Here is a 144,179-nt window from a genome sequence, read left to right as displayed (position 1 = left end):
CTTTTTCTTTTTATCATCACAAATGCATATGGACAACAACGATAAATGGTGAAGCCACAGTATTTCTCTTTCTCGATGCTTGCTGTCAATTGAGCTATCTCAGTATTACCTGTGCTCTAGGTTCACAAAGCCATAGAAAGGTTTTACAGAGTTGTTACGTCACCAAACATTTTAAATTTTCAATCATTATGGGTTATACTTTTAATTATAAAACAAATTCTGCCTCATTGAATAAATTGTGTATTGCACACCCACTCATGTAATATTACTATATATTGCATGTTTTAATTTTCAGGAACCTTGATTGTGAATGATGAGCCAGCGTATTCTGGAATTGCGCCCGGGAAGTTTGTCGGCCTCGATCTTGTTGAGAACATGTATCTGGGAGGTGTTCCAAACTACCAGGCAATCCCTAGAGCAGCGGGATTCAACCAGGGATTCGTGGGTAAGCCATGCAGTTTTATTGTTCAGTGTCCAATTAAGTTTCAAGCATGCTATCCTGGGCACACACCTAGGCTATCTAGCTGGTGTCCATAATTACCAGGCCATTTCTAGAACAGTAGGATTTAACCAGGGACTTGTGGTTAAGTCGTAGGAGTTTTATTTTCCATGCGTATGTCCAGTTAAGGCTCAGGCATGTTGTCCTGCGCACACAGATCACAAACTTCATACATAGGAATAAGATCATGATATTTTCAAGGAAATTTACAGCATTTCTGCCAAACTATAAGGGAATTTGCAGCATTTCTAATATCTTGTTTTATTTTATCTAGATTTTTTTTTTTTTTGTTCTTCCTTGAAGGAATTTGCATTTCTGATGCCTTGTTTTGATTTAACTAGATTTTACTTTATTATTTTTATTTCTTCTTCAAAGGGATTTGCAGCATTTCTGATGCCTTATTGTGATTTAACTACATTTAAAAAAATATATATATATTTTTTTCCTTCCTTAGGCAGCGTCAGCCAGGTGAAACTGAAGGGTGTTCCTCTGAACCTGGGCGGAGAGGCTATCGAGGTGTATGGCATCGAGCAGTACCAGGTGTGCCAGGACCGGCCGTGTGAGAACGGTGGGCGATGTCAGCCGAGCAACAACCAGTTCGGGTTCCGCTGCCAGTGTCCGCAGGGGTTCGCCGGGCACCGGTGCAACATCCGCGGAGAACGCTGCTACCAGGGGGCATGCGGGACAGAGGGGCGGTGCTACGATCTGCCCGGTCCAACTGGGTTCCACTGCTTCTGTCCAATCAACAGCACCGGAATCGGTTGTAGAATACGTGAGTCATTATTTCCCCTACCTGTCTAACCGGTAATTATTTCCAGTGTAAACCATGTGAGTTATTTCCAATGTAGAACACGCGAGTTATTTCCATTGTAGAACACTTGAGTTATTTCTAGTGTAGAACATGTGAGTTATTTCCAGTGAAGAACACGCGAGTTATTTCCAGTGTAGAACACGTGAGTTATTTACAGTGTAGAACACGTGAGTTATTTACAGTGTAGAACACATAAGTTCTTTCCAGTGTAGAACATGTGAGTTATTTACAGTGTAGAACACGCAAGTTGTGTAGAAGACGCGAGTTATTTCCATTGTAGAAAACTTGAGTTATTTCTAGTATAGAACACTTGAGTTATTTCCGGTGTAGAGCACGCAAGTTATTTCCAGTGTAGAACATGTGAGTTATTTCCAGTGTAGAACATGTGAGTTATTTACAGTGTAGAACACGCAAGTTATTTCCTGGGTAAAACACACAAGTTATTTCCTGGGTAGAACACACAAGTTATTTCCAGTGTAGAACACATGAGTTATTTCCAGTGTAGAACACTTGAGTTATTTCCAGTGTAGAACATGTTAGTTATTTCCAGTGTAGAATATGTGAGTTATTTCCAATATAGAACACGTGAATCATTTTCCAGCTGTTTACTATTATCTCTTGTGGTTAGGCATTGGTACCAAGGTGCAAACTCAGTACCTACCAGCCTTAAGACCAATGGCATAAATTATCTACTTCCCGATTAAGGCTGATATTGCTTCCAAATAAGCAAGCAGTAAAAAAATATTCTTGTCTTGTTGTTTGCAGCCCAGAAGATCATCGACCCGGCATTCAACAAGACATCGTTCATCTCATACCCAACGATTGCGGATGGCTTGCTGAAGGTCAGCCTCAAACTGATGTTCAAGCCGCACAGCCTGGACGACGGTATCATCCTCTACAACGCTCAGCAGCAGGACGGCCTCGGGGACTTCATCGCCATCCTCATCAAAGACGGCTACCTTGAATTCAGATTCGATACCGGATCAGGTAGTTTTGCTGGGGAAAAAAAGTCTACAGTGGGCCTATATGGCAATAGAATTTTCATGTCAAACATTATAAATATCAGTGATGTAGGAAGGTGCCAAAAGGTGGGAGGGCATATATACATATACAGTGAAGCCCCTCTAAACTGGACACCCTTGGGAGCAATAAAAATGTCCATTATTACGAGGGATCCCGTTTAGAGAGATTATGTTCTGTACTGTTTTTTAAAACGGGACTCTGTAAAAATGTCCGGTTTTGAGGAAATTATGTTTTACAGAGCATCCGGTCTTCAGAGGTTTCACTGTATATATGAATATAAATCTATATAAACCATCGCTGCTGCTACTGGATCAAGAAAAGTGTGGAGGGGGAACATGCCCCCCTCCCCTCCCCCCACTGCTTCCTACGCCAGTGATTATAGTTTGTTTTAGATTCAAATTTTGTTTGAATATTTCTTTACATATATTTCTTTACAATTATGTATCTTTTATACTAAAGTTTTGTTTGCATAGTCATACAATGAAACCCCTATAAACTGGACCCTCTGTAAATCAGAATTACCTTAAAACTGGAATATTTTTCAACCGAATGTATTTTATTGTCCCTGTTTAAATTTCAGTACAGAACAAAACCTACGGGAATTCCCACAAAACAAGACATTTTTTTAGTTCATTTTTAAATATTGGTACAGAACATAACTTCTTTAAACTAGATACCATTTAAAACCAGACTTTTTACTTGTTCTTGTGAGTATCTGGTTTAGATGGGTTAGACTCAGTCTTGTTTGAGTATTTTAGTTTTTATGTCTGTTGTATCCACATGACATAAATTTTAATTAGATATCTTTTAGTCTACTTTTTGTTTCACTTTTTTTTTTACTTCCTCAAAATTACAATAAGACTCTGTGTTAATTGAATATTTTGTCAGGTATGAATATTCAATTTTCTTCATTCCCCTTTAAATTAATTATCTTTTAAAATATTTTGTTTTATTTTCTTAAAAGTATGTGTATCTTTAAACCTGAGTTATTTTGAGAAGTTTTATCAGTAACTAAACATTTTGCTTTAATCATTGTTATGAACAGGTCCAGCAGTCTTACGAAGCCGTGAATTGCTTCGCTATAACGAGTGGACAATGGTAATGGCGGAAAGGAAGGGCCGAGAAGGAATGCTTATAGTGAATAACGAGGACCCTGTCAATGGTAGGTCACAAACAGAACATATCATTTATAGCACACACACATTGTTGGTTAGTAACATCCACTGGTCAGTTGGGAACTAAACACTTTTTTTTTTAACTTTGCTTTTACATTCCTAAAAATATTATTTTTAAAATTTTTAAAATCATTGAATTGATGGATGATTTTTAGTTAAGTTCAGTCAGTTTTATTGAAGTAAGTTTAGATAAAGATGTTGGAAACTAGTAAAAAAAATGCACAGGCCTCTGATGATTCAAAGTTCGTCTAAGCCATTTATGTTATGCTAAAAATATTACAGGTAACCTTTTTCATTCTGTATCATTGTGATATGCTAAATTTATTGTGTAAACGCAAAAATGGGTTTTGCTTGATGTTCAAAGGCACCAGGTGACTGAAACAGAACAGAAACAGAAGTCTGTTTCAAACAGAAAAAGTAATTATCATAAAGTTTCAACATGATATATGGTCATTACAGTTTTAAATAAATTAACTGAAGATTTTATGTTTACAAAATTATGATGTTAATGTGGGGGGTTTTCCGTTTGTTTATAATAGTTAAATGTTACAATGAATTTGATAGTACAAAAACATGTAACATTAATTCTTTGAAATAATTAAAAACCCCAAACAACACACACTAGTTATTTAGTTTTTTGGATGCGGAAGCATGAAGAATAGAACTGGAAGGGGGAGATGATCTCTTGCCACAGTTTTAATAAAATACACTTTATTTATATAATGATTGAAATTGTAGATACATGTATTAAATCTGTTCTCAACTGTCCATTCTGGAACTCTGTACTGACTGAATGTTTTCTTAGTCACATGACATGAAATAGATTTATATAATGATTGAAATTGTAGATACATATATTAAATCTGTTCTCAACTGTCCAATCTGGAACTCTGTACTTTCCGAATGTTTTCTTAGTCAGGTGACATGAAGTAGGTGTTTGCTGATTGGATAGTTGGTTGTATAGCCTAGGATCACGTTTGACTTCACAAACCACTTGAGTTTGACTTCACAAACCTTTTGAGTTTGACTTCACAAACCTGCGTGTGACATCACAAACCATCTGTGTGATTCTCTCAACTTGTAGTTTTGTTTAGATCTGCACATTGTACTTTCTTTCTCAATGCATTTCCATTTTCAAACAGTTTTCTTTTCTTGTTTTAATATGCAATTATTGTTTAGGGGGAAGTTTGTATTAAGATATTATAATTTGTTGTGTTTATTTTTTATCATAATAGACACATAAATTGTTATGCAGTTTTTTACCAGCTTTTTAAAAAGTGTTATTAATAGCTTATTTATTTTGTTTTTTTAATTATGAACATCTGATTCTAAGAAAACAAAGTATATATAATTGATATATATATATATAATTCAAAATATATTTTTACATTGCAATGTTATTTTGAAATAATCAAACATAATGTCTAAAGTTTATAAAAATCCATATATTAAGTGGTGTTGCGTGTTTATAAAGGGGTCATGCATTTAAAATTTCACTGTTAATGCACATAACATGAACATAAAATGTTTAATGTTTTAAAGCAACTGTCCTGAGTTTATTATTACTGTTAAGATGTTGCTGACTAACATCTTTTTAATGATTAAAATGACATAACATAAATTAATTTGTCGGCATAAAATATCAGTGTTTGTGATAGGTACGGTAAGTCAGACTTCATTTTATTTCCTTAGTTATACATGTATATCTTTTTTCGTATGTACAAAATTGCTGGGAGACCAAATCAAGTTTTTTCGCTACTTACAAACATTAGAATGAAAAGAAACACATTAAATATGCAGATGTCTAAACAAGAAACTATATTTCGTGTGAAATTTTAGTCGTTAAAAGAGTTTTATTAGTTAAAAATATTTTACAATGACATCAAACTCAGGAAAGTATTTTCAAGTGTATTATTTAAGGTTTATCTCCCTTCTGGTTACATCTGATTTGTCGTATAATATTATTATTAAGAGATCAAGAAATCCAGAATCTCTTAATCTGAAACCGAATTTATTCTACTCTTCTTTTTTTTTTTTTTCTTTTTTTCTATCTCCTCTTATATTGTTAAAACATAAAACACAACTTACAGCATTTAAATATAGGCTGGCAAAAGGTTTTAAGATGAGCATCAGAATTTTTGTGGTAGAATCTCAGAAGTCTTGTATTAAGTGAAAATTGTCAAATGCTAGCCTCCAATTTGTTTCTACAGAGCAATTGTTGCAGATTATATTCATCATCAGTTTTAAAAGCACCTTACTTATGCAGTTTTTATTTCTTATTTACTATTTCGTTAACTTATTAGAAATGAAGCTAATGTAAACTTTCAGTAATTTAAGAAAACTGTACATAACCTGTGAATTTATGTTTAAAGGCAACCACTAAATAACTAACCTAACGCTTATGCATGGTTGCCATGGTAAGACATATTTCATCATGGGCTGCGTAGTGTTGATAATCAACCAATGGCGAATGGCCTAAAATATTTATGCGGCTTTTTTATTATATGTTCTTCATGATGTTTTATTAGTTTGTGCATTTTTTCTATTTAAATCAATTGCCAATACATGATATGCTTTACACTATAATTTACATCGGGGCTCGAAATAGGAATTAAAATTCTGCCTGCTGTTATGGGGTGTTTTTATAAATAACAGGCTAAAAGTAATATGTCCTGTTAAGAAAAAAATGGCCAGCTGGAAATAATACAGCACAGGGTGAGGGTAGGGTTTGTGACAGTGTGTAAAACAATTAGCACCTCTGAGTTTTATTGTAGAGCGTTATGGAATTGTAGTGTAACTGAATCACAAGCTAACCAGCAGATGAGATAATTGTACATGATTCTATCTCTTGAAAAAGGACCTGCAATTTTTTGTGGTTATAGGAGGCTGCTAGGTAAAAAAACAAAATGGTACCGCTTTTTGCTATTTCGAGCCCTGTTTACATCTGGTGCATATCAGTGTTATTCATACAGTTGCAAAAGAGCTGGTGCAATATTAAAGTTATTACACTGACAGCATTTTTCATTTACATGTAAATAGTAAATGATTTTTATTGTGTTAAAAAAGGATAAAAGCACTATAAGAATTATATGCAATGCATAATCAGGGGTGGGAATTCTCCTCGGATCTGCGGTTTTCCTTTCATGGAACATTGCATTTCCTCGCTTTTAATCATCCTTGTCCCCGGACCCCTCTAGATTTACTCTTTTTTACAGTTCACCACCTTGGACCCCTCTAGATTTCCTCTTTTTTACAGTTCACCAATTCCCACCCCTGATAATGCCATAGACACTTTATGATGAAATAACATGCTGAATATTTGTTGATCAGCTAAAAATTTAGCTCTGGCCCTTTTAAGTAAATGTACAATATCAAATTTGTTTCCATATTTGCAACCATTTGCAACTGAGTACCTTAACATACTAAGCAGGTGGGGGTTTTTTGTTTGAATATTTTAACCTGATCAAATACTATCTGTTATACTGCTACCTCTACAATTGTTTGTCATGCTGGCAAGGTTTAAAAGTTTATAAATACTTTTATTGTTTTTGACAAATTAATGGTTCATTATTTGGTCATTTTAGTCGGCTGTCACAGTATGAGGGTGAGCTAATTTAGGGTTGGAACATTTTTTAAGAAAACAAAAAATTTGCGAATTTTCCTTAAACCCAAATTGTTTACAAACCTGCTTAGGTTGTGGTTAATAAAAGGTGGAGGGGTACCACGTTGAATTCTCCTAGTTTGGCTGTTATTAAACCGAGGTAGGATGTGGTCAAGTGGTAGAGAATTTGCCTGAAGTACAATGGGTCATAAACCTAAGTAGATTCTTACATAACCATAGGTCCTCTTTGACAGAAATGGTTTTCAGTAGAAGCAGCAGGTTCCCCCTGTTTTCTAAATCTCTCTAAATCGATATAGCGACCTCTTATATCATCGCGAGCTCTCTCTCAGCGAGCTCTCTCGCTTCGAGCGCGGGGGAGCGAGCGCATATGAGCGAGGGGAGAGAGAGGAGCGAGAGAGCACGCGAGCTTTCTCTCTCTTTAGCGCGAGCCTGTCCCTCTCTCGAAAAAGGAGAGCGAGCTCTTATCTCTCGAGAGAGGGGAGATCGATCTCGGATGCTGCCTATCTACTGTCCCTCTATTCGCCTTCTCTCGGAAAATCTGAGGAGAGCTGGCGAAAGATCTCTGAGCGCGAGCGAGATAGCTCGGGTCCCGCTATCGAGAGCTCTAGAAGAGATCGATACGTCTGCTATCTCTAGAGTCTCTCTCTCTATATAGGGGGGCGTTTCTCTATAGCTAGCTTATGTCCCGATCTTCGGTTCGCTTATCTCTAGATCCTTATCTCTCTTGAGAGTGTTACCTCGAGCTCTGGGCCGCCGCTCTATCTCTATTTATCTCTGGGCCTCATCTCTCTCTGTCTCTCTCTAGACTCTTTACCTCTAGCTTCTTATCTCCCATCTCTGTCTCTATTTCTATACCCTCTCAGAGAGCCTTCGTCTATTTCGGATATGTTGATCGAGTCGCTCTCTCTCGCGGAGTAAAAGAGCGAGCTCTCTCTTGGGCCCATAGCTCTTGTTATATCGAAGAGCTATATCCCTCTTCTCTATCGATCGCTGCGGAGCTCGATCATGGTCCCGCTCGCGAGGCTAGGAGAGAGAGAGCGGGAAAGCGAGATCTTTCTCTTTGTTATCTCGCTCGCGTGTCGGGCCTCTCGATCTCTATCTGATAGATATAGAGTCTCTCCTAGCTCTCTTTTCTAGATAGCCTCTCTCTCGATATAGCTCATATGTACTAGCGCTCGAACGCCTCTATGAGAGAGAGGGATCTTTCTAGATTTTCTCTCGGGGAGAGATATAGGAGATCCATCTCGAGAGGGGAGAAGAGATTTTTCTATACTATGAGATATGGGAGTTATCTCGAGTTCTCTCTCTAGAGAGAGATTCTATATTCTCTCGATGAGAGAGCTCCTCTCTGCTCTATGAGATCTCTACTATATGATATAGCTAGAGCTCTATTCCCTCTCTTATCTCTGATCTCTTTTCGAATATCTAGTTTTATTCATCTCTTCTTTCTTATCTCTCTTATCTCCTATACAGATTAGCGATCTATTTGTCTCTCTCTCTCTCTTCTCTCTTATCTCTTCCCTCTCCCTCTCTCTCTCTCTATCTCTCTCTATGTCCCTCTCTCTCTCTCTCTCGTATCTCTATCTCTGTCCCTCTCTCTCTATCTCTCTTCTCTATCTCTGTCCCTCTATCTCTCTCTCTCCTCTCTCTCTCTCTCTTCTCTCTCTCTCTCTCTTATCTAGATCTCTCTCTTCGCTCTAGATCTCTCTATCTCTCTCTCTTTCTCTCTCTCTCTCTGAGATCTATTCTCTCTCTCTCTTCTGATCCTCTCTCCTCTCTCTCTGCCTCTCTCTCTCTCTTTCTCTATCTCTCTCTCCTCTCTTCTCTCTCTCTTTCTCTCTCTCTCTCTCTCTCTCTCTCTCTGTTCTCTCTCTCTCTCTCTTTTTCTATCTCTGGAAGCCCTACGAGATCTCTCCTCTTCTCCTCTCCTCTCTTCTCTCAGCTCTCTCTCTTCCCTCCTCTCTCTCTCTCTCTCTCTCTCTCTCTCTTTCTCTCTCTCTCCCCTCTCTATCTCTCATTCCCTCTCTCTCTCCTCTCTCTCTTTCTCTCTCTCTCTCTGTCCCTCTCTCTCTCTCTCTTATCTCTATCTCTGTCCCTCTCTCTCTCTCTCTCTCTCTCTCTCTCTCTCTCTGTCCCTCTCTCTCTCTCTCTCTCTCTATCTCTATCTCTGTCCCTCTCTCTCTCTCTCTCTCTCTCTTTTTCTCTCTCTCTCTCTCTCTTTTCTCTCTCTCTTCTCTCTCTCTCTCTTTTCTCTCTCTCTCTCTCTGTCCCTCTCTCTCTCTTATCTCTATCTCTGTCCCTCTCTCTCTCTCTCTTTCTCTCTCTCTCTCTCTCTCTCTGTCCCTCTCTCTCTTATCTCTATCCCTCTCTCTCTCTCTTTTCTCTCTCTCTCTCTTATCTCTATCTCTGTCCCTCTCTCTCTCTCTCTTTCTCTCTCTCTTTCTCTCTCTCTCTTTTCTCTCTCTGTCCCTCTCTCTTTTCTTTCTCTCTCTCTCTCTCTTTTCTCTCTCTGTCCCTCTCTTCTCTCGCTCTCTCTCTCTCTCTGTGTCCCTCTCTCTCTTTTTTCTCTCTCTCTGTGTCCCTCTCTCTCTTTTCTTTCTCTCTCTCTCTCTCTTCTCTCTCTGTCCCTCTCTCTCTCTCTCTCTCTCTCTCTCTCTCTCTCTCTCCCTTAGACTTCCATCTCATTTCTTCCTTATCTGGCAATTCCCCTTCTTGATTTCTCTCACTTTGTCTCTTTCTCTAGTTCTCTTTTTCATCTCTCTCTCTCTCTCTCTCTCTCTCTCTCTCTCTCTCTCTCTCTCTCTCTCTCTCTCTCTCTCTCTCTCAACCTTGACCTTGACCAAAAATTTAAATATGTTATGACACCATATAACCATGGTTTAAATATGTTGTGGTGTCTTTGGACAAATATTCCTTTCCTTTAATAAAATTGTAATGTTTCACACTACTGCCCTCGTGTACTTAACTAGTAGTCATTACCATTAGGGATTAAACCAAATAATTTCAAGTCCTAATCCTTCACACTTGCTTGGGTTGTGGTGGCCAATTTGGTGGAGGGAATATAGTTGAATTACTAGTAGTCAAGGTTTGCCATTATTAACATTGAAATTGAGTCCTTTTAAACCTGTTAATAAATATGTAGGATTTTTTTTTTTAAGTGGTTCATTTTGTTTAATTTTATCAAAGCTGAGAAATTCCAAAAATTTTTTTTTAAGGATTTAATTGAATTGCTAGTAGTCAGTTTGCCATTATTAACATTGAAATTCAATCCTTTTTGACCTGTTAATAAATATGGAGGATTTTTTTTTTAAGTGGTTCATTTTTATAATGAATAAGCTTATTTATCTCTATTATTTAATTTTGTCAAAGCTGAGAAATGCAAAAATTAAAAATAAAGAGACCGAAAGGGATATTCTCACACCCATATGTCTGATTTTTAAAGGATTTTAAATTGATTAGTAAATATATATTTTTATGTGCAAATTCTTTTAAAAAAATTCAGTCTCACAAAAGTCATGATTATTAATTTTGTGTAATGTCTATCTGGTCATTTTCCTTTTTCTTTAAGATGCTAAATTTAACTTTAAAAAAAAAGACACCTGAATGTCTTGCCAAGAAATCTTGTCTGTGAAATAACTCACATTTGTAAGGTATTGTGGCATGTTTGAGATTAAAGTATTTAATATTTCCAACATATGTTATATACTTGTTTACTATTTACATTATGCAGTTTTTGCCAGGCTTGTAGTTCATTGACATGAACAGCCCAGAAAATATAATTTTCTATATAATTATAAGACTGTTAAAAGTAAGCATAATCAAGTTATAATAATAATAATAAATAATAAATAAATAATAATAACATAATAATAATAATAATAATAATAATAAAATGTTTTGTTTGAATTTTTTTTTTTGGCAGAATAACATATGCTGTAAGAAAGAAAGGGTATTCATCACAAGATTTATAATTCAATACTCTTTAACTTAATTCTTTATGATAGAAAAAAAACAAGAGTTCTATTTTATTTTTTAAATCATAATTGCTTGTGGTTATAATGGTAAATTAATTCTGTTATGAAAAACACAATACTCAAGTTAAACATATATTTATGCTTCAAAACTCACTAATAAAAAGAGTTTCATCTCAGAAAAGACAACTCTCCAATTACACATTTATTCTTCAAAGCTCACTAGGTAAACCTAATGGCCTATTCAGGTTTCAAAATTCATTAATAAAAGGTGGGGTTTTTTTTTTTGGGGGGGGGTGGGGGTTAAATTTTTTGTTAAACTTCTGAAATAAAACTCATATTTATGCTTCAGAACTGATTGGTAAACGTTTTATGTAAGAAAAGACAACTTAAAAATTATATCAACATATTTATGTTTCAGAACTCATCAGTAAAAGAGTTTAATCAAAGATAACTAATATTAAACCTGTATACAAATATGCTTCAGAACTCATTAGTTTGTGATAAAAATAAGAGTTCCATTTAAGAAAGACAACTCTCAAATAAATGTATTATGGTTAAAAAAAAGTTTTGACGTACTTTAATTATATCAACATATTTATGCTTCAGAACTCATTAGTCTATGATGATAAAAAAAAAAAGAGTTCCATTTAAGAAAGACGACTTTCAAATAAAGTTATTATGCTTAAAAAGAATTTCTCATTTGTTTTCTGTACAAGTTTTGACGTACTTACTGACTTCTTTTTTCCACCTTAGTTATATCAACATATTTATGCTTCAGAACTCATTAGTTTATGATGATAAAAAGAGTTCCATTTAAGAAAGACAACTCAAATAAAATTATTTTGCTTAAAAATAAATTTCATTAGTTTTCCTGTACAAGTTTTGACGTACTTACTGACTTCTTTTTTCCACCTCAGTGCGTCTGTCCCACATTGATGACCGCACGTACTACTACACGAGAAGGCAGCGAGGCGATATATTTTCTCGACGAGGTATTTTAACCGTTTCCGCTGCCTCACACCACAGCAAATCTGACCTCTGCTGCTTTGATTCAGTTCGGGCTGTTTTCTCTATATCATTTTATTTTCGTTTCTATTTTTTAAAACCTACATTTTTGTCGGCTTTTTTTCATTTTCTAACACCATAGTCTGTATATTCTGTGTAAATTTTGAGGCAGTACAGTCATACAAAGAGGCCTAAAGTGTATATCTGTCATCATGTAAGCAGTATTTTAATATTGAAATATTCCGATGATGTTTTCTATACCACTGCTTACATGTTGCTAGATGTTTTTGTTGCTGACTTGTAGCCTCAATTTTTCAGAGTATTGGACATTCATTTGCAGCTTCCATGTTGCTTGTGTCAAATAGGAGAGACATTTGGGGCAAACGTTTCATGGAGATTTTCAGCATTTTATTTTTGTTTTACATTGCTCTCTTTCAAAGGCAGCAAACATTTCTGTAATATTTACTGTTAACAACTAATTTGTCACAAATATATTCTGCTTTTACATAGAAACATTTATACTGCTTTTAATATACAGAAGAGATGCATGCTTATATACCGGTATTGTCTTTAGACTTTTGGTCTCTGTTATTTAAAACATTTTGTAGATTTAATAAGAATTTCTGATTAATAACTAAATACCAAATATTGAATTTTATTTTACTTTTTAGTGTGAAATATTTAGTTTACAAGTAGGTAGTAAGAATAAACATTGAATATTGATACATAAATTCTGTTAAGTCTAGTTAATCATGGAAATATTTAAAATCACTGTTTAAAGACTGAAACATGAATAATCTAATTACTTAATAATTATAATTAAAGCTTGAGTTTAGGTGTTGCTTTTTGTGACTTTGTGACCAATTAAAAGCATATTCTTCACAAATATCAAATAAAAAGCCTATCTGTTTCGTTAGTGTAGGAAGGGTGAGAGAGCTAGATCTTAGGAACACTAAGGGAGGGTAGTGGGTTGTTTTTGTGTGTCTTTTTTTGTCTTTTTTTCTTTTTAATAATTATTTATTATCTTTCAAAAAGACTAATTCTATGTTGTGAATTCTGTTGTTTGTGTGTCTGCATACTGACATTGCATGCAGAAAGCTGCACATATTGTTGATGTTTAACCCTTTATGTATGACAATGCTTTACATATTATACTCTTAACATTAACATGAATGGGAATGTTCACTTGCCTGGCATGGATCTTTGTTTGTGGTTACCATGATCACCAGTAAAACAGAAATGAATATTCAAGCGTAACTGTTTCATGTAATTTTTTAAAAAGATATTACAAATTTTCAATTAAATTCTGTTCCATTTAGTGGTTAGTGAGAGAGAAGTCGGTGTAGTGGCTTACACCTACCCACTGAGTCATTAAACTCTCTTAGTTGGTGGCTAGTGAGAGAGAAGTCGGTGTAGTGGCTTACACCTACCCACTGAGTCATTAAACTCTCTCTCAGTTAGTGGCTAGTGAGAGAGAAGTCGGTGTAGTGGCTTACACCTACCCACTGAGTCATTAAACTCTCTCTTAGTTGGTGGTTAGTGAGAGAGAAGTCGGTGTAGTGGCTTACACCTACCCACTGAGTCATTAAACTCTCTTAGTTGGTGGCTAGTGAGAGAGAAATCGGTGTAGTGGCTTACACCTACCCACTGAGTCATTAAACTCTCTCTTAGTTGGTGGCTAGTGAGAAAGAAGTCGGTGCAGTGGCTTACACCTACCCACTGAGTCATTAAACTGTCTTAGTTGGTGGCTAGTGAGAGAGAAGTCGGTGTAGTGGCTTACACCTACCCACTGAGTCATTAAACTCTCTCTTAGTTGGTGGTTAGTGAGAGAGAAGTCGGTGTAGTGGCTTACACCTACCCACTGAGTCATTAAACTTGTTCTGGGTTGGAGCCGGTACCGGGCTGTGAACCCAGTACCTACCAGCCTTATATCCAGTGGCTTAACCACTATACTACTGAGGCCGGTGATCATCGCAGACCAAGGGTAGGATTTAGCTCAGTTGGTAGAGTGTTCGCCTGAGGTGCGTGGATCATTGAATTGAACCTCCTCAGTGGGGCCGTGTTTTTTGTCCCATCCAACCAGTACTTCACAACTGGTATATCAAAGGTCATGCATGGTATGTAAAATAAGAAGAAATTTTAAATCAGAAAAAAATTTGTATTGGATATATTTCTGTTATTTTAAACTAAAATTGATGTAAGATGGAATAAAAAGGGTTAAAGTAAAACTACTACTAATAATAATGGTATGTAAAATAAGAAGAAAAGTAATTATAAAGGAAATTTTAAATCGGAAAGATTTATATTGGATATATTCATTTTATTTTAAACTAAAATTGCTGTAAAATGGAATAAAATGGGTTAAAGTAAAACTAATAATAATAATAATAATAATGTAAATGAAATTGTAAGCCAGAATGTTTTACATATTATTTGTTTGATTGAAAACATATTTTATTGCATATAAGATATATATACACAAAAGGACTGGGCACAAGTTAGGAGACCCTCTCCTATTATATATTGATTTATGTTTGGCCTGAATCAGGTGCAGTCGCAATGTATGTGCATGAATGAGGCATGATTAATAATGTTTGCTATGTTTTATTTCATGTGCTTTTCTGCTTTTTCCATTTATTTTACATGTGTATTTCATAAATAACTAGCAACAACATATATGAAAACCAGTTCATTAACACTCCAACAAGTTGGAGCCTCTGGTGATGGAATAATTTTCATATTTTAAGAACAAGAATAAAATTACTGAGACAATTATATATATATGTGTGTGTATGTGTGTGTGTGTGTGCATGCATGTGTGTGTGCGTGCATTTGTGTATGTGTTACTACTTATGAGTGTATGATGGTGTGTTTGTGTGTTTGTTAATCCTTGAAATATATCATAGTCTATTGTATATTTAAATATATTTATGCATGAAAGTAGAGAAACGATTAAAAAAATGTTTTAAATACCCTTGAAAAGTATCAAGAATTAATATATCTGTATATATATCTATGCATGAAATGAAATAAATAATTGTTATTTTCCCCCAAAACAAATACATGGTTTATGTGCTAATAATTTTTAATCAGTTGATAAATATTGCATGCCAATTATATTCTATAGTAGGTAGAGCATCTTTATTTCAATTTAGGTCATCATCATTTATGACAAATTAATATTCACAAATTTACTGTTAAAAATTCTAACATTATTTGCAGGATACCCTTACCATACCTTGCTTACATATAACCTGGAATATTATGGTACAGAAAATGTTTAGAAGATAAAAAGCTTGTGATTATTTCACACTCATAAATGTGACTGTTTTACAAAGTGATTGTACATTTACGATTGTCTTATGAAAATGGATACGGTGTAATAAAACTGATATTTAACTGGAATGCCTGCCATGTAATAAAATTGATATTTAACTGGACGCTATTTCAGGGTCGGTGGCAGGAAGAACTATTGGTCTGAATCTGAAGCGCCCTCTATATCTGGGTGGAATTGATCCATTTGAGATTGTCCCTGCATCCATTTTTGTCGGACACATTCCAGGTTTTGTGGGCTGCATTGCATCAGAGGTAGAATATTGCGGCCATTTTGTTTTTCATTATTAGTCCTGTACTTAGTTATATATAGCTTTCCAGACTTTTTCTTTTCTTTTTACAGTGCCTCAGCATAACATTTTGTGGATAGCTTTATTGTGTAGAGCTAAAGATCTAGTTTTACTTTTTATTTCATCTTATATTTTGTGCTTATATCCAATTTTAGGTTCAAGAACGCTGTTCTGGGCACACACTTCAGTTATGTAGGTTGTCTGTCCAGGACAGTGAGTTAGTTGTTAGTTAGTTAGTGAGAGAGAGAGAAGAGGGTGTAGTGGTCTTACACCTACCCATTGAGCCCTTAAGAACTCGATCTGGGTTGGAGCCGGTACTGGGCTGCGAACCCTGTACCTACCAGCCTGTAGTCCAATGGCCTAACCACGACACCACCCACCTGTCAATTGACTTTTATATAGTAATTTGCCCACATTTAAAGAGTTATGGCCCTTAAAATTAGGAGGTGTAAAAATTGGCTGAATATATTATAATGATTTTTTTTTCCCCTGACTTCACCTCTTCCTGGTTCACCTCTGTTTTATATCTCATACTCTGTATCTATTTAATGAAAAAAAAAAATTGTTATAGGCCATGAGATTAAAATATACATTTTTATTTTATTTAAATATTTGAGGATAACTATTTAATGAAAACATTTTCTGTGTTTAAATTATAATTTACAGTTTCATTTATTAAAATGTTTGAGGATAGCTATTTAATGAACACTTTTTTCTGTGTTTAAGATCTTGAGACTAAAATTTACAGTTTGACTTTATTTAATATCTGAAAACACCTATTTAATGAGAATTTGTTCTGTGTTTAAATTATAATTTACAGTTTAATTATATTAACATGTTTGATGATACTTATTTATTGAAGACTTTTTTCTGTGTATAAGATCTTGATACTAAAATTTTGTTTAATTTTATTTAAATATTTGAGAAAAACTTTATTTAAATATTTGAGAAAAACTTTATTTAAATAAATGAGAAAAACTATCTAAGGAGGATGTTTTAATGTCTATTTGCAGCTGATGATTAATGATCAGGATATTGACTTGGTGAAAGACGCCATTGAGAGTTACAACATTCGAGAATGTGGAGACCGAAATATCTGTGATAGAAAGCCGTGTAAGAACGGTGCAATTTGTGACAGTGTCGGACTGGATGACTACAGATGTCGCTGTACCGTGGAATTCACAGGTAAAAATTACAATCATTAGTGTAACACATACATTAGACTGCTTAAGGAATATACCGTACTTCACTGAAAAAGCACCACCCAATTTTCATCTGTTATTGTTATCATAAGTTGCTATATAAAACACACTATTCTTAACCATTGTAAACATTTTTGAAGGAAATGTTTTATTTAACAACGCACTCAACACATTTTATTTACGGTTATATCACGTCACACATATGGTTATGGACCACACAGATATTGAGATAGGAAACCCGCTTTCGCCACTTCATGCATGGGATACTCTTTTCGATTAGCCGCAAGGGATCTTTTATATGCACCATCCCACAGACAAGATAACACATATCACGGCCTTTGATGTACCAGTCATGGTGCACTGGCTGGAGCGAGAAATAGCCCAATGGGGCCACCGACGGAGATCGATCTGGACACATTTTAAAGTTATTTAGTGCCTACCAGAATAGATCCAGTTATACAAAATCAGTTAAATGTATTATTTTTTCAGGTCACATCCTTTTTACAACTACAAATGGAGTTCAATATATTGCATTGTAGTTGGTGGCGTTATTGTTATTGTTGTTGTTATTATTATTATTATTATTATTATTTAATAGTTATTATATTTTAAAATTAACAAAAGAATAAAAAAATTATTATTATTTTCTATTGTTTTAATACATTTTTATTATTTATTTATTTTTTAAATTAAGTTAGTTACTTAGTTAATTATCGATGTTTACACATTGTCTGGGTGTTGTTTACAGGGAAGAATTTGTTTGTTTGTTTGTTTATTTATCAACTTGGTTATTTAATCATTTATTGATGTTTACACATTGTCTGTGTGTTGTTTACAGGGAAGAATTTGTTTGTTTGTTTGTTTGTTTATTTATCAACTTGGTTATTTAATCATTTATTGATGTTTACACATTGTCTGTGTGTTGTTTACAGGGAAGAATTTGTTTGTTTGTTTGTTTGTTTGTTTGTTTATTTATCAACTTGGTTATTTAATCATTTATTGATGTTTACACATTGTCTGTGTGTTGTTTACAGGGAAGAATATATTTACTTATCTGTTTATTTATTTATTTAATTATTTATTGATGTTTACTCATTGTCTGTGTGTGTTCACAGGAAAGAACTGTGAGACGGAAATCAACATCTGTATAACCTCTGACCCGTGTCAAAATGGCGGCCGATGTGGCGTGACGGAGGAGGGATACAAGTGCGATTGTCAGCTTGGCTTCCTGGGCAGGAACTGTGATACAGGTAAACAAAGAATATCTAAATACGTACTTTGTGACACAGTTAAAGTTAAAGTTTGTTTTGTTTAATGACACCACTAGAGCATATTGATTTATTAATTGTTGGCTATTGGATGTCAACAATTTGGTAATTTTGGTATAGTCTTAGAGAGGAAATGCACTACATTTTTCCATTAGTAGCAAGGGATAGCACATACCATGGTGGTGGTGTACTGGTTGAATCAAGAAATAGCCCAATGGGTCCACTGATGGGGATTGATCCCAGTCCAACTGTGTGTCAAGCAAGTGCTTTACCACTGGGCTATATCTCACCCGTTGAAAAACATGTTTGTAATGCATTAATTGTAATATGAACCAGAAGCTAAAATACTTCGAGATGAATAAAAAATAATATATAAACAGTATTTAAATATGTATTTCTTTTTACACATATCTTCTATATACATTGAAAAATGTGTTTGTAATACATTGATTGTGATATAAACCAGAGGCCTAAATACTTCAAATAAACAGTATTTAAAGTAGTGAACAAGTGACATTTAAAATGCATTTCCACTATTGGGTACTTGGTTTTCAGCTGTTCATGTTGGCACGGCCTACGATTTTGTTGGCAATGGCTATGTGGAATTTGCGAAGTCGATGCTGCCGCATAAGAAGCGTCAGACCGCGGAGGTGATACGATTCACGATCCGCACGACGGAACCTGAGGGACTCATCTTCTGGCAGGGCCAGAACCCCGACACTCAGCTCAGAGGGTCCGACTACGTTGCTATAGGACTGGAGGATGGGTTCCTAATTTTTAAGTACGTAATGAAATTTATTATCCACACAGTTCGAGATATACAGAGAAATATAACCAGTATGACACACGTGTCATAGCAATTTATTATTCACATAGTTCAAGATATACAGGGAAATATAACCAGTATGACACATATAACCAGTATCACACACGTGTCATAGCAATTTATTATTCACGTAGTTCAAGATATACAGGGAAATATAACCAGTGTGTCATAAGGATTTATTATTCACATAGTTCAAGATATACAGGGTAATATAATCAGTATGACACATGACTTATTATCTATGTAGTTCAAAATATACAGGGAAATATAACCAATATGACACACGTGTGTCATAACGATTATTATTTACGTAGTTCAAGATATACAGGGAAATATAACCAGTGTGACACACGTGTGTCATAACGATTATTATTCACGTAGTTCAAGATATACAGGGAAATATAACCAGTATGACACACGTGTGTCATAACAATTTATTATTCATGTAGTTCAAGATAGACGGAAATAACCAGTATGACACACGTCCTTGTTAAGTACGTAATTGTTAAAAGTTTAAAAACGTACTTTCCTGTCATGGACAAAGGAACTGGCAGTGGTCAGAACCATCCATCCATGACAGGTGTGTACTATAACGGCTTGTTCTGAATGAGAACATTAAGAAGTTTTAACGTAATTTGGACAGAATTTACAAAGCTTTTCCAAAACAAGTGTTTTAAGCATTGTAAATGTATACATATGTAAGTCAAAAACAGGCTTTGTAAATATTGACCATTAAGTTTTAAGTAGTAAGTTTAAACATAGTTATTGCTGTCTTTAAATAAGCAGTTTTGGGACTGGCCAAGAAGTTACGGGTGATAGATGTTTTGTATTTATATGTATATAACATGATCATGGGTCAGTATAATTAAGTATCACCATACGTATTGTATCTTGACCTAAGTATTGGATACATACCGTATCACACCCTACCCATATTGTTACACCTGTACAGTAAACACGGTTTTTCTTCGTTGTTTTGCAGGTATGAGTTGGGCAGTGGACCGGGCGTGATCAGGTCAACACGACAGGTGGATGATGGCTTTCCACACACTGTCATAGCTCAAAGGTAACTAACACTACATGAAATGTTTTCATCCATCTCTCCTCCTCTCTATCGCCTTCCATTTTCTTTCTCTTTCTGTGTCATTTTCTCTCTGTGTCTTTCTATCTCTCCACCAGCCTCATTGGCGTCATGGTTAGGCCATCGGTCTACAGGCTGGTAGGTACTGGGTTCGGATCCCAGTCGAGGCATGGGATTTTTAATCCAGATACCGACTCCAAACCCTGAGCGAGTGCTCCGCAAGGCTCAATGGGTAGGTGTAAACCACTTGCACCGACCAGTGATCCATAACTGGTTCAACAAAGGCCATGGTTTGTGCTATCCTGCCTGTGGGAAGCGCAAATAAAAGATCCCTTGCTGCCTGCCGTAAAAGAGTAGCATATGTGGCGACAGCGGGTTTCCTCTAAAAACAGTGTCAGAATGACCATATGTTTGACGTCTAATAACCAATAAGATAAAAAATCAATGTGCTCTAGTGGCATCATTAAATAAAACAAACTTTACTCCCTCTGTTTATATTTCTCTCTCTTTCTCTTCCCTCAGTTACTGTCCACTCTCTATCCCTCCTGCCAATTCCCCATCTGCCCTTTCTCCCTCCCTCCCTTCCTATCCCTTTCCTCCCTCCCTTCCTGTCCTTTCCCTCTGTTGATGTGATTATCTCTTACTTTCCTCCCCCACCTCTCTCTACTCCATCACTCTCACACAACATTACAGCTTTAGACAACTACCCTTTTCAAATAAACCTAACACTAATATAACAATAAAAAAGACACATATGTACCTTAAAGGATCAAGCCATAAGTATATATATATATGGTTTTGTTCTATTTCAAACTTGGTCAGACTGTAAATCTGACATCATTCTGATCAATCCGTTTCCATTTGTCTCCATCTTTGTCTCTCTATGTTTCTCTCCCACTCTCTAACTTTGTCTTTCTGTCTCAGTTTCTCACACACAGGCGCACAAATACACACCTCAACTGTTTTTTTTATGGCGATGTCTAAAAACATTTGTTTTTGTTCTCTTTCAGACTTGGTCGGACTGGAAATCTGACGGTCGATTCGGATCAGTCTGTGATGGGATCGTCTGCAGGACCGCTGCAAGTTCTCAATGTGCTAGGAAATATATTTGTTGGTAAGAATTAATCTTTTATTGGTCTTAACTAGTTGCTTAGAGGTTTTTTTTAATAAATTAGAGGTTTGATTTTGAAAAGTAGAAGGTAAAATATACGAGTATCCCATCTAGTGGCCATGATTTAGAAATATATTGTTTGTCATTTGACTTATTTGTGAAGGGGTAGGGACATTTTCTAAAATTATGTAAATTGGAGGGTGGGGGTATGGTCTGGCATTATAGTCCGTAATTTGGGTCAAAATTAGGCCACCCCTGTAACTCTCCATCTCCCCACCCCACATCCAAGGAGTGTTACTGGGGATGGTGTTTAATTTCAATAAAAATAGTGTTACATCATAATATCTAGCAGTGTAACTATCGATATGTTGTGATAGTGCCTCGATAGCAATGCATCGATAGTTAATTCAACTATCGATATGTTGTGATAGTCGGTGCCTCGATAGCAGTGCATCGATAGTTAATTCAACTATCGATATGTTGCGATAGTCGGTGCCTCGATAGCAGTGCATCAATAGTCAATTCAACTATATTGATATGTTGCGATAGTCGGTGCCTCGATAGTTAATTCAACTATATCGATATGTTGCGATAGTCGGTGCCTCGATAGTGAATTCAACTATATCGATATGTTGCGATAGTGCCTCGATATCAGTGCATCGATAGTTAATTCAACTATATCGATATGTTGCGATAGTCAGTGCCTCGATAGCAGTGCATCGATAGTTAATTCAGCTATCGATGTGTTGTGATAGTCGGTGCCTCGATAGCAATGCATCGATATGTTGTGATAGTCAGTGCCTCGATAGCAGTGCATCAATAGTTAATTCAACTGTCAATAACTATCACATTTGTTGGCTCAACTATCGATTGTTTCGATAGTATGCATAGTGAAATATGGTTTACGACCAACGCATGATTTCACTACCTAGTGATATTATCACAAATAACTAAAACAGACATACATACAAACACAAACATACTTACATAATTAAACGATATAAGCTGTATCTTTGTTGACTTTTTTTCTTTCTGTTTTTTTTCCAGGCGGAGTTCCAAACCTGAAAACGATGACCGACGACGCGTTTACGAGTAACTTCCACGGTTGTGTTATTGATCTCTACCTGGCCGACAAAGGTCCACTTGACGCAACTCATGACGCAGTCGGTGGTTACAACACCCGGCCGTGTTTAGACACACGAAAATAACCGCTAGTTCATTACTAAATTAATATTTCTTTTAATTTTAGAAACAAAACATTACAATAAAAAAAAACGCTCGTTAAAACGTCATTAGTTGCTGCTGTGAATGTCATGAAAGGTTATTGTTGCTCATGCATTTCTAGACAGGCATTTATGCACAAATTTCAATATGGATTATGACGCAAGTCGTCAGATATCGATTGATAGCGAAAAGATCGGGAAGATTTTTACCTCAAGATTTTATATACCGTATATGTCCATGTAGAAAATTTCTTTTGTCTTTTGAAACATTTATGCAACACATCTTCAAAACCTGTTGTCTTTTAACTTTTATTATGGATTTATAGTTTTTGTGTTCTGTCCTTTTTTGTATCTTTTTTTTTTAATATATTTTTTTTAATTAGTTTTTTTTTAATGTAATGTAATGTGTAGGATCTGCTTATTAAAAATCCAATTTTATCAATTTATTAAGGATTCATCAGTGCTTTTATTTATGTTTTAAAAACAATTGTCTTAATGAAAAACCAAACAATTTATATGGTCTTATTTTATGTTGTAAATAACCTTTTATATAGTATTTTTACTGGCATTATTTGTTCTTAATGTAGTTATGTTTATAAACAAAATAGTTGAAAATCATAATTTCGATATGTTTTTGTTTTGTTTTTTTCTTCTATTTCTGTAACTTTATATAAATATATATTCAAGGTTCCATTAAAAAGTTGATAGAACAAAAAGATAGGTAAACAAAATTGTAATAAACTGAAAAATGTTGAATCGAAATGAAATTTTACAAATAGATTTGAAAAATTCATTAATGGTCGATTAAAAAAACTAAAATTAACCATTTTAATAATTAACATCCACTGAATGGTTTTCAGATCTAAACAATTGTAATTAATTGTACAAAATTATAGCATAAATTGTATTTCACACATTCACCGTTTAGCAAAATGCAGAAATAATTAAAGCATAATAACCTTGCATAGCCATGGTACCGCAATATATATTTACATTTGTTAGCACTGGTCAAGTGTAGACCTACATGTCAGTGCCACATAATTATGCAAATGCAGTGGTGGAACAGGGTGGAAGAGCAGCATAGATCCCTAGGGTCTTGTAAGGGCCCACTGTTTTAGTTTATATTCATCAACAAGATATAGAAACTTATTGGGCTCATCATATTTCACTTCAAAAATAAATCATAACTATTCTTTTTTTTGAAGAGCCGAACTCCACCACTGTGTAAATATACTGAGAAAGAAATGGGGGAACACTTGGAATTGTAGATCAAATTTAAAATTCATTATACGCGTCATAATGTTTGTACAAAATACAAAAATGTGATGTGGAATTGAATGTCGGTAACACATGATTTCCCGACACTATGGATGAGGGCTTTTGTTGCAGTCATTCTTTGCAGTTAGAATTGGTTTATCCCTTATTTCTTTCTTTCTGTCAATATATATATAGACATGTTATTCGTGTAGTTGTTTTTAGATATTCGAAAAAGCATAGTACATTTGTATGCAAGACAAGTTTTCTGATATTTTTTACGAAAGTATATTTGTGGAAGATTGGGCAGTCAGGAAAATAGAAAGAGAGGTTAGGGAAGTCCTAACAATGTAAAAATTATTGATTTTGGCCGCAGAACCCAAACTCATTTAGCCCAGATCCTGGATATATTCACTACCAATCTGCCCAAGTATATTTTGTACTTGGTTAAAAGGCATGACAAATAGGAAATTTGTCTTTTAGCGTAAAACTTGATTGTCATTGTTATAAAGTGAACATCTTAGATAATGAGCAGAGAAAAAAAAAAGCTGTAAATAAATTGTATAGCTATTTCGCTTTAGCCAACAGCATAGCCAAAGATAATATAATGGTTGACCAATGGACATTTTTTAATCGGAAGGCGATCTATTTTCAATTTTAGGGTGATCAACTATTACATGGTACTCTGTTTAAAAATAACTTCTCTTAAAAAAAAATTTAAAATTGTTTGTGTTTAATTTTAATTGGCCTGTATTCCAAAGTTTGAAAGTTAAATAGGGTTTCTTGTATTTAAATTAGAACAAGAAATATTCAGTAGTTTTACAGAATTTCAAACGACTTCTATTTCTATTTTATTTTTAAATGTAAAATATTTTATAAACAAGAAACAATTTGTTTTGGGAGTATCATTTTTAATTTTTATTATTATTATTTTTATTTTTTGGGTCATTGCAGTTGTCCATGTTCTTATTATGGCAGCCACATAATTTCAAAAAAGTTAATTATTTCAGTCTGAATAATATACATTAAGTGTATTGTACTCTGAAAAAAATCAAATCAAATTAATATGAAATTAATAATGATCACTTCAATTTCCATTTTTATCGTTTTATTATAAAATAATTTAAAATAAATAAAACTGTGTACATGTTGATCATCCTAAATTGTTAACCGATGTCCCTTGAATGGTCAGTTTAAGCGTAAACGCAACTGACCGGTTCATTTGAGAACACTAGTAGAGGTGGCCGACCGACTTGTAGATTATTAGCACCTGTTCATCTGGAGACATGCTTAGACGGTGGCCACAGACTTGTAGTTTAGTACTATGTGATTGTTGACTAAAACCAAATGGAACCTCAGACCATTTAAATAATACTCTAATAACCAATGGTGCTATGATAGGGGCAATATAGGATTGTAGGATATTTCCTAACATTTGCTCTCTTCATGTCTGTTCTTTTTGTATATTTATTGCATAATGTGAATTTTTTGTGTAATTTTTTTTTTCTCCCAACCCCGAGTCTTTTATTCATAGTGATGTGATTCAGTCAAACTAAGACTACAGATCTGCAGAAGAAGAACCATAACCATGGCAACAATAGTATTTGCCTGTTCAGTGTATAATTATGGAAAATTCATGTATTTAAAAAAACCAAAGGATTAATAAGATTGGCAAAAATATATCATGCTTTTTAATACTGATTAATATTTCAACCAAATTAACAATTGAAAAAAAGCTTAAACATTTTTTATTCTGAATAACAAAAACTGTTCCATTTTAACATTTGTCTATGTTTTAATTTTAAAAAAAACATAATTTTAAAATTTATCGTGAACAAATCAATTTTAGACTTCAGCTTTGGGATGTGTTAAACTTTAACATTTAAGGTTTAGGTATTCTAAATTGAATTTTTTTTTCCTCCTCCATTTCAGATGTGTTTGTTAGGATTTTTGCATGGGGTGAGGTCTAGGTTGTGTTTGTTATCAATAATAATTTTTAAAAAGTATAACAATTTAACAAAAACCTAAAATATGCCTTCATCAGAGTTGGGGTTCGGGAATTCATTCCTTGAATCCAACTCAGTCTTCTCCGATTACCATTTTGGACTTAGGCTGTGATGGGCACGACAGGCTACTGAATACACATGGTTACCGGTTCTGATTGGGTAGATGGGTCGAAGTTTGACGAGAGTCTGCGAGAAACCACATAGAGCTTGAGTATAGCTGGAGTTGTATGTTTTTAACTGTAAAGATGAAGCCGCTAGGTATCGGCAGTGTTGAATATTCAATACTTTTTGTACCCACTCGGAACAGTACGGCACTGTTGTCGATGTCGTCGTTCGTGTGCGGGCGAGGTACGATGAAGCACACAGAAAACAACATTAACTGTGATCTGATTTCAATAAAAAAATTTATAACAAATTTTCTTCTTTTGTTTTGTTATCATCATTATGATACAGTTGAACTTGATACAGAACATAACCTCTGTAAGCCAAATACCCCCTCAAAACCAGACATTTTTTAATTGTCGGTACAACAGTTTTCTCCTTTTTGGGGTTGTCATTATGGTAGTTATAACTCCACAAAACTGGACCCTCAGTAAAGCTGAATTCTCCCAAAACTGGACATTTATAACAAAACCTCTCTAAACCGAATACCCCTTAAAACCAGATTGATTTTTTTTTTACTTTGTTCTTTGGGGGTATCACTGCACAATGGTTTAAACATTTGTTGTATCAAAACACCATAATTATTATCTTATGCCGCCTTGGTCAGCTGCAGTTTTCACTATACATGGTTTGACCCTTTCACTGCTAATTCAAAGGGTTAAACAATATATATTTTGTGAGAGGTGCCTCTGGTACTCCCCAACCCCTCTTGATCAATTCTGGAATGGCCCTAACCAGACAAACCTATACACAGATAACAAAAACAAAACATTTTGTGAAATTATTATGCATATTGAAAATGGAAAAATAGTATATTATATTATATATACAACATAATTACAACTATTAAAATAATAAAATACAAATAACAGGAAAAATGACAGGAATGCTTATCGGTGATTTTATTAAAATTTGACACCAACATAGAGCCCAACTTCAGAGGAACCCACTACCTTTTCCCCATTAGCAGCAAGGGATCTTTAGTATGCACTTTCTCACAGACAGGACAACACATACCACTGCATTTGATATACCAGGCATGGTGCACCGATTGTGGTGGTGGGGAAAAAACCCATTTGGTTTGATCCTCCAACTCTAGCACTTCAAGCGAATATTTTACTGGCCAAGCTAAAAATCACCACCACCATATGTAGAAACCTGTTGCTGCCACGGCAATTTCCACGAAACAGCAGCAAGGGATCTTTTATTTAAAAGCATAGCTACAGACAGGGCAGCACATATCACAGTCTTTAATATACCAGACATGGCACATTTGGGAGGGTATGAAAAAAGGTCTAACAGTGTTCATTGTTTCCATGAAAAAAGTTTGTTTTTGTTTAACACCACCACTAGAGCACATTGATTTATTAATCATCGGCTATTGGATGTCAAACATTTGGTAATTTTGACAGACAGGATAGCACATACCATGGCCTTTGATATGCTGGAACGAGAAATAGCCCAATGGGCCCACCAATGGGGATCGATCCCAAACCGACCACACATCAAGAGGGTGCTTTACCACTGGGCTACGTCCCATCCTGTTTCCATGGTATGGTATGATATAGGCATTAACGTGCACATTCAGAACAAACTGTTTTAGTGCACACCTGTCATGGGCACTGGTGCAGGCCTCGGCTGGCTTGTCTGTCCAGGACAGGAAATGGTTGGGGTGGGTGGGAGAAGGGACCGCCTGCACTGGTAGGTGCAGAAGAGCACCAGCAGCACAACCGGGATCGGTAGCAGGCAGGGGGTTGGTTTGGGTGCTATGGAATTTGTCCCCGTAGGATTAATTCCAAAGGGGAAAAGTTTGAAAGAAGGAAATTTAGCGCATTTTTTATTGGTCCACTGAATGGAAAAGGGGGACCTGTTTCCATGGAATGGATGGAATGGAAAAGGGGGACCTGTTTCCATGGAATGGACGGAATGGAAAATTGTTTAATATGCACATTCAGAGCAAGCTATTTTAGCACACGCCTATCCTGGACACAAGTACCAGCCTCAACCGGTTCGTCCGTCCAGGACAGGAAGCCTGTTTCCATGACTTTCCATGACTTCTCAAAGTGCTCTTCAACTGAGCTATACCAACGACAAAAGAAATGCCAATTTATTAATCCACTTTTCTTTTATTTATTTAAAATTATTCTGTCTGAATACCATTCATTTTTGTGTCTATTAAAATTGTCAATCAAGTCCTGCAATGTTATCATACTTTTTCCCATCTCTAAGTATGTAGGCCTGACAAAAATGAGTATATTGTCCACCCACAATTTTGGGTCCTGGCTGACAGACTAAATGTCCTGTGAATATTTCTGGCCCATTTCGATAGTCAATTTTTACCCAATTAACTTTAACCCCCCCCCCCCCCCCCCAAAACACAAACAAATTCACAAATCTTTTGTTGTTCACTATACATGCATATCTGCCCCATAAACAGACAAATATTTTCAACATATGAAGTTAATTAAACCACAGTCCATTAATTCTGCCATTCAGAGTTAAACATTAAAGTTATGGCAAGAATTAACGATAAATAAACAAATAAAAACTATCATGATATGGTTTCTTGACTAAAACAATCAGTTAATATAATTTTTAAAAGTTTTTGATGAAAAGGTATAAAAACATTATCTACTGATATCATCAATGTCCCTAACTGAGTTATGCTTCAAAGTCTGTTAGGTTTGTTTTTTCGCGAACCGTTCGCACAATCAACATACAATTTGTTGTCGTCTGCTTGCTGTTCATTTGTGAGGTCTTTCTGCAGAGATCGGAAACACTTTCAACAATAAAGTATGCATGAACAGGTTATTTTATAACGTGCCTGAACACCGTTCGAAACAAACACTTTCAACAATAAAGTATGCATGAACAGGTTATTGTATAACGTGCCTGAACACCGTTCGAAACAAACACTTTCAACAATAAAGTATGCATGAACAGGTTATTGTATAACGTGCCTGAACACCGTTCGAAACAAACACTTTCAACAATAAAGTATGCATGAACAGGTTATTGTATAACGTGCCTGAACACCGTTCGAAACAAACACTTTCTTGTGTACTGGACGGTGTTACACTTTTGTTTGCTAGAATGGATTTTTATGTCCACGTTGTTGATTTGTTTCATTAACTTACTGGAATATATTTTATTTCATGTACTGTAACTAAAAAATATAGAATATTCTTTCTGTAAGTATCGTATTCATGGTTTTTTGACATTAGCCGAACAAAGTTTGGAACATCGATGATATATATGAAGTTAATTATGCCACAGATTTCATCAGTTTTGACAATTTCAGTTTAGTGATACTGTCACAAGTTAATGATAAATAAATAAAAACTGTCATGGAAAGGTTATGGCAGCATGACATGAATGCCTCATACGAGAATAGCCAACTGCATAGCAACCGATGAAATTGTAATGTTGTCTTGTCACAATCGGATATTCTCGTGGTTATTCTTGTACAAGACGCTCGTATTGTGTGGTGCTGCCTTTAGACTGCTTGGCAAACACACTGAGTTCATATAACCCCAAAAGAAACTCTATCAAGAAAAAATTATTTAAATTCTTTTACAATTTGGATAATGGAAATGAAATGGTGGTTAAATCTTTGTGCTTTTATGGAATGAAATGTTGTTCCCAACATACCAAAACACCACTGTCATGAATATATATCTTTTGAACATGCAACATGATTAATTTTTCTCTTCAGTAGTCTCTCAGTCTTGGTACAGTTTCTTTTGGACGTCGGTATATTCTCAATACAACATTAATTAGACCAGTTTTGTCAGTCACAGTTTAGCAATACTAGAGGTGTTAATTATCAGCCCCAAATTCAGCCAGCGAACGTTTCGCTAATGTTCGCAACTTATTTGATTGGTTTCTGACGTGGCCATTTGGTTTAACGTGAAGCGCATAAACCAGTCTAGCGGACGTTTTTTCTGCTCAGTCTGGCTGAACGCAGCCCAGTAATAAATAAAAAAGTAAACATTGTCATGGTATCACTATAATGCCTGGTTAATACCAGTTAATACACAATAAAAGGTAAAGCTTGTTTTGTTTAACAACACCACTAGACCACATTGCTTTAGTAAACATTGGCTATTGGACCATTAGTAACAATGGATCTTTTATATGCACATCCCACAGACAGTACAGCACATACCTTTGACATATCAGTGGTGGCTCACTGGCTGGAATGAGAAATAGCTCAGTGGGCCCACTGATGGGGGTCGATCCTAAACTGGCTGTGCATCAAGTGAGCGCTTTACTACTGAGCTAAGCCCCGCCATTAAAATAATACCCAGTAAAGGTATCACCACAATATAAACAATGCCTCGTATGAAAATAGCTGATGGTATAGCAACCGACGAAATCTTGTCACAATCGGCTATTTACGTACAAGGAACTTGTATCATGTGGGTTCGCCTTAAACCCGATGTATATTGCTAAAATGAAAGTCTTCAGAATGCATCCACAATTCCAGAATATTAATTGAACAGTGTTTCTGGGTTTTCTAGCTGTTTATTCAAAATTTCCATATTCTTCATCCAAAACTAATATATTGTAGGTGAATTTTTGTTTTACAGTAAACTTTATTACTGCACTAACCTAAGTAGTGGCAGAATTATTTCTGTCATAGATTTTCTACAGGGCTTCTAGAATTTTTACAAAATCAACTAGCCATGGGATCAGTGATTTAAAACATTTACTAACCATAATTAAAAATGTACTAGCGATACTATATTTTTAAGTTAATACAATTTTACTAATTGTATTAATCAGATCATTATGTCACCTAAAGAGAGAGAGCTAGAGCTTTAAAAAACTAAGACTGGGGATTGGGGGTGGGGGCAGGATATTAACATTTACAAAATAAGACTTAAATACAGCATTTGACAACTTTTTTTTCACAAGCCGTCAGACACAGCAATAGTAGTTATTTACTAGCCCAACACTGAATACGACTAGCCAGGGGAGTGGGGCTACCATAATCTAGAAGCCCTGTCAGGCATGGCAATAGTAGTTATTTACTAGCCCAACACTGAATACGACTAGCCAGGGGAGTGGGGCTACCATAATCTAGAAGCCCTGTCTGGCATGGCAATAGTAGTTATTTACTAGCCCAACACTGAATACGACTAGCCAGGGGAGTGGGGCTACCATAATCTAGAAGCCCTGTCAGGCATGGCAATAGTAGTTATTTACTAGCCCAACACTGAATACGACTAGCCAGGGGAGTGGGGCTACCATAATCTAGAAGCCCTGTCAGGCATGGCAATAGTAGTTATTTACTAGCCCAACACTGAATACGACTAGCCAGGGGAGTGGGGCTACCATAATCTAGAAGCCCTGTCTGGCATGACTATAGTAGTTATTTACTAGCCCAACACTGAATACGACTAGCCAGGGGAGTGGGGCTACCATAATCTAGAAGCCCTGTCAGGCATGGCAATAGTAGTTATTTACTAGCCCAACACTGAATACGACTAGCCAGGGGAGTGGGGCTACCATAATCTAGAAGCCCTGTCAGGCATGGCAATAGTAGTTATTTACTAGCCCAACACTGAATACGACTAGCCAGGGGAGTGGGGCTACCATAATCTAGAAGCCCTGTCTGGCATGACTGTAGTAGTTATTTACTAGCCCAACACTGAATACGACTAGCCAGGGGAGTGGGGCTACCATAATCTAGAAGCCCTGTCTGGCATGACTGTAGTAGTTATTTACTAGCCCAACACTGAATACGACTAGCCAGGGGGGTGGGGCTACCATAATCTAGAAGCCCTGTCTGGCATGACTGTAGTAGTTATTTACTAGCCCAACACTGAATACGACTAGCCAGGGGAGTGGGGCTACCATAATCTAGAAGCCCTGTCTGGCATGGCAGTAGTAGTTATTTACTAGCCCAACACTGAATACGACTAGCCAGGGGAGTGGGGCTACCATAATCTAGAAGCCCTGTCTGGCATGGCAATAGTAGTTATTTACTAGCCCAACACTGAATACGACTAGCCAGGGGAGTGGGGCTACCATAATCTAGAAGCCCTGTCTGGCATGGCAATAGTAGTTATTTACTAGCCCAACACTGAATACGACTAGCCAGGGGAGTGGGGCTACCATAATCTAGAAGCCCTGTCTGGCATGGCAATAGTAGTTATTTACTAGCCCAACACTGAATACGACTAGCCAGGGGAGTGGGGCTACCATAATCTAGAAGCCCTGTCTGGCATGGCAATAGTAGTTATTTACTAGCCCAACACTGAATACGACTAGCCAGGGGAGTGGGGCTACCATAATCTAGAAGTCCTGTCTGGCATGGCAATAGTAGTTATTTACTAGCCCAACACTGAATACGACTAGCCAGGGGAGTGGGGCTACCATAATCTAGAAGCCCTGTCTGTCATGGTAATAGTAGTTATTTACTAGCCCAACACTGAATACGACTAGCCAGGGGAGTGGGGCTACCATAATCTAGAAGCCCTGTCTGGCATGGTAATAGTAGTTATTTACTAGCCCAACACTGAATACGACTAGCCAGGGGAGTGGGGCTACCATAATCTAGAAGCCCTGTCTGGCATGGCAATAGTAGTTATTTACTAGCCCAACATTGAATACGACTAGCCAGGGGAGTGGGGCTACCATAATCTAGAAGCCCTGTCTGGCATGGCAATAGTAGTTATTTACTAGCCCAACATTGAATACGACTAGCCAGGGGAGTGGGGCTACCATAATCTAGAAGCCCTGTCAGGCATGGCAACAGTAGTTATTTACTAGCCCAACACTGAATACGACTAGCCAGGGGAGTGGGGCTACCATAATCTAGAAGCCCTGTCAGGCATGGCAACAGTAGTTATTTACTAGCCCAACACTGAATACGACTAGCCAGGGGAGTGGGGCTACCATAATCTAGAAGCCCTGTCTGGCATGACTATAGTAGTTATTTACTAGCCCAACACTGAATACGACTAGCCAGGGGAGTGGGGCTACCATAATCTAGAAGCCCTGTCTGGCATGACTGTAGTAGTTATTTACTAGCCCAACACTGAATACGACTAGCCAGGGGAGTGGGGCTACCATAATCTAGAAGCCCTGTCTGGCATGACTGTAGTAGTTATTTACTAGCCCAACACTGAATACGACTAGCCAGGGGAGTGGGGCTACCATAATCTAGAAGCCCTGTCTGGCATGACTGTAGTAGTTATTTACTAGCCCAACACTGAATACGACTAGCCAGGGGAGTGGGGCTACCATAATCTAGAAGCCCTGTCTGGCATGACTGTAGTAGTTATTTACTAGCCCAACACTGAATACGACTAGCCAGGGGAGTGGGGCTACCATAATCTAGAAGCCCTGTCTGGCATGACTGTAGTAGTTATTTACTAGCCCAACACTGAATACGACTAGCCAGGGGAGTGGGGCTACCATAATCTAGAAGCCCTGTCTGGCATGGCAGTAGTAGTTATTTACTAGCCCAACACTGAATACGACTAGCCAGGGGAGTGGGGCTACCATAATCTAGAAGCCCTGTCTGGCATGGCAATAGTAGTTATGTACTAGCCCAACACTGAATACGACTAGCCAGGGGAGTGGGGCTACCATAATCTAGAAGCCCTGTCTGGCATGGCAATAGTAGTTATTTACTAGCCCAACACTGAATACGACTAGCCAGGGGAGTGGGGCTACCATAATCTAGAAGTCCTGTCTGGCATGGCAATAGTAGTTATTTACTAGCCCAACACTGAATACGACTAGCCAGGGGAGTGGGGCTACCATAATCTAGAAGCCCTGTCTGTCATGGCAATAGTAGTTATTTACTAGCCCAACACTGAATACGACTAGCCAGGGGAGTGGGGCTACCATAATCTAGAAGCCCTGTCTGGCATGACAATAGTAGTTATTTACTAGCCCAACACTGAATACGACTAGCCAGGGGAGTGGGGCTACCATAATCTAGAAGCCCTGTTTTCTATAAGAAACACTTCTATCACATTCAGCTAAAAAAAATTGACATTCAATTTAGTCTTAACTAACAGAAATCAATTTATAGTAGGTGAAACATTAAATTCTGCGGGATTCTTGTTCTTCAAGAAACTTTGTCATTGCACTAAGTTAAGCAGCTTTGTCATTGCACTAAGTTAAGCAGTGGCAGATAATTAAAAACAAAAAAATGTTTTATCACATTCAGCTAAAATTGGTCGACATTAATTTGTTCTACCGTACTGAAAACTGTCTGAAAACTGTCATCGTACTAAGCTAACAAAGGCTGTCTTTCATCTGTTGATGATTTCTTCGCATGTACACATTTCCTGGCATGTTCAGAAGAGTTGTCCAAATGAGACGGAACTTTCAGCTTATCAAATGAGAAAAGAAGCATCACCTGTGGGGGAAAAAAAAAAAAATCCTTGTAAAACTGGGGCCTAATTCACAAAGGTCTCTTAAACTCTGCTAGACAACAAAGCATCCTCTTTGTAAGTCTTTTAGCACTGCACTGCGAGATCTGTCTTCTATAGAGATATGGGGCCTAATTCACAATGGTCTCTTAGACTCTGCTAGACAACAAAGCATCCTCTTTGTAAGTCTTTTAGCATTGCACTGTGAGATCTGTCTTCTATAGAGATATGGGGCCTAATTCACAAAGGTCTCTTAGGCTCTGCTAGACAACAAAGCATCCTCTTTGTAAGTCTTTTAGCATTGCACTGCGAGATCTCAAAGTTGCGAGAGTTTAGTGAATTAGGCTCCTGGGGCCTAATTCACAAAGGTCTCTTTAGGCTCTGCTAGACAACAAAGCATCCTCTTTGTAAGTCTATTAGCAATGCACTGCGAGATCGCAAAGTTGCGAGAGTTTAGTGAATTAGGCCCCTGGTCTACAAGGATCACCCAAGAGTATATTCATAATGAATTTGTGTTGTTTTTTACAAAGGAAGTAAGAAATGTTTTATTTAATGACAAACTCAACATTTTAAATTTGGTTATATGGTGTTGGACATATGGTTAAGGATCACACTGCTATTGAGAGAGGAAACCCACTGTGGCCACCAAACCAGGGGCTATTCTTTTTTATTAGCAGCAAGGGCTCTTTTATAAGCAGCATCCCACAGACAGGATAGTACATGCCACAGCCTTTATTCACCAGTCATGGTGCGTGCACTGGCAGAAATAGCCCAAATGCATGCACCGATGGGGATCGATCCTAGACTGACCGAGCATCAGGCGAGCGGTTTACCACTGGGCTACATCCTGCCCCCACCAATATCAAGTCAGCATAACTCAAATACTGTCAAATAATTAACTCATAAATGACAAGCCAATATATCCCATCTTAACTCCTACCATCATGTACCATAAGTACCACCCACATGTCAATCATAATTAACTCACCAATGAAAAGCCAACAAGTGCCAGCATGACTCCCACCATGATGTATCACAAGCTCCATACTGTCAATCACAATGTAACTCACCAATGGCATACCAATAAATGCCAGCATAATATACCACAAGCTTCACCCACACTTTGTCAATCACACTGTAACTCACCAATGACAAGCCAACGAGTTCCAGCATGACTCCCACCATGATGCACCACAAGCTCCACCCACATACTGTCAATCACAATGTATCTCACCAATGAAGAGCCAACGAGTGCCAGCATGACTCCCACCATGACATACAACAAGCTCCACCCACATACTGTCAATCACAATGTAACTGACCAATGACGAGCCAACGAGTGCCAGCATGACTCACACCATGACCACCACAAGCTCCACCCACATACTGTCAATCACAATGTAACTCACCAATGACAAGCCAATGAGTGGTAGCGTGACTCCCACCATGATGTACCACAAGCTCCACCCACATACTGTCAATCACAATGTATCTCACCAATGACGAGCCAACGAGTACCAGCATGACTCCCACCATGATGTACCACAAGCTCCACCCACATACTGTCAATCACAATGTAACTCACCAATGACGAGCCAACGAGTGCCAGCATGACTCCCACCATGACCACCACAAATTCCACCAACATGCTGTCAATCACAATGTATCTCACCAATGACGAGCCAACGAGTGGCAGCGTGACTCCCACCATGATGTACCACAAGCTCCACCCACATACTGTCAATCACAATGTAACTCACCAACGAGTGCCAGCATGACTCCCACCATGATGTACCATAAGCTCCACCCACATACTGTCATATCACAATGTATCTCACCAATGTAACTTGCCAACAAGTGCCAGCATGACTCCCACCATGATGCACCACAAGCTCCACCCACATACTGTCAATCACAATGTAACTCACCAATGACGAGCCATCGAGTGCCAGCCTGACTCCCACCATGACGCACAAGATCCACCCACATACTGTCAATCACAATGTATTTCACCAATGACGAGCCAACGAGTACCAGCATGACTCCCACCATGATGTACCACAAGCTCCACCCACATACTGTCAATCACAATGTAACTCACCAACGAGTGCCAGCATGACTCCCACCATGATGTACCACAAGCTCCACCCACATACTGTCAATCACAATGTATTTCACCAATGTAACTCGCCAACGAGTGCCAGCCTGACTCCCACCATGACGAGACCGGCCTCGGTGGCGTCGTGGCAGGCCATCAGTCTACAGGCTGGTAGGTACTGGGTTCGGATCCCAATCGAGGCATGGGATTTTTAATCCAGATACCGACTCCAAACCCTGAGTGAGTGCTCCGCAAGGCTCAATGGGTAGGTGTAAACCACTTGCACCAACCAGTGATCCATAACTGGTTCAACAAAGGCGATGGTTTGTGCTGTCCTGCCTGTGGGAAGTGCAAATAAAAGATCCCTTGCTGCCAATCGGAAGAGTAGCCCATGTAGTGGCGACAGCGGGTTTCCTCTCAAAATCTGTGTGGTTCTGAACCATATGTCTGACGCCATATAACCGTAAATAAAATGTGTTGAGTGATCATTAAATAAAACACTCCTTTCTTTCCCACCATGACGCACCACAAGCTCCACCCACATACTGTCAATCACAATGTAACTTACCAATGACAAGCCAATGAGTGCCAGCATGACTCCCACCATGACATATGGCATGTCGAAGGTGGAGCCTGACCACAGTGGTGCTAGTATCGTTGCGATTCCTATGAAACTTCTTCGAATACCTTGACCTAACCCTGAAAGGAAAGGAAAAAAAAATAGTCAAACCGGCCACTGTTTCAAGAGGACACTTCATTATCTCTTTGGTGGTTGCTTAACACAGGTTTAATTGTATTTGTTTAGGGACAACTGTAAATTTTAATGTTGAGCTTAACACAAAATAAAAAAAGAAAGAAAAAAGTCTGTTTTGTTTAATGACACCACTAGAGCACACTGATGTATTAATCATCAGCTATTGGATGTCAAACATTTGGTAATTTTGACATATAGTCTTGGAGAGAAAACCCGTCACATTTTTCCATTAGTAGCATGGGATCTTTTATATGCACCATACCACAGACAAGATAGAACATACCACGGCCTTTGATATACCTGTGGTGGTGCACTGGCTGGAACATGAAATAACCCAATAGGCCAACCGCCAGGGATCGATCCCAAACTGACCACACATCAAGCTAGCACTTTACCACTGGGCTTACAAAATTTAATGTGATTACCATCCCAGATGCAAAAATAATACCTATATCTAACGTTTTTACTTTGTAAAAAAGAAAAAAAAAGAAGATATATAAAACTGACCTTGGTGGTCTTTGCTGACTAACTTGGAATATAGCGACACACTACACACGATGAGGAATGGCAGAGAGAGCATATCAAGAGCAATACCAACAATAAACTTCCACAGTGTCTCATTCGGGGAGTCTGTCAAAATGATAAAAACATGAACTATAATACAAACAATAAACCTCCACAGTGTCTCTTCCGGGATGTCTGTCAAAACGATAAAAACTATAATACCAAGCATTGTTAATTCTGACATATATTCTTAGTGAAAACCTGCTACATTTTCACCATTAGTAACGCGTTCGGTTTGAAATGTCATTTAGCGGTGTTAAATGCACAATAAACTACAGTCAAACCCGCTTATTTGCATACCCTCGGTGCTGCTCGATTTTGTGCAATTAACCGGGTTAGTCGATTAACCGATAGAGTACCGACTTTCACTTTGTAACAGCCATCCAACTACAAAGTGGCATGGGAGACAGTCTAGCATAATGCGGTACTTCATACCGGAACTATTACAGTTAACACATGTCACATGCAGTTAGATATATATAAATGTAAAAAAATATATCTATCGATATATATAATTAGCATGGCGTTTTTGTTTTAATCTGCCAGACCAGAAATCATTTTCTAAAAAACCAACAACGGCCGTCACTGGGCGTCGTTTTCTAAAAACACAAACTGGCGTCGTTTTCTAAAAACACAAACTTTGTGCATTAAAAAAAAACCCACTGACCATCCACTAGTGTAAACAAAGTGTATTAGCCATGTAGTTAATGAGATAAACTTGAAACAACAGAACCATCAAAAAGTTCACGTTTCATCGGTGCACGTGTTTACAAAATGACGTCAGTTTCCGGAATTACCGGGCTGTTGATTGACCGAATAGAATTACGTGAACTTGTATGCATTTGCTGGTATGGTGTTCTTTCCATCCCAAAAGATACGGCAAGCTTTGGTATTATTTGTGATCCCCAAATAATGACTTTGCTATAGTTAAGCAATTAAAGTTAAGCTCGGCTAGTGAGTCGTTATCAGTTCCAGCAGTCTGCATTGCATGCATGACCGGTCTAACACAATTGACTGACCTTCATGGTGAGGTCCGACTGATTGGTGTCTAACAATATAGCAGAAACTTAGGGACGATCCATAAATAACGGTCTTTGTTATGTTTGTTTTTTTGACGACCTCCCCCACCAGTCTTTTTTTTTTCCGCTACATTTTCCGGGAAGCAAGTGATAAATCGTTTCTTTTGCGTTTAACAGATATAGCGTACACTGCATCTAATGAATAAGTGAACAACAACCCTTTCTCGGTCACATTTATTAAAAACATAACCGCCTAGGACGATTGATCTGTAATCTTTTAATTATTAACAAGGCTTCTCAACATAACGTAATAATTGATACAGAACAATGATTGCCCTGAACACGTCAATCGAATAGGGCCTCAATAGTTGAGTGCGCATGCGTACAAGCGCACAGGCGGTACTTCTAAAAATAATAGTCGGAGAGTTACTTGTTATTGAGATGGCCTCTGATTAACAGCAATATATTGCAAACAAAACATTAGGTCTTAGGTTTATTCAACTTAATTATGTCATTCTTAAATCTTGTAGTCGGGTATTGTGATTCGCCAGTAGTAACGTGCACACCATCTCATTTGCATGTCACACGTCGACTCTGTAAACAGCGATTACACTTACAGTCGGCTTACCACACAGTGAGCTCAAACAAAACAGATTAATCGGTGATTTATTTGAGTTTTTTTGCCAAAGTTTGATAGACATTCTCAGTCATTTGTGACATTAATTTAGCACCAAAAAAAACAAAAAAATCGTTATTTATATGTGCAAATAACGGATATATAGCCTGTAGTCTGTGCAATTAACCGGATGTTTTGTAGTGTTATAAGGGCAAATGGTTCCGTGTTGGGTGAAAATAGTCGATTAACCGAATTATGCTATAAACCGATGTGCAAATAAGTGGAGTTGACTGTACCTCCAATCTGATGTCAGATGATGTTTATCTCCTAAATAACATATATATATGTGAATTTTAACTTTATTCATTATGAAATTAAATGCCAATTCATTGGTTTTCTTTTGATGCAAACGGATTACATACGGTGAGCACATGGTTATTATTTTTGAAAAACATTCAAGTTTTGATTTTGGCTCTTCAGTTCAATTTCAATGTGATAATTGGAGGGCTAGTTGAATCTGAGAAGGGCCAGTAAGATTTTTCTCTTAAAATAAATTTCATTGTCACTCGCTAATTATTTCACTCAGGACATAAAAATAATACGAAATAGAAGCTTGTTTAATATCCTATAAGTCTCACCTGGAGAAAACCGGGGGAAACAATAGATGAGCCAGGAGTTAGCTACTGCCATGACGACAGTACCCATTAGAAGCATCTTCCGATCTTCAACACGTTTGCTGAGCCAGCCAACCAGAATAAAGATGATAATTATCTGAAAAAACAAGACTTTTTTATTGATTGATTAATAGATTAGCCACTACATGCCTAAGGCTCGAATCCCATGACGGGACAGCAATTTTTATTTTATTTTTTATTTATTTATTTATTTTGAGAGTACTGCTAAAGCAATAAAATATCATTTCCCCTACAGTGACCAACAATTTTCATATCTCCTAAGTTCAAGGGCCATAACTCTGTCCGCATGAAAGTCAACCGTAATCTGTAAATCTATATGATAAAGCTATACACAAAATAGCAGCATAGTAGTTTTAGGCACTGCGAAAATAAAGGTATAGAATTGTTGCCCCAAGTGTGATGGGTTTTACAAAGACTAGCCTATATACCTGTAGCAATTAAACTAGAAAAACAGGGAACATTTGATATTGAAAATACTTGTGACTAATCCTCTATATATGTTTACAATTCTGGTGCAATCACAAGAAAGAATCCCCAAATTCAATGCCTAATTAATAACATAAATCAATGAACTCTACTGGTGTTGTTAAACAAAACAAACGTTTTGCTGAAGTATGACACACAGTAAACGTACCTCGAGACCGGCTGATGCGTACATGATGCTGTTTTCAAACTCGCCCCAGCCGAGAAACTTGTCTGTCATTGGCGTAACCATCGTCTGTAACCACAGGAAGAATAGCATGTTGGTAATAACAACAATTTCACATCTGTAATGACATATTGGGCGTAACCATCGTCTGTAACCACAGGAAGAATAGCATGTTGGTAATAACAACAATTTCACATCTGTAATGACATATTGGGCGTAACCATCATCTGTAACCACAGGAAGAATAGCATGTTGGTAAAAACAACAATTTCACATCTGTAATGACATATTGGGTGGGACGTAGCTCAGTGGTAAAGCGTTCACCGTATGCAGGGCTTCTAGATTATGGTAGCCCCACTCCCATGGCTAGTGATATTCAATGTTGGGCTAGTAAATAACTACTGTTGCCATGCCAGACAGGGCTTCTAGATTATGGTAGCCCCAATCCCATGGCTAGTGATATTCAATGTTGGGCTAGTAAATAACTACTGTTGCCATGTCAGACAGGGCTTCTAGATTATGGTAGCCCCAGTCCCATGGCTAGTGATATTCAATGTTGGGCTAGTAAATAACTACTGTTGCCATGCCAGACAGGGCTTCTAGATTATGGTAGCCCCACTCCCATGGCTAGTGATATTCAATGTTGGGCTAGTAAATAACTACTGTTGCCATGCCAGACAGGGCTTCTAGATTATGGTAGCCCCACTCCCATGGCTAGTGATATTCAATGTTGGGCTAGTAAATAACTACCGGTACTATTGCCATGCCCGACGGCAAGTGAATTTTTTGGGTCATATGTTGCAGTTAAGTCTATTTTGTAAATATAAATATCCTGCCCTCACCCAACCCCTCAGTGTTACTGTTTTAATCTCTTTAAGTAACATATTTGATTATTATTAGTATTTATTAAAATTGTATTAGCTTTAAGTAAAGTAGGTCTAGTAAATGTTTAATTGTGGCTAGTGAATGTTTAATCGTGGCTAGTAAATGTTTAATCGTGGCTAGTAAATGTTTAATCGTGGCTAGTAAATGTTTAATCGTGACTAGTAAATTTTTAAAATAACTGATCCTGTGGCTAGTGGATTTTATGAAAATTTTAAAAGCCCTGCCTAATGTTGGTCTAGGATCGATTCCCATCAGTAGGCCCATTTGGCTATTTCTCATTTAAACCAGTGCTCCACAACTGGTATATCAAAGGCCGTGGTAGGTGCTATCCTGCTCTGTGGGATAGTGCATAAAAAAGATCCCTTGCTACTAATGGAAAAAATGTAGTGGCTTTCCTCTGCAACAGTATGACTGTCAAAATGACCGTATGACATCCAATAGCTGATGATTCTTAAATCTACGTGCTCTAGTGGTGTTATTAAACAAAACAAATGTTAAAGGGACATTCCTGAGTTTGCTGCAATTTTAAAGATGTTATCGACTAACAGAAATGTTTTAACAATTATAATTACATATCAAATATATTTTTCTGCATAAAATATTAGTGGTTTTATATTAAACATGTTTCTGATCGTTCTAATATTAGTACTAGGTTAAATTTCATTTTATTTTCTAAAATATGTTTTTTCGTACATACGAAATTATTTAAAGACAAAATCCAGTTTGGGCTTCTTACAAATATTAAGATGACCAGAAACACAATGAATATACAGATACTGATATTCTAAACAAGAAAATATATTTAATATGTAAGTTTAATCATAGAAATATTTTATTTGTTGGAAACATCTTACAATGCAGCAAACTCAGGAATGTCCCTTTAAACTGTAATAACAACAACAAAATCTGTTTTATAACATCGCTTGATCAATTAGTGGTGGTGCAAGGTCATGATGGCCTGGCCCATAATTTATTGTATTGCTAGATCTTTACTAAAGTAGTGTCGGAAATAGAATAAAACTGATTTTCGTCGATTATATCTTTCATATTAAACTGACAGGTAAATATTTTGTAAATATCTATTTAATGATACTCTACCTAACTTAACATTTACTTGTTTGGGTTCTCGTTGATGTACAAGGTGGTGTTTACTATTACAAATAATTTTTTAAATAAAATTTTGCTTTAAAATTTAAAGACTACACTTTCAACTATATGCCCATAAATGATTTTAAGAATATAATTTTATCTGCTAGTAGAATATAAATTTTTATTGGAGAATCTTTATAACAAACAGATGCTCACATATAACTATGATATAGCACCTTTAAGTGGTTGCAAGATTGTGTAAATTTCTAATGTACTTGTATTTAATTTATATTCACTAAATATGTTGATCATAATTAATAATTTATGCTGCAATTCAAAATACTCAGTTAACTTGCAGTTTTAAATTAAGTTTGTTCAAGGGTAAATGAAATTGACACAATCATGTAGATAAAAATTTGTTATAGTCTGTTCCAATAAAGTACACAAATCACCTGTTTATTCATACCTGTCTTTTAATTTCAAGAGTAAACACCACCTTGTACATAAATGAGAGCCCAAACAAGTAAATACTAAATTAGGTATCATTAAAAAGATATTTACAAAATATTTACTTGTCATTTTAATACGAAAGACATATTTGACGAAAACCAGTTTTATTCTACATCCAACACTACTTTAGACTAAGTTTAGTTAATATGGGAAAGGTTGGGGGGTGTTGTCATAGTCCTATGTGAACAGTAATGTTGGAGAAGCAAACCATGGAAAAACAGTCACTCGTGTCAACTCTTCTAGTATCTCCATGTATATATACAGTCAAACTACAACATCAATCATTTGGTCCTCAAAATGGGGGTGGGTTGGGGGTGAGGGGGGTGGGGGGGGGTTCAATGTAAAGTTAAAGTTTGTTTTGTTTAACACCACCACTAGAGGACAATGATTTATTAATCATCGGCTATTGGATGTCAAACATTTGGTAATTCTGACATATAGTCTTAGACAGGAAACGCACTATATTTTTCCATTAGTAGCAAGGGATCTTTTATATGCACCATCCCACAGACAGGATAGCACATACCACAGACTTTGATATACCAGTCGTGGTGCACTGGCTGGAATGAGCTTGATGGGTGGCTGGTCTGGGATCAAACCCCGTTGGTGGGCCCTTTGGGCTATTTCTTGCTCCAGCCAGTGCACGACGACTAGTATATCAAAGGTTGTGGTATGTGTTATCCTGTCTGTGGGATGTGCATATAAAAGATTGCTTGCTACTAATGGAAAAAGGTAGCAGGTTTTCTCTCTAAGACTATAATGTCAGAATTACCAAATGTTTGACATCCAATAGTCGGGACCGGCCTCGGTGGCGTCGTGGTTAGGCCATCGGTCTACAGGCTGGTAGGTACTGGGTTCGGATCCCAGTCGAGGCATGGGATTTTTAATCTAGATACCGACTCCAAACCCTGAGTGAGTGCTCCGCAAGGCTCAGTGGGTAGTTGTAAACCACTTGCACCGACCAGTGATCCATAACTGGTTCAACAAAGGCCATGGTTTGTGCTATCCTGCCTGTGGGAAGCGCAAATAAAAGATCCCTTGCTGCTAATTGGAAAGAGTAGCCCATGTTGTGGCGACAGCAGGTTTCCTCTCAAACTTTGTGTGGTCCTTAACCATATGTCTGATGCCATATAACCGTAAATAAAATGTGTTGAGTGCGTCGTTAAATAAAACATTTCTTTCTTTTCCAATAGCCGCTGATTAATAAATCAATTTGCTCTAATGGTGTTGTTAAACAAGACAAACTTTAACTTTCAATACCTAATCCTTCTATTTCTTACCTCCATACAGACTTGAGCAAATATAGTGTTGAACTGGACAGCTAGTAGTGTGATAATTTCCTCTCGAATATATTCTGAAATTAAACAATGACATCATCAAGATGATGAATCAATGTACTCATAGAACAAACGTGATTACATAGGAAACCACACATTACAGTAATAATTATGTAAAGATATTAATCAGTGGAATCATTTTGAAACTCCAGGATCACTCTTTTGGAACCACAGAATCAACATTTAAAGTTTAAAACCGCTAGAACCACCTAGTGGAACTCTGAACCACCCTAGAGGAACCCCAGGACCATCTGTGGAATGCCAGGACCTCCTTAGCTGAACCCCAAAACCATTCTTGTGGAACTCCATGATGATACTAATTGGAACATCTAGCATTAATAATGTGTATTCCCCTGAGCAACCGTACTGAAATCCTTGGATCATCCCAGTGGAACGCCAGTACTAAAATTGAAATAAGGACCTTGAAAACCGAGACCGAACTGGAACTAACGAAAATCCTAGTGGAAACCCAGTACCAGAACTGAAACAACCAACCATCCTAGTGGAACTCTGGTATCAAAACTGGAACTAACGACCATCCTAGTGGAAACCCAATATCAGAACTGGAACTAACGACCATCCTAGTGGAAACCCAATATCAGAACTGGAACTAACAACCATCCTAGTGGAACACCAGTATCAGAACTGGAACTAACAACCATCCTAGTGGAACCCCAATATCAGAACTGGAACTAACGACCATCCTAGTCGAACCCCAGTACCATCCTAGTCGAACCCCAGTATCAGAACTGGAACTAACGACCATCCTAGTCGAACCCCAGTATCAGAACTGGAACTAACAACCATCCTAGTGGAACCACAGTACCAGAACTGGAACTAACGACCATCCTGGTGGAACCCCAGTACCAGAACTGGAACTAACAACCATCCTAGTGGAACTCCAGTATCAGAACTGGAACTAACGACCATCCTAGTGGAACCCCAGTATCAGAACTGGAACTAATGACCATCCTAGTCGAACCCCAGTACCAGAACTGGAATTAACAACCATCCTAGTGGAACTCCAGTATCAGAACTGGAACTAACGACCATCCTAGTGGAACCCCAGTATCAGAACTGGAACTAACGACCATCCTAGTCGAACCCCAGTACCAGAACTGGAACTAACGACCATCCTAGTGGAACCCCAGTACCAGAACTGGAACTAACAACCATCCTAGTAGAACCACAGTACCAGAACTGGAACTAACGACCATCCTGGTGGAACCCCAGTACCAGAACTGGAACTAACGACCATCCTAGTGGAACCCCAGTACCAGAACTTGAACAAATAACTATCCAATACTATTTTATTATTTATAGTAATTATGTTGGTGGGTCATTTCAACAACTCACGATTACAAAAGAATGACCACCTCCATATCACAGTCATCTCTGTGTCCATGTCTCATTAATATGTCACTTATTTGGATTTTGCTAAATTTTATGATCGCTATTATTTTATAATTTACAGTAATTATGTTGGTGGGTAATTTCAACAACTCACCGTTACAAAAGAACGACCACCTCCATATCACACTCGTCGTTTTGTCCCCATGTGTCCATGTCTCGCTAACACTTCACTTATTTCGATTTCGCTAAATTTTAAGATCGCTACTATTTTATAATTTAGAGTAATTATGTTGGTGGGTAATTTCAACAACTCACCGTTAGCAAAAGAACGACCACCTCCATATCATAGACATCTCTTTGTCCCCGTTTGTCCATGTCTCGTTAATATGTCACTTATTTAGATTTCGCTAAATTTTAAGATCGCTACTATTTTATAATTTACAGTAATTATGTTGGTGGGTAATTTCAACAACTCACCGTTACAAAAGAACGACCACCTCCATATCACAGTTGTCCCTGTGTCACGCATCTCCGTGTCTCGTGATTTCTCCACTGACCCGTCCATCTTGTCGAACTGTGGAAACGACTCATACTCCAGCTTCTCCACAGAGTAATAGTCATCAACAATCTGCATTATTTCCGAATCGGACGAACTTCTCCGCCTCCCCGATGAAACACTGGTCAGGTACTTCTCGGCCGATTCCATCAGCAGGGAAGCATATTCCACTGAATTACAAATCTCAGCTACCTGTTGGTCGTCAGAGTAGGAAAGTGCTCTACTGCATTTTATCCCTTTTGTTTCAAAGTCGTTACCATGGTTACTGTTGTGAATCTCAGCTGATATGTCTGTTTTACCTGACTGAGAATTAGTACCCATTGAAACCTGAGAGGGTACAGAGTTAGATAAAGCTCGAGTCAATGATGAGGTGGGTAAAACTTGATTAGAGGTAGAGTTTGGTAAAACTTGATCAGAGGTTGAATTGGGTAAGACTTGATTATTAGAAGCACCAGGTAAAACTTCAGTCAACGACGAGTTTGGTAAAACCAGAGTATTAGACGCACTGGGTAAAACTTGAGTCGGTGAAGACTTGTGTAAAATTTTAGTACTGGAAGCACTAGGTATAGCTTTAGTCAACGAAGAAGAGTTTGGTAAAACGTGAGTATTGGAAGCACTAGGTATAGCTTTAGTCAACGAAGAAGAAGAGTTTGGTAAAATGTGAGTATTGGAAGCACTAGGTAAACCTTTAGTCAACGAAGAAGAAGAGTTTGGTAAAACGTGAGTATCTGAATCGATGGTTAAACCACGAGTTGAGAAAGAGTTAGCTAAAACACCAGTTGACGATTTCAGACGTGAAACACAAGAAGAGGAAGCTGTGGGAGTCTCGGAATACTGATTCGGCTCATTGTCGTGAGGCAAAATAGCCCTGTAGTCAGTGGTTACCTCCCTTTCTAGGTGGTATCTGTCGGCAATGTGCTCGAGTTCAGTGAACATGAAGAAGATGAGGATGGTGAGGACCAGCCAGAGAACGGCCATCAGAGCCTGTAGCATGACACGGAAGAAAGGAATGTTATAATGACACCTCAGTACATTGTAACTAAACTAGTTTAGACACCTAGTACTATGAAAATAAAGAGAAAGGTAGGGAGGGATGGAGGGAGAGAGAGAGACACACACACACACAGAGACAGAGACACAGACAGAGAGACAGAGACATGAGGGAGAGAGAGAGACAGAGACACGAGGGGGAGGGAGGGAGGGAGAGACAGGGAAGGGAGGGAGGCAGGGAGAGAGGGAGGGAGGGATGGAAGGGGGAGAGATGGAGAGAGAGATGGAAGAACAGAGAAAGAGAGACAGAGACAGCAACAGAGAGAGGGTTGGAGGGAGGGAAGGAGGGAGAGAGGGATGGAAGAGGGAGAGAGAGAGAGAGAGAGAGAGAGAGAGAGAGAGAGAGAGAGAGAGAGAGAGAGAGAGAGAGAGAGAGAGAGAGAGAGGGAAGAACAGAGAAAGAGACAGCGAAAGAGAGAGAGAGGGTTGGAGGGAGAGAGGGGAACAGAGAGAGAGAAAGAGAAAACAAGCAAGGAGAGAGAGAGAAAATTAAAATAAAAGAACATTTGCTGTTTTTACAATTCACATCTAGTAAATTTGGTGAGTGGCACAGCTTGCCATAAATATTAAATTTGTGGAAAAGTTACACTGAAAACGTACTAAGATGATGATAAAAGCATGTATGATTCTAAAGCACAGCTTGACCGTCCCCCCCAACCCTCCCCTTCCTGCCCCGATACATACCCCAGGTGCTGTGTACTCGTTCACAACGAAAGGTCCTATGTAGAAGTCAGCTTTTGTTAAAAAGAAGTTTAATCCTGGACCTATAAGAAGGAAAAATAAATAAATAAAATAAAATAAGTAAATTATTACTTCTTCTTTTTTAGGCTCAACTGAATTAATTTGATATTAAGACAACAGGAAAGTTAAAATGAAAACAATTTTAACATTTCTCAAGGTTAAAAAAGTTAAAGTTTGTTTTGTTTAACATCACCTCTAGAGCGCAGTGATCAATTAATCATCGGCTATTGGATGTCAAACATTTTGGTAATTGTGACTCTTTGTCATCAGGATGTTATTTTCTTTTGAGTGTGTCCTTAAATAAACCATTTCCTTCTTAGTCGTCAAAGGAAACCCGCACTGATCGAAATATACAGAATGTTTCACTAGTCCACCGGACAAATACATCTAGAAATCTACTTGTCTGCCAATATTTTCACTGGTTTATTTGATTAAGTATCAGGATGATGTTTGTGATTGCTAAAAATGAAACTGCACTGAAAAAATTAACTTGTCCTCTGGACAACCACCGAGGCACATTTTGCTTGTCCGAATAGATTTTTACTTGTCAGGACAAACAGACAAGTGCTTATTTGGAACAATGATCCACTACATTTTTCCATTAGCAGCCAGGGATCTTTTATATACACTTTCCCACAGACAGGAAAGCACATACCAAGGCCATTGACCAGTTGTGCTGTACTGGTTGGAACCAGAAAAACCCAATCAGTTGAATGAATCCACGGAGGTGGCTCGATCCTGCACACAAACACTTCAGGCGAGAGCTCAACATAAAATGGTGTTATGTTATGCATTCTCTTAGAATACCTATTTATTTAGATAGTGTCGTGTACCATAATATCTGGTTCCAGCCACAACTGGTATATCAAAAGCCATGGTATGTGCTATCCTGTCTGTGTGATGGTGCATATAAAAAGATCCCTTGCTACTAATGGAAAATGTAGCGGGTTTCCTCTGTAAGACTAAATGTCAAAATTACGAAATGTTATATAAACAGTTTGTTTTGTTTAATGACACTACTAGAGCACATTGATTTATCAAACATTTGGTAATTTTTACTTATAGTCATAGAGAGGAACCCTGCTACATTTTTCCATTAGTAGCAAGGGATCTTTTATACGCACCACCCCACAGACAGGATAATACATACCACGGCCGTTGATATATCAGTTGTGATGCACTGGTTGGAACGTTAAAAAATTCAATCAGTTGAATGGATCCACCGAAGTGTTTTGATCCTGCAAACGCAAGCACCCCAGGTGAACACTCAACCAACTGAGCTAAATCCCGCCTCCTGTTTGGCTCAAAGTCAGTAAATGACTGAATTGAATTGGTTACCTAGCAACAAGCCGGTCTGTCTAATAGCTATGAGGCGAGAAATGACGCTCGTTCGTTCTTGTTCTGTGGTGAATCGGGCGATGGTGGCAATTATAACGGATTCTCCTCCAATTCCCACTCCTAGAAGAAATACAAATGATGAATGAATGTTTGACACCCCAGCACACAAAAATACATCGGCTATTGGGTGTCAAACAAACGTAAATATAGGAATGATGTGGTGATCAAAATCAAAATAAACATACAAAAGTTAAATTAACAAACACTGTAAAGAGCTGTGCATACAATGAAAGAATAAATGAATGAGCGAGCGAGCGAATAAGTGAGCGAGAGAATGAACGAACAAACAAATATATTAATCAATATGTACAGAAATTAGTTTTCTAAACTGAAAGAATCTTTTTATAGAGCTTGACAGAGTTCGAAATGGCAAGCTGCAAAAATTAAACAGCAGTCCATCTTTCACCTGCTAAAACCACCCAAAAAAACAAATCAGAGGTTATTTGTTTTAAAACAGATGGATGTATCTGCTATTTAGCTTGTGATTCTGCTATATTTTAATTTCATAATGTTCGAAAATACATCTCAGAGATGCTAATTTTCCACACACTGTCTTAATACTCCCTTCACCAAGTAGATATACAGCTGGGAATGTTTTCAAAACATTATCGAAGATAATGTACACCCTGGTTAAACAAACCTTGTTTTTTTTCCCTTTTGTTTACTGTACAGTGCTGAACAGGGGAGAAGATGTATGTTTAATAAAAACAAATACAGTGGTAACCCCACTAAACTGGACACTCTTAGGGCCAAGTAAAATGTCCAGTTTTAAGAAGTATCCAGTTTACATAGGTTAATTTCTGTACTGATTTTTAAAAAAGGACCGTGAAAAATGTCCGGTTTTGGGGGAATTCCGGTTTACAGAGGGTCCGGTTTTGTGAGGTTTCACTGTATACATGATAAAATAGACGAGCTGACCTGCGACAAGCCTGCTCGCCACCAGGAACCACTTGGAGATCCCGACAAAGTACATAAAACTGCCGACAATCTCCCAGCATGCAGCGAACATTATTATCAACTTCACTCTGTGAGAACGGTCAGCCCATCTGAAACAAAGAAAATAAATATGGAATTGTGCCGTGTAAACTCAAAACGTAAAGCACACATATTTTGATTCATGAGTCACAGTGCAAATTTAGGGTTTAAACAAGACTTTTCTTCTTCTTTTTTTCTTTTTCTGTACTAAATTGGCACAAACATTTCACCATTAATTTTATTTTGATAACCATCCTACTGTACATATGCAGTCTTGAAAAAAAAAAAGAAGAAGAGATATTTGTACAGCGATGGTCGCAAGTCCAGTTTCAAATTAAATACACATTATTTTAGTAAAAATATTACAGCTTCAAGGTTATGTCTTTAATCCACTAATACATAATGTATGTAACTGACTACCATCTGACTCACTATTTAAAGCAGACTTTTCTTTCTGTCTTTTTTCTTTTTTAAATATCAATTGTTAAATAGAAAACACATATTCTGCATTCTTAAATGTCTAACTTACAGAAAACAGTTTTTATGGGGTAGGTCCAGTCAAAATTATTTAGGGCCATAATAATATGCACCCAAGATTTTCATCCCCACATACCCCAAAGATAAAACCTCATCCCTTTTTTACTAGCAACATTTCTTTTTTTAAACTTTGCTCATGGTGCAGTAATTCCAGTGTCCTAAAAAAAAAAACTACCAAAAAAACAAACATTTCACCAACAACTTGTACTTTTTCAAATTAAAATGTAGCAGTTATTTTATTGTGGCAGTTATTTTATTTTGGTCTAATGATTACCTTCCCAAGAGCGGCCCTGCAAACAACCCAGAGAAGCTGAAAGCCGCTAGGATGATGCCCAGTACGTACTTCTGAGCTCCATATGTCTTGTGTACGTACAACCACGTACTTGGAAGAATCACAGCTGAAACAAAATTACAACAGGAAAATATTTTTTTTAGTAGAGATTAAAATGAAATTAAAAAAAAAAATTAATAATAATAATAATAATCTTCAAAAAAACATTTGTAGAAGGTTCCTGTGAAATTTTTCTGGGTTTGCACATTTTAGCCAATTTTCAGATATATATATGTAGAGTACTACAGCGAGGGGGGGGGGGGGGGCAGGACGTAGCCCAGTAGTAAAGCGTTCGCTTGATGCGTGGTCGGTTTAGGGTCAATCCCGTTCGGTGGGCCCATTGGGCTATTTCTCGCTCCAGCCAGTGCACCACGATTGGTATATCAAGGCCATGGTATGTGTTATCCTGTCTGTGGGATGGTGCATATAAAAGATCCCTTGCTGCTAATCTCACGCCATATAACCGTAAATAAAATGTGTTGAGTAAATAACATAAGAAATGTGAATATTTTTAGTTTAATATTTTTCATGATACAATTAATTCAGTAAATAAAATGTCAAAATGGGCCAAAAATCTTCAGAAGACATTAAAATTTTTAATAGATACAAACTTTAATGAAATTCAAACTAAATAGTCAGGGCTTCTAGAATTTTTATAAAATCCACTAGCCATGGGATCAGTGATTAAAATAATTTTACTAGCCACAATTAAAAATTCACTAGCCCTACTTTAAGTTAATACAATTTTACTAAATAATAGTAATAATCAGATATATCACCTAAACAGGGAGATAGAGCTTCAAAACACTAACACTGGGGGGTGGGGTGGGGGCAGAATATTCATATTTACAACGTAACAACAGACAACGTTTGAGCACAGTTTAAAAAAAAAAAAGGAAAAAAAAAAGAAGACAGGAATAGTTTTAATAGCACTAAATAGGACCGGGCGGATATTATACCAAAAAACCTTTCTAATTCATCCACTGATATAAAATACATACATGTATGTATATTGGAGAGTTAATAAACTCACGGACATGTACAATACCAATGCCCATATTTTCAAGGCAATATTAGCCTATGGAATAGTAAAACCATAATTGTTATGACATCACTATGGCGATATAGATGTTTTGGGATTCTATCTCATATTCTTACACTTCCAACCCAAAATTTATGATTCGCAGAAGCATGGAATCGTGCCAAATTAACAGCCTGCCTTGTATTACATCATGTATGTCATAACAAATGATATTGCATAAAATTAGAAAGACTATCTCTACTCTAGTTCACCAAGATAAACCTCGCGTGCAAGCACAAACAGTGAGGTTTATCCTGTCTAGGCATTCCGCCATTAGCAGCTTCTGGACAACGGTTCCGAGGAATTTTGCTCGGAGCGAGAAATTGCGGTCAAAATAACGATTACCATCACATTTCCACACCCTAATCGTATATTGTGATCTATTTCGAGCTCACTGAGACCAAGAAATACTTACTTTGAAACAATCTTCACTTTGAATTAAAGGAAAAAAGTCTGACTTTACCGAGCGGATTCTAGCAGCCACTTTCTAGCAGACAATTACGCTGGCAGACAATTTCAGCTGACACGCATGGCGACGTTCTAAACACCAGACTCATATGCCTTTCGAAGACCTTTTAAGACATAAAAATGAGTCTTGGTTGTTATTTTGATTTTGTGTGGGTTTTTTATATAAGAAAGAAGTGTTTTATTTAACGACGCACTCAACACATTTTATTTACGGTTATATGGCGTCAGACATATGGTTAAGGACCACACAGATTTTGAGAGGAAACCCGCTGTCGCCACTACATGGACTACTCTTCCGATTGGCAGCAAGGGATCTTTTATTTGCGCTTCCCACAGGCAGGATAGCACAAACCATGGCCTTTGTTGAACCAGTTATGGATCACTGGTCGGTACAAGTGGTTTACACCTACCCATTGAGCCTTGCGGAGCACTCACTCAGGGTTTGGAGTCGGTATCTGGATTAAAAATCCCATGCCTCGACTGGGATCTGAACCCAGTACCTACCAGCCTGTAGACCGATGGCCTGCCACGACGCCATTTTTTTTTATATAAAGATACTCTTTTAAAGGGACACGCCCTAGTTACGGCTAGTTGTTAACCATTACGGCGTTGTTTTTCGCTATTAAACCCATTTTTTCACAAATAAAATTGCACTTTACTTACATTTTATTATTTAGAATACACATTTCCATTCACCTGAAGTGCTTTTTGGTAATCCTGATGTTTGTAAAACCACGAAATGCATTTTTTGTATTTCTTAAAATGCTGCGCGCACTCGAGAAGCAAGCGAGGTCCAATCTATTTTTAGAGGGAATCTTCCTGTGTAAACGTCACAGACGTTGGTATACCACGTGACCGTTATCATTTTGGTTCGGTTTGTTTTCTCGTGCATGGTTCGCGCAATCAACATCCGATTTGTTGTCATTTGCTTGTTGTTCATTTGTGAGATATTTCTTCACAGTTCGTGAACATTTTGAGTAACAATAAAGTTCAGACAAGTAAGTGTCTCAATACAAAACGTTACAAACCCTTAAAACCAATAATTTTGCTAAGTCTTACGATATCTGGAGAGGGGATACAACCAGGACAGAACAGTTGGAACATGTCCAGGAGAGGTGAAAGGAACGCACCCCAAGTCTGTGAAATTTGTCGTGATGTAGGCATTGTTGTGCTTCGAGCGACATCTACCGGTGACATCAGAATACTAACTTTCAAAATTATTTCAAGCAATTGGGACATGGGGATTCCCATGGTATTTATCGATATAAAACCTGCTTTTTCACTCCATTTGATAAAAACGTGATCTAAGTGTGTTACAGGTTTGTAGATTAACCAAATTATAATTTATTTTCGCTGGATGGAACTAGGGTGTGCGGCTTTAAACTCTGAAATTCTTAAGTTATAGTGAATACTAATAATTAGCATATCGGTGTGTTTGAAAGGCGTATGAGTCCAGTGTTTAGAACGTCGCCATGCGTGTCAGCTGAAATTGTCTGCCAGCGTAATTGTCTGCTAGAAAGTGGCTGCTAGAATCCGCTCGGTAAAGTCAGACTTTTTTCCTTTAATTCAAAGTGAAGATTGTTTCAAAGTAAGTATTTCTTGGTCTTGAAATAGATCACAATATACGATTAGGGTGTGGAAATGTGATGGTAATCGTTATTTTGACCGCAATTTCGTTCCGAGCAAAATTCCTCAGAACCGTTGTCCAGAAACTGCTAATGGCGGAATACCTAGACAGGATAAACCTCGCTGTTTGTGCTTGCACGCGAGGTTTATCTTGGTGAACTATCTCTACTCTAGACATTTCCAATTAAGTTTCCAACAGTTAACTACAGAACAAATATTATGTATAAAAGAAGTAACATATAGGCATCAACATTTGTTTTCAATTATATTAATTTCAAAACTATGTATTATGATATAATGCGACTATCGTTATATTACGACATTATGTAACAAACGAAACTATGATCACTACCGATAAAATTGATTACAATAAATAAACCTTGATAACAAATTCTACAATTTACCATATTCTATTCCTCCCATAAAAAAGTAGCTTCCGAATGTAATATAGGTGAGCCTTTTCTTGGCCACCGTGGACAACATTTTTACGAGAAATTTGACATTTCAGAACCAAACCAAAACACCACCACCTGTCAAGTGTTTTTTTCCTGTTCACGTATTTTCCTCCCTTACAAACAGAGATTCACATTAAATTCAGTCAGCAAACGTTTCGCTAACGTTCGCGAACTATTTGATTGGTTCCCGACGTGATCATTTGGTTTATCGTAAAGCGCATAAACCAGTCTAGCGGACGTTTTTCTGCTCGGTCTAGCTGAACTCAGCCCTGATGTTTATAGCATCCCGTCTTTAGCATATGGATGCATAAGACACCAACATGTACTAAAAGCGACGCCACACGATACAAGTGCCTGTTACCGGCCCCGGTCGGACTGCTGGTGTTCCCTTGCAGTTGCCAGTGCAGGCGGTCCCCGCCCTCCACCCTACCCCATCCCCACGCCTTTGCTGTCCTGGTTTGCTCAGAATGTAGTCAGGAATAATATATTAAAAATGTAGAAACATATAATTAGTGGAACAGGTAATAAACTGCTTTTAAAGTTACTGTAGTCTGAGCACTGACGTCATCAATATTTAAAACAAAAAACACCCCAAAACGTATTTTCCAGGGCATTTTGTGCCTAAAGTGACAACTTAATTGATCTTACATAATTTGAGAATACTGGTTTTAAAAAAAGTTACTAACTCAAATTTCCATCATTTATCCTTGAAAATTCAAGATGACCGCCACATCATATACTAAAACATAAAATGTAATGTCTAAACTTCTAACTGAGGTGCATTCATAATATTAACAGTTATTCCTATATGTTTTATATGTCTAACAATAGATATATGCTACCTTTGAAGTGTTTAGTTAGTTATATATAATAAACTAAATTCAATATGTCTGTCAATATAACCAAGAAACTAACAAAATTCTAGAAAACATTATTTCAGCGTCTAGCTGACATTGTTATTTATAAATGGACAACAGTTACTCTCTCGTTTTCTTTGGATGAAGATGAAATTGAATATTACACTCGTTGTTTAGAAACGTATCCAGCTCGCTTTCGCTGGTTTTTAAACAACTCGTAAGATAAATGGTATCTAACGGCCACTTATGTAGTATTCTCTATGTACCAAGTTTTCCACTAATATAGCCTTTTTTAATGTTACATTAAACACATTTTCTTGCTTAGAATATCAGTGTCCTTATATACATTATCTAGCTTGTCTTCTAATGTTTCAACCCAAACTTGATTTTACCTCCTAATAATTTTATATGTGCAAAAACAAAAACATACCGGTAGGATGTAAAATGAAGTTTAAGTTACTATAAACAGATTATGACTGAACAGATACACACTGATGGGTGCTTTTATATTGCATCATCTTATTCTTTATTATGATAAAAGAACTCCTCCTCTTCAGTGCCTGCCAACAGGCAAGGTCCTGAAAAGCAAGGACTTGGGGCCTCCAGAAGCAGTTTTGTCATTTTAAACATGTTGTCATACTCGTAAAAGCAATAAAACATCGTGGAAATTATATAATCCTTTGCTTAAAAAAAATATAGGGGCGGGATTCAGCTCACTTGGTTGAGTGCTCGTTTGAGGTGTTTGCGTCGCAGGATCGAAACATCTCGGTGGATCCATTCAACTGATTGTATTTTTTTCTCGTTCCATCCATTGCACAACAACTAGTCAAAGGTTGTGGTATGTGCTTTCCTGTCTGTGGGAAAGTGCATATAAAAGATCCCTTGCTTCATTAGGAAAAATGTATCTGATTTCCTCTGATGACTACGAGTTAGAATTACCAAATGTTTGACATTCAATAGCTGATGATTAATTAATCAATATGCTCTACTGGTGTCGATAAACAAAACACATTTTTCAAAAATATACTTGTATTAAAAGCGACAGGATTCTGACTGAAAAACATGTAGGCTACCCGTCGGTGTCGTGCTATGTAAGATGGCTGGTGAAAATACCAATATGGATATCTTGTAAAGTTACCCTCTTCACATAACAATGGCGTTTATGGAAAATAATGTTAAATTGAGATGATTTAGTATTATTTTCATAGCAATTACAACAGCAACATCAATTTTTGTTACTTCAGCACAAATTAGATTCGTCTGTTTAGGCTCTCTCTTTTTTGTTGACTTTTTTATTTTAATATATAACGCATTTATACAGGACGTGGGACACATACTCATATCAGGAGGTGTATCAGTTCACAGAGAAGAGGATGTTGATAACTTGTTATTCAGGTCATTCAGCAGGGGCGGATTATGCCCTACATTCTATACGGTGTACGGACAATTGCTCACCGGACAATACCTCACCGGACAATTGCTCACTGGACAATTATTGCTCACCAATAAAGTGAGAAATAGGACAATTGCTCACCACAATTGTTGATTTTGTTATCAATAAAATTTTATTTTAGGTTATGGTATGTGTTTGTAAATGGTTGGGTGGGAGTGGGAATCTCTGATAAATAAATAAATAAACAAAATAACAAAATTAATTCTAAATCAGGTATTGTCCGGTGAACAATTGCCCTACATTCCCTCTATGCACAGTGTAAACAAATGCTCTAATTTACGACAAGGCACTTCACTTTCATAAACCTGACTTGTAAAACAACATAAATGACTTGATTGTATAATAAACTATTTAACTAAATATATTTTAGTTTGCATCAATAGAACGAAATGAAGTTATATTATTTTTCTTTTTTCAAAAACCAAAGAAAAAATGCATATTATTAGGCCTATTGGTAGGGTACGTTCGAGCGAAATCGACCACTCACGATACCCAAGTGATACTTTTCTTTTCTTTGGGACGACGTAATTGGTCAGTTTTGTGATTTTAGATGGGAAAGTCTACTTAAAGCCCCAGTCCCACTGTGGCGATTTTTGGCTGCGAACTAATACGAACCGGCATTCGTTGCGCATCGTGCATCATCGTAAAGGTTCGAATTACTTCTTATTAGTTCGCTGCCGCTTTCGTATTAGATCGGCCACAACCGCAGGCCAATACGATTGTTTCGAAATGTTCAAAACATTCGCAGGGGTCCTGCGAATTGAAGCCTATTCGTACTGCATCGTGTCAATTCATGTCAATTCTTGTTGGTTCGTATCTCATCATTGTGCATTCCTGTCAGTTCGTTGCGGATTCGCACCGGTTCGTGTTGCTTTCCTGGTGCGATTCGATACGATACGATGAAATAAGGTGTGCAACGATAACATACAAATCAATAAGAATTGACACGGTGTAGACACGATGTACAACGATGCAGTAGGAATGTGTGGACCGAACTAACACGAACCAGTGAGAATCGCAACGAATTGATAGGAATGCACAACCATGAGACACAAACCAATAAGAACGGACACGAATTGACACGATGTACATCGATGCAGTAAGGACTAGGTAGAATGCAGAACGATTTAGTACGATTCAGAACGATGTAGAACGATGCAGTCAGAACTGGTACGAATTAGGGGGCAATTGGTATATATTGAGGGTAAAGTCCTGCTTGTTTCATTACCTGACAAAGTTTTGTGCAGTGAACATCTGTACTCATGAGCAGCTATGGCGCTACTTACTCCTGTTCAGAGATTACACCTCATGAATGGTCTCTTGATGGTCCAACAACAGCATGCTGCTAACACCCTAACTGTGGTCCATTTGTTCCATGTGCGACGTCGGGCATGCCAGCAACAGCGGAGGAGATATTGGGTCCGAGAATGGCTTATCAGGAGACCACTGTATGGCATGTACGAGAAACTGATGGGGGAATTGGAGCGCGAAGACGTGGCAGGGTTCCGAAACTTTATCCGGGTGGAACCAGCCCGGTTCTATGAGCTATTGCAGAGAATCGGTGATCGCATCACGAAGCAGAACACCTGGTTTAGGAAACCTCTGGAACCTGGTCTGAAGCTGTCCATCGCACTCCGCTACTATGCTGCAGGGGAGTGGCTCGTAACACCATCTCGAAGATTGTGCTTGAGGTGAGCAGTGCCATTGTGGCAGAGTTGGCAGTGGAGGTCATTTCCTGCCCAACGACACCTCAGGAGTGGCAGGCGATTGCAGATTTGTTTGCAGCGAAATGGCAGTTTATCCACGCCCTGGGCGCCCTTGATGGCAAACACGTGCACATCCGATGTCCGGCCAAGGGGGGATCATTGTACTACAATTACAAAGGCTTTCACTCTATCATTATGATGGCCCTTGTCGATGCGGAGTACAAGTTTATGTGGATCGACATCGGGACGGCCGGCTGCCACTCCGATGCCCAAGTCTTCAACCACAGCGAGCTGAATTATGGAACCACTTGGCATGATCTCTTCACTCTAGCAGAACTGCAGATGTACTGGGGGAAAACTGGGAAACTCTTTTTACGTGCCCCTATCCACAAAGGTTCAGGCACGCCCACCCCGGATTCAGCCTCTGACTTCGCCAGTGACCGACTCCGGGGCGGGAGGGCAGATGTACTGAGGATAGCTGTGAATGCTGGTGATATTTATACAGTCGTGACACACCGTACTAGTGCCTATTGGATCTCACTGTTTCGTATTGGTTCGTACTGGTTTGTACTGGTTCCTACTAATTCTCATCGTGTTCGCATCGCATCTCATCGCATCCGTATTTCTTCTCCGTCACCATCGTACTGCGTTGTACTGCATCGTAATGCCATCGCATTGCATCCTACCAGTTCGTGTTAAGTTCTTATTGATTCGCACATATCATCGTAACGCATCATATTAATTCTGTCTTGAGGTAGAACCAATGCGGACACCGAATTTTTTAACAAAATATCGCCACCATTCGCAGGCGAATCCATTTTTCTTTATTCGTATTGATTCCCCAAACTATTCGCCACAGTGGGACTGGGGCTTAAGCAAGGGTTTTACAGAATTACTTACAGTAATAACGCAGGGCGGCTGGTATTGTCCATTACGAATAGAGGGGTATCCGTGCGGTTATAACAGAATACCCTGTGTGCTCTATAAAAGAGGCACGTCTTTTTAGTGTGTCTAGACACAGTGTCTGGGGACCGTCTAAATATACACCTGCCAATCAGGAACCACAGGTACATGCCACGGAAAGAAAATACCAATTAACCAAAAAAACACTCCTATTATTATTTCAGTACATGGGTTAATTTATGTACAAAACATAATACAGTTATTTCAACACTTAGATAATGGTGGTTTATTTTGTATTGAAAAGTAATATATAATTTTGTTACTGGCTTACTGGGATGGCTATTATTACAGAACATTGCGATGCATCAGCAAAAATCAGGTAGGTTTTGTTTCTTTACTTCAAAGACTAATTCCTGACGTGACACGTTAGGTATTACGTAACCACCAGCTCGCCAGAGGGCGTATTCACTAGGATGGTACAAAATGGCTGCGCCCGTTATATATAATAGCCATCACATTTAACCGTTTTATTAATTAACTATAAGATTATACTTGTTGATATTAAGCAATAAAGTGCATTATATATCGTTGAATATGCATACCAGGCCAAATGTCTTAATTATCCCCTCCTTTAATGACACACTCAACGCATTTTATTTAAGGTTATATGGATTCGGACATATGGTTAAGGACCACACAGATACTGAGAGAGGAAACCTGCTGTCACCACTTCAAGGCTACTCTTTTCGATTAGCAGCGCGGGATCTTTTATATGCACCATCCCGCAGACAGTATAACACATACCACGACCTTAATATACCAGTCGTGGTGCACTGGCTGGAACGAGAAACAGCCCAATGGGTCTATCAACGGGGGTCGATCCCAGACGACCGCGTATCAAGCGAGCGCTGTACCACTGAGCTACGTTCCGTCCCCTCCCTGAAATGAGCTTCTAGTATCTTGTGCTGTCCATGCTCGTTCGTTCGCTCCAAGAATTCGTCTGCCACAACCCCCCACTGCGAAAACAAATCCTAAGTACGGCCCTGTATATGCCCATCTTTTGTGTACACCTGATGACATCACTTTAACAGAGATTCATGAATAAATTCGACCATAATAGAACTGTTTAAATACCCATTAAACTTAGTATTATGCAGGATGAGATTTATCATTGGACCAGTCTTGGGAGTAACATTAAAGAGACCCTGGATAAATCACTGGAAAAGGGATTCAAGTAAACAAAGCTTTCTTTGGACTCTTGCTGTGTGAAGATATAGTAGCCTAAATTTGACTATTGTTTTATCATTTAGGGTTCATTCATGTGTACGTGCAGTCTGGCAATCAAATCTGTTGTGGCTGCCGCAAGCATTTGAAGGTTTGTGCCGGCTTCATTCTGGCTGCAATCAACTACGGTCATTAAGTGCATTTTTATACTGAACATATTAAAAGTAAACTTGTGTTTTGTTATACATGTATAGTGATGTTATATTTGTATTGAAATATAAGGACAGTGCAAACCACGATCTTGATACTTCATGGTATGACATGCATCTAGTGCGAATGTCGTCAATGGAAATTGTGTATTTTAATTTGTGTAACCACACCTCATGCGCTGTGTCCCATCCAAAGCAGGTGTGGATGCAGGATTTCTGAAGGTGGGGAGTCCAAATGTGATGACTGATCTCTCCTTTTAAACAGCTGAACATATTATGCTCGAATTTACAAAGGGGGGGGGCGTCCCAGACCCCCCTTCCTGAATCCACGAATGCAAAGTGAATGATCCTTAATGCTAGGCTCACACTGCCAACAGAAAGTTGGCAAACTCGACGGTTGTGTTGTAATTCCGCCAACTTCTGACTTAAGATGGCTTCCCTCAAATGAACTAATAGAGTTGTAAGAACCCTCAGACTAGCAACTGAACATGGTTTATTTAACGACGCACTCAACACATTTTATTGGCGGTTATATGGCGTCAGACATATGGTTAAGCACCTAACAGATATTAAGGGAGGAAACCTGCTGTTGCCACTTCATGGACTACTCTTTTCGATTAGCACCATCCGACAGACAGGATTGCACATAACACGGTCTTTGATGTACCAGTCGTGGTGCACTGGCTGGAGCGAGAAATAGCCCAATGGGCCCACTGACGGGGATCGATCCCAAACCGACCGCTTATTAAGAGAGCGCTTTATCACTGGGCTACCTCTCGTCCCAGGACAGTCGTAAAAGTCATGACAACAGAAAGTTGACCAACTTTCTGCTGGTAACTGATAGTCGGATCCTAGCATTAGATTTACAAAGACAAAAACTCATTGTAACAGTGACATTGTTTATTTTGACATGGAAAACAGTCTATCAGCAGGAACCTTATCTACGGCACAACATATCAAATGTACACCCATCATAAGATATTTAGAACAAAGTTATTTACACACTATAATAAAATAGCATCCCTTTATTTTACTTTTTCTATCCATATAGTACTGTAGAGCTACAGCTTTGTGAAATATTATGAATGATAACCGGCTTTATCATATAACATTGAGTGAAATATCTTAAAATATCAGTCAAATAAAAGTGTTATCAGTCACTCAGTGACGATAAAACATTTTAGAGTGAAAATTTCACTATTTTACTATAGAATGTGTTATCGTCACTGTAGAAAGTGTTATCTTCACTGTAAGAAAGCCGGAACTATGTTGCTGCTGGCATTTTAAAAACAAAGGTAAACTGCTAAAAGTTATGTAATAAATAGAAAATTTCATGTTTTTTGTCAAATATGATTTATATCTCATCAAGTGAAGTTTGCAATCATACACTGATCGTGCAAGCACGACTCATGAGATATGATTGCAAACTTCACTCGATGAAATATAAATCAAATTTGACAAAAGCATGAAATATCCTCCATGTATTAACTGATAAAGCAACAACAAGATCTGGGCTCGTGCTTATAAAACGTCCAGACTCGATCTTTAATGACGTCACACGCATAGCCTACGTTTTGTCTCCATTAGTCTAGACTCTAAAAGTTTTATAAACATCAGGCTGGTGCCTTTGTAAGGGTGGGTTTCAGGAGTTGAAACCCTCCGCTGCTCAAGCAAAATTTCTCTTTTTGTAATGTATTTTCTGGGGGAGCACGATTCAACTCCCTAGAAACTTAGTCCGTCTATTCCTACACGTTTTTTTTTGTGTAAATAATTTCAATTTTGTTTCACGTAAGAAGTAACAAAAAACCCTAACTTTTGTGTCCAATTTACACAACAATCGGCTCATAAATAAATAACTTGTAGTCATTTCTATAGCATGAAAAAAACAAAACAAAACGTTCCCTGTGGCTTGCCATAGTCTAGACTTCTCCCTGTATAATATATTGCACACTCACCTCAAGATCTAGCCAACCGATCGATGTTAAGCTCTCTGCCTTGTAAAATAAGGCAATATTTACTTATATTTCAAGTCCATTCAAATCTCAAAATGGAGGCATGCTTAAAAAACATAACAAACCTCAATACGTATCTACACTTAGTTACCCATTCTGTAGGCACATGATCAATGCAAATTGTGAGCATAGGACCTGGACTCATGCTTATAAAACTTTTAGTCTGGGTTCAAGAGTTCCAAGCCTACTGAACACGAGAGCTATCATGGTCAGCTGAGCAAAATGTTACTTGATTCTACACATTAAAAGTTTTATAAGCACGGGCCCAGAATTAAAGCTTCAGACTTAAAGCTTCAGACGTACTCTTGCTCCCCAAATAAAATAAAAAAAGCTGGTAGTATCAAGACTCCCAAATCGGCCCCTCCCCATCATTTGATGGCTTTTACAATGTTGAAGACAGACCCTCCGCTTTAATACCAGTCCTAAATCAGGCCAGACACACTTGGCATACCAAGCATTTATGTGATACCAAGTATGTGATGAAAACAATCCTTAAATATGGCCACGTTTACCTGTAATACAAACAGGTATTTTGAAGTCTTCAATAGACCACACACTCAGCAAGGAATTACTTATTGTGCGAGAGTATTTCCTTCCAACTGTTTTTACTGTCAATATTGTTTGGCAAGTTTTGGATGGGACTACATTTTTCATCCAGTGATGAAGTCTATTTCCTCCTAATTTTTACTATCAATATGGGTGGGTGCTATAATCCTCGGCAATAACATGGAGATTGCCGAGGAGTTTTTAATTCTTCACAGCACTTTTTTGATGTGGATTATATTCACATTTTTTCCCACATCATGTTTTTCTTGCTGTAGCCATTTTTTTAATTGCAGGGCCTGGGTTGAGTGTAGTAATAGTACAGTTTGAGAAGCAACAGTATTGCAAGCAGTACATATAGCGGTTCAGTACCATGATTAAATCTGTACAAATATTTACACTGTCCGATAAAACATGAGAATAAACATTAGAAAATACATGTATAATATATACATGTTTTGGAAACAAATATTTGTTTTTTATCCTCCTGTATTGGGAATGTTATGTTAACTAAAAACAGAAAATCTCAATGCTAATTTTTATGTGTTTCATGATTTGGGGAACAAATCAAGTGCCAATGCTGTTAGATTTAGTATAAATGTCCTAAATGCACCTCAAATGGAACAAATTAAACTGATTTTGAATCTTGATTTTTAATGTTTCAAATAGACTGTATTAGATACATTTCTATTCTGTATACAATTTATAAATAAAAAATAAAAAAAGGTTAAATTTTTAATTCAAATTTAAATAAAAAATATTTTTTTCAAATGTTTTTAGTCTATTCTATTCTGTGTACTGTATACAATTTTAAAAGTACATGTATGTAGCTATGATAAAAATAACTTTAAAACATTTACAAAAAAAAAAAAAAAATTAATAATGATAAAAAATTAAATTACGGTTACTTTTTATTTTGAATTTCAATTAAAAAAAAAAATTGGTCTTAAAAAGTTTGTCCAAAAAACAAAACTGATTTAGAACAAAAAAAACAAACCAAAAAATCTAAAACTAACAAACAGGCTATTTGACAAAGGTATTACACATGGGCCCTGTGATTATAAAACCTTTAGAGTCGAGAATCAGTCTCTAATGACGTCACATGCATACAATTTTTATGGCGTTGTCTCAGACTCTAATTATTAGTCTCGAGTCTAGACTCTAAAAGTTTTACAAGCACTAGGCCAGATTCACCAGATACAGGAAGAATAACATGAATGCAACAACAGACATAGCCTGAAAACAACCTGTCATCTAGCACTCACAGAAGACATGATGTGACTGGAATTTAACAACAAAATTGTGATTATTCTTCAAAGTTTTTCACCAGCTGTCGTTCCTGCATCTGAACACTGATTTAGCATGTCTGTTTATACTCAATCAAAAAGTATTAAAAAATCACAGAGTGCTAGGAGAGGGTGATGAAGCCTGACATTTTTTCTGTTACAGAACAAAACCAACCCAGGTGAATCTTTACCTGTATTTCCCCGTCGGTGGACCCATTGGGCTATTTCTCGTTCCAGCCAGTGCACCACGACTTGTGTAACAAAGGCTGTGGTATGTACTATCCTGTCTGTGGGATGGTACATAGAAAAGATGCCTTGCTCCTAATCGAAAAGAGTAGCCCATGAAGTGGTGACAGGTTTCCTCTCTCAATATGTGTGGTCCTTAACATACGTCTGACGTCATATAACCGTAAATAAAATGTGTTGAGTGCGTCATTAAATAAAAACATTTCTTTCCTTTCTTTACCTGTATTTTGGCTCCTAGCATTTAAAAAACCCAAACAAAACAAAACACATTTGTATTGTAGATGGATGTTCTGGGTTAAAGATATAACATTTAGATGGCATTTATCAGTATCACATAACATGAATAAAACCAATACTATTCAAACCATTGGCAAGCATAATAGTTTTCATTCGTCATATGTATGGAAAGCAGTAAAACTCACGAGGTTAATAGTCACCCTTTATTGTCGTATTCACAGGCAGATCAATCTATGGCTGTGCACACACTCCATTTTTCACAGACCTTTATATTTATTAACTTTTTGCACACCCTGTTACAAATTGTAATAAAATTTCACACGCTCTTTCACAAATTCCTGTACCGTTTTGTTTTCTTTTGCAAAATTCCTGTACCATTTTGAAACCACTGGCTTCGATATCGTAGACTGTACACGAAAATGATAAACAATGAAGGACATCATCACTCAACAACAATTAACCAGCATCACAATAATCGTCATGACAACACACACAAACACACACCTCCTGAATATGAAGTGATAATTGAGGCCGATGACAGAGAAAAATGGCCTTAGACACAAGCAACAGTTATTGTCAGGTGTTTAATTTGTAATGTTTTTGTTAACGTCCCATCTGTAATGTTACTAAAAAAATATCTTAATTCGTCATGATGTCGTAAATAAGCCTAATCATCGATGCATATGATGTCTCCTCCCTTTTTGCCCGGAACCTTCGCTCCTTCCGTTTTCTCGTCAGATTTCTTACTCAAATCTTCAGCCTGTCCACTAGAACCTGGAAGTAAATAAAACCAAATATATTCTGAGGTAGTCCAGCCAAACGTACAAAACAATTAACTGATATATATTCTGAAATGATCCAGAATTCTGAAAATAGTCTAATCGAAGTACAAAGTAAATTAAACAAAATATATTCTAAAATAGTCTAGTCGAAGTACAAACTATATTAAACAAAATATGTCCTGAAATAGTCCAGTCAAAGAACAAAGTAAATTAAATAAAGATATATTCTAAAATAGTGCAGTCGAAGTACAAACTATATTAAACAAGACACATTCTGAATTAGTTCAGTGGAAATACAAAGTACAAAGTAAATTAAATGAGATATATTCTATAGAGCAAAGTAAATTAAATGAGATATATTCTGAATAGTCCAGTCAAAGAGCAAACAAATTAAATGAGATACATTCTGAAAGAGTCCAATGGAAATACAAAGTATATTAAATAAAATGTATTCTAAAATACATATAGTCCAGTGGAAGTACAAAGTAAATTAAACGAGATATATTCAGAAATAGTCCAGTACAAAGTACACTGAACAAGATATATTCAGAAATAGTCCAGTACAAAGTACACTGAACAAGATATATTCAGAAATAGTCCAGTCAAAGTACACTGAACAAGATATATTCAGAAATAGTCCAGTCAAAGTACACTGAACAAGATATATTCAGAAATAGTCCAGTACAAAGTACAAAGTAAATTAAATGAGATATATTCTTAATAATCTAGCGGAAGTACAAAGTAAATTAAACAAAATATATTTTGAAGTAATCCAGTGGAACTAAAAACAATAAGAACCCCAACTAGCAACTTTTTTTGTTTGTTTTGCAAACAGTATAAATATCAACTAGCAGCTGTCAACATCACACAGTATAAGTATTGACTTGCAGCTGTCGACATTAACAATAACTGCTTCAATGATATGTATTAAAAATAGTATGTACACATTAGTGTATACATTAAAACAATGTCATACAGTGGACCATATACTGGGGAAATTTTTTATTAAACAATTCACCAATATGCTAGCACTATTTGTTCGATCAGCTTCATCTTGTAACTGATTTATGTTTGACTACAGTCAAAAGTGATATATTTCCAATATATAATCATTCAAATACAGCAGTGTGTGTTTTTAAGTTTGACATGATAACAAACAGTCTGTCGAAGTAAGTGTAGCAACTTCCAGGTCTATGAAACTTACGAGAACAATCGTTTCGTTCATGTGGTGTTTGCGCAAATCTAATTTTGTGTAACCTATTGTGTAATAATTTACATGGACATAACGGGTAATGGTAATAGAAAATGGGTTACCTACAATTAATTTCGTATAACCCATAAATGGATTAAGCAAATTTTGAATTCTTAGAGGCCTGATTTCCAAACATATGTATTATCAAAAAGCAATTTAATTTACTACAATCATACACAAGAAATATATCATAAATCATTTAAATAAAATCCTTAATTTCAACCAGACAACAAAACATTAAACAAAACAAAAATGTTAGTAAAATAGAGATATTTTCAATCACTACACTTATTTTTACAGACTGTACAATATAAATATAAACCACATACTAAATTAAACACTTAGGGGATCTATTAAAAAAAATATACTCATTACTCTGGTCAAATATTATAATTATTAACTGTTCATATACTAAAGAATTAAACTAAAAAGAAAACTGAACAAAATATAGTGTACCGGGACTTAAAGCTAGTATGTCCCGGGTCACTCCCAAAGTATTTTAACAGCTTAATACAGCCACAATTTTATTTTTTTACTAACCACTAACCCCTGTTCTAGAAAGACAGCCCAAATAGCTGAGGTGTGTGCCCAGGACAGCATGCTTGAACCGTAATTGGATATAAGCGCATAACCATTTTCACAACTAATGACTGTGTAAATATTTCTTTAAAAATGCTGTAAAAATATCTATATATATATATATATATATATATATATACACATGTACTGTAATAAGTTTATGAATTATTTTATATCTCATATATATAATAATTATTAAACGCACAAAGGTGTCATTTTTAAAATTATAAAATTCACTGAATGCCAAAACTAGTGGGTTTTTTATATATACCATTTTTTCACGTTATACATTATACGACTTATGAACATTACATCAATTTAAAAAACATAATGCACTGTGGCTCAAAAGCTAAGTCAAGAGTGCCAAAATTAATGAAAAAAGCTAACGGCATATTCAAAATCAAGCCACAGACAAAATATTTAAAGGAATGATGACAGCACTAAAGCAATAAATAACAAAATCCATGCAACAGCCATTTGGAAAAAAAAAGAAAAGAACTTGTCAACATTCTTTGGATGGCAATGAAATCGATTTACTGCGGTAAAATGTCCGACAAATATGAGATATAAACTAATTTTAATTCATAACCTTTCTCGCTGAAAACAAAATGAAGAAAACGTGAACAGTTTTATCTTTTCATGAATATGCTAATCTGACCTAGTTCAAGATATGTATAAAAAATGGAATATCTTTTTAAAGCAATCTATACCAACAATTGTTTTTTTGCAGTAATTTAAAAAAAGAGAGGTTACAAATATTGTTAAAGTGCTGTATACTAGGTAATAACTAAACGATACTACAATAATAACTAACTGCATTAAATACTTTTAAAGAAATAGAAACTAATATTGAGGAATATTTGTTCAACGGCAACACAAGAGCACACTGATATATTAATCAAGTTTTGGATGTCAAAATTTGACATATTGTCTTAGTGAGGAAACCTGCTACATTTTTCCATTAGTAGCAAGAGATCTTTAATATGTGCCATCCCACAGACATGATAGCACATACCACAGCCTTTGATATACCAGTCGTGGTGCTTTGGCTGGAGCGGGAAATAACCCAAGAAAGAAAATTTACAGCTAAAGGAATAACTTATGCAGAGCAGCAGATTTCCTCCTGAACAATAGTCATGGTGCACTGGTTAGATCGAAAAATAACCCAATGGGATTGCAACACTTAGTCCAGAGCATAAAGAGAGAAAATCTACAGCTGAAGGAAGGAAGGAAGGAAAATGTTTTATTTAACGACACACTCAACACATTTTATTTATGGTTATATGGCATCAGACATATGGTTAATGACCACACAGATATTGAGGGAGGAAAGCCACTGCCACTTCATGGGCTACTCTTTTCGATTAGCAGCAAGGGATCTTTTATATGCACCATCCCACAGACAGGACACTGGCTGGGATGAGAAATAGCCCAATGGGTCCACCGATGGGGATTGATCCTAGACCGAATGTGCATCAAGCAAACGCTTTACCACTGGGCTACATTCCGCCCACTGCTGAAGGAATAACCTATGTGGAGCAGCAGGTTTCCTCGTGACAAAATATAAAAATAACCATATGTTAGATACTAAATAGCATGAGTTTAAAACGTGCTGACATAACCTTAAACAAACATTCCTTTCTTTCAAAAAATAAAATTAATTAATAATGATGACCTCAAGTATCTGTATTCAAGTGATTTCTATTAGTGTGTTGTTTTGTTTTATGACACTGTTATTTCAGTTAATCCAGGTATAATATATTGGGTACCAATCCAAAGGATGTACAATACACAATCGTTACCACGACAACTGGTGGCTGGTCCATAATAAACAAATTCATACAGCACAAAGATTTTACTACAGCGGTATGCAAAACAAAAATATGAAAGAAAACCGACACTGATTACACGTACTCTACACAGTTCTATCAAACGGATAGTTTGTGTGTTTCAGGTTGGTATTTGATTCTTATTTTTAGCATGTACAGCAAACAAATACAAATAATTCACACGGTGCTAGCATAATACAGATGTGACACTACCAATTTTTTTTTTAAATAAATTAAATTAAATAATTTTTGAAACTACCTTCAGGTACCAATCCTCAAATAGATATTCCTGATGCTGTATGTAGCTATCATTTAATGTTTTCGTCAAGCTGTAGCTATTTTCTTTTGTTGTTGTTGTGGGGGGTTTTGTGGGGGGAAATGGTTGTTTTCCTTTCTTCTTCTTCTTTTTTTGAGGGGGGGGGGGGTTCAGATTTTAAAAAAAAAAAATTGGGGACAATTTCATTTTCTTATATTTATTTATTTATTTATTATATTTCTAGTTATCTTAATGTTTAGAGTAGCTCAAACAGGATTTAGGCTCCAATTATTCTTGTAGTACATGTAGACACAAAAGTTTTGGGAAGTAGAATTCAGTTTAATCTACTACTAACATTAGGACAAGTAGAAACACTTTGTATATACAGACAAGAAAATGCAATTAATATGGCTGCAGTCATTGTAAGATGAAAGAGTTTATTGATGACGAAAATTACATCTTCAATACATTTGCTTGGTTTACAGTATTAGCCAGGGACCCCAGTGACCCCAGTGACCCCAGTGACGCCAGATCCACCAGTGATTAAAGATTAAAGCTACAATTACAAACACAACCTGAAACACACAATGATGGTCTGGAGAAGAAGCCAGATTTAATATTTAAAAGCAAACAGATGGTACTTTTCCACATTCAGACTATTTAAATATTTCAGGCATTACCCAGGATAAACATTTATTAAATATTTAGTCTGTCTACACTAGTATAGGTACCTCAAACATACATGTACATAAAATTAATCTTATTTCTCTGTGAATTACAAATGTACATGAATGTTATTTTTTCTATTAATATATTTTTTTTTTAAATAGTTTGTGTTTTCATTTTCACTTTAAAAAAGTTACATTAAAATTACTGTTATTTTCTTGTTTAAATTACTATTTTAAAAATCTCTTCTTAAACACTGATAATTTTCTACTAAAAAAAAGCTGTACGCTTTCAGTTGAAATTACTGTTACTTATTTTTCTAGTTTAAATTACTACAAAATTCTATATTCTTACTTGTAACTCTCTATCTTTCTGGGAAGAGCATCAACATATTTTAACATCTAAATGAAAAACCAAGTTGAAATTACTGTTATGTATATTTTCTAGTTTAAATTACTACAAAATTCTATATTCTTACTTGTAACTCTCTACCTTTCTGAGAAGAGCATCAACATATTTTAACATCTAAGTGAAAAACTGTAAGCTATAAGTTGAAATTACTGTTATGTATATTTTCTAATTTAAATTCTATATTCTTACTTGTAAATCTCTACCTTTCTGGGAAGAGCATCAACATATTTTAAAATCTAAGTGAAAAAACTGTAAGCACCACAAAACAAAACAAAACATTAATAAAAAAAAAAATTCTCTCTGATCTGGCCAACACGACGAGCAATTCATGCATAAAGATTTTATAAGGACATACACAGCTGAAGTAGGTAGGGGTCCGCCCCGGTCCACACTGCAGCCCCATCAGCTTTCATCTGCCAAGAAAGGGGCTCAGAGGACCCCACAAAAGTGCTTTGGTCAAAGGTAACTGTCAGCAAGAAAGAAGTGAACAAAAGAAATTCCTTTTGTTTCTTTCTTATCTTTTTAATCTACCAAGGTCGGTCCCAGGGGGGTGCTAGGTCAGGGTGATTTAAAAAAAAAAAAAATTGATGTCTCCCATTTCAGTGGTCTCACATAACAGTGAATATTTTAACATCAGAATTTCATTTTTAATACAGAAATGGTTAAAACTTTCACATAAATTGAAATTTCCAAGTTGATGAATATACACCGATTTAAACTTTTTGTAATTTAATTTCAATAAAAATTTACATAAATCCCCAAGTTCTAATAATAATGTAATAAAAGTGGCCCCTATATGGGGTGATTACCCTGCACCACCCTAGAGCCGACCGTGTATATAGTACATATATTTATATTACCTACTTAATTTGGTTTTCAAGAGAATTTGTCACAGACTAATACATAGAGGCTATTTCATGGGGTTTTTTCGAATACGATTTTTATGTCAACGAGTGATATGTGAAAGCCATATTTTCATGAACTGCGAAGCAATGAGTGAAAATATTGTTTTCACACATCACGAGTTGACATAAAAATCGTATTCAGAAAAAACACCATGAAATGGTCTATTTATTATATACATCTTTCGCTGTTTGGTAATATCTTTCGCTTATCCTATTGAAAATACGTAACGCAATGATATATTTCTTCCTATGGAACTTTTCCAGAAAATTTACTTGACCATAGACTTTTAAAAAGAAATTTGAATAAAAATTATCTTTGTTAACATTTATTTAATAATATACTGCTGTGCAAACATACCTGACAAAGCGATCCTCCAAAAACTCCCACAAAAACAAAACGAATCGAACGCCATTAAATTCTTACACTTACATTCAATGACACTACATTGTATCATCATTATTTAGCTTCGTATTCAATTCGTTTTAGATATTTTATCGTAATTGCACTTCGTATCCACTTTTTAATAGGTACATGTACAGTTGTTTAAATTACATTTTTTAATTTTTCAAATACAATCAGATGCATTGGTAATCATCAAACTTAAATACGAAGAAACGAGACAAAGGGAGATAATTTAATCATGCGGTTTTACAAAAAAGTTAATATGATTTCTATATTTTCACTGTAGCTAAAATACAGTGAAAATATGACTTCACCAGATATCACTTTTATGGTTTCTGTAGATCTATATATTTCATTGCTATGTATATAATAAACATCTTTTATTACATTAATAAAAACATTTAAGAAAAACAATGTCCTTATTTATCTCTATTAAGATACATGTTCCAAGGAACATTTTGTTGGTATCGCACTGCGATTCGCTACACAAGTTTCAGAGATCGCTACACAAATTTGAAACAAAAACAGTAGTTGCTAATCAATTCTGAACTGACTAGAACTATTGCTAATCAATATATTGAAATCAAAATGTGCCCCGTGTTCCCATATTTTTATTTTATCAACCTTTAAAAAATGACAGTATTTACAGTTTGTTGGCACATTGGTATGCAAGTATTTGCATGTGTTTTTGTTGTTCTATTGTTTGTATAAGCTTCAAACAGTTCCACGAGATATTCTATAACAGACAATTGTATAACTACTGAATGTTTAACTTTTAATTGTATCTGTATGATTCCCACTCAATATTTTATCCAATATGTTACCAAGGTATAATATATGGGCAGGCCTCTACATTGCGACCGATTTGATTGCATATGCGACCATTTTTTTTAATTTTGCGACTGAAATATTTCATACTAATATATCTATATAAAAAAATACCTGTAGGTGCCATCTGGCTCCTAGATTGAAAAAGTTAACATATTGGGCTGATATGGGAGTAGATTAATTGACAGTTTCACAATAAAGGCTATTTCAGGGACCATTTTGTTTTCAAAAATTTGATTAGATTCCTTTGTAGTTAACTGAAAATTGACTAGCAATTACTGTTCAATATTTTAAAATTGTGTAGCGATGTCCGAAACTTACGAAGCGAATCACAATGAAATACAAAACAAAATATTCCCTGGATAAAATGTATAATTTTTTGTCAAAGGGGAACACGTATCTTTAATTCCATTACATTGTCATGATGTAATGTTATCATTAGATTAATTTATATAATGATGATAAAGGGCGTTTTGTTTCATGACACCACTAGAGTATAATGATTTATTACTCATCGTTTACTGGATGTCAAACATTTGTTAATTCTGACAAGCAGTCTTCAGAGGAAACCTGCTACATGTTCAATTAGTAGCAAGGGATCTTTTGCATGCATGGACCCAGACAGGGCAGCACATACCATGGCTTTTGATATACATCATGAGGCTACTGGATGTCAAACATTTGTTAATTCTGACAAGCAGTCTTCAGAGGAAACCTGCTACATGTTCAATTAGTAGCAAGGGATCTTTTGCATGCATGGACCCAGACAGGGCAGCACATACCATGGCTTTTAATATACATTATGAGGCACTGGTTGGGATAGGAAAAAAAACCCAGAGATGCACTGAAGTGGTTCGATCCTACGACCCTAGCACCTCTGAGCTGAATTCTGTCCTATTTTCATGATGAAAAAAGTCTGTTTGATTTAACGATGCCTCTACAGCATATTGATTTTATCTTGTCATCGGCTATTAGACATCAAACATTCTGACATTTTTTTTAGAGGAAACCTGCTGCCGCCACATAGGCTACTCTTTCCGATAAGCAGCAAGGGGTCTTTTATATGCACTTTTCCAGACAGGACAGCACATACCACAGCCTTTGATGAACAAGTTGTGGACCAGTGGTTGGAACGGAAAATAGCCCAAACAGCAAATGGGTCTACTAAGAAGGATTGATCTGATGACCGACAATTCTGATAACAGTGTAATTTCACTATACCAATGTATAATGTTGAGATCTGCTGTCTAAAAAATGACCGGATGTCTTCAGTAATGTGTACATGGAGAAACAATTATAACACTTTGTACATTCAGATAAAATAACATCATGTAAATAAATAATATATTATATAGTATACGGAAAATAGCACATCTATAAATAACTGTAATAAATATCATAAACACTATGTTACTACAGTGCGACATTATTAGTCACAAATCTAATAGCAATGCTGATGATTGAGGTAATTCATATACTACTGTTTCTGCCAGAAAGACATTTTTGGGTATGGCGCTGTGAAACTGAATGCAAGCACTGTCAACATGGTGTATGGGGGGGGGGGGGGGGGGGGGGGGGGCCCTCCCCCAGAAAGAAAATGGGTTAAGTTTAGGGTTAAGAAAATCATACAGTAATGATAAGAGTAATTAATTTTGTCAAAAGGTTAACTTAAAAATAATAATCTGCTACAACATTTAGGTATTGCACCATACCCATTTTACCCTCTGGCAGAAACCCTGTAATACCACTATTAAACCGAGTGTTTTCAACTCTGCACTTTTCCTAAAGTGCCAGTACGTATTACAGTGAAACCCCTCTTAACTGGACACCCACAGTATCAAGTAAAAAGTCTGGCTTTAAGAGGTATCTGGTTTAGAGAGATTCTGTTCTGTACTGATATTTAAAAACATCCGGTTTTGTGGGAAGTCCAGTTTACTAAGGGTCCAGTTTTTAAAGGTTTCACTGTACTTAACAAAAACTTGGCAATAATATAAATACATATTCATACAGAATCTGATGGCAACACATCATACCTTTAATAAAAATTAACTTGCACATTTGACAATATTCATACATATTACTTACATTTATTTATATAACTATTGTACGTATTCTTATTTTTAAAAAAGAAAGAAAATACAAGACAGATTTGACAAAAGTAAACAATAAACTATGCACTATACTTCATAATATGATGGTCCAAACATTAAGGAACATTCTAAATGATAAAGCACATGTACAGCAAATCAACTGTCGGTGAGATGAAAGCGAAAATGCCCATCCATGGTCTGTGTTAAATGGGTAATAATAGCAATTACGCAACATTTGGCTTCTTTTATACCCTCTTCCTCTTGTAATGGTTTTGTAATGTTAAGACCACCCCAACTCTTAACTTTATATAATGCTCATGAATAGACGATTTAAATTTCTATTAAAATACATATTTTTACTACAAAATTCACTAACTCTATCATCTTCTTTTTTCCCAGATTAAATTATGTGTTATTTTCTTACCAGCAATAAAATGACTAAAAGATTCTTTTAAAATAAAATTTTTAAAATCCAAAATTCGCCTAAATAGTAACAATATCAAGATTTCCCTCAAGATTAAATGCTGTGTTATTTTCTTCCCAGCAATAAAATGACTAAAAGCTATTTTAAAATACAAATTGTTTAATACAAAATTCTAATATCTATATCCCCCCCCTCCCCAGCATAAATGCTGCATTATTTTGTTACCAGCAATACAATGACTAACATTTCTTTTACAATTCACATTTTTACAAAATGCACCAAAATACTAACAATATCTATATTTTTTCCATTTTAAATGTTGTGTTATTGTTACTAGCAATACCTTGACTGAAAGTTCTTTTAAAATACTTTTTTTAAAATAAACAATTCACCAACATTCTGTCTATATAATCCCCCCCCCCCCACCAACTGACATAAGATGTTTATGATTTTGCTACCAGAAAATAGAATGACATACCAACTGACATAAATATTTGTGATTTTGTTACCAGCAATAGAATGACATACCAACTGACATAAATATTTGTGATTTTGCTACCAGCAATAGAATGACATACCAACTAACATAAATATTTGTGATTTTGCCACCAGCAATAGAATGACATACCAACTGACATAAATATTTGTGATTTTGTTACTAGCAATAGAATGACATACCAACTGACATAAATATTTGTGATTTTGTTACCAGCAATAAAATAACACACTGAATGACATAAATATTTGTGATTTTGTTACTAGCAATAAAATAACACACCATGTGACATAGATATTTGGTATTTTCACCCCCCGCTGCATGCATCACATGGTGGGGAAAATGGAATCGATGAGGCTGCTGATCATTTGCTCACCTGGGGTGGTGACCGGGGTACGGTGGGAGGGGCTTGGCTGGGGGGTGTTCTTTAGATTCTGGCTTCCAGGAACTGGACCTAAATATAAAAAATAAAACATTTAAGATAATGGTATATATAACTTAAAAAATACAGTCTAGCTCTGTATTTACATAAAAACTGCACAGGACTCGAAATAGAAGTAAAATATAGCCTGCTGTCGTTGTTTTTTTTTAACATAGAAGGACAATGGAAACATGGCCTGCTAAGAAAAATAAAAGTAACGAACAAAAACCTTAATACTTGCAAAATACTTACCCTGTTATATATGGACATTATTTTAATTATTTATAAAACATTTTAAGTATTAAAACATTTTAAGTATGTGAGTAAAGTTAACAACTCGTGGGTTTTGTCAAAAATTAATCCAGTAGTAAAAATGTAAAGTTAAACTTTGTTTTGTTTAACGACACCACTAGAGCATATTGATTCATTGATCATTGGCTATAGTATTGGATGTCAAACATTTGATAATTGTCTTCAGTTTATTTTGTATTTTCTACTTGTAAAATAAATAACTAAAAACATCTGTAGTTAATAATATTCACGAAGCATTTTCTTTAAGATTCAAAAGTACAGATCAAATAAATTTAAAACATATTTCTTAAAATTAAATTAGAAATTTGAAAAATTAGAAATTTGAAAATTAAATTAGAAATTTGAAAAACTATTCGAAAAGATAAAAAAAAAAAAGTACATGCACCAATATTAGACTAAACAAAAGACGTACTATGTTTTTATTTTAACTAGTTTAGATAAAATTCTGATAAAATTCAGACTAAATTAACACTGCAAGATGTTATTACTAAAAACAGCCAAGCCAACTTACAATACAATAACTAATATTTAGAAACGTAATTGTACTAATACAAGGTATGACAAAAAATGTAACACCTATGAAACAATATTTAACTCAAATATTATTTATAAATCACCCACCCTTCTTCTCCTTAAAAAGAAAATATACAGTGAAACCTCTATAAACTGAAAAAAACTAAGTGTTTTCTCTTTTATTAATACTTATCCTGACCTCTGACCTTGTGCATTTCCTCCCTTTTCCATTCGGCTGTTGAATGTTCGGACCGTAAGGTGGAAAAGGGAGGAAATGCAAAAAGTCAAAGGTCAGGATGGAGTATAAAGAAACAGAATTATCACAAAACCAGACATTTTCTACTGTCCCTTTTTAAACATCAGTACAGAACAAAACCTCTCTAAACCGGATACCTCTTTAAAGTGAACTTTTTACTTGGTTCTATGGGTGTCTGGTTTAGAGAGGTTTCACTGTACTTTGTTTCCACTAATATCACAAAGAAAAACACGAATATCCACATAAAAACTGCCGTTCTCACAACTTTCAGAGGCCTGATCAAAATAAAGAAATACCCACATCAAAACTTTGTGTGGTCACCAACAATAATCAACACTTAACAAAAAAAGCTGAAACCAAAATTTAAGTGTGAAAAAACAAAGAGAGTCAGGGTTAAAACAGTCATTGCATTATTAATTTCTACGAGATTAATTCTGGTTGTAAACTTTGATGAGAAATATATTTCGTCCTTTAAAATTATCAAGCCAACATTAAAAAAAAAAATTGGTACAAGAAGGAAGAAGGAAATGTTTTATTTAACGACACACTCAACACGTCATTTACGGTTATATGGCCAAACATATGGTTAAGGACCACACAGATATTGAGAGGATACCCGCTGTCGCCACTTCATGGGCTACTCTTTTCGATTAGCAGCAAGGGATCTTTTATATGCACCATCCCATAGACAGGATAGCACATACCATGGCCTTTGATGTACCAGTCGTGGTGCACTGGCTGGAAAATTGGTACAAGTACATTTTTAAATATATTAAAATTATAGCTGAAAGGGTTACAAGTTCTTGAAGTTAAATAAATGACTTAAGTTACCACCTGCAAGAGAGACTAGAAACCAGCACATTTTAAACTACAGCTAATTTACCACAGGCAGGACAGCAAATACCATACAGAACTTTTGATAAATGAAGTCACAAAGCACAGGTGGGAATGGACAAAAAAGTATATACCGTATATCATAAAATGTTAGCATTCTTAAAATTCATCAAAATTCGAATAAATGACATATTAACAACATTAGCGAGTTCATCGCAACAGAAGCAAGAAAAGAACTAACTTAAATTGCAGGAACAGATGAAATAATAATTTTGATCACTTTTGATGTTATGCAGCTTACAGATAACTAAAATTTAATTTAAAAATTGCAATAATGTGCATGGCAACTAACAATTCTGTTCAGTTAAGGACTAGGGTCTCCACGACATTCGATTCGAGTACCCGTGAAAGTAATAGGATAGGATAGGATAACATATTAATGTGCCTGTATCAAATTATGGTTCAAGCACCATGCAAGGAAGAGCATGCTAATTTAATTATATTTGTATACGTCATTCTGCAATAGGCTTGTAGCCGGGTTACATTACAGGACCACGAGAACGTGTGGAATGCAATACAATGGTATGATATGGCATCCATGTTCAGCGATGGAATTAAGATACATAATGCTATTTTACTTTATTCCTTAGTCTCATTGTCATCTAGGGTAATTGTCGGGTACTCGGACCTGGGTCGAGTTTGACCCTCGAGTACTCGAGTCGTGGAGGCCCTATTAATGACCAACAATTTATCAATTGCACAAAATTTTGGGGTGAATAAATTTGGCATTATGAAATATTAGCATCTTGCTAATATTTTCTGATTTACAGTACAAGACAAAGGGTGTTTTATAAATAAAGTCAAGAAGCACTGATGGAAATGGGGAAAAAAAATAATCTTGAAAAGTGGAAATATTTTGACTCCCTTCAATAATTGCGCACCATGCGAAGACGACCTGTTTGAACCCTGATTAAAAATAAAACAATGTGTGACATCACAAATGAATGTATGAAATCACGAAGCAACCTGACCTGCAACCAGAGGCATCAGAGAAAATCCAAGCGGACCTGTAATCAACAATTTAATTACTTAGTTTCTCATTAACTGGCAACACGAGTAATCTACAAGATAATACAGGATCACTGTTGGGCTCGTTATTCTATCTCATATTGTTTCAGGTGAAATCTTTTTGCTGAATGTATACTTATTTCTGTGGTTATTCAAGAAAAAAAAAGAGGAATGTTTGATTAAAAACAGGTCAACATTCAAAAATATGGTTATTTGATGTCTAATATACAGTTATTTTCATACTTGATCAAGACACATGGACAGACCTAGAGGGAGAGGGAGAGGGAGAGGGAGAGGGAGAGGGAGAGAGAGAGAGAGAGAGAGAGAGAGAGAGAGAGAGAGAGAGAGAGAGAGAGAGAGAGAGAGAGAGAGACCGAGAACCATACAGAAATGTAAGAGAATTTAAAGAGAAAGTAAGTGGAGAGATGAGGAGAGAAAGAGATAGACACACGCACATCAGAATTTAAAGAGAGAAAGTAAGTGGAGAGATGAGAGAGAGAGAGAGATTTGAGAAAAAGAAAGAGATAGTGAGAGATAGTGAGAGTGAGACAGATAGAGAGAGAGAGAGAGAGAGATTTGAGAGAGAAAGAGAAAGAGAGAGAAAGAGAAAGAAAAAGAGATAGAGAGAGAGAGAGAGATAAAGGGAAGAGAGAAACTGGTGAACACATACACAGACAAGACAGATAAACTAACAAATGATTTTTTTTTTACCTGTTGCGAACGTGCTCACTGGCAAGGCAGACATCGCGTGCTGAGATCGGAAAGCGGCAGCATTCGTGATCTGCGCTGACGCCGAAATGGATGCAGCTGCGGCTGCGGCTGCGGCTGCTGTGGCCGACCCAGACGTGGCGTTGGATATGACTGGCTGAGACTGGGTCACGGAGGCAGACTGCTGGTTGGGATTGACCAATCGGTTGAGTATACTCCTCTCGGACATCTGTAGTCGCTGTGTGACGGGCGGGACGCGGGCCAGCGTGGCGGGAAGTCGAGCCACGTCCTGTTTCATGTCACTGAGAAGCTCCTCCAGTTGATTTAGCACTGGATGATGAACGAAAACAGATACAGTGATAATTAAATAAACATCAGTGGGATAATTATAGGATATTAAAAGAGCATCCATTTCATATTACGTTTACGTCCCGAGTGAAATAATTTTCAGTTGTCACAAGCTTTAGCGAGTGACAATGAAAATTATTTTTCAAGGGACATAAACATGATACGAAAATGATAGCAAGTTTAATGTCTTATTTATTATCATGATAGCGAGTTTAATATCTTATTTATTACCCATATTTGATCTTAATTTACATCACTTAACTTGTAAGATTGTAGTGCACTAGTAAATGACAGCAGTCACAAAGTGTTACGTCCCATTTGGCGTTCTAGTGGGACGTATCATTTTGATATGTACCAAGATATTTTTAAGCATATGAGTAATAAATAGAGGTTATTACACGAGCTTGTGTGTCATACTGATTTTACGAAACGAGTGTCAGGCTTCTTGTATTGAAACAAGAAGAAGAAGAAAACGAGTGTCAGGCTTCTTGTATTGAAACAAGAAGAAGAAGAAAACGAGTGTCAGGCTTCTTGTATTGAAACAAGAAGAAGAAGAAAAGAAGTGTCAGGCTTCTTGTATTGAAACAAGAAGAAGAAGAAAAGAAGTGTCAGGATGTTCTTGTATTGAAACAAGAAGAAGCAGAAGAAGAAAACGAGTGTCAGGCTTCTTGTATTGAAACAAGAAGAAGAAGACGACGACGAGCATCAGGCTTCTTGTATTGAAACAAGAAGAAGAAGAAGAAGAAGAAGAAGACAAGTGTTACCTTTGTGAAGAACTGCGTTAGCAGGTTTGTTTCCACCAAGAGACTCCTTGGACAGATGCTGGTGAGATTCGGCAAGACATTCCAGCTCAGCAAATCTAAGAAAATATTAAAGTACAAAACATTAAATCTAATATTGATTAATACAACAAATGTATAATATTTTTAATACTGTCATACCAAAAACATAAAAAAAATCATTTCAAACTGGACATTTACTCAAATTATGTAATCACATGATTTGATTTGAATTCAGACATTTATGTAAAATTGTGGTCAAGGTGTGAAATTTTACACAAATGATTGTTCAATTTGAAAGTCAGTTTGCAAACTTCGAATACCTACGCATGTATGTAAATGTGTTACCAAGTACTTAAAGATTCCTACAGTGGATATCAACATACAACTAGGTTATACATACATGTATGTAAATGTGTTACCAAGTACTCTTTAAGATTCCTACAGTGGATATCAACATACAACTAGGTTATACATACATGTATGTAAATGTGTTACCAAGTACTCTTTAAGATTCCTACAGTGGATATCAACATACAACTAGGTTATACATAAATGTATGTAAATGTGTTACCAAGTATTCTTTAAGATTCCTACAGTGGATATCAACATACAACTAGGTTATACATACATTCTTTAATCATAAACCAAGCCTGATTTATAAACTTATCTAAAAAAATGTCTTACTTCAACGTTGTCTCAGTATTAAAGGCACTGAATTTAGTTATTAGGCAATGCAAAATTTGTTTTTACTTTAACACCCCCCCAACTCCCCCCCCCCCCCCTTTTAAACAGAGAAACCTTGGATTGTTTTCTCATTTATAAATGCTTAACCGGAAGTCAAACAATGGCATATTCCTCCTAGGGATAGTAGTCTGGTCCAAACATCCCAACAGCCAACGGGATTACAACTTTTTGTTTTAGTACTTCAAAATGTATTTTTATTTTTATTTTTTATTTTTTAGTGACACCCAATAGCCGATGTGTGTTGTTATACATTCATGTCTTCATCCATTCAAAATGTTTATTTTATGTTAATAAAAAAAAGTAAGTACCTCTGAAAACGACTTTTATTATTATTATTATTATTTGTTTAACCTTGCATTGAGAGAGCCATGGCTGGGTGTGCAGGGTCCTGGGTGAGATTTAAATAAGGAACGATTCTTACCTTGCATTGAGCGCCATGGCTGGGTGCGCGGGGTCCTGGGTGAGATTTAAATAGGCAGCTCGTCGCAGCTGTTCCTCAATCACTAGGGCCTGCTCCAGCAGCTGAAAGTAAACAATATGTAATATTATATAAGAAATGTATGGAAAACAAATCACTCTTCAACTCATGGCTGTTTACTGAAGCAGTTAATGTACATTCAAAAACAGATTATTTTTCTCCCTCTCTCTCATGTTTGTTTTACCTAGGTTCCATTGCTACGAGTCACTCCTCCATATATACTCAACAAAATTAATTAAGGGCCAATAGATATTTTTGGTATCTTTTTTTTTTTAAATATGGTAAAAAAAACCAACCCTGATATTTTCTATTGTAAGATGTCGACATTATGGCATGTTTTTAAACTTACTGATTTTAACAACAACTTGAAGCAACTCTCTTTACATATGATGTTCAACCCCTATGTCTTTCTAGGTATTAACACTTTATGGACACTCTCTAATTAATGTGCAAAATTTAGCAGGTTCTCACATAACAATAGCTACTGAAATGTGCCATGTCCATCTACAATGAAACCTCTCAAACTCAGACCCTTTGTAAACTGGAATTTTCTCAAAACCAGGGGCCTAATTCACTAAACTCTCGCAACTTTGCGATCTCGCAGTGGTGCTAAAAGACTTGCAACGAGGATGCTGTGTTGTCTAGCAGAGCCTAAGAGATCTTTGTGAATTAGGCTCCTGATCCTCTGTAAACCAGAATGCTCTCAAAACTAAATATTTTGCATGACCCCTTTTCAAATACAGTCGAACTTCGTTAACTTGAAGTTGAAGGGGACGACAAAATAGTTCGAGTTTCAGGGAGTTCGAGTTTTCGAAATTCGTACAGCAGACACCAAAGTGAAACTGCATTGTAGTATTATCATTTCGTTGATATCGGAAGACACGTTTGCTGCTCCATCCCTGTCCCCAACACACAGATGTTAGGAGCACATTCCTTCTGTGTATATGGTAAAACTAAGTAAATATTAACAGAAACGTGATAAATCGGATCAATTTGACGTACATCTCTATGTACTTTTATTGTATTTATTAATAAATTAAAATACTGGATGTCGATTAGCACTAAGTAACCCTCTTGAATAGAAATTTTGTTTTTAACCCAGGTTCAAAGTGTACTTTGGGGGATACTAAAGTCAATAGCAATTTTTTTTTGGTCTTTTTACCTGCCTCTACCTCCATTACTGCTTTGTACTTTTACCGTTAATTTTCTCTTCACACCCTTTCTTTCTGTCTCCAATCTGGCTATCCCCCCATTTCTGGGCCCTTCGCCAGATTACTTGGATGACAAGATCTGGCTATCCCCCCGTTGCCAGGTCCTTCCCCAGATTGCTCGATCTCTAATGTATCAGTTTCTAACATAACTAAATGACTAGTAATGAATCATTTTGAATTCACACTTAAATAGCAAATAACAAATTTGACATGATTCACTCGTTTAAGAGAAAAAACAAACAGCGTTAATTGTTATTACAACAGTTCTTTGAAGATTACAAGACTATCCGTACTATGTGTAATGAGGCCTGCTGCCGTGTACAAACACCGACAACCAAATGCAGGCATGTAGGATCATTTCGTTCCGCATAGTCGGCAATCTATTATTCTGTAATTACCGCATGTATCATCGATAGCAGAGACCAGTCGGGGCACTCACGCTTGGCTTGGGTGACAATTCATTTTTCTTTAAAGTATTACCGGTACAGTTAAAAGGCTCAGTCACTCCACAAACTTCGAGTTTTGGAAGTGCAATATCCCTTAATTTTTTATGGTGGGACCAAAAAATTACTTTGAGAGATAGAGTTTTTCGAATGTTCGAAGTTTGAGTGTTTGAAGTCTGTTATTACTAGTTTGTATAGCAGTTCGGCCGGGACCACCGTTTCACTTCGAGAGATCTACGTTTTTGAAAGATCGAAGTTTGAGTTATCGAAGGTCGACTATATTTATACATTACAAAACCACCCTAAATCTGATATCCCTCAAAATCTGACTTTTCACTTGGTTTTGTTCAGAGGGGTTTCACTGTATTATTATCATCAGTGAACTATGACCAAAGACAAACCTTGAATCTGCGAGCCAGGAACTTGTTCTTGATCTCCAGGAAGTTGCCTTTGCCCTGCTCACTGATGAACGGTTCGTTGATGATCTCAAATCGTCCATCACTTTGAATGTCCTGCCAGCGGCCATAGCCAAAACTGGTTTAATGTTAAGGACATAGCTATAAATATTCAACAATGAATCTTCTAGTCAAGAATTCGGCTGACTTAAAATGTCTTGCCTACCATAAACGTTTTCAGTGACGAATATAAATAGGTGCAGCTTAAGTCAAGTTTCATTGACAAAGGATTTATAGTTTGTGAAAACTTCAACATTGGTTTAAAGAATATTTATTATCGTTCAAAAACCGTAGCGGTCTGGGGATTGGCCAACATATTTAGGCCTGTCCTAACAGTTTACAATTTATGAATATTTTATAAGCAATAAAATAAAACAATAGTTATAACTTTTTCAAAATTTACTAACAAAGAGGGGAAATAGAAGGAAGGAAAGGTAAAGAGGATGAACAGGTTATTATTTTTATCATTATACATTATTTAGAATTAGATGTCAAAAGAGAGAGAACCTTTAAGTCAAAAGTTGACTCCAATGTCGTCGCCACTATCGAAAAAGTAATACCTATATTTTGCCTTTTCACTTCCTGAGACAAAAATAACACACAAGTAACAAAAATCTCCCAAAAGGATACGTGACAATTCCAGCAAGAAGCCAGTAGTCGTGACGACGGTGCCAGACCTCGTGTTCGCGCCCGGGGAAGAGAGCTCGTTGCTCGTTGGCCCACAGAGTGTGCAGCTCGGTGAATCCTCCATCGGCGATGTTGAACATGAACTTCTGGTACGTCTCGTCCCCCTTCTTCTCCTCTTCCGTCTTGGTAACTTCCTCCTTTTTATCACCTTCTTTGTCCTTCTCTACTTTAGGAGCTTTCTCTTTATCATCAGTTTCGGCTTGTGTCTTTTCTTCTTTACCTTCTAGAACATAAATATAGAAGAAATCTTTAAAGATGTATGTACTGAAATTATTGTCGTATTTAATGAGACACGGAAAGGTAGGTTAAGTTAGATATTGAAAGAAGTTGGGAGACAGATGGTACTGTCAGAACTAAAACAAGATTATTTTAACCTTTAGAATAATGTAGGCAAGACATTGATGGTGCCCTAGATCAACATTGAGCATGTAGACACACTGTATGCCGTATGCAGTGTACTCACTAATTCATATTTCCCACCATTCTACATTGGATGGAAATAATAACACAACCAGAAATAGCTTTTATTGAGACTATGATCGACTTATTTTTTACTTTGATATTTGTCAAAAATTAATTCAGTACCGGTAGTCTAAAAATTAAAGGGGAAACGAAAAACAATTTTTTTTTTTTTAAATTGATTCTGTCATGTGCAAAAAGCTAGCATTTTACAGAAACCTACCTTTTTCTTCTTTCACTTCAGTTTTTATCTCTTCCGACTTTTCTTTCTTTTCAGCAGATTCCTCTTTCTCTTCTTTTGACTTTTCTTTTTCTTCCAACAGCTTTTCTTTTTCCTCAGTTGACTTTTTGCCGTCCTCGCTCAATTTATCTTCTTTCGAGTCGTCCTTCTTTTCATCAGAGACTTCTTTTCCTTCCTCAGTGTCCTTTTTGGCATCACTATCCGATTTTTCTTCACCGCCATCTTTCTTCTCTTCTACTTTCTCTTCCGACTTTTCTTCACTCTTTTCATCAGTTTCCATTTTCTCCGTTTCTTCTTTAGGCTTTTCTTCCTCTTTTGTTGCTGCTTCTGTCAGATGAAAGGAAAGGAATATTCATTTAACGACAGGTCAGCATATTTTAAATTACGGCTATTGGGTGTCTAACTTATGATTATTCAACATTTGGATTGGAAGAAAGGAAAACACATTTCACTATTGTATGCTAATTAAACTATATCACTGTTCCCCACCTTTGTTGGTATAATGGTTAAGCGATTGGAATTAAAGCTGGTAGATACTGGGTTCATATTACATTACAGGCTCTCACATAAAGCAGGTTTAATGATTCAATGAATAGGTTTAAGGCCATTACATAAACTTCTCTCTGACAACCATAACAAACCACTAGCACACTGTCATGGAATAACAATCCAGATAGCTGAGGTGGGAGCCCTTAATTCGATATAAGCACAGAAACAAGTGTAAGTGATTGAATGAATGAATGTCACTGTTCCTCCAAGATGTAAGGTAATTATTTAATTTTCAGAAATGATGATGAATAAAATTTGTTAGAGCACTGATTTAGCAATTATCGGCTATTGGATGTCACACATTTGATAATTCTGACATATAGTCGTAGAGAGAAAACACGCTACATTGTTCTATTAGTAGCAAGGGATTTTTTTAATCCACCATCCCACAGACAAGACAGCACATACCACTGCCTTTTATATACCAGTCGTAGTGCACTGGCTGGAATGAGAAATAGCCCAATGGGCCCACGGATGTTACCACTTTTGATTATTTAGGTACCAACCTGGTTTCTCCTCTGTTTTATCCGTCTCCATAGGCTCCTCCTTCACAGTCTTTTCCTCAGCGGGTTTTTCACTTTCTTTTCCCTCCTCGGCCACATCCTTAACTTCTTCTTTAATCTCCTCCTCGGATTTTTCAGTTTCCATGGCAACATCTTTCTCAGTCTTTACTTCTGCCTATAACCAGAGGTAGTAACAGATGTATCACCAGTAACATTAATATCAGTAGAACTAATATTAATATCATCAGTATTAATATTAACATCACCGATATTAATATGAATATCACCAGTATTAATACAAATATCACTAATATTAATATGAATATCACCAGTATTAATATTACCATCACCAGTATTAACATATTAAATTAACAATATTAATATTAATATCCAGTATTAATATATTAAATTAACAGTATTAATATCACCACTATTATTATTATCATCACAAGTATTAATATTATTATCACAACTATTAATATCACCATAATTATTATTACTATCACTTGTAAATATTAATATTACTATCATCAGAATTACTATTACTATTAATATCACCAGTATTAATATTGACATTAACATAACAGTATTAATATTAATATTATCTGTATTGATAGTACAGCGTTTAAAATTAATTACTCAAGGACTTCTAATTATGTGGACATTCCTATTTTTTACTGGTTAAATATATAATAAAAAGTAAATTCCTTTTTTTTTTAATCCAAACCTAGAAGAATTTTTTTTATAAATCTAACGAAAGCAACTGCAATTCAGCATACTTTTGGTTGATCTAGTTATCCCCCCTTACTAACCTCTTTTTCTTCCTCCTTGGGCTTCTCCGATTCTTCTTCAGTTTTCACTTCATCCTTCTTTTCCTCCACTTCTTTCTTTTCCTCCACTTCTTTCTTTTCCTCCGATTCTTCCTTCTTTTCTTCAACATCCTTTTTATTCTTATCTTCCTCATCCTTTTCTTCTTTCTTTTCATCCTTCTTTCCTTCTTTATCTCCTTTTTCTTCCTGCTTGATTGCTGACTTGTCCGATTTCTTTTCACTGGTCGCAGGTGACGGCACGGCTGACGAAGCAGATTCTTTCTCCTTCTTCATTTTCTCTACTGCGTCCTGGGCTTTTACATACGGCATACTGTGAGTGCCATTAATGGCTTCAAATTCTTGGATCTGAAAGGAAAAACAATCACTTAATATCATTATTATCCTTTCTGAACACTTTCACGTGTACAAAGTGTTTGCTGAAGGCTGGGGGCTTCGGAATGGGTGAGTGCTATTTTAGGACAAACGGAGAGTACCAAAATCAATATCTCCAGTATTAATATCATCTTTAATTAACGGGTTTAGGGAGAAATGTCAGGTCAGGTTAATGTATGAAAAACTAAATAGGTTTTGGGTTTGTTTGTGTTTTTTGTTCTGGATTATATTCATGTAAAGCCTCTTGGCTAAGCCACTGGACACTCTTCAAAGTGGTCAGACCAAGTCCAGATGATGGCCACAAATGGCCAAAAGCCCCGGATGTTAATGCAGAGGTGGACAACAAAAGAAGTTAAAAGATAGGAGTTGCCAGATTGGGAAGAAATGAAATCGAAATCAAAGAAGAGAAAGGAATGGGACAGTGGAATAAATTAAAATTTTAAAAATTTTAAAAATCAAAAACAAAATCCCCTTTTTACAAACAAAAAATGTAACCACCTTTACCTTCTTCCGAACAAGAGACATTATTCCAATCCTTGTCAGCACATGCTGGCGTGAGAGACCTTCTCTTGGCACTCCATCTGCAAACGTTTCAGAGTTATCTGCCCCTGGTTCACAAAGATGGCGCATGAACAGTGATACATAAGCTTTGAACACTTTCTCCGTCTTCCCACGGAGATCTCGAACGAGCCTGGAAAAATAAAATAAAATGAGATGCAAGTAACACAAACAATAAGAATTCTCCTCACAAACAATTTTTATTATGTACAATAAATATGGTTATTACACAAGCTTGTGTGTCATACAGATTTTACGAAACCAGTGTCAATATTCTTGACACAAGATTCACAAAATCAGTACGACTCACATGCGAGTGTAATAATTTCTTTATTATCTATATTTTTATTGGTTTTTTTAAAAATAAATAACAAGTACCATGTTAAAACATCTGAAACATTAACTAGGAGATGATGAAATGACATCATTTTGTTAGGCAATTTCAATATTTTATGTGCACAGACCTAGGACTGGAGAAGAAACGTCAAGTTATGAAGTTGCTTCCCAAAATTACATCATTGGTTGGTCACGTGATTACACTTGTTATTACACATGTGCTTCATATGTGTTTTATTAACTCAGTTATGTTGAACCATGTGGATAATAAAAGATTCATCTCTACTCCATAACAAGTGGGTTTTACACCAATGCTTGATACGACTGGTTTTTATTCTTTCATTAAACAGAATAACCATTTAGCAATCCAGTCAAAAAATGTGAACCAGATTTCCTAAAGTCTGAATTGTCCGGACTTTAAAAAGTTTTATGTGTAAAGAGCCAGAAAAGTTATTATTACTTATCAAAGTGATACATCCCACTAGAACGCCAAGTGGGACGTAACACTTCGTGACATCATTGATTGGTGCACTACAACCTTACAGGAACGTCAACCAAATGAGCTGAATAATATAAATTAAGACCAATTATGTGTAATAAATAGAATATTAAACTTGCTACCATTTCGTATCATGTTTATGTCCCTTGTGGAATAATTTTCATTGTTATTCGCTAAAGCTTGTGACAAATGAAAATTATTTCACTTGGGACATAAACATGATATGAAATGGTAAACTCATTTAATATTCTATAAATGAAAACACAATAGTAAAAACCGTACCACTGAGTGTTGAAAGCATCCTGTGGTGGCATGCCCCATCTCATCACGGCATTCAGGAATGCCTTCCTCTGTCTGGCATTGAATCCCAGTACCTAGAACCAGGACAATATCCAAATTATTCAAGTAATCAAAAAAAAAAAAAGATATTAAAATTAAAACAAACTGCAGATTGACCTATTTGATAATCACTCTTATTTTATGTGAAAAGTCAAATAATGTTCCTTGTGAATCCAAAACATCTATTTTGTCTAGTTAGGAATCATCAGTCATAAAGTCACTGAGGATATGTAAGGAGATGGAATGTGGTGGTGGGGGGGGGGGGGGGGGGGGGGGAGAGACGGAAGGAGAGAAAGGGAGCGGGGGAGAGCATGAGAGAGAGAGAGACAGAGAAAGAGGGAGGATGAGAGAGAGAGAGGAGGGAGAGAAAGAGAGAGCGAGAGCGAGAAACCCAAAGTACAAATATATACATCTTTTTTTGGTGTTGCTGAAAACGAATACTTACAAAAGGTTTTAAAACCTTTGAATCTGACTGTATTCTTACCTCTATCTGCCCATTCACTCGAGCCAGCAGTGGGGGCAAAGGCTTTTCCTTCTCGTTAGCTCGTCTTCTGCGACCTGGTACTGGAAAAAAGAGGAATGTTTGGTTACCGACACTTGTTTACACTTGGAGTCACAACAAATGATGTAATGTCCACCAAACATTTAACATATATCGTAAACAAATTCTTTATCTGCAGGTCTAGCTTTGATTGAGCAAAACATTTTGCCAAATTATCTTTAAAAAAAGCTAAATCACAGTTATTTTCCAACAACATATCAATTATTACACTAAATTTGTTCGCCAAATTAAAATAAATTAACCAATTGTTCCTAAAATTCACAAATGGTGAATCAGGCGAGTGACAGAGCTAGCCCTGTTATGACATATATTTGGTATATTCCTAGCGAACAGTAACAGGGCTTCTACATTTTTTTTATAAAATCCACTTGCCATGGCATCAATAATTTTAAAAATTTACTTGCCACGATTAAAAATCCACTAGTCCTACTTTACTTTAAAGTAAATGCAACGTTACTACTAATAATTATCAGATATGTCACCTAAAGAGGGAGATAGAGCTTAAAAACATTAAGACTGGGGAGGTAGGAGTGGAGACAGGATATTCATATTTACAAAATAAACTTAAAGGCAGCATTTGACAACTTTTTTTCACTAGCCGTCGAGCATGGTAATATTAGTTATTTACTAGCCCAACATTGAATATCACTAGCCATGGGAGTGGGGCTACCATAATCTAGAAGCCCTGTCGGGCATGGTAATAGTAGTTATTTACTAGCCCAACACTGAATATGACTAGCCATGGGAGTGGGGCTATTACCATAATCTAGAAGACCTGATTAACTAGGTTATAAACAATATAAATGTTCAGGTATGCCAACAGTGATGTTCTGGTATGCCTTATAGACAGTAAGTATTGCTTGTTTCACTGTCCCTAAATACACCAGGTTAATTTCCGTCTCTCTTGAAACAGCATAAATATATTGTATCTATACCTAACACAAGAGAGACATATTGTAGGCACAGATGCAAATAAAAGTGTGTGTGTGGGTTTTTAAAACTAAAAACATGACAACAAATGTTACTCACCTGCAATAAAAGAAACGGAACAACATTTTGTAAATTTACTTTTCCTAAGTGAATCTACACTGGTCTCTGTTAGTAACGTATGAAAAATTAAGATGTAATCTCAAAGATCGTAAGAAATCAGGGGCCTAATTCACAAAGGTCTCTTAGGCTCTGCTAGACAACAAATCATCCTCTTTGTAAGTCTTTTAGCATTGCACTGCGAGATCGCAAAAATTGTGAATTGTTTAGTGAATTAGGCCCCAGACTAGTTGCTCTGTTTACCTAGATGCTTTTTAATACCATTATAGACTGGAAATGACTTATTTATTAGTTTATTTTTTAAAACAAATGTCCTAACACCATCATCATTACAGATGAACCATAAAATATCAAATCAAGTATGGCGTGTATACTTACTATCTCTTTGATTTTCATCAAAATCATCATCATCATCTTCATTATCTGTGGAAGGAAAAAGAGAAGATATGAAGAAACCTTTAAGTGTTTTCTCTTTTAATAATACTTATCATGACCTCTGACTTTGGCATTTCCCCCTTTTTCTACCTTACGGTCCGAACCCTGTTATATATATTTGAAATAATATCTACAGATGATCCATATATCATATAAATAATTAGTTCATGTTCAGATATTTTCATCTGTTAAGTCTTTAACTATCTCAACCTTCAATTTATCAGAAAATAAAATAAAGTTTTGTAAACTTGTATCTTTTAACTGTGGTTTGCTGAAAATACACTTTAAGGAAGATTAAATTAAGCTGCATTTCTCAAACGATTGTATTTGTTACTATTAATTTAATATACAGATATTTGTATGTATATTTTTTACTGTAACTGTTACAATGGCTAATTCAAAATTCAAAACAAGGGTGTGAAGAGTGACTGTCGTCAACCTTAATGAAAATTTATGCTAGTTTAAACGCTGTCATAAATACACAACAGTGATAGAATAATTACTATTGGATATGTTATATTTATTTATCAAAACAAGGGTGTAAAGAGTGACCGTTGTCGACACCATAGTAAAAATGTCTAATTATTTCTACGACTACATAAAACCCCATTTCTGTACATATTGAAGTCTGACTCAAAGTTGGACATGGTTTTCCTTCAATGTTGAATGTAATATTTATTGTTTACTTAGTCAAAACAAGGGTGTGAAGAATGACTGCTGTAGACTTTAGTAATAAATCGCTGACATAAAAATTAAACATTTCTGTACGCACTGAAGTCTGAGTCGAAGTCAGACATGGTTTCCTTCCACATTGGATATGTAATATTTATTGCATACAAAATCAAAACAAGGGTGCGAAGACTGTCTGTCGTCAACCTTAGTAAAAATTTCGGCTTATTTCTATCCATGATATAAACATACAACAGTGATAAGATTCTATATTTCTACTGCTGACATAAAAAAATAAACATTTCTGTACGTACTGAAATCCGGGTCAAAGTCGGACATGGTTTCCTTCCACAGTGGATATGTAATATTTATAAAAGTCAAAACAAGGGTGCAAAAACTGACTGTCATCGACCTTAGTGAACATTTCTGTACGTACTGAAATCCGGGTCAAAGTCGGACATGGTTTCCTTCCACAGTGGATATGTAATATTTATAAAAGTCAAAACAAGGGTGCGAAAACTGACTGTCATCGACCCTAGTGAACCTTTCTGCTTACTTCTATCTCTGACATAAAATAAACATTTCTGTACGTACTGAAGTCCGAGTCGAAATCGGACATTGTTTCCTTCCAGGCGTCGTCGTCATGTCCGTTCATGGCGTCATTGTAGTTGACCTGTTTGCGGACTCGTTTGCCCTTGCCGAGTGAGCGCGCCATGTCCTCCTGCTGCTGCTCGTAGTGGTGGCGCAGCAGTTTCTCCCAGTAGGCTGGGTCCGCATGCTCTGCCTCCTGCTTCAACACCTCCGTCTCAGGCTCCTCCTACACGCAGCACAAACAAAAGGAATCTCACGTATTTATTTTATAATAGCCATACAGTAATTTTTCAGCATTTCAGATTCAGAGGTGCAGAAAGTACTCGCCCGCTCGCCAAATGAGGGTAAAAATTCTGACGGACGAGTTAAAACATGCAAGTACCAGTCCGACAGGCGATCTGGGTTTTTTATTCTGACGGACGAGTTAAAAGACGCAAGTACCAGTCCGACAGGCGATCTGGGTTTTTTAATTTTGTTTGCCACGTGATGTTGATCACTTACCAGGTGTTCTTAATAATGTTTTGTTAATATATTCATATATATCATTGAAGTGAACACACTGTATATTATATTATTATTAATAATGTATTATTCTATAGACTGGCGGACTAGTTGAAACTATTGCGAGCTTGTAAATTTTAGTTGGTTCTGGTCCAGCGGGCTAGTGAAATATGTTCCATTTCTGCACCCCTGCAGATTCAATTAAAATCTATTTTGGGAAAATTATTTTATGCGAAAAAACTGAATCAGATAAAAAGGCAGAAAAATTGGGCATTTCTCTAGAAAGAAAAGTAGGATAAAAAAAGAAAAAAAAGAAGACTACATACCTCTTCCTCCTCTCCCTCTTTGACGGTGTAACTGGCGACTTTAAACGAACTGAGATATTCGTTCATCGCCATCTCCTTCTCCTCCTGCCCCTCCTGGGTCCGGTCCAGCAACTGAGAAACCGACTTGTCGTCGTAAACAATACGGTTTTCTTCACCTACTATACAAAATAACTGCTCGTTGAGAATAAATACTTGTCATCGTAAACAATAGTTTTCTTCATTTACAATACAAAATAACTGCTCGTTGAGAATAAAGACTTGTCATCGTAAACAATACAGTTTTCTTCATTTACAATACCAAATAACTGCTCGTTGAGAATAAAGACTTGTCATCGTAAAAAATACAGTTTTCTTCACCTACAATACAAAATAACTGCTCGTTGAGAATAAAGACTTGTCGTCATAAACAATACGGTTTTCTTCACCTACAATACAAAATAACTGCTCGTTGAGAATAAAGACTTGTCTCGTAAACCATACGGTTTTCAAACATATAGTAATTTTGACAGTCATAGAGAGGAAATCTGTTAAGTTTGCCATTAGTAGCAAGGGATCTTTTATATGCACCATCCTAGACAGGATAGCACATACCATGGCCGTTTATATTATATTATTATATACCAGTTGTGGTGCACGGGCTGGAACGAGAAATAATCCAATGGGCCCACTGATGGGGATCGATCCTAGAGCAATCATACATCAGGCGAGCACTTTACCACTCGGTTGCGTCCCGCTGCTAAACTTTTACCCAATGCTACTCAAACAAATGATCCAAATAATACCTTTGTTCAAATTGTTGTCGTCGTTTTCTTTGAAGAGTTCTTCGGTTCCGAACTTGAGGATGTCGTCGAGTTCCTTCTTGGACATGGTCTGACTCTTGTTGCCGAGGCCGGGCCTGACGACCAGGTGGGTGAGCATCATCTTCTTCTTGGCCACCTGCGTGATCCGCTCCTCGACTGATGCCCGCGTCACGAACCGGTAGATCATCACACGGTTAGACTGGCCAATCCGGTGAGCTCGACTGAACGCCTGCACAAATGGAGAAGACGTGAATCATTACTCTTTTCTACTAACACAGGGAGAAAATGCCATTAGTGAGAGAATAAAGTTGATTTGTAGATCATCACACGGTTAGACTGGCCAATCCGATGAGCTTGACAGAACGCCTACAGAAAGAAGTAAGTTAGAGTCACGTGACCGAAACAGGAAGAAGGAGAATTTTAGGCCATCCCATTGGCTGTTTACCAGACTACTATCCTTAAGGGAATATGCATTTTGTTTGAGGACAAGTGAAGTTGAAAAAAAAAAAATTGTTTTTAGCCAGTTGATTGGCTGCACAATTATAGGATATTAAACGAGCTTACATTTTGTATCATGTTTATGTCCTGAGTAAAATACTTAAAAAAATTATTTCATATAGTTTAATATCCTATTTATAAACGATAATCGATCTTAATTTATATCATTCAACTCGTCTGGATGATGTTCCTGTAAGGTCATAGCGCACAAATCGATGTCATCATCTGACGTTGAAGTATTTTTTTTTTAACCATATGGCTAATAAAATAAATTTTTTAGTCATTCGATTGCCTGTGGAGATGCTTGGACCATTCCATTTAAAAGGTGGGAGGGAAAATACCATAGATTAGACAGTTTTCGACAAATGTTTGAGAAAGTCACTAGCCTTCACAGAAAGTTTGGCTAGTGCCCAATGTATTATAGTAATACAGTGGATAATTTCCACTAGCCCTCACAGAAGCTTTGGCTAGTGCCCCATGTATTATAGCAATACAGTGGATAATTTCCACTAGCCCAGACCAAAGTTTGAGTATTTGTATGACAATATCTTAGCACATTTGAAACTATGGAAACTGGGAGGGAAAAAGAGGGAGAGACAGGGGAGGAGAAAAGAGCTAGAGCTAGAGCTAGAGCTAGAGAGAGAGAGAGAGAGAGAGAGAGAGAGAGAGAGAGAGAGAGAGAGAGAGAGAGAGAGAGAGAGAGAGAGAGAGAGAGAGAGAGAGAGAGAGAGAGAGAGAGAGAGAGAGAGAGAGAGAGAGAGAGAGAGAGAGAGAGAGAGAGAGAGAGAGAGAGAGAGAGAGAGAGAGAGAGAGAGAGAGAAAGACAGACAGACAGACAGACAGAGAGAGAAAGAGAGACACACACAGACAGAGAGAGAATGAGGAGAGAGAGAGATTGAGCACCATTCTATTAAGCCCCATCCAGTCTCTTCAACATTAAAAGAAATATTGTCGTGACAATCTACCTGAATGTCGTTGTGTGGATTCCAGTCAGAGTCGTAGATGATGACGGTGTCGGCTGTAGCCAGGTTGATACCGAGACCCCCGGCCCTCGTCGACAGCAGGAAGACAAATGCCTGGGACTCCTTACCTGGAAAAACAAATGGATAGATGGATGAATGAACGGATGAAGGAATGAACGGATGGATGGATGGATGGAATGGATGAATGAACAGTTTAACAGAACTTGAACACCTCAAAAAACAATTACAGGAAAACAATTGCCTGGGACTACTTACCTGTAAAATGGAATGGACAGATAGACGAATTAATAGATGGAATGAATTAATGAATGTTTAAAGACATCCCAGTACAAAAACACACATCAGCAATTGGGTGTCAAACAAAGGTAATATATGAATAGAATTAAATTATGAAATCAAACTTATATAATTATGTGGGGAAAAAAAACAAGTGTAAAGAGCTGTGGGTAAAAGCACAGTAAGGATTGCGAATATCATGGTAAGATGGATGGATGGATGAGTGGATGGATAGATGGATGGACGAGTTGTTGGATGGATGGATGGATGCAAGTAGGTGGGTGGATGGACGAGTGGGTGGATGAGTGGGTGGATGAGTGGATGGATGAGTTGATGGGTGGATGGATGGATGAGTGGATGGATGGATGGACGAGTAGATGGATGGATGGATGGATGTATGAGTGGATGTATGGATGGACGAGTGAATGGATGGATGGATGGATGAGGTGGGTGGATGGATGAGTGGGTGGGTGGATGGATGAGTGGGTGGATGGATGAGTGGGTGGGTGGGTGGGTGGGTGGGTGGGTGAGTGAGTGAGTGAGTGAATGAATGGTTGGATAGATGAATGAAGGAATTTGAGGGTTTAACAAAAACAATCAGCTTTTAAATGTTGTTCAATTGTCCATAAATGAAAATAAATGAACATTTAACAAACAATAGATATGTGAAAGATATCCAACTTACTTTAGAAATCTGGGCCCAGATTGCTGAAGCTATTTTAGTCCTACGATATCGTAGGCTATGACAAGCATTGTAGTGATGTCATAGCATACGACTATTTTACAATATCATAGCGCTAAAATAGCTTCGAAAATCTCCAGCTTGATCACACAATGCTATGGTTAAGACTAATCATAAAATATATCTTTTCTAAAAGGACTTACTATTGAAAAATGTTATTCACAGCAACACTTACCATTGAACCTGTCTATAGCATCCTGTCGGAGAGCTCCTGTAATTCCTCCGTCAATTCTCTCGTATTTGTAACCCTCCGCTTCAAGGAAGTCCTCAAGAATATCCAGCATCTTCGTCATCTTATAACAAGGTAAAAACAAATTTGTTAAAAGACACTGCTAGAACACACTAAATAATTTCAACAGAAACACTGAACACCTTTTTCTTAAAAGAAAGAAAAAGAGTATGTTTTAAATGAAATCATTTAATTTTGCCAACATACAGGCTTCTTTTTAAAGACGCAGACCCTGGTTTCAACTCGTAAAAATGGACACTAAGTTTAGTTAATCTACAAACCTGTTACACACTTGGATAAAGTTATAACAATGAAAGAAGAGTCTGTGACGTTAAAACCGGAAAATATCCTTTTAAAATAGACTAGATTTCGAATCAATAACCATGACTTCTCAGACGCACGTATGTTTTTAAAAATATGAAAAATGCATTTTGTGCTATTAGAAACAACAGGATGACCAAAAACACTTCAGTTCTACGGAAATTGATAATCTAAACAATAAAATACAAATGTTTGATTTCAGTGATCATAAATGGCTCTAATAGTGAAAAACATGCTGTAGTGTTTACAAAATAGGGTCTGTCCCTTTAAAAAAACATAAAGCAACCAAAATGGGAGAGAAAAAAGTTAAGAAAATAAATTCACCGTTCTGGGGAAATTAAAAATTAATTTTTTTACAGAAAAAATAATTGCAACAAAATTACTTGACTTCAAAACACTTAAATTCTTGAATGAGCTTTTCAACAAATTTATTTTTCCATAGTAAGTTTGCAAATGTTCAAAAATATGATTTTCAATCCCATCATTACATGGCTAATGTGGCTAGTAACTAACTAACTAACTAACTAATACAGATTACTGGACTCTATACTGTGTGTGTTTGTGTGTGTGCTGGTTGAATGCACATGCACCACACTCCCCACCCCATAGATCTGTGAGGTTCACTTTTTTTTTTTTTTTTTTTTTACAAGAGTGACAGTCTTTTACAATGTTAACACCCACAAAAATTCATTTTTTAATTATGCACACCCCCACCTCACCCATCAAACAATTCCTTCAAACCGGCCTGGATTAATAAAGATGCATCAGGCTGAATTTACAAAGCCTGTTTATGTCATACACACGTGTAACTACATACATTTACAATGCATAAACACCTGAGTATAACACAGACTGGCTTCGTAAATTCAGCCCTTGTTGTTTACCTGAGAGAAGATGAGAATTCTGTGCCCGGTTTCCTTGAGCTCTCTCATCATCTTCGACATCAGCTCCAGTTTACCACATGCCTTGATAAGTGCTGAACCTTCGTAAGCTCCATTCGGCATTCGCGGGGCTTCCTGGAAAACAAAAGGAATTTTTGTTTAAGCCTTTTGAGACCAGAGTTATTTTTCATTATAAGCTTACTAGGTATAAGCTTGCCCAGACAGAGTTTATTTCAAGATTTTAAATTTTACTAAGGAGGGTGTAAAGCCACTACACCAACGTCTCTCTCATCAACCACTGACAACAAATTATTAACCAAATGTCCGGGACATACAGCCGAATAAAATGACACGAGATGCATTTACCGTAACTCTGGCCTCAGTACTGTAGTGGTTAAGGCTTAAGGCTGGTAGGTATTAGGTTCACAATCAGAGCAATTTTTAATGAACACCTCAGTGGGTAGGTGTAGGGCCACAAACAGACTTCCCTCTCACTAACCACTAACAACCCACTGTCCTAGACAGACAGCCCAGATAGCTGGTGTGTGTGTCCAGGACAGCGTGCTTGAACCTTAATATAAGCACAGAAATATGTTAAAAATACACTACCCTCTGTGGTGTAGAGGTTTAGCCAGCCGAAAGAGGTGAAGTATGTGTCCAAGATAAAGTGCTTGAGCCTTAGGATATAAGCATCGAAATGTGTGAAACTTACGTTAGCCGCAATGGGGAAGAGATAGGGGTGGTTGCAGCACTTCTTCAGATCCATCATGATGTTGAGTAGCGACACCTGGTGTCCTCCTTTCATGTTCAGAGCACTGAAGTTCCGCGTCAGGATATACTTGTAGTACTTCCTGTAACACAACACAACCAACAGTCAGTGCTGTATTGATTTTCACCATTTTTACAAATGCACAGTCAGGGCTTCTAGATTATGGTAGCCCCACTCCCATGGCTAGTGATATTCAATGTTGGGCTAGTAAATAATTACTATTGTCATGCCAGACAGAGCTTCTAGATTATGGTAGCCCCACTCCCATGACTAGTGATATTCAATGTTGGGCTAGTAAATAACTACTATAGCCATGCCCAACAGTGCTTCTAGATTATGGTAGCCCCACTCCCATGGCTAGTGACATTCAATGTTGGGCTAGTAAATAATTACTATTGTCATGCCAAACAGGGCTTCTAGATTATGGTAGCCCCACTCCCATGGCTAGTGATATCCAATGTTGGGGTAGTAAATAATTACTATTGTCATGCCAGACAGGGCTTCTAGATTATGGTAGCCCCACTCCCATGACTAGTGATATTCAATGTTGGGCTAGTAAATAACTATCATTGCCATGCCAGACAGTGATTCTAGATTATGGTAGCCCCACTCCTATGGCTAGTGATATTCAATGTTGGGCTAGTAAATAACTATCATTGCCATGCCAGACAGTGCTTCTAGATTATGGTAGCCCCACTCCCAAGGCTAGTGATATTCAATGTTGTGCTAGTAAATAACTACTATTGCCATGCCTGACAGCTAGTGAAAAATAAACTGTCAAATGTTGCAGTTAAGTAACTTATTTTGAAAATATAAATATCCTGTCCCCCACCCCCACGGTTAGTGTTTTTAAACTATACCTCTTCTTTTTAGATGACATATCCAATTTTTACTATTATTTAGTAAAATTGTATTAACTTAAAGTAAAGTAGGGCTAGTGAATTTTTAATCGTGGCTAGTAAAATTTTTTAAATAACCGATCCCATGTCTAGTGGATTTTATAAAAATTCTAGAAGCCATGGCACATCTTCTTAAGATGGGAGTAGACGAACTGATAGCAATACAGAAAATACAATACCTGTTGCAGTTAGAGAGACAAGTACTGGGATGTGGAGGTGGACAGTGAAAGAAGTTGAAAGACAGGAGGAGCTGCCACATTAGGAAGAAATGAGATGGAATTAAAAGGAGAGAAAGGAAACGGGGCTGTGAGATAAAAATATTAAATTAAATAAAATTTGAATAAATGAAAATACAGACTTAGACTGGTATAAAGTTTTTGTTTCGTTTTACAACACCACTAGAGCATACTGATTAATTCATTAGCAGCAAATGATCTTTTATGTACACTTTCCCTGAGACATGACAGCGCATACTATGACGTTTGATATGCCAGTTACATGACTGGTTGGGAAGGAATAAATTCAATGAATGACTAGGTCCACTGAGAGGGTTCGATCTTTCAACCCCAGCACCTCAGGTGAGTGCTCTACATATTGAGCTAGATTCTCATCCTCCACACACACTTTAAACAAGGGACTGTGAAAACCATTCAGTTTTCAGGGAATTCCGGGTGACAGAAGATCCAGGTTTTTTTTTAGGGTTTCACTGTATATGAAATTATTAAAGGATGAAACTAACATGAAACTAATGACAAGAAAAAGAGTTGTACATAGCAATACTGAAATCATGTTAGACTTGAATAACATATTCAATAATGCATATATAGAGATTATTATACAAGCTTGTGTGTCGTACTGATTTTACAAAAAAAGTGTCAGGATTCTTGTACTGCCCGAGCGAGAGCAAGGTTAATACACGACTCCTGACAAGTTTCGTAAAATCAGATTTCTTTATTATCCACATTATCCATAATATTTTTTTTTAATGAATAATAAGGACCATGTCTAAACACTTCAAACGTAACTACAAGGATTACACAGTGCTAAGACTGAGGAAGCCGCATTAAGTTATGACATCACTTCCCAAAATTACGTCATTCGTTGTGCACGTAAGTGTGTCACACTGGTTATATTTCCATGTACACTTTCAACTATGTGGATAATAAAAATAATGCATATCTTAAACACTACAAAAATACATGTTCAACTTTTGATATATTTTTCTTTTCTACTAACTTTTGCATGGTACTGAGATCGACTCGGACGATGAATTCACTCTTGGACGGCATTCCTAACAAGACGTCGGCCTTCAGTCTACGCAGCAGGTGAGGACCGAGCAACGTGTGTAGTTTCTTCACCTGGTCTTCCTTCGATATGTCGGCAAACTCGTTGAGGAAACCTTGCAGATCACTGAAAGAAAAAGAAAGAAATGTTTTATTTAACGATGCACTCAACACATTTTATTTAGAGTTATATGGCGTCAAACATATGGTATAAGGACCACACAGAAAATGAGAGAGAAAACCCGCTGTTTTTGATATGTCGGCAAACTTGTTTAGGAAACCTTGCAAATCACTGATGCAAACACAAAAACAATATTTTGTTATCTGTCAAAAACAATACAATTAATTAAGTGTCATTAGATATTTTGATATGTCGGCAAACTCATTCAGAAAACCTTGCAAATCACCGACGATATTTCATTATCAATATACAATTAAGAGCCAGTGGACGTTTTGGTTAGTGTTTGCTATTGTTACTATGTTAGTAAAATTTTATCATAGTTAAAGTTTGTTTTGTTTAACGACACCACTTAGCGCATTAGTAGCAAGGATCTTTTATATGCACCATCCCAAAGACAGGATAGCACATACAATGGCTGCACTGGCTGGAACGAGAAATAGCCCATAGGCCCACTGACGGGGATTGATCCTACACTGACCGCACATTAAGTGAGCTCGTTACCACTCGACTACTTCCTGCCCCCCCCCCCCTTTTTTTTATTTTTATCAGATGATTTTTAAATTTTAACCTGCAATACATGCAAAAATCTCTTTTCCTGACCAAGTACACATTAAAAGAGTGCTAAATTTGCAAGAGATATTTCAATTTTTTAATTCCAATAACACAGGATGTTCTTACCTGAAGTTGTCAGGAGTGAGAAAGTTGAGGAGATGGAAAAGTTCCTCCAAGTTATTCTGAAGCGGTGTTCCAGTCAACAGCAACTTGTACCCGATCTTGTAGTTCGATATGATACGGAAAAACTAAAACAGAAAATACATATCTGTGTACTAAAACAAAAAATACATATCTGTGTACTAAAACACAAAATACAGATCTGTGTACTAAAACACAAAATACATATCTGTGTACTAAAACACAAAATACAGATCTGTGTACTACAACACAAAATACATATCTGTGTACTAAAACACAAAATACATATCTGTGTACTAAAACACAAAATACATATCTGTGTACTAAAACACAAAATACATATCTGTGTACTAAAACACAAAATACATATCTGTGTACTAAAACACAAAATACATATCTGTGTACTAAAACACAAAATACATATCTGTGTACTAAAACACAAAATACAGATCTGTGTACTAAAACACAAAATACATATCTGTGTACTAAAACACAAAATACATATCTGTGTACTAAAACACAAAATACATATCTGTGTACTAAAACACAAAATACATATCTGTGTACTAAAACACAAAATACATATCTGTGTACTAAAACACAAAATACATATCTGTGTACTAAAACACAAAATACATATCTGTGTACTAAAACACAAAATACATATCTGTGTACTAAAACACAAAATACATATCTGTGTACTAAAACACAAAATACAGATCTGTGTACTAAAACACAAAATACAGATCTGTGTACTAAAACACAAAATACATATCTGTGTACTAAAACACAAAATACAGATCTGTGTACTAAAACACAAAATACATATCTGTGTACTAAAACACAAAATACATATCTGTGTACTAAAACACAAAATACAGATCTGTGTACTAAAACACAAAATACATATCTGTGTACTAAAACACAAAATACATATCTGTGTACTAAAACACAAAATACATATCTGTGTACTAAAACACAAAATACATATCTGTGTACTAAAACACAAAATACATATCTGTGTACTAAAACACAAAATACATATCTGTGTACTAAAACACAAAATACATATCTGTGTACACAAAATACATATCTGTGTACTAAAACACAAAATACATATCTGTGTGTATCTAAAACACAAAATACAGATCTGTGTACTAAAACACAAAATACAACACTAAAAAAATACATATCTGTGTACTAAAACACAAAATACATATCTGTGTACTAAAACACAAAATACATATCTGTGTACTAAAACACAAAATACATATCTGTGTACTAAAACACAAAATACATATCTGTGTACTAAAACACAAAATACATATCTGTGTACTAAAACACAAAATACATATCTGTGTACTAAAACACAAAATACATATCTGTGTACTAAAACACAAAATACATATCTGTGTACACAGTAAGCGATGCTGTAATTTTAAGTTAAATTACAGCCCATAGGATTTCAAATTTCATGGGAAACACTTTTTCACACTTGTGATCATGAGAACCCATTGGAAACTGTTTTTATTATATTTGTTGAATAGTTTACTCGATAGCATTATCATGGGAAACGAAATTTCGGTTCTGTGATTTAACTGATACGGTACCGGAAACGATCGTTACCGTGAAATCTGAAGGCCTGGTATTATTATATTGCATTACTGAGAGGAGAAATGATCTAACCATAAAGCATTTTCTACTGAAGATATTTCAAAGAAACTGACTGATGTTGGTACTTAATATGGACTAACATATTTTGGACACATGGTTTTATTGCCTTGACTTTGGTCCAATCTAAAGCCTTGTTAATACAAAAACGTTTATTAATCATCGGCTATCGACAGTCATAGAGGAGAAACCTGCTACATTTTTCCATTAGCAGCAAGGGATGCACATTCGTGGTGCACTGGCTGGAATGAGAAATAGCCCAGTGGGTGTTAATACAAAGTAATATGAATAATAGTTTCTGGAATGAGTCCTTTTGTAGATGGTTTTCTGACACAAATTTCAAGTGAAGCAAGCTCCAAGGATTTATTTTCTTGAGATGAGTCACTGTCAGAAAACCCAGAATTATTTTCCAGTTCAATCAGTGTTATAATTTTACGATTACGATCCTGCTCACAGCTGATATATATTACGATACTAGAAGGAATGGCATGCAGAGTTAATATTACGTGACATCACATACTACCTTTGTACCATGACGTCACGATCCTGCTCACAGCTGATATATATTACGATACTAGAAGGAATGGCATGCAGAGTTAATATTACGTGACATCACATACTACCTTTGTACCATGACGTCACGATCCTGCTCACAGCTGATATATATTACGATACTAGAAGGAATGGCATGCAGAGTTAATATTACGTGACATCACATACTACCTTTGTACCATGACGTCACGATCCTGCTCACAGCTGATATATATTACGATACTAGAAGGAATGGCATGCAGAGTTAATATTACGTGACATCACATACTACCTTTGTACCATGACGTCACGATCCTGCTCACAGCTGATATATATTACGATACTAGAAGGAATGGCATGCAGAGTTAATATTACGTGACATCACATACTACCTTTGTACCATGACGTCACGATCCTGCTCACAGCTGATATATATTACGATACTAGAAGGAATGGCATGCAGAGTTAATATTACGTGACATCACATACTACCTTTGTACCATGACGTCACGATCCTGCTCACAGCTGATATATATTACGATACTAGAAGGAATGGCATGCAGAGTTAATATTACGTGACATCACATACTACCTTTGTACCATGACGTCACGATCCTGCTCACAGCTGATATATATTACGATACTAGAAGGAATGGCATGCAGAGTTAATATTACGTGACATCACATACTACCTTTGTACCATGACGTCACGATCCTGCTCACAGCTGATATATATTACAATACTAGAAGGAATGGCATGCAGAGTTAATATTACGTGACATCACATACTACCTTTGTACCATGACGTCACGATCCTGCTCACAGCTGATATATATTACGATACTAGAAGGAATGGCATGCAGAGTTAATATTACGTGACATCACATACTACCTTTGTACCATGACGTCACGATCCTGCTCACAGCTGATATATATTACGATACTAGAAGGAATGGCATGCAGAGTTAATATTACGTGACATCACATACTACCTTTGTACCATGACGTCACGATCCTGCTCACAGCTGATATATATTACGATACTAGAAGGAATGGCATGCACAGTTAATATTACGTGACATCACATACTACCTTTGATTATGGAATGACGTAATGAACAGGCAGCAATAGCAGTCTACCAAATAATGAGAACAATTAACCAATGAAAAGCGAGCATTACCGTTTAAAGTTAAAGTTTATTTTGTTTCCCAAAAACCACTGTAAAATAGTGATTAATTATTAATTGAATGTGAAATATACTGATGGAAAGAAATAAAGGATCACACAAATAGCAACAAGAAATAATGACTGCATCAAAAATCAATTCATATTGTCAGACGTCCATTAGCAGTAAGGGATCTTTTATATGCACCATCCATCCCACAGACAGGATAGCACATACCACGGTCATTGACATACAGTCGTGGTGCACTGGCTGCAATGAAAAATAGCCCACGGTGATCAATCCCAAACCGATTGCGCATCAAGCAAGTGCTTTACCACTGGGCTACGTCCCTCCCCACGCAGACTTGTTTCTCCAGCTCTCTTTCTCTAGCAGCTTTCTACCGGTTGACTGAACTAGAATATTAAATACCACATACCTTGGACTGGTTGTTCTTCAGTCTGTGAGCTTCATCCACGACCAGCACGGCCCAATCCACGGAGCCGAGACACGCAGCATCGATGCTGATCAACTCGTACGACGTCAACAACACGTGGAACTTGACGTTGCTGCCTTGACGCATTTTCGACGCCTTCGCACCACCACGAATAGCTCCCTCGTCAAACGAAAACTCATGCTCTCTGCAAGAGGAATGAGTGAATTAACGAATTAATGAATGTTTAACGACAGCCCAACACAGAAAATACATCAGCTGCAAGAGGAAGGAAGATACTTGTTAAAAAAATTTTTTTTTTATCTGACACATGTCCGTGTGTAGGATTTAAACTGAGGCATGTTATTATTAATTTTGTTTTGTCGGTTTTTTCCCACTGCCCCCTTTCCTTTCTCACCTTTGAATTCCATCTCATTTCTTCCTGATCTGGCAACTCCTATCTTTCAACTTCTTTTGCTGTCCACCTCCACATCCCAGTCTGACTCTCCCAACTACAACAGGTGCTTGTTTTTTGTGGCTATCCATGCCTCACATTTGCTATTTCCCATCAGCATTAGTTGTGGGCTTAGAATGACCACTTTTGAGAGTGTAGTAGTTACTTCTGACATGGTTAAGAGGCACTTGTAACAACTACAACTGGTGGCTGTCCTTGTCACCAATGTAGTTTTACAACTCGTATTACGTTCCTGATAACCATGCGGCTGTCCTTGTCACCGATGTAGTTTTACAACTCGTATGACGTACCTGATAACCATGCGGCTGTCCTTGTCACCGATGTAGGTGATCACGTAGAGGTCCGGAGCCCAGTACTCGAACTCTCTCTCCCAGTTGATGATCGTCGACAGGGGCGCACTCACAAGAAACGGACCACGGCAGTGTCCCTGAGAAAACAAATGTCAATATTCCAGAAACATACACACATTCCGTCAGCTGTAACATACCGACAGCAGTAACATACCGACAGCTGTAACATACCAACAGCTGTAACATACCGGCAGCTATAACATACCGACAGCTGTAACATACCAGTAGCTGTAACATACCGGCAGCTATAACATACCGACAGCTGTAACATACCAACAGCTGTAACATACCAACAGCTGTAACATACCAGTAGCTATAACATACCAGTAGCTGTAAAATAAGGACAGCAGTATCATACCAACAGTAGTAACATACCAGTAGCTATAACATACCAGTAGCTATAACATACCGGCAGCAGTAACATACCAACAGCTGTAACATATTGACCTGTATGTATGTAGTGTAATACATCATCTACCTACTCTGTGATATGCAATTTAAAAGTAATTTAGTATTCTTTAAACATTTATCACAACAAAATAATAATAACTGTAATACAGAACAAAATGTTTTATTTCTCACATTTTAGTTGACGGCCATGGCTCGACTTTTTTGGAATTTTTGGTTTCATTTCAAAAACATCTCATTAGAAATTAGAATTTGAGTGTTACATATCGTTTTCAAAATATATCTTTATATAATAATAAAAACATGGGAATTATTTACAATTAGATTAGGAACTGTTTTACTCCAAAATTGGGAACAAAAAACGACATAGCTTTTGGGGAAATCGTGCCGATTATCCGTCTAGAAACATAGCTGATAAAACCCTGTTCATGTAAATAATAGTTGACAAACAAATGTCCCACCTCTTTGTACAGGGAGTACAAGAACACAATGGTCTGGATAGTTTTACCGAGTCCCATCTCGTCAGCTAGAATAGTGTCTGTTCCGTTCGACCACGAGTACCGCAGCCAGTTGAGCCCGTCAAGCTGGTACGGATGTAGCATGCCTCCTGTTTCATCTGTGTATTCCGGCTGCTTTTCTAATTTCTTACGCAACTGAAAGATACATCAACAGAATGTTTATTATAACTAGGATCACTGCTTTTCTAATTTCTTACGCAATTGAAAGATACATCAACAGAATGTTTATTATAACTCGAATTACTGCTTTTCTAATTTCTTACGCAATTGAAAGATACATCAACAGAATGTTTATTATAACTTGGCTTAATGCTTTTCAAGCTTCTTACACAACTGAAAGATACATCAACAGATTTTTTATTATTATTAAAGGTTAAAAACCTTTTTGGTTTAACGACACTATAAAAGCACATTGATAGATTAATTGCATCGCTATTGGATGTCAAACATTTGATCATTGTGAGATGTAGTCTTGAGAGAAAACCTATTACATTTTTTCATTATATACACTTTCCCACAGACAGGACAGTACATACATGTACCACTTATTGATATACTAGTTATGGTGCATTGGTTAGGATGAGGAAAGGAAGGAAGGAAATGTTTTATTTAATGACGCACTCAACACATTTTATTAACGGTCATATGGCGTCTGACATATTGTTATGGACCACACAGATATTGAGAGAGGAAACCCACTGTCGCTGCTTCATGGGCTACTCCTTTCAATGAGCAGCAAGGGATCATTTATATGCACCATCCCAAAGAGAGGGTAGTACATACCACGGCCTTTGATATACCAGTCATGGTGCACTGGCTGGAATGAGAGATAGCCCAATGGGCCCACCGACGGGGATTGATCCTAGACCAACTAAACATCAAGCGAGTGCTTTACCACTGGGCTACGTCCTGCCCTGATGAGAAAAGGACCCAACCAAAGAATGAATCCACTGAAGGGCTTCGATCCTATGACTAAAGCAAGTCAGATTAGCACCCCGACTGAACAACAGTTAAAAGTTTGTTCTGTTTAATGACACCACTAGAGCTCATTGATTAATTAATCAAGGGCTACTGGATGTGAAAAGTTTAGAAATTATGATATAGTCTTGTTTGTTTGTTTTGTTTAAGAATGAAAGAAATATTTTATTTAACGACGCACTCAACACATTTTATTTACGGTTATATGGCGTCAGACATGTGGTTAAGGACCACACAAATTTTGAGAGGAAACCCGCTGTTGCCACTACATGGGCTACTCTTCCGATTAGCAGAAAGGGATCTTTCATTTGCCCTTCCCACAGGCAAGATAGCACAAACCATGGCCTTTGTTGAACCAGTTATGGATCACTGGTCGGTGCAAGTGGTTTACACCTACCCATTGAGCCTTGCAGAGCACTCACTCAGGGTTTGGAGTCAGTATATTTGGTAATTTTGACATGTAGTCTTAGAGAGGAAACTCTCTACATTTTTCCATTAGCAGTAAGTATCCCATGCCTCGACTGGGATCCGAACCCAGTACCTACCAGCCTGTAGACCGATGGCCTGCCACGACGCCACCGAGACCAGTTTGTTTTGTTTAACGACACCACTAGAGCACACTGATTTATTAATCATTGGCTACTGGATGTTAAGCATTTGGTGATTTTGACATATAGCCTTAGAGAGGAAACCTGCTACATTTTTCCATTAGTAGCACATACCACAGACTTTGATATACCAGTCGCGGTGCACTGGCTGCAAATGTTTTTAGATATAGTCTTCTGAGAAAACCTGCTATTTTTTTTATTAGCAGCATGGGTTCTTTTATATGCACCATCTCACAGACAGGATAGCACATACCACAGCCTTCGATATACCAGTCGTGAGGCACTGGATGGAATGGGAAAACCCCAGTCAGTAAAAGATCCATGGAGGTGTTTTGATCCTATGATTAAAGCAACTCAGACGCTCACTATACCTTCTGAGCTAGATCCCACCTTTATTATTAGTACTAAAAAGGAAGGAACATTTTATTTAACGATGCACTCAACACACTTTATTTATGGTTATATGGCATAAAAAAAAAAAAAAAAAATGTTTTACTTAACAACACACTCAACACATTTTATGTACGGTTATAAGGACCACACAGATATAGAGAGGAAACCTGCTGTTGCCACTTCATGGGCTACTCTTTTCGATTAGCAGCAAGGGATCTTTTATATGCATCATCCCACAGACAGGGTAGTACATACCACGGCCTTTGATATACCAGTTGTGGTGCACTGGCTAGAATGAGAAATAGCCTAATGGGCCCACCAACGGGGATCAATCCTAGAACAAGGGCGCTTTATCACTGGTCTACATCCCGCCCCAAACTGGTGTAGGAAGCAGGGGGGGGAGGGGGGGGGGGGGGGAGAGGGAGGGAGGGAATAGAAAGAGAGAGACAGGGAGGTACATGTGCCTCCCCCTTTTAGCAGCAGTGATGATTTATATATATTTATACACGTATTTGTGTGTGTGTGTGTGTCCCCCAACCAACCCCCTCAGTTTCTGGCACCTTCCTACGCCCGTACCGATTCCCAACACCATTATAAGCACGAAGACCCAAGACCAGTCTACTCACGTCGGTGACTGGAAACTGCGGAGGCATTTTGTGTATGACCTGCGGTCCTTCGTCTCGATCTTTCGACCTCTTCGTTTTCTTCTTCACCTTTTTCTCGGGCTCTTTCCCACCGTACATCAACGCCCTGAAAAAAAAATCCCCAGAGATAACCAGTATAGAAACATTGCTGGGCTTTTGAACATAAGAACTTATCACCCGCAGAATTACTATTTTTTAATTGCTGTGGGTGAAATGGTCAATTTTGATCCTGCCTACGGCTTTAAATAAAAAAAAGTGACCTTTGCAGCAAATAACTATAACTGAAAGGTTATTTTATTGCATGTGGACATATTTCAGATGTACACATATTAAACACTGGTGGATAATGTACACCAGATATATTAATTATACTGCCATTGAGCAGTAAAGTGGAGACAGTGTATATTATAATATTGTTAAACAGTATTATTGTTCTATAGGATGGCGGACTAGTAGAAATTCTGGTGGGCTAGTATCTATCAGTTGGTTCTGGTCCGGCAGGCTAGTGAAATATTTTCTGATTGGGGTGCACAAACCCAAGACATTACCTTAACTGTTCATACTGCTCAACAAAGTCCTTGAAGTCGGCAATTCCTGATTCATCAGTTTCCCAGGTCGCTTGGTCGTAACCGAGATCTCTCCACTTGACCAAATACCAGACAGAACCATCTCGGGTTGTCCTGTAGTAAATGATAATATAATTAATCACCGGTTAACCAAATAATACAGGTATGTTTAACATATGCAACAAAAACACTAACTGCTGTGATATAGGGTTAACAGGAAGGAAGGAAACGTTTTATTTAACAACGCACTCAACACATTTTATTTACAGTTATATGGCGTCGGACATATGGTTAAGGACCACACAGATACTGAGAGAAGAAACCTGCTGTCGCCATTTCATCGGCATTTCTTTTCGATTAGCAGCAAGGGATCTTTTATATGCACCATCCCACAGACAGGATAGCACATACCACGACATTTGATACACCAGTCATGATGCGCTGGCTGGAACGATAAATATTACAAACAACATTAGACATGTTAATTACCTGTGATTAATGATCCTGTGAATTGTCAGCCAATCAGGCCGCACACCGTACCGGTAGAATCTCTCCTCTAGATTGTGTGGATCCTCCCCTTTCACCTTGTCTCGGTAACTGCTGCCGTCCTCCAGTGGGGGTGGTTCGTCCATGTCATTTTTGCGGATATAGTTCCGGTACTTGGCAGGATGGTACACATCGAGCTAAAAATGTAAGTAGCAGTTATTAATCATAAGGACTAACATACAGGCTCAGGGCTTCTAGATTATGGTAGACCTACCCCCCTTACAAAATTGTGGATTCACCCTTAGTTATCTGAAGCTCTGTGACTCACTCCCCTTACATAATCATGGATCCACCCAAGTTACCTGGAGTTCTGTGACCCACCCCCTTACAGAATCGTGGATCCATCCCGAGTTACCTGGACTTCTGTGACCCACCCCCTTACACAATCATGGATCCATCCCGAGTTACCTGGAGTTCTGTGACCCACCCCTTACAGAATCGTGGATCCACCCTGAGTTACCTGTAGCTCTGTGACCCAGGAGCAGTGCCAGTAACACATATCCTCCCACTTGATGAAGAACTCGCGCAGCTGTCTCAGTTCCTTCTTCGTCTGTATGTGGTGGGTGTGGTCCAACTCATCATCGGTCTTTGGCGGCTCGTGCCAGCGCCACGTGAGAATCTTGGAAACCTTCCCCTTCAGAGGCTCACACTGTCACAAAGGCAAAATAATACATTTTAACTAGATGTCGATTTTTTTGTGATGCCATTATAATGAACTGTAATCAAATAGGATATCGATAGTTATTTTGGAAACCTTCATCTTAAGTGGATCGAACTGTCACAATGTTAAAAATAATAACATTTTAATCACACTCAAACTTCATTATTCATTAAATTCTATCATTACGAATATCAATGTGAGAATCTTAGAAACTCTTCCCTGTCACAATGTCAAAATAGTCATCATATTCAGACTTCGTTATTTCTTTATTTGAAAAAAACGAGAGAAGAACTTAAAGGATTTTATTTATTTACCTCTTTTTTTTTTAACATACCCACACAAGTACATATAAAGACATCAAATATACACACTACAACAAAGTTTTTTAAAATCTATTTTAATCGACCTTGTTATTCATCAAATTTTATCATCACAAAAATCCATGGTAATATTAGAAACCTTCCTCTTTAGTAGTTCACACTGTCACAATGGCAAAATAATCAATTTTAACCAAAATCAGTCTAGAAATTTTGTTTTTTCCTCTTATCCAAAATCTGGTAAATGCACAATATAAAATCCAGGGCTTCTAGATTATGGTAGCCCCACTCCCATGGCTAGTGATATTCAATGTTGGGTTAGTAAATAACTATTATTACTACGCCCGACAGCTACTGAAATTTCTTTCTCAAATGCTGTTAAATGTCTATTTTGTAAATACGAATATTCTGCCCCAACCACCCAATGTTAGTGTTAAGCTTTATCTCCCTCTTTAGGTGACATATCCGATTATTACTATTAATTAGTAAAATTGTATTAACTTCAGTAAATTAGGCCTAGAGAATTTTTAATCGTGGCTAGTAAATTAAAAAGAATCACTGATCCCATAGCTAGTGGATTTTATAAAAATTCTAGCAGCTCTGCAAAATCCTTCCAAATTCACAGTCTGTAGATGCCTCATTAAATTAATTCGATTAGTACAAAAATACATTGATACATGGTTTGCTATTAATAAAAGAATTGTCTGCATGAAACTATTAATCTTACATCACATCGTGGGCAGTGCCATATTCCGTCCGGGACGATCTTGAGTGGCGGGTTGATGCAGTGAACGTGGTAGGCGGAGGGGCAGCTGTCACAACACAGGAGTTCCCCACCGTCCTTACACACTCGACAGAACTCCATGTGGTCATCCTCCTCCTGTTCCTTGATTCCTTCACCCTCCTGAAACAAACACAAATAATGTAAAAAAAATAGAAGTTAATTCAAGCACAGATAGAAAAAAACAACCCAATGTGCTATTTAAATATAAATTATGAATACAAGTATCAGTACAACAAGAACTGTGATATTAATGCTTATTTCTTTTTTTTCCCTTTCTTTCTTAATTATTATTCACAGATACCCTGTTTACAATTAACTGCCCAATACAGAGGAAAAAGGGACAGGGTCTACATGACCCAGAAAAGAAGTTTTTTTAAAACTAATAACAAGTAACTTGGAATTTAGACAGTATTTGTACAATATTAAATAGTAAACCTTAAATCAATGCTTATTTCAGTGCTTGTTATGAATGTTAAAATTTGTTTCATTTAACAACTCCACTGGAGCACATTAATTAATTAATTAATCATCGGCTATTGGAGGCCAAACATTTGGTAATTTAGACAGTCTTTTAGAGAGGAAACCTGCTACATTTTTCATTAGTAGCAAGGGATCTTTTATATGCACCATTCCACAGACAGGACAGCACATACTACAGCCTTTGATATACCAGTTGTGGTGCACTGGCTGGAATGAGAAATAGCCCAATGGGCACACCGACAGAGATTTATCCCAGAATAAAGTTTAAAAAAAGAAGCCTGAATTCAAGCCCAGAGAAAGAATTTTTTTCACTGTTTAAATATAAATTACACATACAAGTATCTGTATAACAAGAACAGTGATATCAATGCTGATTTCAGTGCTTGTTATGAATAGTGACTAGATACCCAGCTTTGTAGAAAAAAAATTCTCCTAAATTTTTTATGTTTTACACTTTTGCAAAAAAAACACCCCACAATTTTAAGTCATTTAGTATCAAAAGTTATTAACTAGTTATTCTCGGTTTCCATTGGCAGATTATGATGACTGATTAAAGAAAAGCCATAAAGGTATACTAGCAGATTATAACTTGTTACATCACATACACATGGCTGTCAGATGCACAGATACATCACAAAACCGTTCACTTCACTTAGATAATCGAAGAAAGTAACTAAAATAATAATGTTTTTCTCTGAATTTCTTATGGTTATACAGAATAAAGATAATACCTAGTCAATGATGTAGGATATCGGCTTTATCCTGTTCAAGCCAAATAGGGAATTCCACTTGGCAAGCTTCCCATAATTTCCCATTCTTACTTTCAGATGATAAAGCCAATAACCTTCCTGACTAAAGTTGCAGACCCTAGTGGACACTAAGTTTGGTTAAGTTACAAACCTGTAACACATTTGGATTACGTTACAAGAGAGTGAAACAGAGTCTGTGACGTTGAAACTTTGTTTAAAATAGATTAAAACTCGACTCCATACTTGTTATTTCTGGGACACACGTTTTTAAAAATATGAAAAATGCATTTTCTGGTATTAGAAACATCAGGATGACCAGAAATGGAAATGGCTAATCTAAACAATAAAATATAAGTAATTTTTTATTTCTGTGATCATAAACGGCTCTAATAGTGAAAAATATGTGTTTAAAAACTTGGGTCTGTCCTTTTAACTAGTTATTCTTTATTTACTCACACAGCGAGGACAACTCCATTTTCCCTCTGGTGCTTCATCCAGCTCTGGTTCCAGACACACCAGGTGATACGCTCTCGGACAGGTGTCACACAGGATTATCTCCCCTCCCTGTTGGCACACCTCGCAGTAATCCTGGTGATCCGTCTAAAACAAGACAGGTAAAAAAAGAGAAAAGAAACAGTAGCCAAAACGTCACAAGTTTGTTTGTTTGTTTGTTTAACAGAGAGCAAAACATAACCCAGTTGTAAAGCTCTCTCCTGATGCGAGGTTGGTCTAGGATCAATTCCTGTACTTGGGCCTATTAAGCTATTTCTTGCTCCTGCCAGTGCATCACGACTGGTATATAAAAGGTCATCGTATGTGTTGTCATGTCTGTGGGATGGTGCATGTAAAAGATCTCTTGCTACTAATGTTTGACATCCAACAGCCAATGATTAATAATCAATGTGCTCTAGTGGTGTCATTAAACAAAAACAAACTTTAACTTTGTTTCACAACACCACTAAAGCACACCGATTCATTTAACATTGATGACTAGATGTCAAATATTTTGGCAATTGTGACACATTGTCTTTAGAGGAAACCCACTGTATATTAGCAGCAAGGGATCTTCCCCACATATAGCACAGCACATACCATGGCCTTTGATATACCAGTCATGGGGCACTGGATGGCACTGGATGGCACAGGAATGGTTCCACCAATAATGTGATTTGATCCTTCCACACTGCTGTTTAAAACATTACAGCATTTCGAGACTAATTTCTAAAACTCAATCTTGAAATCTGAGAATCAAAGATGGCTTCTCACTCAACAAAATTAATTAAATAATAAATAAATAAATAATAGATATGTTTTATTTAACCAATAACTCGACACATTTTTAATACGGTTATATGGCATCAGATTTGAGCAGAAAAATAAATTGCCATGATCTGTAACAGTACATAATAAAGCTATACACAAAATGTCATCAAAATATCTCGAGGTATTGTGAGAGAAAAAAACGTTTGGAAAACTAAATGTGTGACAGACCGTCAGATGGAAATGAAACCTAGTCTCCTCTGGTTGGACCGGAAGGGGTTTAATAAAAGAAGTAATGAGAACTGAACAGCGGATAGGCCTTTTTTAACGGGAAATGGTGAATAAAATAAATGAAAATGTTTTTTTTAAATTTAGTTTAAGGACAATATTTATGTTGCTAATCACCTAATATTTATAGATGTTTATATTGTCATCATGTTTGTAATAAAATATCCCCTATTTGTATGAATAAAGACTGTGAAAGTCTGAAATTTAAAAAAAGAAAGAAGTAATAATGTGAATCTCTTACCTCATAACCCTCGGCGTCAGGGTCATTGGGATATTTGCTCGTCAGTTTCGTCTTCTTCCTCGGTTTTCCGCCTTTTCCCTTCTTGGTTCTCTTTCGCTTCGGTTCGGCGAAATCCTCGTCTTCTTCGTTTATCATGGCCGCCTCTTCAAGCTGTCGTTCGAACTCCTCGTCACTCGTATTGTAACCACCCTCCTCATCCTGGTAATATACAGGGGGGTGAAATGGTTGTTAGGTACCGTCTCTAACCGTCTATGGATTACTTTGGAGATAACTTAAAGGAGTGTTTTCTCTTTTCAAAATACTTAACCTGACCTCAAACAATGGCATAGCGATAGTAGTCTTGAGCAAACATTGTATGAAGTTCAGTTTGCTTGTTTGTTTAATGACACCACTAGAGGGTGTATACTACCAAATCAAATCCCATAGACGACAATAGTAACATATGTGGCTAAAACTCCTACCTGCAGCGTATCAATCGACATAAATACCATAGATATAAATACTACCACCCATCACCCATAAAGTGAATCAGAAAAAATTTGGGTTCAAGTTGCTCATTTCTGAGATAACGGGTAGCATCTATGACTACCCTAGTTCCGCACAAAATTCAAGTACTTTTTTTTACAGGTTCCCCATACATGTTTCAAGCACAAGGCTACTTGACACAGTGGTATTAGATGAAATAAAAGTGCGTATTTTTTTTACCCAGATAAAACTTTTTTTTTTTTAACAACCAACACACTCACATTTATCACCAATCACTGGACTTGTGGTGTTCACTTCTCTATCAAAAGTTGGGTGCACCTCAAACTTTGACCCAGCCGGAAGTTATTTGGTTTAATACCACTAGAACCCATTGATTTATTAATCATCGGCTATTAGATGTCAAACATTTTGATAATTTTGACATATAGTCTTAGAAATTTCCCATTACTAGCAAGGGATCTTTTATATGCATAATCCCACAGACAGGATAGCAAATACCACAGCCTTTGATATACCAGTCGTGGTGCACTGGTTGTAACACAAATTAGCCCAATGGGCCCACTGATGGGGATCGATCCGATATTGGCTTTAGTCTGTTCAGGTCGAATGGGAAATTCCATTCGACAAGCCTCGCAGAATCTCTCATTCTCACCATCACAGGATAAAGGTGATATTCTACATCACTGACTCGTTATTCTCTATATTATCGAACTAATCTGCAGTCATTAGATGGTGCCAATTTTGAGGCCTAGTTAATTAGATATGAACTTCCACACTTAAAGGTTAACTTCATACTAATACTAGACAGAAATATTTTTTTGCCAAGCTGTAATCAAATATCAGCAGATGACATAGTGTGTGTTTTCATTTCAAATAAAGGTTATTTCAATTTGACAAATGTTATTGAAAATGCTGCATTAAACTTGCTTTACGGCTAAAAGAACAAATGACCAAGTGTTAACTCATATGTAGTTCATATGACCTTCCTCTCGAATAGTGACATAATTTTTATGATTTGCTGTGTAGTTAACGTACTGAAAACATTAAAATGACATCATGTTTAAGGTGTCCTTGTTTTTGGATAAAATTTTGTATTTTGTAAGACACTTTGCAGTGCTTACATGAAAACATAAGTAGGAATAACACTTTTTACTTACCACTGGAAATACAAAAAAAAGAAGATTTTGTTTAATGACACCACTAAAGCACATTGAGTAATTAATCCTCGGCAATAGGATGTCAAACATTTGATAATTCTGACACAGAGTAAACCCGCTACATTTTCCCTAATGCAGTAGCATCTTTTAAATGCACTTTCCACAGACAGAAAAGCACGTATCACGGCCGTTGACCAGATATGGTGCACTGGTTGGAATGAAAAACCCCCACCTAATCAGTTGAATGGATCCACTGAGGTGGTTCGATCCTGTGACATTAGCACCTCAAGCGAGTACTCAACTGACCGAGGTAAATCCCACCCAGTGTTTCTATCAGACTATGGACTTGAATGAAATCACAGTTAAGAGGGTATGGGGAGTCTCCCCCAGAAAGAAAATGGGTTAAGTTTAGGGTTAGGGTTAAGAAAATCATACAGTAATGATAAAGAGTAATTAGTCTTGTCAAAAGGTTAACTTAAAAAAAGAAATCTGAAAAATATTTTGGGTGTGGCACCATACACGTTTTACCCTCTGACAGAAACACTGCGGCAGCCCTTGGGAATATAAAGTTTACAGTAAAATATCTTTAAACTGTATAGCTCTTAGTTGATAATTTTATAATACAGTTAACCATTAATGGTTTAAGAATGAAACCTACAGAGCTTGCCTTTCTTCTCCTCTTTTTCTTTGAGAGTTTAATTTTAAGAGGAGCGACCGATTTCGTCTTTGACTTGCTGCGTTTCTTAGTTTTCTCTTCACCAAAGTCATCAAAGTCTTCATCCATTTGGTCTTCAGCTTAAAAAAAGAAGAAATTCTAAATATATTTCAGGTTTTAGCTCTGGCAAAATCGACCATTATGAATTTTAGAAACAATTAGCTAATTTTATTTTAATTTCGTAAACATTTTCACTTGACTGAACAGGAAGAAGGATGGAAATATTTTATTTAACGATGCACTCAACACATTTTATTGACGGTTATATGACGTCAGACATATGGTTAAGGAACACACAGATATTAAGAGAGGAAACCCGCTGTCGCCACTTCATGGGCTACTCTTTTCGATTAGCAGCAAGGGATCTTTTATATGCACCATCCCAGACCGCGCAGCAAGCGAACGCTTTACCACTAGGCTACGTCCTGCTCCCAGGCTAACTGGAATGCATGGCTAAGTCGAGGGTTTGAGACAGTATGTGAAAAATTAGGACCTCTGAGAATAGAGATGTAGAGCATTATAAAGTAAAATATATCAGAATCACTAGCTAAATAGCAGATGAAATAATCATACACCAGACAAACACATCTAGAAATCTATTTGTCCGCCAATATTTTTACTTGTCCAAATATTTGGTTTGTTTCATTCAAGCACCAGGATGATGTTGGTGATTGCTAAAAATGAAACTGCACTGAATTTTTTAAATTTTTTGTCCACTGGACAACCACCGAGGCACATTTTGCTTGTCAGAATAGATTTTCACTTGTCGGGACAAAGGGATAAGTACTTATCTCAAACACTGATACATACATCTGTGTAAAAAAATATTTTACAGATGAATTTTTAATTTCACCTGCTATACACAGGCCACTGTAACTGGTTTCGGCAATGGCAGTTAATATGTGACCAAAAGCTCTGGGGCCCATTTCACTTAACATCGTTTACGCCTGCTACTAGCAGTTATACCGGTCGTGCATTTGCACGTGTTTGGCATCAACTACACACACAAAATTACATCATTATGGAAGCTGGAGTATTTTAAAGACAAAAGAAAATTAAATATGTGTTCTTCTAAATATACTGATGGAAAGAAATAAAGGATCACACAGATAGCAACAAGAAATAATGACTGCATCAAAACTCAATTGATATTGTCAGACGTTGACTGAGAACATATAGGCAGCACAGTTAACACTACAGACATTCAATCCCACAATACAACTTGGTATAAAATACAGACGTTATTAGGCTAGTAGTGAATTACATTTGGTCTACAATTTGATGTGTTCCCGTATTTCTTTCTATCAGTATATACTAGATGAACTATAATAGTAATAAGAATTGTGGTTTAGTTGTAGATTTACGTTTACGTCCAAAACTAGGCTCATGATGTTTTTGTGAAATTGACCCCCGACTACAACGCAATCTCACCTTCCTCCATTATGATAGTCTTCTTCTTCTTTCGGCCTCGTTTCCGATTCCTTTCCTCCGTAGCATCCTCCACAGGCTCCTCGGGCGGTGACTTCACATCGTCATCAACGCCAACATCAGCTTCAGTGTCACCATCACCTACAACAGCAGTTGAGTGTCTCCATTTATACACATGTACAATGCGTGTACAACCAAATCAAATTCTTTTTAAACAATAACAATGTGTAGCTAAAAGATTCTAATTATGCAGCAAGGTCCAACAAATCCACTAGCCCTCAGTATTGTCCCCAGAATATAAAATGGCAGTGTCAGGGTTGGGGTGCCCTGAGCTCAAAATACTTTTTATATTACATGTGGTATACAGAGTTTTATATACATATATACATAAGACAAAATATGTACACACAAATAGATATAATCCACACACTTTATGTATATTGTTGTTGTTGATATTTTATTTGTTTTTTTTGTTTTGTTGATTTTTTTAAAATTATTTTTATCTGGGGCCAAAAAAAAGAAAGGAAAAGATGTTATGTACAGAATTAATAATGATAAAAAGAAGTATTATGAAAATGTGTGTGAAGGAATAGAACGTGCGAAGAACTTAGAAGGTATTTCAGAAATAAATATATCTCAATATTTGATAGATTTAATAAGCTTTTATGTTTGAAATAATTTATACCACTGTTCTCATTTTGTCTTAAAATCTTCATAATTACCATTTTTAAATAAGATACATTTTTCAGTTTCTAACTTTTCTTTAATTATAGTTTTTAAGGCAGAGAAGTTTAATATTTGTTTTTGTATTTTCATGGAATGGTTAATGAATGTTTGGTCTGGGCTAGGAAATTATCCACTGTATTACATAGGGCAATAGTCAAAGCTTCTAATGGAACTTTCTCAAACATTTGTCAAATAATGAAGTCAGTAAAATCCACAATATTAGGGTTTAAGCTGTCGTTCGACAAATTGCCAAATGGAATTTAAAGTTGAGTTTGGCGAATATATATGATTACCAATTTGAAAAAAAAGAGACTAATTTGAAAACTGTGTATCATTTGTATGTGCATAGCTATTTAAAATAATAATTCTGTTTAGCTAATGTTACTTGAACCTGGTTTGAGATTTTTTGAACAAATTTGCCAAATTGCTATTAATTTTTGGCATCCAGATTAAACACTACAATATGCTTTCTAATAATTAATTTCACTAGCAATTTTCGTTTTCCCCCATCTTGTTTTTTTTTTTTTTTTTACAGTTTTCCAGATATATCAAGAATTCATCATTTTAAAAGTGTTAATATAAATGTATATTTGTCTGAAGTCTTCTGCGTTGCTGTTAAAAAGTTCTAATATTAATCTAAATAGCAGGGCTTCTAGAATTTTTTTTATAAAATCCACTAGCCATGGGATCAGTGATTTAAAAAAGTTACTAGCCACGATTTAATATTCACTAGCCCTATTTTACTGTAAGTTAATACAATTTTATTAAATAATAATAAAAATCGGATATGTCACCTAAAGGAATATAGAGCTTAAAAACATTCAGACTGGAGGGTGGGGACAGGATATTCATATTTACAAAATTGACTTAAATGGCAGCTGTTGACAACTTGGTTTTCACTAGCCATCGGGCATGGCAATACTAGTAGTTTTTACTAGCCATGCATGGCAATAGTAGTTATTTACTAGCCCAACATTGAATACCACTAGCTATGGGAGTGGGGCTACCATAATCTAGGAGCTCTTTTACCAGTCGGGCATGGCAATAGTAGTTATTTACTAGCCCAACATTGAATATCACTAGCCATGGGAGTGGGGCTACCATAATCTAGGAGCCCTGCAATATACATACAGTGAAACCTCTCAAAACTGGACTCTCTGTAAACCGGAATTCCCTCAGAACCGGACATTTTTCTCAGCCCCCTTTTAAATATTTGTTCAGAAGAGAACCTCTCTAAACCGGATACCTCTTAAAACCAGACGTTTTACTTGGTCCAGAGGACATCCGGTTTAGAGAAGTTTCACTGTATAAACAAGACTCGTCCCCCGATCCTTCCCACACCTAGGAACCGTGTATTTTGCATGCGTATCTTAAAGTTTCGGCCTATCTACACACCTGCTGATCAAATTTCACTATCCCTACCTTTATGCGGAGTCTCTGGAGCAGCCTGTTCAGACTGAACCGTCGATGACGGTAACGGCGTCAACAAGCCTTTGGAGTACTGAGAGATCTGTTTGGCGAACTCGCGCCACTTCGCTGCCAGCAATGTGACCATCTTGGAGACTGGTGCCTTCGGGTTCTCCTTGATCAGAATGGGCCGCACGTGCTGACTGAACAGTTTGTAGTTGATCAACGTCTTATAGTCGTCCTCTGTGTAAACTATATCCACATTCTTCAGTCCCGTACGTGTGCAAAACTCGGCAGATGTTTCCTCTCCCTGGGAAAAGGAAAACAACAAATATTAAAATGACATTAAATTTCTCTCAAGTTCAAGGGCTATAAAGCTATATATAAAATTCCAGCTCAATATCTCAAACCCTTGTGAAAAAAAAAGTCAGGAAAAGTAATTTTTACATCTCCTAAGTCCAAGGGCAATAATAACTACGGTATGTTAAAAATGGGTAAATTGTCATGAAAGTCAAACTTGATCTGTAACAGTACATGGTAAAGCTATACACAAAATGTCAGTTCAATATCTCAAGGTGGACAGACAACCGGCTTTACTACTGGGCTACGTCCCGCCCCTCGTTAAGTTTGAGTCATGAAACCAGAAAATACATATTAGACCTATCCTCGAGTTTTATTTAGGCCTAAAAAATATATATATATCTTTCAGGCTTCATCCTTGAAAACAATAGGGTAGGTAGGTAGGAACTTATTATTATTATTATTATTTTTTAAATCAAATCAAACCGAGAAACTGTAATCAGCCAAGGTGTTCAAATATAGTTTGCTGATTACCAAAAAATCAGGAATCATGATTTTTTTTTTTAATAAGTTTTTATTTTTATTATTTTTGCTTCAAAATATTTCAGGATCGCTACATAAAATTAGGGTAGGTCGGGTTTCAATCAGAAACAAACATTTTTTGTTAAACTTTAAGAAAGTAGTCAGCTGATGTTACTTACACTACTTGTAGCAGGTTTGTCAGGTTTGGGTGTTTTCTTTTTCTTATCTTTCGATGAGAACACCACCTCATCATCGGATCCTCCCTCATGGTCACTCTCCTGGAACACAGAACAAATCAACACACATTAACTACCAAAGTTTAAAATTACTGGACATTCCTGTTTATCTCAGAAATGAAAGAACACCACCTCATCATCGGATCCTCCCTCATGGTCACTCTCCTGGAACACAGAACAAATCAACACACATTAACTACCAAAGTTTAAAATTACTGGACATTCCTGTTTATCTCAGAAATGAAAGAACACCACCTCATCATCGGATCCTCCCTCATGGTCACTCTCCTGGAACACAGAACAAATCAACACACATTAACTACCAAAGTTTAAAATTACTGGACATTCCTGTTTATCTCAGAAATGAAAGAACACCACCTCATCATCGGATCCTCCCTCATGGTCACTCTCCTGGAACACAGAACAAATCAAAACACATTAACTACCAAAGTTTAAAATTACTGGACATTCCTGTTTATCTCAGAAATGAAAGAAAGAAAGAAATGTTTTATTTAACGACGCACTCAACACATTTTATTAACAGTTATATGGCGTCACGTCAGACATATGATTATGGACCACACAGATTTTGAGAGGAAACCCACTGTCGCCACTACATGGGCTATACTTTCCGATTAGCAGCAAGGGATCTTTTATTTGCGCTTCCCACAGGCAGGATAGCACAAACCATGGCCTTTGTTGAACCAGTTATGGATCACTGGTTGGTGCAAGTGGTTTACACCTACCCATTGAGCCTTGCGGAGCACTCACTCAGGGTTTGGAGTTGGTATTTGGATTAAAAATCCCATGCCTCGACTGGGATCCAAACCCAGTACCTACCAGCCTGTAGACTGATGGCCTAACCACGACACCACCGAGGCCGGTATCTCAGAAATGAGCAGCTTGACCCCCAATTTTTTCTGATTCACTTTATGGGTTAAGGTAGTACTAAACCAAATAACTTCCAGCTAGGTAAAAGTTCGAGGTGTATCCAACTTTTGATGGAGAAGTGAACATCACAAGTCCTGTGATTGGTGATAAATGTGAGTGTTGGTTGTAAAAAAAAAATTAGTTTCATCTTGGCAAAAAATGTATGCAATTTTATTTCATCTAGTACCACTGTGTACTAAAGTACTAAAATGTTGTACGGAACTAGGGTAGTCATAGATGTTACCAGGTGTCTCAGAAATGAGCAGCTTGACCCCCATGTTTTTCTGATTCACTTTACGGGTGAGGGGTGGTAGTATTTATATCTGTGGCGTTTATGTCGATTGATACGCTGCAGATATGAGTTTTAGCCACATATGTTACTATTGTCGTCTAAGGGATTTGATAGTGTACACCCTTAACGACAAAGTTTAAAATTACGTGACATTCCTGTTTAACTTTAACTAAGAAAAAAAAGTTTAGCAATTTTGTAAATGTGCTAAAATGAAAGAAAACTTTTGACTTATAAAGAAAAACCAGACACGTAATTGATATACAATGTATTAATCTTCAGTGTAAGTATCAGGTGATGTTACAAAATGAAATGACTTTTGATATACAATGTATTAATCTTCAGTGTAAGTATCAGGTGATGTTACAAAATGAAATGACTTAACTCACATTATTGAATGTAGCTTGGGATTTGAAGTACAACAAAGTAGTACACAACAACTATTCAACTTTATCTTAGTAAATAATTTTCTTAAAATGTGCTGGGGGTGGCAGGGCTTCTGCCTGAGGGTACAACATATATGGCATCATACCCCAATTTTTTGACAAAATTAATTATTCTTATCATTACTGTATGATTTTCTTAACACTAACCCTAAACGTAACCCATTTCTTTCTGGGGGAGGCCCACCATACACCCTGTTGACTGTGTTTGCATTTAATTCCAAACATTACTTTCTGGCAGAAACAATGGGTGGGTATATAAATTCCCATTATAAAGCTCAAAGGTTCAGTGTGTTTAGAATCATTTATTCAACTTCATGCATCTTATTTTCAGAACAATTGTATGTACGGTCATGATTTTTAAGGCTCCCCAACTTCAACATTATCTAATATTATCTGGGGCAATAAAGTTAAAGTTTCTTTTGCTGAACGACACTAGGGCACAATGATTTATTAATCATAGGCTATTGGATGTCAAACATTTGGTAATTCTGACATATATGTCTTAGAGAGGAAACCCACTACATTTTACATTAGTAGAAAGGGATCTTTTATATGCACCATCCCACAGATAGGATAGCACATACCACAGCCTTTGATATACCAGTCGTGGTGCACTGACTTAAATGAGAAATAGCCCAATGGGTCCACCGACGGGGATCGATCATACACTGACTGTGCATCAAGCGAGCGCTTTACCACTGGGCGATGTGTCTCCCCACCCTCCCAGGGCAATAAAGATTTTTTTAAAGACTGACACTTACCTCGACATCACTGTCGGCATGTCTGCGTTTCTTCTTCTTAGGCTTTTTCTTCTTCTCGCTACCATCTTTGGCTTTTCGTTTCTTTGCCTTTTTTTCCTGTGTTCCATCCAATAGGGTATCCTCTGCAACCCATTAAAAACAATTGCTCAGTGATGACAGTAACAATAGAAATAGGAGGTAAAAATTATATCAACAAACATTCTGAGAGTACTGCTAAAGCAATACATGTCCCCTACAAGGCCCAACAAACTTTCATATCTCCTAAATTCAACGGCCCTAACTTTGAAAAGTGGGTAAATTACCACAAAACTTCAGCTTGATCTGAAAAGTATATACAAATGATAAAGCTATATACAAAATTTCATCTTGATATATCCAGGCATTGCAAAAATCCGGAAAACAAATTTTCACCTCTCTCAAGTTCAGAGGCCATAACATAACTCCATTAAAAATGGGAAAATCATTATGAAAGTTAAACTTGCTCTGTACCAATACATGATAAAGCTATAAACAAAATTTCGGCTCAGTATGTTGAGGCATGGAATTTTTTTTCTCTCCAAAAACCAAATTTCCATATCTCCTCTGTTCAAGGACCATAAACTCTGAACAATCCCCCATCAAATTCAAAGTTGATCTGTACCCAATACATAATTGTAAAAAAAAAAAATGTATTACTAGTAGTGTTGGTATAAAGTATTGGCAGTAGTTAGTGCTAATAGTAGAGTGCTGGACTCTCGTACTAAGAGTCCGTGGTTCAAATCCACTCAGTGGAGTTTAATATATCTCTTTCATGCATAGATTACAAACAATAAACACTGCTAATGTATTATATGTACAAAATTTCAAGCACAATTTTCCAGTGAAATTCACGCGAGTGAAAACATGCAGTGATGAATAAAACACATGACGGGCAAACTATTCATGATGCAACTTGTTTCTTCTTCTTTTTTTTTCATTGTTCTACCCAGGGCTCGAAATAGGAAGTAAAATATGGCATGATGTCAGGGTTTCTGCCAGAGGGTAAAATGGTTATGGCACTATATCCAAATCGTTTTGCAGTTGTTGGTTTTTTTAAAGTTGATCTTTTGACAAAATTAATTACTCTTATCATTACTGTATGATTTGCTTAACCCTAAAGCTAACCCATTTTCTTTGTGGGGGAGGCCCCCATACCCCCATGTTGACAGTGGTTGCATTCAATTCCAAAACACCATATCTAAAAATTTCGTTCTGGCAGAAACACTGGATGTTATTATTTTTTTAAAAGCACTTGTTGAGGCCAATAGAAATATGGCCTGCTAAGAAAAAATATGGCCTGCTGAAAATAACACAGCACAGGAGGAGTGGAGCATTTGGGATGGTGTGTAGCAGGGTTTCTGCCAGAGGGTAACAGTGTTTCTGCCAGAGGGTAACAGTGTTTCTGCCAAAAAGAAATTTTTGGGTATTGCACTATAGAATTGAATGCAACCACAGTCAACGGGGGTATGAGAAAGAAAATGGGTTAAGTTTAGTGGTTAGGGTTAAGAAAATCATACAGTAATGATAAAGAGTTATTATTTTTGTCAAAAGGTCAACTTAAAAAGAACAATCTACAACCAAATTTGGGTAAGGCGCCATACCTGTTTTACCCTCTGGCAGAAACCCTGGGTAAAATGGGTATGGAGCCATTCCCAAATTTCTATGCAGATGTTATTGTTTTAAGTTAACTGTTTGACACAATTAATGACCCTTTATCATTACCGTTTGAATTATTTTTTTTCCTAACTCTAACCCATTTTTTTCTGGGGGAGATCCCCATACCCCTTGTTAACTGTGGATGCATTCAGCACACATATTCTGTCCCGGACCAGACCACTGGCTATCCAGAGGCCGGGCCCAGGATAAACATGCCCGAAATCGTAGTGATATAGGGGCATGTTAAAAGGGTACTCTCTCTATGTGTCTCTCTCAGCACACATATTGTAAACATTCAACTCTATAGCGCCATACCCAAAACTTTCTTTCTGGCAGAAACCCTGACCTCTAATAGTGATACAATTGCCAGTCTTCGCCAGAAAAGGCAAGTGATCACTCCCACTCCCCTCAACACTCACTTCGAAGGTTTTAATAGAACTTCAAACTGATCACCTTTCAATAAAAAATATTTAAAGTCGCAGGCCCAAGTTTGAACCTGTGGAAACTAGAAACTTAAGCTTGGTTACCAGCAGTGTTTGAAATAAGCACATGTCTGCTTGTCGCAACAAGTAAAAATCTATACGTTCAAGCAAAATGTGCTTCGGTAGTTGTCCAGTGGACAAGTAATTTTTTTTAGTGCAGTTTTGTTTTCAGCAATTACAAACATCATCCTGGCACTTGAATAAAACAATCTGTTTATTTGGAAAAGTGAAAATATTGGTGGACAAATAGATTTCTAGATGTATTTGTCCAGTGGACTAGTAACATTTTTGCTTATTTCTGTAAGAGATCAGGGTAATCTACAAATCTATATAAGACATTTGAATAAAGATGCAATAGAGCGAAACAAGAGTCTGATGTTGAAATGGGGAAATTCTCTCTTAAACATATACTACAGCTGGTCTCCATAACCGTTACTTCTCAGATTACATTTCAAACACCAGAATGATTATAAATGTATTTCAGTTGTACAAAAATTCATAAACTAAACAATAAAATACAAATAATGTCTGATATAAATTATCAAAAATATGTCATAGTATTTAAAAACTAGGATCTGTCACTTGAATGCATTTTTTTCTCAAATTCAAGTGATTGCTCGCCTGGCATCATTTACTATACAAAGACTGACTGATGTATAAGCACAGATGACAAATACTGATCAGGGCTTTAGATCTCAAAGATTTGGGCACAATGGGCACTTTTGCAAGGGTGGCGCAGATGGTACGGCCATGTTCAAGGAGGTACGGCAAGGCCATATCACATTTTTGTTCTTGTTTGTGTTATATTTGTTGTATCTGTGAGAATGTCCTTCACAGGTAATTTGAAAGGAGAGTCTAGCAACCTCGAGCCGTACCACTATTTATTTTACACTGTGCCGCCCCTATTTTGTATTTTGTGAGCGCAGAAAGGTTGCTTTAGTTCAGTACTGTCATTAACAGCTGCTGTAGAGTTATCAATATTCACAAATGCATTTCAAGTTATTTAATGTAATTAAACTTTTAAACATTTCAGTGGTTTTGAGGTGAAATATTTTTAGGTCAGCATGTTTGTAGTTAATTTGGGCGCGATTACTTTGGGCATCTGTATTTTGGGCACACCGTTTATCGCCTCAACATTTGATGCAATCTAAAGCCCTGAATGTTGTTAATGCACTACATGAAATGCCAAGCACATTTTCCCCAATGACATGATTCACATTCCTCGATGAAAGCATGCAATGCATGAGCCAAACACATCATGCCGAGCAAGCTACTCACGATACAGCTTGTGGCCATCTCTCGGCTCTTCCTGCGGAGGAAGTGACGAAGCAGGCAGACCACTCCTAGCGGGCAGATAATCCACCTCTGAAAGTTAGTAGTAAGCAAGTTAATATTTAGCTTATTAACTAGTTCCGAGTTCCAATACAGTGTTCGACAAATGTTTTTAAAAAAAGTCACTAGCCCTCACAGCAGCATGTATTATAATAAAACAGTTGATAATTTCCACTAACCCAGACCGAGGGCTAGTGAATTTGTTGAACCCTGCCCAATATCAGGGCTCACCATGTACACTGCAAAATTAGCCTAGTGCTAATTTTTATATTTAAAGTGGCTACAACATTTAGTATGAGAGTATGACACTATGAAAAAAGGTAATTATTGTATCCTGGTAACAGATAGAGCATTTAAGCTTTTAAACTCAGACATTTACAAATACAATACAAATGAAAGATATGTTTCGTTTTACTTAAACAGCTGTGTATATCTAATAATTTATGATAAAAAAGATGCTATCACATGTTCTGCATTTATGTTCAGTTGACTGTGCCAAAGAAAACACCCTTCAACTGGAGTTTATTTTTTAAGCAAAGAAATTAAGACACAAACTCAACCATGTCTAGTTAATTTCTATTCAATTGCACCCACAAATATTTGTTACACACCATACCATGCATATAATATATACATGATGATGTTTTGTGTTTTTATTTACCTCTATTTTACAAGAGTAATTCAGAAAATTTATGTTCAATATTGTTCATTTGGCAGTGATTTGCAAACATTTAGAATTTTGAATATTTATATACTTTGAAATTAAAAAAAAAGAAAGATTGGTCAATATTATGAATATAGATGTAAAACTGAACTTTTTTTTTAAAGGCACATTGATTTTATCAATCACAACCATAAAAATCAACATCATGAACATCATCATGCAATGGATAATCATGATGGATATTTTATGGGTGGTAAAACCCAGATGACCCAGAAAACTGTTAAAAAAAATTCTCGATTCAGAATAGAAATATGTCAAACCAAAAAAAAAATCAAGCTATATCTAGTTAAAATCTTCCTAATTTTATTTGAAACAGATACAAAGTGTCATTCACGTTTACACATGCATCTGTTTGGCAGTAGCTTAACCGGACCCATTTCTGTTTACCCACGTGTTTCGTTTTTGAGGTCACAACAACACAACTTCCGGTAATGCGCATTGCAGAAAATACTAGTCCAGATATTTATCCAGATATTAAGCCGGCCTTTGTGTGATTGACAAAATTTGATTAATATACCAAAATGATTTTAAATTACATATTATTTATGACCACCATGTCATTCTGTATCATTTAAATTACATCTATGTCGAGATCAAACGGGAAAATCCCACATCTAAACCGGGAAATGTCCTATTTACCAAACCGTATGCAAATGAAGAAACGTAATGTTCTGAGGGGGATTCCATTGAACGAAAAAAACACAAGAACTTTTAACCGAAAACAGCATTAAAATGACGCTGATACGATAACATTAAATAAATGAATGCTTTATCCTGCAGTACGCATCTGTAATAAGCATTTATACAATAATACGTTATTTATTTACTCTAAATTCTAATTACAATGACAAGCTAATTAACACAATTGTCTGCACCTTCGGCGTCGTCGAATTCAAGTCCACTTTCGTCCCCCTCTTCGTCTTTTCGTACCCCACCTGCCATCATTGGTAAGTGAGGAACCACTGCTGCAACACTGACAACAAACTGTGTGTATTTGTTACTGAGAATTATCAACAAAAAGAAAAGCAGGTGCTATGGGTGCTCCAACTTCCTGACCCCCTTCGATAGATAAGGCGCAAAGGGTGAAGTGATCATGCGCAGTCTGACGTCAACGATTGTTTTTCCATCCCATAATAGTCTGTCTCGACATCCCATAATAGTCATAGTGTCGTGTATTATTTGTTTAAAATGTCATATTTTATTTCACTAAAATGCATATTGCATAATTAATTAACCCTACTTAGGCCTATTGATTAAATGTAGGCCTAATCAGATAATTATTTTTAGTTGTGTAATATATAAACTCGTATTACACACATTAAATAAACATAAATGTATAGGTGATACGCAATATATTATTTTTAATTTATTATTTTCGTTTTAAAAATTCAAAAGCTAAACACTAACTCAATGTAATTTGTAAATAAATTATAGTAATCAGCGAGTACTAGGAAATGTGAAAATACACTAATTCGTTACACACACACACACACACACACACACACACACACACACACACACACATATATATATATATATATATATATATATATATATATATGTGTGTGTGTGTGTGTGTGTGTATATATATATATATATATGCATTGGTCACGGTGGTTTGACCATGGGGCGGGGTCACTGGCATTTTAACTCCGACGCTAAGATGGCCAGAACATGCCCCCCCCCCCCCCACCACCACCACCACCACCATTTTGAAAGACGAATTAATAATTGATTAATATATTATAATTTAAATAGCTGTGGTATGATTTCTGAATGTAATAACGAATGTTTGACTGGACATGTAATACATGTTTGTGTCTCTTTTTGCATCACTATTTAAATTTCTTTTTTAATACTATTTTGTGTACACTGTCTATCTTCTTTGTTCAACTCAACTTTTTTTTTTTAAATGAAACTCTGAATACGCCTTTATCTAACGTAATCGCCACCTATATTTTATATATATTTAGAAGCTAGGCCTCTTAAGTGAACTGGTCAAAGGCTGTGACATGTATGTGTTTTCCAGTCTGTGTGAAAGATCCCTTGCTGCTAATGGAAAAATGTAACGGGGTTCCTCCGACTACGTGTCAAAAATTACCAAATGTTTGACATCCATTAGATTATGATTACTTAATCAATGTGCTCTAGTGGCGTCGTTAAACAAAACAAAAATTTCTTAAGTGAATACGCAATTGTGCCTAATATTTATATTAATTAGTTTATTCAACTTTTGAAATGTTTTTAGTCAATTAGTGTAATGACTTCTCTTCACCCCACCTTAGTTGCTGGCATCTATCGACGATGGCTGTGATGAATTTACAGGGCTCGAACTTAACGACGGCACCGACAGCAATTGCCGTCGTTGAGATATACATTGCCATAGGTAGAAAGCATCACCGACGGCACTTTTGTACCGTCGGTAAAGCTCCTCAACAATAGTAAAATGTATACACCTGGTGTACATTAATTGCCAATATTTAATATTTGCACGTTTGAAATGTCTACATACAACAAAATAACCTTTTAGTCATGTTTATTTGCTGCAAATGTCACTTTAAAAAGAATAATGCCATAGGCAAGCTCAAAATTGCCGTCGGTGGGCCGTTTCACCCATGATAATTCTTTTTAAAATTGCTGTGGGAGACAAATTCTTAAATTCGAGCCCTGAATTTATATATTTATTTATTACGATATTCATAACTGACTATATAATATAAATTCTGTGTATATAATGAAATACAAAATGAAATATATGTGTATTCAATGGACTCATATGAGTCATAACTGCAAGTCTACTAAATACACAAATTCATTTATTCATTGATTCATTTCAACTTATTTTCGTGCTTTACCGGCCTCGGTGGCGTCGTGGTTAGGCCATCGGTCTACAGGCTGGTAGGTACTGGGTTCGAATCCCAGTCGAGGCATAGGAATTTTAATCCAGATACCGACTCCAAACCCTGAGTGAGTGTTCCGCAAGGCTCAATGGGTAGGTGTAAACCACTTGCACCGACCAGTGATCGATAACTGGTTCAACAAAGGCCATGGTTTGTGCTATCCTGCCTGTGGGAAGCGCAAATAAAAGATCCCTTGTTGCCTGTCGTAAAAGAGTAGCCTATGTAGCGACAGCGGGTTTCCTCTAAAAACAGTGTCAGAATGACCATATGTTTGACGTCCAATAGCCGATGACAAGATAAAAATCAGTGTGCTCTAGTGGCGTCGTTAAATAAAACAAACTTTACTTTTTACTTTTTTATTTTCGTGCTTATATCCAATTTACTACTGGGATGTATGCGGCCATTGGAACTGATTGAACGCTGGAACGTTTCTCGTTTCGACAGTCTGCACCACCTGGATGGATTCTTTTTTAGCGAGATACCTTGCCTCCAACTCATTTCTCCGTCTGACTGTCGACTTGTTTTTTTTTCGTGACTTGTATGACGGCCATTCTGCAGAACGTCACGGTTGTTCGCGTTTAGTCTCTACATGTCCGAGCCTGTCCTAGCAGCACTGGAAGATTGACCGCCCCACTCTAAGAAGAAATAGGAAGCGGGGTCGGCCCCTACTACTCTTTTTCTAGACTTTACCTTGCTTTATAGTGATACCATCTCGTATCCTCAGGAGTCGGGCCCGTCCGCACCACTATACCAACCCATGACGACTGGACTATACCCTAGTCTGATACTCTCTCTCGTTCAGACGGATCCGGCTTCTCAAGATCTGTATTTCAGCACAGCACTAAACCTTCAACGTCTATCGACTGTCAATCTAGGGTTTTTCTTGACGGGATGCAACCCATCTCGTCCCTTTAAGCTGTGCACCCAAACGGCCTTAACGAGGCCACTCGCGTGGACATATCGATCGGACTTTAAACTTTTAGATCTGCGTTCAAAATTTTATGTCGAAATTACTTCTTTTTTTAAAATATTATTAAATAGTCCGATCCTCTCTTCTTTCTCTTATTTAGTTTTGGACTGTCCTTCTAAAATGCTCCAAATTATGTAAATATTCGGCCGAGCAGTCAATTCTTTTTTATTTTTGGCTTGTAACCTTTTTTTTTCTTTAATCTATTAACTTTTTTACTAATTGCTATTTTCAAAATTCTGCCCATTTTCACCTCTCCCCCCCCCCCCCCCCCCCCCCCTCTTCCATCCCGAGTCAGACCACCGATCTTATCGGAGGTCGGACTCGAGATGGGCGTGTTCGAAACCCTAGTGGTATATGGGCACGTTAAACTAGTTATCATCATTATATCCAATTAAGGTTCAAGCACGCTGTCCTGGGCACACGCTTCAACTATCTGGGATGTATGTCCAGGACAGTGGATTAGTAGTTAGTGAGAGTGAAGTTGATGTAGAGGTCTTACACCTATCCATTGAGTCAAAACTCGCTCTGGGTGAGAGCCGGTACCGGTGTAACAGCCCAAAATATACCCCCAGCGAAACTATACCCGGGGTTAAAGTGGGCTAGCCTGTTTTATACCCCTAACCCTAACCCTAACACTAACCCTCATTTTTTATTACTAACCTGTATACAAAATAAATAAATAAATAATAATAATAAACGCATTAAAAGAAAAGCAACTATTGCTTTCGTAAAAAATAAAACTATCACAGATTAGTAATTTTAGAAGATATTTCGATATTCTCTAGCCTAAAATATATAAAGTATGAAGGAAAAAAACCTCTGGACATTGAAATACAGACTAGAAAGGTATATTCTGAGCTAGCCTGTTTTATACCCCGGGGTATATTCTGGGCTAGTCCAGTTTATACCCCGGGTATAGTTTGGCGGGGTGTATATTTTAGGCTACTACACCGGGCTACGAACGCAGTACCTACCAGCCTTATGTTCGATGGCATCACCGAGGCCGGTACACAAATTCAAATACTTTGAAAGTTAATTTCGTACCCTCCCGTCTAAGAGATAACCTGACCCAGTCACCAGAGCCATATACCATCCAATAAAATAAGGACGTGCGAAATTGATTGTTCTGTAACATGTAAGTTAACCGTAACCGTATTATTGTGTAGAGGCGGGACGTAGCCCATAAGTAAAGCGCTCGCCTGATGCGCGGTCGGTCTAGGATCGATCCCCGTCGGTGGACCCATTGGGCAATTACTCGTTCCAGCCAGTATTCTATCGCGGTCGGTTTGGGATCAATCCCATTGGGCTATTTCTCATTCCAGCTAGGGGCGGGACGTAGCCCAGTTGTAAAGCGTCCGCTTGATGCGCGGTCGGTCTAGGATCGATCCTCGTCGGTGGACCCATTTGGCATTTACTCGTTCCAGCCAGTATTCTATCCTGTTTGTGGGATGGTGCATATAAATTATCCCTTGCTGCTAATCGAAAAGAGTAGCCCATGAAGTGGCGACAGCGGGTTTACTCTTTCAATATCCGTGTGATCCTTAAACATTTGTCTGATACCATATAATTGTAAATAAAAATGTGTCGAGTGCGTCGTTAAATAAAACATTGCCTTTCTTCGTTCCAGCTAGTGCACCACGACTGGTATATCAACAGTCGTGGTATGCGCTATCCTGTCTGTGAAATGATCCATATAAAAGATCCCTTGCTACTAATGGAGAAATGTAACGGGTTTTCTCTCTAAGACTATATGTAAAAAATTGCCAAATGTTTGACATCCAATAGCCGATGATTAACAAATAAATTTGCTCTAGTGGTGACGTTAAACAAAACAAACTTTAAATTTATTACTGTGACGCATAAGTTAACAGCCACGCTAGTGCCGTAAATTACGTTTTAGTTGTTTGTAAGGATGTGCAAAATACAGAATATTACATTCATGGCCATTAAACAACATTTATCTTGCAACTCGTTTAAAAACGTATCCAACTCGCTTTCGAGGTGCTTGCGTCGCAGGATCGAACTACCTCGGTGGATCCATTCAGCTGATTGTGGGTTTTTTCGTTCCAACCAGTGCACCACAACTGGACAAAGACCGTGGTATGTGCTTTCATGTCTGTGGAAAAGTGCATACAAAGATCCCTTGCTGCATTAGGAAAAATGTAGCGGGTCTCCTCTGATGACTATATACGAGTCAGAATTACCAAATGTTTGACATCCAATAGCCGATGATTAATTAATCAATGTGCTCCACTGGTGTCGTTAAACAAAACAACCTTTTTTTTGCCCCCAACTCGCTGTCGCTCGTTATATTAGATGCACATAGACTTACGGGCTCACATTTTTGTAGTGGGGGAAGGGACAGGCTGGCTTGTACCGGAAATAAACGAAAGTGCCCGAATCTGGATAACAACATTTATTCATATTAGTAAAAGGCGGGACGTAGCCCAGTGGTACAGCGCTCGCTCGATGCGCGGTCGGTGTGAGGTCGATCCCCGTCGGTGGCCCCATTGCGCTATTTCTCGTTCCAGCCAGTGCACCACGACTGGTATATTAAAGGCCGTTCTATGTACTACCCTGTCTGTGGGATGGTGCATATAAGAGATCCCTTGCTGCTAATCGAAAAGAGTAGCCCATGAAGTGGCGACAGCGGGTTTTCTCTCAATATCTGTATGGTCCTTAACCATATGTCTGACGCCATATAACCGTAAATAAAATGTGTTGAGTGCGTCGTTAAATAAAACATTTCTTTCTTTCATATTAGCATTACTTCCAAACAGCTACACAGGATTGCAAACGAATCACTGCTTCATTTTTACATGGTGGAATGATGGAAATACTCAGTAAAAAGATCTCAGGTTAGCACATTTTCCCCGAATATCTGTGTCATTTTTTGCCCGAATTTGAAGTTTTACTGCAGCACCCTGCCCCCATGGCTCGTACGCTTATGTAGATGCGTGCTTTTAGTTGTTTTTTCACCAGTCGTGACGCTGGAATGAGAAATAGCCAAAACCAACCGCGCATCAAGCGAGCGCTTTACTACTGGGCTACGTCCCGCCCCGAGAAAATATTTAATGCGCGTTATGAACTAGCGTTGTATATGTTAAAATTAATAATTACGCTATTTAAGCAGTCAGATTCATTCACTCATTTCAACTTATTTTCGTGCTTGTATCCAAGTAAAGTTCAAGTACGCTGATATAGACCGTACGCCTATGTCATTAAGTTGTTAAAAAGGTCGATTCCGGGTTGAACAGGGTGTGTGTGTGTGTGTGTGTGTGTGGGGGGGGGGGGTTCAAATGTCTATTCGGGGTGGTATGGAGTGGAAATTAATATATATCAACGGATCTTGAAAATCGATCCTCCATTGGGAACTTTCAATGCCGCACGCCCTAGTTCCATCCAGTGAAAATAAATTATAATTTGGTTAATCTACAAACCTGTAACACACTTAGATCACGTTTTTTATCAAATGGAGTGAAAAAGCAGGTTTTATATCGATAAATACCATGGGAATCCCCATGTCCCAATTGCTTGAAATAATTTTGAAAGTTAGTATTCTGATGTCACCGGTAGATGTCGCTCGAAGCACAACAATGCCTACGTCACGACAAATTTCACAGAGTGCGCACAGACTTGGGGTGCGTTCCTTTCACCTCTCCTGGACATGTTCCAACTGTTCTGTTCTGGTTGTATCCCCTCTCCAGATATCGTAAGACTTAGCAAAAGTATTGGTTTTAAGGGTTTGTAACGTTTTGTATTGAGATACTTACTTGTCTGAACTTTATTGTTACTGAAATTGTTCACGAACTGTGAAGAAAAATCTCACAAATGAACAACAAGCAAACGACAACAAATCGGATGTTGATTGCGCGAACCGTGCACGAGAAAACAAACCGAACCAAAATGATAACGGTCACGTGGTATACCAACGTCTGTGACATTGAAATGGGAATATCCCCTCTAAAAATAGATTAGACCTTGTCTGCTCAACGGTTTTTTCTCAGAGGCCCGTGGCATTTTATGAAATACGAAAAATGCGTTTTGTGGTATTACAAACACCAGGATTACCAGGATTACCAAAAAACACTTCAGGTGAATGGAAGTGCAATTTTATTTGTGAAAAAAATGGCTTTAATAGCGAAAACCAACGGCGTAATGGTTAACAACTAGGGCGTGTCCCTTTAAGGTTAATTTCCGTTACAAACAGAACTATTAGTGATCTAGATATGCGCTATTTTGTCTTATCTAGTCTAGTGGAGGGTTGGTGGCATAGTCTCTAGTGGGGGGGGGGGGGGTAGGGGTAAGAGACAAGCCAAATTTACATTATATATTAGTTATATAGAGTAGGAAAAGAACACATGCATATTTTCGTCCCTACTCTCCGCCCGGCTCCCAGGGCTCATATTTTCGAAGCAAACTTAGCCTACGAAATCGTAAAATTATCGTAAGCTATGACGTCACCATGGCGTGTGCTGTAGTGACGTCACACCCTACGATGGTTTTACTATTTCGTAGCATTAAGAGCTTCGAAAATATGGGCCCTGGGCCCATATTTTCGAAGCTATCTTAGTCGTACGAAATCCTATAATCATCGTAGGGTGTGACGTCACTACAGCGCACGCCATAGTGACGTCATAGCTTACGACGATTTTACGATTTCGTAGGCTAAGATTGCTTCGAAAATATGGACCCTGGTTCCTACGAAAAGGACAATTTTCCTACGAACCTGCTGGTCGTGTATTGTGGAGGATGAATTTTAAAATGGTATTTTAATATCTTAAAGTCGCAAACCCTAGTTTGAGCACGTGAAAATATACATTAAGTTTGGTTATTCTATACACCTGTAACACATCTGAATAAATTAGTTACAATAGATTGAAACAAGAGTCTGTGACTCTTAACACGAGGAAATTACTCCTAAAATAGACAAGAGCTCGTCTCTATAACCGTTCCTTCTCAAAGGTACGTACGTTTTTTTTTAGAATTATGAAAAATGTATTGCGTGGCATTACAAACACCAGGGTGACCATAAACAATTCGGTTGTACGGAAATGGATAATCTAAAACAATACAATATACATAATGTCTGATTCCAATGATCAAAAACGGCTCCAATAGTGAAAAATACGCCGTAGAGTTAAAACAAACTAGGGTCTGCCACTTTAATATCCTAACTACCAATCTAATTAAAATTAGCTCCACTATTACATGTATGTGGATCTAACAGCAGCCAGTTGGAGCTCATGTCCACCAATCAAAACCTTACTTGCAGAATCATGCCAGTGATTTGAAAATAATTTGAAAATATTCCGAATTATTCTGAGGGTATACGATATGTTTTCATGTGAATTACGAATGCCTTATTTAGACCAGTAGAACTAATTTTAATCAGATTGCTAACAACACAGCGTAGTCTCCAATGTCCAGGTAACATTTCGTCTGTAAATAATAATTTAAATATTGACCAATCACACTTCGCCTTTTACGACGTTATTTGGGAGCATACAAATTCTAAAAATATCGGGCGAGTCTATTTTAGTGGCCGCAGTACAGCGAACCATACCAATACGTACGGCATGGGTTATCAGTCTTCAATTTTACATTAAAAATTATTTATTTATTTATAAAAAAACAAAACTAAATCAGTCTTCAGTTTTACATTACAAATTATTTATTTTATAAAATAAAACATGTTTTAAGGCATTCGTAATTCACACGAAACATGTCGTATACCCTCAGGATAATTCGGAATGTTTTCAAATTATTTTTAAATCGCTGGCATGATTCTGCAAGTAAGGTTTTGATTAGTGGACATGAGCTACAACTGGCTGCTGTTAGATCCACATGTAATAGTGGAGCTAATTTTAATTAGATTGCCTAACTACCTTGGTAAATCTGAACAAAAGGTCATTTGGATACGGAATGGTAGGGCCGTTGCTAGCGGGGAATGAGGGAATTTTTGTTTGTTGTGAAATTATAGAAACTAAAAGAAAATTCTGTTTAAGGAGTTTTAGACTATTAACTACTCAGTTGCACCACCCCCCCCCCCAAAAAAAAAAAAAGAAAGAAAGAAAGAACCCCCCAAAAAACAACAACAAAAAAACCCCAACAAAACAAAACAAAACAACAAGAACCCCAACATCCATTCTGCACCAACTTTTCGGTTCTGCGTATCATGCCTTCTGATACACATTACATGTTCGTTATATGTCGATTTTTAAACAAAGCTAGCTCATTCTGATACAGATTTTGTACAATCATGACTGGTATTCAAGGACTCATCAAGTCTCAGGCTTTTTTTTTTTTTTTTTAATGGTAGACATTAATTTCCCGGATATGATCCACCACTGACTAAAATTACCCCCCACACAATTTGATTCTTGTTCCTAACTCTTTTTTGGTGTGTGTGTGTGTGTGTGTGTGTGTGTGTGTGTGTGTGTGTGTGTGTGTGACAAAATCAATATAGCAGGCCCGTATGAACGATATTTGAAGTGTGTGCATATGAATCTTTATTTATACTGAGTTGAAAAAAATAAAATAATAAACCTACATTATTGACCTCAAAAACTAGTTTATATTGGACACGCACACACATACACGCGCGTATGTATATTACACACACACGCACGCACGCACGCACGCACGCACGCATACACACACACACACTAAAGGATTGGGCACAAGTTCTCCAACTTACGAGGCCCTCATTAAGTTGTACACAAATTTACGATTGTAATTTTCAATCAATCAATCAATCAATCGGAGTAAACGTACCGTAATCGATGGTTTAACAGTATTCATTATGATTTATCCTCTCAGACAACCCAACTGCTAAGTAATAACAATATGATAGTAAAAGTAATAACATGTTTTGCTACTCTTTTTTTTTTTTTGCCACGAATATAAACTTTTGATCATTTTCAGAGGTGTTCAAATGCTAGGAATGGGTACTCTAACTTAATCGTTATTTGTGTTTTGAAATTAAAGGGAGAGTAACTAAAACATGAGTCTTATGTGTTGGAAAGATGCATACCCGGACCACCAACACATACTGACGCTTTGACAAATGAAAAACGCGTAATTTTAGTGTTAATAAAAAAACGTGATTATTCCTGCTAACTGGGGGCAGCCGTTTCTTTTCTTTTCGAGGCGTTCGGTACAGCTAGTTTGGGGCGAAGTGACGTCAGCTCCTGACCAACAGTGTAAACAAAAGCAATAATTTTCTACAAGGCGCTTCTCTTTGATCAACCTGACTTATAAAACAACATAAATGACGTGATAAGATAATATAACAAACTGTTTAAGTAAATATATTTCACGTTCAATTAACGGAACACAATGGGGTTATAGTATATAATCCATAGGAAACATGTACACTTAAGCCGCGATCACATTTATCCGCTTTTTACTCTCCGCTCCCGCTCCCGCACCCGTTATCCGTCGTCCGTTGTCCGTTGCTTACGAACACACCTGTCAGTAATTTTAACAAAAATGCATGTCTACAGTTGCTGCACGAGAATACTTGATATTCACGTGTGTTGTAGGGTATATATACTTCGAAGCATACAACAAATATCCCTAATTATTCGACATGTCGAAATACCTACAAGTCCGCTGCAATGATGATGATGATGATGATGATGATGATGTTTTGCTAATGTATTGGTATGGAAAAAGGAGAAAGAAGACGATGAAAAGGTGCCAGACCAACAACCTACATAACTACGTACCTTAGAAACATATACATTTCACCAGTAAAAGACACTGCAGACAATAACGTTTTCGTATTTATAGCAAATTGATTATAAATTACTAGTACTTATAGCCATTGGTCGATATTAAGTCATCATTTCAACAAGAAATTCATGAATACTGTGATTTCACGTGTAAATGTATTCAGTGGCATACCTGTATCACTTATTTTTCGTGGGAATGGGTGGTATTTGACCTTTAACAAAATATGAAAGTACTTGATGGGTTGGGGTATGTTTGAACCCCACCTTACCACACCCCCCCTATAAAAATTAATTATGAAAATATTTACATTGATGGAATAATGAAATAACTTACACACACAAACACACAGACATATATACAGACACACAGACAGACAGATATTTATGTAATTAGAGCTGTATCTACGAAGAATTGAATCGCGAGGTCAGGAAATACCCTAAATATGACGTCACACTGTGGGAATCCTATCCGCATCCATTGTCCGCTTCAGTCAAAATCGGTCCAGGAACGATTTGTGCGGACGAGTGTAAGTGTGCGGAAGCGGAGACGGATAGGTCTGTTTGCACGCATTGATTTCAATACAATCGAATTTGACTGACGACGGATAACGGGTGCGGGAGCGGAAGCGGAAGGAAAAAACGGATAAATGTGATCGCGGCCTTAGGCCTATTGGTACGTTGGAGCAAAAACGACAACCCACGATACCCAAGTGATAATTTTCTTTTCTTTGGGACTACGTAATTGGTCAGTTCTGTGGTTTAAGATGGGAAAGTCTACTTAATCATTAGTTTTACAGAACTATTTACAGTAATAAACCATATCCATTACCATTTTATTGGCGACAGGTAAGATGACACAATACCGGTATGTATTTTTGTGTCTAGACAGCGTCAATTAATTGGCTCGTCCGGTTACCAACCAAATACACACCTGCCAATCAGGAATCACAGGTAGGGCAACTAACAGCATAGACCAATTAACTACGAAAACACTCCATGTATCATTTCAGTACGTAGGTTAATGCAATTATTTCGACTTGTGTAGCCACTTTGACAATGGTGTTTAATTTTGTATTGAAAAATAATATATACTTATTGCAGGCTTATTGGGATATATATCACTACAGAACATTGCATGACTATTTTATCATCCCGCAAAATCCATATAGATTTTGTTTCTCTAGTTCTAAGACTCATTCCTGACGTTACGCGTTAAGTATTACGTAACCACCAGCTCGCCACTGGAATGGAACAAAATGGCTGTGTCCGTTATATCTAATAGCCGTCACATTTAACCGTTTTATCAATTAAATATAATAATATACTTGTTGATATTAAGCAATAATGTGCATTATATATCGTTGAATATGCATACCAGTCCAAAAGCCTTGCTTAAACATTCCTTTAAGTATTTATTTTAGAATTGAATTGCAGATCTGTATTTTATCCTTTGTGCACTTTATTTTTGATTATCTAACATAATGAAAAGTTCGCTTCTGAAATAAAGTTGTCTGAAGTAACACAGACTAATATATCCTTTCGTAATTTAGATATGTTTTTATAATAGTTTAGTTGCCAAAGCATATACAAATTTACCGCGCTTCTTACACTTTCT

At 36.9% G+C, this 144,179-nt stretch overlaps 3 protein-coding genes across 16 annotated transcripts in view; 1 reads left to right on the top strand and 2 right to left on the bottom strand.

The window, feature by feature from the left end:
• The window catches only part of LOC121389972 (basement membrane-specific heparan sulfate proteoglycan core protein-like), a 299,120-nt gene extending 273,002 nt beyond the window's left edge, over nucleotides 1-26,118 (top strand). For 7 of the 8 annotated variants that reach the window (XM_041521661.1, XM_041521663.1, XM_041521660.1 and 4 more), the window contains 12 exons: nucleotides 296-445; nucleotides 954-1,271; nucleotides 2,076-2,297; nucleotides 3,379-3,495; nucleotides 12,022-12,096; nucleotides 15,561-15,697; nucleotides 16,746-16,917; nucleotides 18,050-18,184; nucleotides 18,758-18,983; nucleotides 20,011-20,094; nucleotides 21,120-21,223; nucleotides 22,268-26,118. In XM_041521661.1, the coding sequence (XP_041377595.1) occupies nucleotides 296-445; nucleotides 954-1,271; nucleotides 2,076-2,297; nucleotides 3,379-3,495; nucleotides 12,022-12,096; nucleotides 15,561-15,697; nucleotides 16,746-16,917; nucleotides 18,050-18,184; nucleotides 18,758-18,983; nucleotides 20,011-20,094; nucleotides 21,120-21,223; nucleotides 22,268-22,428 (1,901 nt within the window). In that variant the 3' untranslated portion in view covers nucleotides 22,429-26,118. The remainder of the gene's footprint in view (nucleotides 1-295; nucleotides 446-953; nucleotides 1,272-2,075; nucleotides 2,298-3,378; nucleotides 3,496-12,021; nucleotides 12,097-15,560; nucleotides 15,698-16,745; nucleotides 16,918-18,049; nucleotides 18,185-18,757; nucleotides 18,984-20,010; nucleotides 20,095-21,119; nucleotides 21,224-22,267) is intronic. The other variant, XM_041521657.1, reaches the window with a different exon arrangement.
• Nucleotides 26,119-33,719: 7,601 nt separating this feature from the next.
• LOC121390524 lies at nucleotides 33,720-55,131 on the bottom strand. Its single transcript, XM_041522356.1, has 12 exons — nucleotides 54,998-55,131; nucleotides 51,362-51,485; nucleotides 50,494-50,621; nucleotides 49,516-49,635; nucleotides 48,121-48,200; nucleotides 46,308-47,370; nucleotides 44,421-44,494; nucleotides 40,642-40,725; nucleotides 39,951-40,083; nucleotides 37,621-37,743; nucleotides 36,928-37,058; nucleotides 33,720-34,248 (listed from the first exon to the last, which is right to left on the bottom strand). Exons 1-12 carry the CDS (start codon nucleotides 55,074-55,076, stop codon nucleotides 34,120-34,122), a joined length of 2,268 nt encoding a protein of 755 aa, XP_041378290.1. The 5' UTR covers nucleotides 55,077-55,131; the 3' UTR covers nucleotides 33,720-34,119.
• A 10,782-nt stretch (nucleotides 55,132-65,913) lies between these two features.
• Nucleotides 65,914-132,013, bottom strand: LOC121389960 (chromodomain-helicase-DNA-binding protein 4-like). 7 transcript variants are annotated; one of them, XM_041521637.1, is made up of 42 exons: nucleotides 131,831-132,013; nucleotides 130,178-130,264; nucleotides 126,744-126,865; nucleotides 124,261-124,359; nucleotides 123,275-123,569; nucleotides 121,130-121,267; nucleotides 119,642-119,778; nucleotides 117,341-117,538; nucleotides 116,008-116,151; nucleotides 114,266-114,442; nucleotides 113,021-113,209; nucleotides 112,504-112,697; nucleotides 111,997-112,128; nucleotides 111,431-111,554; nucleotides 108,769-108,960; nucleotides 107,840-107,976; nucleotides 107,081-107,282; nucleotides 103,263-103,384; nucleotides 102,357-102,530; nucleotides 100,165-100,303; nucleotides 99,456-99,587; nucleotides 98,197-98,314; nucleotides 96,986-97,110; nucleotides 95,505-95,751; nucleotides 94,723-94,880; nucleotides 93,899-94,121; nucleotides 92,579-92,623; nucleotides 91,076-91,155; nucleotides 90,535-90,626; nucleotides 89,364-89,550; nucleotides 88,470-88,832; nucleotides 87,661-87,832; nucleotides 86,588-86,932; nucleotides 85,849-86,128; nucleotides 85,165-85,297; nucleotides 83,053-83,153; nucleotides 81,870-81,964; nucleotides 80,761-81,087; nucleotides 80,013-80,048; nucleotides 77,022-77,099; nucleotides 71,443-71,489; nucleotides 65,914-66,498 (listed from the first exon to the last, which is right to left on the bottom strand). In XM_041521637.1, exons 1-41 carry the CDS (start codon nucleotides 131,898-131,900, stop codon nucleotides 71,473-71,475), a joined length of 6,426 nt encoding a protein of 2,141 aa, XP_041377571.1. In that variant the 5' UTR covers nucleotides 131,901-132,013; the 3' UTR covers nucleotides 65,914-66,498; nucleotides 71,443-71,472. The 7 variants fall into 7 exon arrangements, with proteins under 7 accessions (XP_041377571.1, XP_041377569.1, XP_041377565.1 ...); XM_041521635.1 differs by lacking the exon at nucleotides 71,443-71,489 and having other exon boundaries at nucleotides 76,928-77,099; XM_041521631.1 differs by lacking the exon at nucleotides 71,443-71,489.
• Nucleotides 132,014-144,179: the final 12,166 nt, after the last annotated feature.

The sequence above is a fragment of the Gigantopelta aegis genome, chromosome 15, assembly GCF_016097555.1.
Source record: "Gigantopelta aegis isolate Gae_Host chromosome 15, Gae_host_genome, whole genome shotgun sequence".
Taxonomy (NCBI): domain Eukaryota; kingdom Metazoa; phylum Mollusca; class Gastropoda; order Neomphalida; family Peltospiridae; genus Gigantopelta; species Gigantopelta aegis.
This window is presented reverse-complemented; position numbering and strand designations above follow the sequence as displayed.

Coding starts and splice junctions, on each gene's coding strand:
- LOC121389960 (XM_041521631.1), bottom strand. CDS start 131,900: ATGATGGCAGGTGGGGTACGAAAAGACGAAGAGGGGGACGAAAGTGGA. Junction 103,385..107,080: donor TGAAGAACAACCAGTCCAAG/GTATGTGGTATT, acceptor TTTCTGTTTTAG/TTTTTCCGTATCATATCGAA. Junction 90,627..91,075: donor GAGTGAATGGGCAGATAGAG/GTAAGAATACAG, acceptor TCCTGGTTCTAG/GTACTGGGATTCAATGCCAG.
- LOC121390524 (XM_041522356.1), bottom strand. CDS start 55,076: ATGTTGTCCACGGTGGCCAAGAAAAGGCTCACCTATATTACATTCGGA. Junction 47,371..48,120: donor ACGAGTACACAGCACCTGGG/GTATGTATCGGG, acceptor GTCATGCTACAG/GCTCTGATGGCCGTTCTCTG. Junction 44,495..46,307: donor GTGGTCGTTCTTTTGTAACG/GTGAGTTGTTGA, acceptor GTTTAATTTCAG/AATATATTCGAGAGGAAATT.